Source organism: Cupressus sempervirens, chromosome 1 (genome assembly GCF_028749045.1).
Source record: "Cupressus sempervirens isolate cs-2001-9-10 chromosome 1, ASM2874904v1, whole genome shotgun sequence".
Taxonomy (NCBI): domain Eukaryota; kingdom Viridiplantae; phylum Streptophyta; class Pinopsida; order Cupressales; family Cupressaceae; genus Cupressus; species Cupressus sempervirens.
Window position 1 is genome coordinate 129099464 of NC_143118.1, and position 144179 is coordinate 129243642.

At 34.7% G+C, this 144179-nt stretch overlaps 1 pseudogene; it reads right to left on the reverse strand.

Annotated features, from left to right (window-relative positions):
- Nucleotides 1-6051: 6051 nt before the first annotated feature.
- On the reverse strand, nucleotides 6052-105477 carry LOC149576502 (plant cysteine oxidase 5-like; annotated as a pseudogene).
- Between the last annotated feature and the right edge of the window lie 38702 nt (nucleotides 105478-144179).

The window sequence follows — 144179 nt, forward strand, 5'->3', positions numbered from 1 at the left end:
TTAGTCCAAAAGGCATGACTAATCACTCATATAGACCCTCCTTGGTCTTGAAGGTAGTCTTCCACTCATCACCTTCTCAGATCCATATCTAGTGATAGCCATTCTTGATCTATCTTTGTGAAGTATTGAGCTCCACTCAAGCAGTCCATAAGATAATCCATTCTTGGCAAAGGAAACTGATACTTGATGGTTATCTTATTTATAGCTCAAGAATCGGTGCAAATTCTCCACTCTCCATCCTTCTTTGGTGCTAGTATTGCAGGTACTACACATGGACTCAGGCTCTTCTGAATCAAACCCTTCCTTAATAGCTCCTAAACCTATCTATTTAGCTCAATTTCAGTAGGAGTCATCCTATGTGCAGCCTTGTTAGGAAAAATAGCTCCAAAGATTAAATCTATCTGATGACTGGTCTGCCTTATTAGTGGTAACCCTTCTAGAACATTATTAGAGATGGCATCTTCATACTCACTTAAGAGGCCTGAAACTTTAGGTGGAATTTCACTACTACCTTCCTTATCTTTTCTAGGAATCAAAGCATAACACATACGTTGATGTTTCATACCATGCAAAAATTTCTTCCATCAACAAGACATATCCTAGCACTACTACATACCTTTTCAACTTCCTTTATCATGGGCTTCAGTTTGTGGTGAATTCCATCCTTGGTCAGAGAGTATGTATTTGCATGACCATTGTGCACAATATGTCTATCAAATTGTCATGATCTTCCCAACAATAAATGACAGACATCCATTGGAATAATGTCACAAAGAACTTCATCATGGTAACTCCCAATCTTGAACTTCACCAAACATTGTTCACTGACCAGGACCTTATGATAATCCTTCACCCAAGCAATCCAATAGGGTTGGGGTTGTTTCTCCCTTTTCAGCTTTATCTTAGAGACAAAATATTCAGACACCATGTTGTTAGTGCTGCCACCATCAATAATCACATCACAACACTTATCCTCGCACTTGCACCTGGTATGAAAAAAAATCCTCCTTTTTCTAGGTTCATTCTCACCACTTAGTAAGACCCTTTCATTTATGAGAACCTCTCCTCTTTCTACATCTTCAAAATGCAATGACTGTGCATCTTCATCCACATGAGCAACCCTTGCTTGACCATCAGCTCTCCTATCTATCCTTCCTTGTCTTTGAGGGCATTCAAAGGCACAATGACCTTCTTCATTGCAATGAAAATAGGTACCATCGAAGCCTCCTTTTCCTAATAATTTTCCATTTCCTCTACCTCTTCCTCTCTAATATCCAAAGTTTTGATCACAGGAGCAGTTGAAACCCTCATTTCTCTAGTTTCTGCTAGTACCCACATCTTCATTTTTATTTTGGGTCTCATTTTGGCCTCCAGATGACCTACTTCCACTCTTTCCTCCTTGACTATGCCCTCTTTTCCTTCCTTCAAACCTTTTATTTATCTTCTCTTCAACTTTTAGGGCAAACTAGTATGCCTCTTCAAGGCTAGTAATTCTAACCAGACTTAACTCCTCCTATATGCTAGGTCATAACCAACTGAGGTAATGGGAAACCTTCTCCTTATTAGCTTCTGCATGCCCTACCCTAATAAGAAGTCGATAAAATTCCTCTATATATTCTTGTACAAATTTTCATACTTGTTTTAACCCTTGCATTTTCTTGAACAAATCAAGCTCGTAATCAACAGGACTGAACTACTTTAATTTGTCCACTTTTTTATTTTCTCCTTTCCTCTTCTATTCCTTTCCAGATGAATCTCTTGCCACCAAATTTTGGCATGGCCTTTCATTTTGGCCTTCATAAATTTAACCCTCTCAAGGTCTCTAATATTCTCATACTCAAAATACTCCTCTAGTTCATTGATCCAATCGATCAACTCATCTGAGTTTAGGGTTCCTAAAAACATACCCACATCAATTTTAGGTCTTTTTCCAAGCTTAGAAATTTCCCTAAAAAGCCTCTCCTCTGCCTAATTTAGGACTTCCCCTTTGCCTTCCCCTTCCTGTCTAATTTCTTCTTCTTCATTTTCTTCCTCACTTTCGTTGCCTATGACAACATTCAAACCTCTACGGATCTCCTCCTACAATGCTTGAACTTCCCTTTGGAGGGCTCTAACCTCCTTAGGATTAATAGCTCTGGCCCTTCCACCATGATCTCTTTGTAGAGGCATCTTCTTGACTCAAACCCACAACCACATAGTATTGGTGCAAACTACCTCACAATCAATACTCTGTCTATACACTCAGGAAAACCTGCTCTGATACCACTTGATGAAGACACAACCAAAGACTAGAATGAATACACAGGAAAAGGGAAGATATTATTATCAATGAAAAAATCCCTATGGGCTTACAACAATATGATTCTAGAGAAATAAATTCTCCACACAGTACCTTCTCTCTAACTCCACTAAGTGTTCTTTTACAATGCCAAAAATATTCTTAAATAAGCCCCAAATGGTTTAGGGTTAGGAATACATTCTAGAATATGCCAGTTGGTATCCACCACCAAAATAGAAGGTTCCAAAAGTCACATTAGAAGTCGGTGCAAAATTAGAAGAATCCAGAAATAGTAGTCAAACTTCTGGGAGGCATAACTTTTGAATTGTAGTTGTGATTGATGGATTGTTTACATTTCTGGAAAGCTCTCAAAGTACTCTATAGGCCTATAGACTAGATTTTCTAATTCCCCATTTTTTGGCCCTATACAAGGCCATTTAGTGGCCCATATCTGACTTTGAAGCACTCTTAGGAGGTCTCTAGGAATCAAAAAATTGCAATAACTTTCTAACTGTGAAGCCTTTTGACCTAATTTTTTTTGGAGTGTTCTAAATTAAAAATATAACCATCCCTCCAATTTATATCCTCTAACTCATCATAATTATGGCTCATATACATAGTCCTTTTTTTTAACATTCACACATATCGCAAGGTGCTTAAAAACTCTAACCCAGAGCACTAATAATGGAACTGTGAGAGTTGAAACCTTTATTTGACCCAAATGGGTATCCAGAAATGGAAACACATTAATCAAAAACTATTTTAAAGCATATTTTTGGGTGATACAAGATTGCCCTTACACCATTAGATGCTCCTGCATCAAGATGTATTCCATTAGGAAGGATCAAGTACAAGCTAGAATAGAGATCTATAATCAGCAATTTAGTTGCATAATAAATCAAGTCATCTCATTGTTACTCTCTAACTATTGTATCAGTAATCTAAATCTCTTAACAAAGTTGGCTTAATAGCTATTTGTAAAACTTTTAACAAGGTGACAGTTCTATTGAATTATCTAAAGACCTCTAACAAGGCCACTCCTAACAAGGTGATTAAATCCTTTAATAGGGTCACACCTAAAAATTTATTTTGTAACCTTTAATAGTGTTGGCTCCTAATAGGGCTCACTTCAGAAGAGTGGAAATAATAACTAGTTGCAATTGATGGTTTTTCTGAAATTGGGTTTCCACGTTAAATCCTGGTGTCAAATGTCTTGATGCTATTTTCTTTTATGTGTTTGCATCTGAGTTAAAATAATGGTAATCACAAATAACAACTAAGATTTTCATGTTAAGTACTTACCTAGCATATTTAGTATTTATTGAGTTACAACATTTTATATGTGTTTGCCGAGCATCAGCAATATTCAATTTTTAGAGTTTATTTTGTATTGACATCTAAAGGGATGTAGGATTTATTTTAGTGGTAAGTAATTCACCCCTTCCCTCTTAATTACTTCTCTTATATTTCCAACAATTGATATTAGAGATTTTGGTGCTTATAGAGAAGGTTTCAAGGACCTAAGCTAAAGATCAGGATGTCTTATAGAGGAAAGATTCCCAAGTTGAATAGAGACAATTTTGCAGCATGGCAAGGACTTATAAGGTTACATTTAGCTACCATCAATGTATCAAGTTGTAAATATCTTGATTTTGAATACAAGACTCACCCTTAAACATTATCAATTGAAGATATTGTTGAAAAGAAGAATCATAACATCATGATGGTTGATATTGCATCTGCTCTCAGTTATGTTGTATTTGATGATGTAAAAGATTGTAAAATAGCTCATGAAATGTGGACCAAACTAAAAGACATTTGTGGAGGAGATGACAATGTAAGAAGAGCTAACACTGAAAGTCTAAGAGGTCATTTTGATTAGATGAAAATGAGAGGAGATGAGTACATTTCAAAATATGTGGAAAGAATCATAGCAAGTGTGAGCACAATCAAAGGATCTAGAGGAGACATTCAATAAAAAATAGTTGTAAACAAGGTAGTTAGAACTCTTCTTCCTATTTATGAAATTATAGTATCTACTATTCAAGAGATGAGATGTAATCCAAATAATAAAATATCTTTGGATGTTCTAGTTGGAAGATTGATAGGTTTTGAGTTAGATAACTTTGATAACTATATTCTTGGTTCAAAAGTTATTGAGTCTACATTTGAAGCTAAACTCTCACTCAAGAAAAAGAGTAAGAAATCAAAGTCTAGTCAATCAGGAAGTGAAGAAGAAGAAACAAAAGAAAGCTTAGACAAAAATCTTGAAGTTTTTGAAGCCCTACTTGCAAGGAAGTATTCCAAAGGTAGAGGAAAGTACAAAGGTAGAGTTACTTTGATCTATTTTTCTTGTGAAGAAGTTGGTCACATTGCTACAAGGTGTCCAAACAAAGAAAACAAAGATGAAAATAAAAGCAATAAGCACAAAGGCAAAAATGATTTCAAGAACTACAAGAACTTCAATTGCAAAGGTAAGAAATCTTGTTTTATGGCTAAGGATTCTAATAACAGTGAAGATGAAATGGTATATATTGCTATAGAGAATGAATATGATGATGAAGGAGATAAGATGACACTTATCTCTCATGTTAGCAAAAAAGATACATAGATTATTGATAGTGGCTATTCACATCATATGATTGGAGACAAAAGAAAATTTGAGCACATGGAATATTATGGTGGAGGTAGTGTGAGATTTGGAAACAATGAACCTTGTAACATAAAACAAAAATGATGTATTTCTTTGACAAATAAACTTGTACATGAGAATGCTTATTGGGTTGAAGGATTAAAGAATACTCTAATGAGTGTGGCACAATTGAATAAAATTGGATTCAAGGTAGAATTCATGGATGGAAAGGCCAAATTGTTGGATGGTAAAGGAAATCCTATTAGATCTAGCAAGTAGACAAAAGGTAATTTTTAAAATCTTGATCTTAGTGAAAGTTCATGGTTTATTGCTCAAGTGGAAGAAAGCTAGTTATGGCACAAAATATTATTATATAAACTTTGATAATCTAGTTAAGATAAGAAAATATAAAAGAGTAAGAGGCATTTTGAAATGACCCTAATAGGTTATTGCTTACTCCAGCACCAAAATCTTAAAACTTCAAGGAGTTTGACATTTCGTCAAACAGTTAGCAACAAGCTCTAGGATTACTGTGATAACCCTGACTATATGGATCACTCAAAAATAGAGTTGAACTGGGACAATTTGACAAACACTTGTTATGCAACCTTTAGTTTGATATTATTTCCAATAAGATTCACCAAGTGATATAGATGCAACAATAGGTAACATTACCATACTTATTCCAGGAAGTATTTGTAAATTCAAAGCTTTTCAGTGTCTAATCACAAATACAATAGTTGAATGACAGACCTGAATTGGAGGGATATTAAAAACCTCAAATTTGCCGCCTTCTTTGAAATTTGCTGATTCTGTTCAAGTTGTTTATACTCGGTAGAAACTGATGCCCCAAATTATTTTGTTGCTACAGCACATTAACATTCAATGGAGTCTTCACTATCCAAAACTCCAACTGTATTCCTGGACATGAATTGCTACTGGCTCCCAAACCGAATTCACCTGATATAGATCATGGACACCCAGATTTAATTGTTAGCACTTCAAGGCGTATAGTCTTGCTGCCGGATTCATCAGTATTGAGGCGGAGGCAGAACGCACTGTATAATCCATATGCAGGGCCCTTATCTATAACGCATGTAGAAAGTCATCTTCTACCTTTGGTCGTTATTGGGTAACGCTGTCACTTGCGATTTAATGAATCGCGACCTCCTGTTTGCGGTAACAGACCTAGAAAATATTTATATCGCTGAGAAATGGTGAATTTTCGAATGCTGGAGTGATGGCCTGAAGTTGCACAAGTCTTTAACACCTAAGATGGATGTTGCTACACTTCCGTCTCGGCCCTAACTCGTCTTGGTCCTTCCGCAAGGAAATAATAAATTCAACTCGCACCTCCCAATTCCTATGATGTCATCTGGTCCTTGAACAACGACTGCAATGCATGAGAGGAAAGGCGTCTAGCAATTGCTGAGTGGAAACATTACGATGCACGACAGTGCTGTCCGATTCACCATTACTGGTCACTCAAATGTTAGATTGGAGTGCGAACGATTACGCTATTTTTCCCCTTGGTTATTGACCGGGGATAGACTCCTTCGAAGCTGGATTTTTTTGTAAAAACTGCCGGCTCACAGATTCCCAAATTTGATAGCTCCCTCAGTCGAGAAGGACCGACCAATATATGCACCTTTGAGTGCAGCAGACTCCCATATGATGATTGAAGCTTGTCTTCAAACAAACCCTTCAATCCTTAAAATTATATATCCTGCTCGGATAAAATGCTGAACTCCAAACCTTTGCGAATAGCTTAAAACCTAAAAATCAATTCTCAAGATGACCCACCAAAATTTTGGCCTTAAGCCACAGATTCTGCCCCTGATGAAATGACTGAATGTCACCTCCAATCAGCAATAATTTGGATGATATTTCACACCCTCAAAATTGCGTACCGATTGAGAGTTATCATTCTCAATGGCCAACTGTGACAATTGCAGAGAACCCTAGGTTTCACAACGCACCTGTGATTGAATCACAAATCTAAAACAAAGAGAGATAAAATAACTGCCTAATTTGAATGGAGCCCCGGGGTGCCTATTTATTCTTTTCTCTCCATCCTCTCCAGAGACTTCTAGAACATTTTTGATCTTATCCCTCAAGTGACTTTATTAAATATTTTTATAATCCAAGTCACTTTATTAAATATAAAGTTATCTTTTAATATTTATTCATTTAATTAAAATAATTAATTAGTCATCCTTAAAATATTCATTATTTTGGACAAACAGATTAATTAAATTAATTAAATTGAACTGTCACCAAAAATTGGGGACATGACAGTCCGCCCTTCCTGAAATTGCTTGTCCCCAAGCAATGGCTGAACCATAAACCAATCAGTATGCGTGGGTCCCAAATGTAAATCTGTATGTCATCCCAATCCTCATCATACTCTCGTGGAGAAATCATCAATACCAGTATCTGAGAAACTGTACTCAACATCCAAACAACTGACAACTCTGATGAAATCATCTGAAAACCAACTGTAGATGTCAGTAGAAGAAACCATTTTGCGGAACTCAAGCCAACTAAAACATCAACTCTATCAAACTCAAACCCCTGTCAAAATGACACCTGCACCCAACTGCACTGTAGATATGACAACAGCCATAGGTACCCGAATCACTACCATCAAATCCAATCTCTGAAAAATTGCTCCGGGTGTGTTGATGCTGCAGGCTGAGTAACTTGCTACTACCAATTTTATTTTCAAAAGATGGTGCCAATCTATCCCCTAATGGATGGTAAGAAACTGGAGCCAATCTACATCTGCGTGAAATAAAATCTTCTATCTCTGTGTCAAAAGAAAAATGATGAGCGTACCCTACCGTATAATGCCGGTAAGAACCTCCAAACTCTGCTGCTGGCTCATCATCACTGAACTAGGAATCAACAGATGGCTCCATTTTCTAACTCCGAGTGACTATAGGTCGGATAGGACCCTGTGCACTCTACTCAACAAACCCCTCCTCGAGATCCTTGTGAGGTAGCATAGTAGAAAGGACCCCTATAATCTTCTCAACCAATATGCAAATAACACTAGTATCTTGGATGAGAACACCTTCTGTCACCTTATGCGAGTCTAACTGAACACATGCACTATCCAACAAATACTTCATGAATGGTTTAGTGCAGTAAAAATTATATGAGGAAACATTAACATACTCCCCTTTACACCAAAACTGGTCCTTCTGTAAGGGTGGCATACTCAACTGTACCACACTATCAACTATCTGAGAAGAATCAATCTGGAAACTAGACTCTACCGGTATCCCGAACTCATTAGAACTAGCTACTACCAAATCCTGAATATGTGTGTTAGCCTCAACAATAAGATCCTCAATAGTAACTGTAGGATTGTACTTACTGTCATCTACCTCAATTGACAAATGAACTGGGTCTGGGGCTGGGTTTGACCGCAAATACTCCAACTCCACAGTCACCTCCTTCAACTAAAACTGTGACTTTTGTAGATCTCACTGTGTGTCCTCTAATGCCTTAGTAGTTGCTATGAGCTCCTGGGAAAGCTCACTCACCTCATCTTCACGATCCAAGAGTGCCTCATATGCTGTACTCCCCCACTCAACCAAGTGATCACGGTCGGCTACCAATCGTAAATAATCCTGCTTCAAAATCCGAACAGCTTCATGCAAGGCATGAATCTCTGCCAAAGAAAGTAACCACCGCTGGACTCATCTATCATAGAAGTACCCCAACCACTGACGGCCAACAACTGATGAGCAGTATCAAAATGCTCACAAGCGATAACAATGTCTTGCTCACTAACTTTCAACTGGCTAGTCGCACGATGGCTTTGGCTGAACTGTCTCCTACAAACCTCTTCTAGTGCCCTGTCTAAAAGAGTATCCTCAAGATCACTGGTTTCTAGAATATTATCATTCATATCTCGCGAATCATCTCTAAAACTCATATCCTCATCCGGAGTGTCAAAAATTGTAGTACTTCTGTCTGACTCACCTGTACCCAAAGAATTTGTCAAGGAAGCTGAATCTTCAAAACTGTTCACTTCTTTCTCTCGGATGTCATCAAGGCCAAAACGATCCTGGGACTCATTTGTACATGCTTCTAAATATGAAAAATCTTCAACACCTTCTAGCAAGAACGGTCATTTGCATATATAAACCAGACCCAATACCAGTGTATAAAAACCAATACCAACATCGGACAAGTTGCTGGCACTAGGAGAGACAACACCGTGTATTCTGCTAATCAAATCCATGATAGCACTCAAAAAAACATTGCTACTATTAAGTGTTAAAGATCTCCAGTTAACTGAACCCCAAATGCCCCTGAAACATTCTTGAGTCCATATCTGTAAACAAGGAATAGCTGGTAACTCAAGCAAACTCCTTACCTGAGTAATGTGACCAATACCAACTAACTTCACATACCTATCTACCATTGTCCTTGTATCCTAGATGTGAATGCAAGATGAACTCGTAACATTATCAGCTACCATATATGATCCGTCTGCTACAGGGAGCTGAATGTCAGGCATGTAAGATGAAACTAAGCCTAGCTCCATGCCATGCTCATTTACATGCCTCTCCCAGTCCTGTAAAGCCAAAGTTGCTCGAGTGTCCTCAAGCTCACAAGAAAGCTTGACAATTTCCTCCTCCTTCCTCCTCAAGGCATCTGAATAGTCTTTGGCAAGGCTTAGAAGATGGTCATGATCTGATAGAAGATGTAAATAGCTCAACTTCGTCGTTCCCATTCCTTCACCAATTGCATGTAAGTCACAACAAGAAGATTTTGTCTGAACTCCCTTATGTCTTCCTTGTAACTGAATCATCTGGATGTGCTCTTCTAACATCTCCCGCATCCAGTCATGATGAGATAAAGAAGCCACAATACTATCTTTGCTTACCTTCAGTTGACTAGACAAATCATGTGAAGTATTGCCATTTTCATCCTCATGTGACGAAGCATCTAACTGAGCCTGGTACTCTCTCTCAGCAAAATCATGAATATGCAGTGTTTGCTCATCTCTACCTGGTATCTCACCATCAACATCCTTATCATCATCTGAACTCACCTCACTGTAATCATTGCCTGTCGAAACCAAACTACCTTGAGTACCTGAGACATCACCCTTGGGAAATCCATATTCAACTGTCTCAACTTGAGTATCAAGTTGACAGTTACTATCCATCAGCATAATATCCTTCACCACTTCTTCCTGTGACCGAACTGAAACCTCTGACCGGTTGCACACTTGTTCCTCGAATTCCTCATTAAGGTTCCTAGTAACATCTCTCATTGTATCAGTCAACGCTTTGTGAGAAGATTTGACAAAATGAAATCTAGTTGATTTATTCACCTTAGCTGGGTCGGATAGCCTGTCAATCATACGGTGGTGCTTATCCAACAGTTCAGACATGTTATGTCTGATTTTTTTGAGCTCATCCTGAATGCTTGAATAGTCCTCCTTTCCACAATTCCAACTCTGAATACTATGTCTATTACTTGTCCAAGATTGTGTCCTTGGAGACTTTGTGCTGTACCTGTCCATCTCGGTTGAAGTAGAGTGCTGATCACTCATGTAATTCGGTTCTCACCCCACAGGATGGCAAGAAATCCGCTCTGATACCACTGAAATGACCCTAACAGGTTATTGCTTACTCCAGCACCAAAATCTTAAAACTTCAAGGAGTTTGACATTTCATCAAACAGTTAGCAACAAGCTCTAGGATTACTGTGATAACCTTGACTATATGGAGTTGAACTAGGAAAATTTGACAAACACTTGTTATGCAACCTTCAGTTTGATATTATTTCCAATAAGATTCACCAAGTGATATAGATGCAACAATAGGTAACATTACCATACTTATTCAAGGAAGTATTTGTAAATTCAAAGCTTTTCAGTGTCTAATCACAAATACAATAGTTGAATGACAGACCTGAATTGGAGGGATATTAAAAACCTCAAATTTGTTGCCTTCTTTGAAATTCGCTGATTCTGTTCAAGTTGTTTATACCCGGTAGAAACTGATGCCCCAAATTATTTTGTTGCTATAGCACATTAACATTCAATGGAGTCTTTACTATCCAAAACTCCAACCATATTCCTGGACATGAATTGCTACTGGCTCCCAAACCGAATTCACCTGATATAGATCATGGACACCCAGATTTAATTGTTAGCACTTCAAGGCGTATAGTCTTGCTGCCGGATTCATCAGTATTGAGGCGGAGGTAGAACGCACTGTATAATCCGTATGCAGGGCCCTTGTCTATAACGCATGTAGAAAGTCATCTTCTGCCTTTGGTCGTTATTGGGTAACGCTGTCACTTGCGATTTAATGAATCGCGACCTCCTGTTTGCGGTAACAGACCTAGCAAATATTTATATCGCTGAGAAATGGTGAATTTTCAAATGCTGGAGTGATGGCCTGAAGTCGCACAAGTCTTTAACACCTAAGATGGACGTTGCTACACTTCCGTCTCGGCCCTAACTCGTCTTGGTCCGTCCGCAAGGAAATAATAAATTCAACTCGCACCTCCCAATTCCTGCGATGTCAACTGGTCCTTGAACAACGACTGCAATGCATGAGAGGAAAGGCGTCTAGCAATTGCTGAGTGGAAACATTACGATGCACGGTAGTGCTGTCCGATTCACCATTACTAGTCGCTCAAATGTTAGATTGGAGTGCGAATGATTATGCTATTTTTCCCCTTGGTTATTGACCGAGGATAGACTCCTTCGAAGCTAGATTTTTTGTAAAAACTGCTGGCTCACAGATTCCCAAATCTGATAGCTCCCTCAGTCGAGAAGGACCGACCAATATATGCACCTTTGAGTGCAGCAGACTCCCATATGATGATTGAAGCTTGTCTTCAAACAAACCCTTCAATCCTTAAAATTATATATCCTACTCGGATAAAATGTTGAACTCCAAACCTTTGCGAATAGCTTAAAACCTAAAAATCAATTCTCAAGATAACCCACCAAAATTTTGGCCTTAAGCCACAGATTCTGCCCCTGATGAAATGACTGAATGTCACCTCCAATCAGCAATAATTTGGATGATATTTCACACCCTCAAAATTGCGTACCAATTGAGAGTTATTGTTCTCAATGGCCAACTATGACAATTGCAGAGAACCCTAGGTTTCACAACGCACCTGTGATTGAATCACAAATCTGAAACAAAGAGAGATAAAATAACTGCCTAATTCGAATGGAGCCCCGGGGTGCCTATTTATTCTTTTCTCTCCATCCTCTCCAGAGACTTCTAGAACATTTTTGATCTTATCCCTCAAGTGACTTTATTAAATATTTTTATAATCCAAGTCACTTTATTAAATATAAAGTTATCTTTTAATATTTATTCATTTAATTAAAATAATTAATTAGTCGTCCTTAAAATATTCATTATTTTGGACAACCAGATTAATTAAATTAATTAAATTGAACTGTCACCAAAAATTGGGGACATGACACATTTCTAGTTTAAAGAATCCTGATATGAGTCTATGCAAAAATTGCCAAATTGGTAAGATGGGAAAGACTAGTTTTAAAAGAAAGAACTATCAATTAGAAGAAGTCTTAGAACTTGTGCATATAGACTTATGTGGACCTATTGGAATAGAAAGTTATAGTGGAGAAATTTTTTTTATTCTTTTTGTTGATGATTATTCTAGAATGATGACTATAATGTATCTAAAAGAAAAATTAGAAGCTTTAAAAAATTCAAGTGGTATCTAGCAAGAGTAGAAAAAGAAACTAGAAAGATATTGAAATTTTTAAGATCAAATAGAGGTGGTGAATTCATCTCCAATGAATTCAATAATTTATGTCTTTAAAGAGGGATCAAAAGACAAGTATCAGCCCCTAGTACACCTTAGTAGAATGGTATAGCTGAAAGAAGAAATATACCCATCATGGACTATACAAGAAGGCTGATGATTGAAAAGAATGTTGCAATCAAATACTAGAAGGAAGCTATCAGCACTGTAGTTCATACCTTGAACATAGTATAGTTAAAGAAAGATTCAAACAAAGCTCCTTATCAAATATGGTATGGCTACAAACATAATGTAAGTTACTTGAAAGTATTTGGTACCAAATGTTATATCTTGAAATAATCTAGAAAAGGAAAATTTGATGTCAAGGGTGATGAAGGCATATTTTTAGGATACTCCTGCAAAAGTAAAGCATACAAATTTTTGAATTTGTCTACTTATAAAATCATAGAAAGTGCACATGTGAGAATTGATGAGTTTGTAGAAAAGAATGAAGAAGAAAATAAAAAATAGCTAGAGGATTATAGAAGATTTGATTACTATGAACCTAATACCCTACCAGATCTATCTAAGAGAAAAGAAGCTTCACTCCTAGAGTGCCCAAAATCTCCAATAGTTACCAAGTTGCAAACAATGCAACCTGAGTCATAGTCTGAAGGACTTGAGTTGTAGTCAAAAGCTACCAAGCTAGTTCAAACTAAGTCTGATGGACCCAAGTCACTTATAGTGGGACCTGAGCTTGATACTAAAATTCATGATGAAATCAGTGGAACTCATTCCAAATCTAAAGAACTTTTGTTAGCAAGATATCTCAGAAAGCATCATGCACCTAATCAGATCATTGGAGACAAATCTGATGGAATAATGACAAGAAGAAAATTAAAAGATACATGTTTACTTACTGAATTTGAACCTAGAAATGTTAAAGATGCTCTAGATAATGAAAGTTGGGTTGAAGCAATGAATGAAGAAATAGAACAAATAGAGAAGAAAAAAACTTGGACCCTCATTCCTAGACCCAAGGATAAAAATGTAATTTGTACAAAATGGGTGTTCAGAAACAAGCAATATGAAGATAGAAAAATTTCCAGAAACAAAGCAAGATTAGTGTGCAAAGGTTATTCTCAAGAAGAAGGTATTGATTATGGTGAAAGTTTTTCTCCTATTATAAGATTAGAAGGTGTTAGAACTCTACTAGCAAATGCAACACATAGAGGATTTAAAGTGTATCAAATAGATGTTAAATCTACATTCTTGAATGGAATTCTTGATGAAGAAGTCTACATTGAACAACCAAAAGGTTTTGTATATCCTAGCAAAAGAGACATGGTCTACAAATTACACAAGGCATTATATGGTCTCAAGCAAGCTCTAAGAGCTTAGTATGAAGAACTTCATAATTACTTGATATAGATTGGCTTTCAAAGAACAAATGATAGTAGTAGTTTGTTTATCAAAGAAGGACCAGGCAAGAAGATTGTGTTGGCAGAAATATTTGTTGATGATACCTTATTCACAGGAAATGATGACTTATGCAAAGCATTTTCAGAAGAAATGAGTAAAGAATTTGAAATGTCCATGTTTGGAGGGATAAAATTCTTTGTTGGATTGCAAATTCAATAGAATAGAAATGGTATATACATTACTCAATCCAAATATATCAAGGATGTACTAAAGAAATGGAAGATTCAAGACTAGTTGGAACCCTTGTGTCTACTGGACTTAAGCTTTCCAAAAATGATGATTCAAAGGAAGTAGATCAGGCCACACATAGATCAATGGTTGGAAAATTATAGTATGTAGTGCATACAAGGCCTGATATTGCATTAGTAGTTGGTATGGTGGAAAGATTCTCAACAAATCCTAGAGAAAATTATATGATGGCAATCAACAGAATTATGAGATATCTGAAAGGTATTGAAGATTATGGCTTGTGGTATAAACTTGGAGGCAATTTGGACTTAAAGGTATTCACTGATGCTAATTGGGTAGGAAGTATTGATAATAGGAAGAGCACTAGTGGTGGAGCATTCTTGCTTGGTAAAAGACTAGTGTCTTGGAAAAACAAGAAACAAAATTGCATCTCTCAATCCATAGTAGAGGTAGAATATGTTGCAACAATAGTTAATTGTTCTAACATTGTTTGGTTCAAACAATTATTGGAAGGAATGAAGATAGAGATCAAAGATCCAGTAGTCCTATACTATGATAACACCAGTGCAATCAATATATGAAAGAATCCAATTATAGATACCAAAAAAAAAAACATTGCTATAAATTATCACTTCTTAAGAGAATTGGTGCAAGATAAAGAAGTCAGATTGGAATATGTAAATATAAAAGAATAGATTGCAAACATATTTACCAAGCCATTACCTAAGGATGCATTTTTGTATCTAAGAGATAAGCTAGGGGTCATTCCCCTATCTGAAGTTCAGTAAATGAAGTTTACTAATGCATCAACCAAAACCTATTGAAGATCAAAAAGTTGGTGTAGTATTGACAAGGGCATATTACAAATAAATCAACACTTAAGGTACATTGATATTAACCAAGTTGTTTTTTTTGGCATGTGTTGTCAAAGAGGGAGAAGTTTATTTTCATATATCATAAGAAATTTTTAATTATAAAGAAAAATTTTTTTGTAAGAGGGAGAAGTTTGCTATCATAAAAATATTCAAGAGGGAGAATGAACTTGGTAGAAGTTGTTGTAGATAGAAGTTTTCCTATAGAGGGAGAAACTAAAGGCATAAAGAATTCATACTGATAGAGAAAGTTCTTATAGACGTGAATTAGAATGAAACTAAGGATATAGTTGGATACAATTGATTGATTTTGTATTGTCTTTGATATTACAAAAATTGTTGGAATTTACAGGTGGGAAGATTTACTTCTGAGAGGGGAGTGAATCAAAAGTAACTATCTTTAACCCTATTTAAATTTTTTTAGCTGATAACATTCACATGCATCTAATTCATATAATAAATATGAAAGTAAAAACATGCATGAAAATAGATAACACAAGATTTGGTAATTCAAAAACCCTCCAAAATGAGAAGGTAAAATTGGAGTGGGGATGACACCCACAAAGTATCACTACAACAATATGTAATTGTTCAAGGTTACAATGTTTGACTACTTCCAATGGTCTACCCTATGAAAGGTCTATCTTGTTAAAGACTTTACACCCTATTAAAATTGACCTAGATAAAGGATTTAACTACCCTGCTAAAAGTAGGCTTGATTAAAGGACTTTAGTACATTTACTTGGAATGCCACCCTGTTAAAGGATTTACAAATGGCTGCTAATTCAACCTAAGTCCATATGATTTTCATTCCTAATATAATTTCTAGAGAGTATTAGAAAGTCTTAACCTAATGACTTGCAATCCTCAATTGTTGATTCCAGATCCTTGTTCTATTCTGATCGCTCTGATCCTTGCTTGATTTGATATGTCACTCTTTAAAGTTCTGATACTCTATTCTTGATCAACAAGATTCTACAATGTTGCTCTGTTCTTCACTAAGTCTTTTCACCCTTCTACACTTCACTATAATTCACCCATACACTTCTCTATCACATACACAATGGGGTTTTGTCCTCCTTTTAAAGATTTTGAAGACTTAGAGTTAGGTATGAATCTACAATCAATATTAAATCTTCATTTCTTGCTCATTTCTGGCACTTTTCCTATTGGTTGCATGCCTTCTCCATTTTTCTTATTGGTTTCATATTGATTACATAGGTAATGCAAAATATTTGATCTTATCTTTAAGATCCTTCGAGATTCATCCTATGTTGGCTTCAAAAATGGTTTACATCTAAGTTTGTGAAGGTACAAACTCATATGTTGATTCTGTGTTACTCGACACTTACTAGTTATTGATCCTCAACACATATAAGAATTATGTATCACTTGACATCTATAGCATTTCTATTTCACTCGGCATCTATACTTTACTTGGAACCTATAGTGACTCGACACTTGAACTTTTTTCAACACCTAAAGATCACTCAACACCTAAAGTTTACTTGACACCTATTGAATTCTCTAGCTTGCCATGCACTATAGCTTGACTTTTGTATTATACTCAACATTATCTTGAGAATTGGTTAAGTGTATTGATACTCAATTGTCAAAACCAATTTGAGACTAACAATCTCCCTCTTTTACATGAGTGGGAAAAAAACTTAACTAAACATTATGCATCTAATCTCTATGAGTATACTATATATTATGTTCAGCATATGTACAACACTTAAAAAACTTGTTCAAAATTTTGTATACCTCAAAATCTTATAACTCCTCCTGAGCTGATCTGCCAATTCTGTAACCAAAACTCTTGTGCTGAATTTGTCTCATGATGTATCTAATACTCTTTGCCTTGTCTAACTTATCATTCTTTTGCCTCTTTTTTTGTGTACCCTATTTCTACTTGTACTATATATGTTTTCCCCTTTCACATCTTCTTGCAGTTTTGCATCCTTTTGGCTTTATTCCCTTATTACTTCCTTAAAATGTGAATTTGAATATCTCTCCTTTGGATGTTATTTATTACTTCCATTAAAGAATGTATTATCTCTCATTCTTATTCACATCTTCCCCAAAATATTATATCTCCCCCTTTTTGACACTTATGTCAAAGGGTCCTAAGAATGAAAAGAATACTTGGCCAAAAATGTTTTATTTACCTCCATAATCATCTTTAGAGAAGCATCCCAATTATCTAAAGCAATTTCCAATTATTTGTGCTAGATATTTATCTCTACTACAAGATGTACAAGGCCTTCTAAAGTAGAAAGATTAGGATATTTCTTTAGAACATTTTTTGCATAGGCCTATTCCTTATGGAGTACTTCTAGGTGTGGAGTAATGGAAGATTGATTTTGTATCAATTTGGCCTTGATATTGGCCTCTTCTACTATCAACACTTCTAACTCTTTCTATGTGTGAAGCATAGTTGCAAAATGCTTCTCACTCTGAGCTGGATCTTTGGGTAGTTGTGTGCTAGAAATCTTGAGATTTCATTCCAAGCTTAGTATCCTTTGACTAGTTTCTTGTGTGAAGAGTAATGAGTTACAAAATTTTTAGTATAGTGAGAAGATATTCTCAAGTACTGTCTTCACTTTTTCAACTTTCTTAGCCAATTCTACTTGGGAAAGTGCTATTTCAGTAGATATTTTCTCATTGACTTTCATTTGAAACTTCTTTTCTGACCATTCTAATAATTTCACATTAGTGTCAAGGTCTTCATTCTATACCTGGTCCACTATGTTGGACAATTGCTCCAAGATGGGCTAGGTTTCATCAGGTACTTGCAAGTTGAATGCATCAAGAAATATGTCTTTGATTTCCACAAGTGCTTGCTTCTATCTATACTGATTTCTGAGTATCTCTTGTTTCTTCCTTCTCTCAAGTGCCTCTTGCACTTCATTTATCTATGCTAAATTCATTGTTCTAGAGTCATAGCTAAGTATGATTATTTCTTCATCAAGTGGAGGGTCTTCATAGTGATGTATCTTTGCAACCTTGGTGGAGCTCGAGCCTAGTGCTAAAATTTGCAATTGTACTACATTAGTGCTTGGCTTCTTAGTGGAGTCCCCAAGGTAGGAAAGTTTACCAATGTTTCTATTGTCTCTTGCTCCTTTTCTTTAGGGGTTCTCTCCTCTTCTTTCTCCTCTTCTCTACTACCTTGATCAATAGTGATGATTTGAGGAGGTGCACCTTGGCTTTGTGCAATAGGAACATCTTGTCCTATTTGTTCCTTTGCTAGTTCCTCAGCAGGTGCTATTGCTATGACTGTATGATCAACCCTAGAAATTTTATCTTTTGATTCTTGCTCTTTAGGCTGATCTGTTGTAGTTGTGGGAGGTTGTGAAGGTGGTTCTTGTGTATTCACCTTCTCCCTAGTGATTTCTACTATAACCTTCTACAACTCATCCACACTCACTAAAACTGGATTAGTACATAGTTATGATTGCAATGTAGTTTGGTGAAGGATCTTTTTGAGATCTTCTACAGTCAATGGGTTGATGTTCTGAGCTAAAGTGTTAGGAACATCCTTGAAAATTATAGTCTTAGTAGGTGCTATATGTGGAGGACTTGGTGGTGGTAGTTGGGTGTCTTGGACATTCTTTTTTGGTTGCTGCTCTTCAACTGTTGCCTCTTCACCTTGTGTCTTCTCCACTATTTCTTCTTCTTTTTATTTCTCTCCTTCCTCATCTTTCCCATTTTCTTCTTCTTCTTCATCATTTCTCCCCTCAGATGGGTCTCCCTACCCTTCCTTCATATTTTTCAATCCATAAATTAGTTTCCACATTTGTGTGGACTTTTGCACAACATCTTCTATTTGGTTCTGCAAAATTCTGAAGGCTCTATATTTGGGTGCAAATTTGCTCGCATGTTTTTTGCTAGCATTAGTTATTTGACCTTTTATTAGGTCTGGAACTACACAAGCCAATGTTGACTCCCTTATTTCTTTCTCCATTTTGAGATATTAATGTCATTTATTTTCAACTAATGAGCTTTGCTCCTTAGGCATTGAGTTGTCTAGTTCAAGAGGGGTGGTCTTGAACTTAGCCATCATAGTGTAGATGGACTCTTCCACTATGTTCTATTGTTCCTTTGACAACTTATTAAAATCAATGGTCTTCAAGCTAGTTAAATCAGCATTGTCTCTAATGTTATTACAAATGTTTTCCAATTTAGATTGGGTAGAATGTCTTACCAATTTGAATTGATCTTCATCAGACTCTATCCTTTCTTTGTTTGATTTAGGAGGTACAACATACTTTCTTCTTTTCTTCTACTCTGCAAGCCCTCGTTGTTCTATTGCATTCTACTTCTCTTGTTCCTTAGCCACTTGAGTTGTAGCCCTAGTATCTACCCTTGTAGTTGGCTTGGTTGGGCTTGGCTTTGTTACCTTCTTCTTCCCCTTGGGGTGTAAAACTAGCTATTTTTGAGATTTTCTTTTCTCAAGCTCTGGCTTTGGTGCTTCCTACTCGGCTCCTTCCTCCTCTTTAGCATCCTCTCCCATACCTTGGGTTATAGCAAGTGACCCCCTGACCTTTTTCCTCCTCATCATCCTCAGCTTCTCCACCTTCTTCTTCTTCTGCTTTTGTAGTGCCCTCACCAAATTTGGCCTTTAGCTTCTTAACAAGTTTATCCTTCTTTTTTAGAGTGGAGGCAGTCTTTAACTCCATATCCACTTTTGATCTAACCATGTCATAGGTTTCAAAATGTGGTGCATCCTTGTCTATTTACTCTACTAATAATGTAGTTATTTTTGATGATGCTTCATCTATGTTAATTTCATAGCCAAGAGGTCTTAACCATCTCACTCTTGGTATGGCAACTTGAATGTATGTATAGTCAATATCTAGAAGAAAACATACAACATTTACATGTTTCTCTACTAAGGAAACTATAATTCTTGGCCTTTTCTTCATTTACTTCTTGAAGTCTTCAAAATAGCTAGTCATTAAGGTCTCAAAATTAGCTCCCATGTGCTCTATGTATTCATTAACTTGAGCTATTATTGACCTATTTATCTTCAATGCAACTTTACCAAAAGAAGGAAACTCATTCTGAACATAAAAGAATATACAAATCAAAATAGCACCAAATTTGCATTGGGGTCCCTTGGTTCTCCTAATTACTGCTAAATTCTCATTAATCTGTTGTAGTTGTAGTTTTGCAAGATCATAAGTATGATCCTTTTTCACCAATTTGTAGACTACATCTACTGCAATGCAGGGCACATTGTTGAGTCTGTTGGATTGGTAGAACTTGTGTGCAATCACCCTAACAACAAAATCAACAAGAGGGTCTTGAATGGTATCTATTGTCATCCCTCTCTTGTTCCACTTAGCACCATTATTTTTCTCAATTGCCTCCTTGGAATCACTCCTAAGGGTCTTTTGCCAATCTAGGGTTGGGTACCTTGTCACTTTATGAACAATTATCTATGTGATTTTTATTGGGCCTTCCTCCAACCATAAACTTCCATCATGTATTTAGCTTAGCACTAGTTTGACCCATTTAATTTTAAAAATGGTGGTGAATTCTAGGGCTTACATCAAACCCTTCTTCTCAAGAATTTGGTATTCTTCCTTTAATACTCTATTTTCACATAGTCTCTCATAGGCTTCCCTCATTTCTATGTCACCTATAGCTCCAATCTTGCAATTGTAACATCTTCTTACATCCTAAACCATAACTACTTTGGGGGGTATGATAGATAGGGCTCTAGTTGTGTCATTTCTATATGCTACCTTTGGTATTGGGCAGAAATCGAGTTATTTCACCTCATTGGACACTAGTTAGACTTCAAATGGTTCCTTCTCCTGAGTTTTCCTAGAGCTAGAAGCCATTTTTGCAATCTAGGGTTTATATGTAAAGAAAATATGAAACTATGTAGCTCAAAACAAATGTAAATACCTCAAGATCAGTGAAATCATGTTGAAATGCTATTGAAATCTACTTACACACTAGATTCTCTATTTTGGACTCATTCTGCACTCTTTCTCATCTTTTCTCTTTGTTCATGATGAGAAAAAATGATTGAAAACATGATAATATACCCTATTTTAATTGCATTTAATTCTTAGTGTGGTTATAGCTATCCACTCAGCTTCTAAAGGATTCTACACTACTTGGCTTCCATTTCCTTTTCAACCACTTGACATCCACAAGAGTATTCTTTACTCAGCTTCAACTAAATTTTCCTCTTTACTCGGCTTCCTCTACCAACATGGCTCCAACTAATCATTCAACTTCTACTATTTTTGTCAATTAACTAGACATGCACTAGTATTTTACTCATCATCTGAGGACAACTCAACAAGACTTGCAAAATATTGAAAATTTTAACTTTGTACCTCTATTCATGATGATCTCTTACTTTTTAAATACTTGGTTATTTTAGGAACTGATGTATGATAAAGCTTTATAAATCAGTCCCTTATGCCTTTTCTTTGATTAGTTTGATGAAGTGTGACTACTTGACCTGTTAGGTGAAGTGATCCCTTCATTTGATGTGCTACACCCATCTTTCTTCTTCTATGTCTTATTCATTTCTCCTTTGATGTGTTCAACATCTACCTTCTCTTTTCCTTTGTTGTTCTTTAAATTGGGCGCCTTTGACCTTGTTGGTCAATTCCTGCTGATATGACCAGCCTTCAACCAACTGAAAGATGTGGTTCAACTCAACCATCTACTATAGTTCCCTTTGAAATGTGTCCTTATGCAATTTTTAGGAATGTGTTCATATTCCTGACAGTAATGATAGCTATACCTGGTGTTGTAGTCCCAATTCTAGTGATGTCCATGATTACCTTCCCTTGCTACTTGATTTTGTGTCCACATAGGCTTTGATCTGCACTCAAAATCTCTATGTTCATACTACTTGCAATTGTAGTAGCGATGTTCAAATTTTGGTGTTCTAATAGTCCTAGTCCTGTAGTTGTGTTATTGATGTCCTTGCTTTTTGCACTTATCACAATGACTTGCATTCTTAGGTTTTTCATGTTGATGGGCATTCTTGCTCCTACACACATTAGAGGTATGTCCTTTTTTACCATAGAAATGACAAGTAGGTTTAGTGTTCTTACCTTTGTTACTCCTTTATTCTATAGTCTTGGATGACTCTCCTTGTTCAATGTTGGTTTATCCTAGTCCTAAAGTATCATTACTAACCCTTGGCAATTTTAGTAGTTACTCAAAGTACTTGATGGCCTCATTAGGTTTGTTGAAGCTATTTGCAACCTCCTTTTCTCTTTTTAGGTCATTTTGTATCTTCGGTGTAGAGATCTCAATATCCTTGATATTCAGTTCAAGATATGCATTCATCATCTGACTTAGGGTGTCTAGCTACATGTTTGAAATTCTTGCAAGCTCAATTGAATTTTTTCCTAGTCTATTGGCAAGGTTTCTCTTGTCTTCTTCTAACATAGCCCTATCTTCAATGGCTTTTTTCTTATGTTTAGTCACCTCACAAAGCATCATAGCTTGTGATTCTTGTTCAAGATTGAGTGTTCTAATTTCTTCTACTTGAGCTCTATTCTTCTCTGTCGGGTCTGCTATTACTGCATCAAACTCTTTACAATCTAAAGTTGAAAGTAGGTTTGATGCATCAATCTCCTTGTACTATGTATCATTCTCAGCTATGGCAATCTCTCTTCTCCTCTTTAAGGATTTTCTCAGTTCTTCTCTAGCTTCTTCCAAAGCATGTAAAACAAGTTGTATATAAATTGCCTAATTCTATATGATCTTCCCAAGTTTGTAGACTTCCATTTCTAGATCTTTCCTCCAGGTTGCAAGGCTTCTACTTGTGAGAAATTAGCTCTGATACCAATTTTTAGAATTTACAAGTGGGAAGATTTACTTCTAAGAGGGGGTGGGGGTGAATCAAAAGTAACTAACTTTAACCCTATTTAAAATATTTTAGCTGATAACATTCACATGCATCTAATTCATCTAATAAACATGAAAGTAAAGACATGCATAAAAATAGATAACACAAGATTTGGTAACCTAGAAACCCTCCAAAATGAGAAGGTAAAACTAGGGTGGGGATGACACACACAAAGTATCACTACAACAATATGTAACTGTTCAAGCTTACAATGTTTGACCAATTTTAATGGTCTACCCTATGAAAAGCCTATCCTATTAAAGACTTTACACCCTGTTAAAAGTGACCTGGTTAAAGGATTTAACTACCTTGCTAAAAGTATGCCTGATTAAATGACTTTAGTACATTCATTTCGAATGCCACCCTATTAAAGGATTTACAAATGGCTACTAAGCCAACCTAAGTCCATAAGATTTTCATTCCTAATACAATTGCTAGAGAGTATTAGAAAGTCTTGACCTGATGACTTGCAATCCTCAATTATTGATTCCAGATCCTTGTTCTATTCTGACTGCTCTGATCCTTGCTTGATCTAATATGTCACTCTTCAAAGTTTTGATACTCTATTCTTGATCAACTAGATTTTGCAATGCTACTCTATTCTTCACTAAGTCTTTTCACCCTTCTACACTTCACTATAATTCACCCATACACTTCTCTCTCACATACATAATGGGGTTTCGTCCTCCTTTTAAAGATTTTGAAGACTTAGGGTTAGGTATGAATCTATGATCAATATTAAATCTTCATTTCCTACTCATTTCTTGCACTTTTCCTTTTGGTTCCATGCCTTCTCCATTTTTCTTATTGGCTACATGTTGATTACATAGGTAATGCAAAAGATTCGATCTTATCTTCAAGATCCTTCGAGATTCATCCTATGTTAACTTCAAAAATGGTTTACATCTAAGTTTGTGAAGGTACAAACTCATATGTTGATTCTCTGTTACTCGAAATATTGAGTTTAATTGATTTATCTATTGAGTTTAATTGATTTATCTATTGGTTCTAGCCAATTGAGGAGATGAATATTAATTATTTTAAGTTTTATATGAGCTAACTTGATAATATGAATAATATAAGTATAAGGTCAAGTTGAGAATTTAAAAGCATGTATGAGTGTGAATGCATGGAAGACCTTGAAGATCTAATGATGCAGTGAGGAAGTGAATTAGAAGGATGAGCAGAACATCCTCATGGAGCTAAAAAGATGTATTCCATCAAGAAGGATCAAGTACAAGCCAGAACAGAGATCTGTAATCAAAAATTTAGTTACATCAAAAATTAGGTCATCTGATTCTTACTCTCTAACAATTATAGTAGTGATCTAAATCTCTTAACAAAGTTGGCTTAACAACTATCTGTAAACCTCTAACAAGGTGGCAGTTCTATTGAATTGTCTAAAGACCTCTAACAATTTCACTCCTAATAAAGTGATTAAATCTTTTAATAGGGTCACACCTAACAATGTGTTTTATAACCTTTAAAAAGGTTGGCTCCTAACAGGGCTCATTTTAGAAGAGTGAAAACAATTATTAGTTACAATTGGTGGTTTTCCCAAATTTGATTTCTATGTTAAATCCTATTATTAAATGTGTTCATGCTATTTTTTTTAATGTGTTTGCATCTAAGGTAAAATAATGGTAATCACAGATAACATCTAATATTTGCATGTTAAGTATTTACCGAGTGTATTAAGTATTTATCGAGTTACAACATTTTATGTGTGTTTGTCGAGCATCAACAGTATTCAATTTTTAGAGTTTATTTTGTATTGACATCTAAAAGGATCTAGGATTTATTTTAGTGGTAATTGATTTACCCCTCCCCTCTTAGTTACTCCTCTTATATTCCCAACAAACTCAACCTTTCCTCTAAGTGCTCTTGTTATTATATTTGATCAAATTCTCTTCATCTATCAAACAAATGATAGTACTCAAATCAACTAAGTAGTTGTCTTACTAGCAAGTAGTAGGTTTGACATCAATGACAAAATAATGATCGAAACATATTTTCATACTTTTATCAATCTTGTCTCAATAGTCTCCCTCTTTGACATTGATGGCAAACTAATACCAACACAAATACGAAAAAGAAAACAATTCCTTCTATTGAAATATCTCCCTCTATCAGGAGCTTTCATCTTTTGCATAGGCTAAAAAATTCCATTCCAATCAATAGACAATCAAATCTTCTTTATAACTCCCTTCATCTATCATTCTGTAGGGCTTCTCCTTTTGACTTATATCTCCCTTAGTACTTTCTCCCTCTTACTAGGTAGATGTATTGTCTTGGTCATTTTTTCTTCTTTAGTAAACATCAAGTACACTATCTCTCTCTGAGTAGATATTTTGTATTTCTCCTTGATCTTATATCTCCCTCTTTGACAAAAATGCCAAAGACTTGTTGTCTCAAGATGCAGATGTTAAAAATTTTAGTTTATTCTTCTATCACCTAGGTTGTGACTAATCTTTTGTATCATCTCTTTGATTACTTTAGGCATGTCCTAAACTAAGATCCACTAGATCATGTTGTAAGATACAACATTCATCTTCAGTTAATGTAGGGCACTACTTGTGCTTCTCAAGAAACTTTAGATAGGGGTATCACCTCTAGTTTACCTATTAGATACTCATGAGCATACTTAGGTAATACTTTGGTGAAGATACTAGCTATTTTCTCTTTTGTATTTACATATTTCATCCTCACCTCTTTGTTTTGAAGGAACTCTCTCAAGTAATAATACTTGATTGCAATGTGCTTAGTCTTGGTGTGCATACAAGGTTCTTTGATATGTTTGTATCACTTGTATTATTACAATAAAGTACCACTCTTTTAGTGATTTCTTCCTTCTAACGTAAGGAAGGATAGGGAAAACTAGGGCCAATGGCACACCCAGCTGTCCAAACCACCCTACAAGAATTAACACAATGGAAGCAAACACAAATAACAACAACCAAAGGAGGAAGATGAGTAAAATACTTTGCACCACTCAAACAATCCATTATGTCATCCATCCTTGTCATAAAAAACCTATATTTCATTGTGATCTTGTTAGTAGCTCTGGAATTAGTACACATTCTCCATTCTTTTTAGGTGCTAATACAATAGGTACAACACATAGGCTCAAACTTTCTCTGATCAAACCTTTATGCAATAACTCATGCACTTGTCTATTAAGTTCTTCATTCTCTATAGGTTTCAATCTATATTATGCTTTGTTTGGAAAACTAGCTTTAGGAATCGGAGCCATACAATGACTTATACTTCTTACTGGAGGTAAACCATCAGGGATATCCTCAGCAACAATATCTTTATAATCATTCAGCAATTTTCCAATTTCTAATATCACTTTATTATTACTAACTTTTGTTGCTTGGTCATTTCTACCAACACTCAGTCCTCTAGGAACTATAGCAAAACAAACTTGATTCTTCTTTACTTCCTTTTCAAATTGCTTTCCATTAACCATGCAAACTTTTATTACAATACAACTAACCTCATCTAGACTTTCAATCAAAGGCAACAATATGTGTTCCTTCCCATTTACCCAAAGAGTATATTGATTCAATATTCCATCATGCACAACATATCTATTACATTGCCAAGGTATACCCAACAAAATATGACAACAATCCATAGGCATAATATCACACAAAACTTCATCAAAATAATGTCCAATTTTGAACTTTACAATACATTGCTCACTTACCAATATCTTATGCCCATCTTTGATCCATGAAACATGATAAAGTTTGGGATGTTTTAGCCTTTGCAACTGCAACTTTGTAACTAGCTCTTTTGATGCCAAATTTGTAGAACTTCCACTATCAATGATCACCTTGCAACATTTTCCAACCATCTTACATCTAGTCTTGAAAAGACTTCTTCTAAGAACAAGTTCCTCATCACTTCACTTATAACATAAGGTTCTTCTTACCATTAGATTTTCTCCATCCTTAGGACCACTTGGTGAACTCTCAATGTCTTCTTGAATCACAAAATTTCTATTATTTTTTCCACCTTCAAAAGATCTACATTTAAAGGATCTATTCCATTCTTTACCACATCTGAAATAATTACCATGGAAACCACCTCTAGAATAAGAATTACCTCTTCCTCAATAAGATCTAGTGCCTCCTCAGTATGAATTGCCACTTTTCCACTCAGTCTTGTCCTTGTCATCATTCTTCCATTCAGATTTTCCTTTATCTTGCACAAAATTATCAAATTTTCCACCTTCACCATAAGATCTACCTTTGCCTCTTTAGAATCTACCACCTCTACGTCTTTGTCTTTGTTCATGCTTTTTTGCTAAGATCTTATCTTTCAGGGCATATTGATATGCTTCTTCCACACTTTTCAACTTCACAAAACATATTTCATCTTAAATTCTAAATCTCAATCCATTTATGTAACTTACAATTTTCTCAACATCATCATCCACATGTCCAGATCTAATGTCCAATCTATAGATTTCCTTAGTAAATTCTTTCATAGTCATGTCCTTTTGTTTCAAGTTTTGCATCTTTCTCAACAAGCTAACTTGGTAATTAGTAGGAAGTAATTTATTCTTTACCTTATTTACCATCTTTGGCCAAGTTTTGATCTTCTCCTTTCCTCTCTTTTGTCTATCAATTTGCAAATCCTCCCACCATAGTGAAGCATGACCTTTCAACCTAGTGACCGTAATCTTTACCTTCTTATTATCTAGAGCATTTTCATACTAAAAGAACTTCTCCATATTTGAGATCTAAGATAACACAACATTGGTATCTAATTTTCCATAATAATGAAAAACTTTTACATTAGGCTTTGAATTTTTCCTAGAAAACACTCACAATAATCTTTCCTCATCTTGATCTTCTTCAAGTTCTAGATTCAAGTTTGGTGTTGCTACTTCATCATTACTTATATCATCAATATGTTCTCCTCTCCTTTGGGCTATCTCTACAACATCTAATCTAGCTACAATTTGTCTCAATTGATCTAATATAGCATTATCAACATTTTCTCTACCATGAACCACCTTTAAAAATCAGGTTACTACAAGATCATAACCCTCTACAAGTTATAGTCAAATCTATAACACTACAACCAAATTCAAATCAGGGTTCTATACGATCCAATCTCTACAAGGATGAACCTCAAGCTCTACTATCACCTAACACAAGAAAGGATAGGGAAAACTAGGGCCAATGGCACACCCAACTCTTTGAATCACCCTACAAGAGTTAACACAAGGGAAGCAAACACAAAAAACAACAACCAAAGGAGGAAGAAGAGAAAAATATTTTTATTGATTCTTCAAATATTCAACACTTAACTCTTAACTACCCTAGATCCTAGCCTAAGAACTTTATTTATACTATCCAAAATAGCTTATAGACCATTATAGAACATGGAGAATCCAAAATTCAGTTCTCATCAAATATTAAATGAAAATAAACCTAACATTTAATACACAAGTCAGCCTATATCAGCAATTAACTATCCTAAATTTGATGTCTGAGCTAAATCATGATATCTCCTAGCTCCAATTGAGTTAGAACTTGTGCTTCAAACTATGGGTAGATATTTAGGTCCTCTACAACCTCTTAAGTGCACAAGGTTTTATTCATCAAGGAAAAGTGTGCATACATTATGAAAGTTGAGTAGAAAAAATTGTCATGCAAAATTGTCAGAAATCAATACTTTAGAAGAATTTTTATATCCCGTAACCTATAAGGAGTTAGAACTTGTTATCTATAAAATGGATAGTAATCTAGGCCTTCTTCAATATATAAAGTATGAATCCCTTCATTCATTATGTAAAATTAGTTACTTGATCTTAAATAGGCACCTAGAAACCAGAAAATGTAGTTTCAGTACAGCCCAGTTTCAGCAACAAAATAAAAATTGAAAACATGTAGGATAGCAATGCAACCTAGGATACCAAGATTTATTTGAAGAGTGGTTGTCATCAGATCAAAATTAGAGAAAGTGATGAATGGTTGGTTATGCCTTTTTCTTGACTAATGCACCTAGTACTTTCGTAAGGTTGATGAATGAAGTTCTAAAAAGATTCTTGGGTAAGTTTGTGATTTTTTATTTGGATGATATTCTAGTATTCAAAAAGACTAAGGAAGAAAATCTTGAGCATATTAGACAAGTATTATGGAGGTTGAAAGAGAAAAAGTTGCTGATTAATTTGAAAAAGTGTTCTTTTATGCAAGAGGAGATTGTATATTTGGGATTTATAATTTCAGCTAATGGATTGAAGATGGATCCTAAGAAGGTTAAAGAAATTTTAGAATGGCCTATACCTAAAAATGTGGGTGAGGTAAGATCATTTCATGGTTTGGATAGTTTGTACAAAAAGTTTATAATGAATTTCAGTTTTATTTGTAATGCTTTGACTAAGACAATGAGAGGAGATAAATAAGGAATTCAAGTGGACACATGGAGCTAATAAGAGTTTTGAGACTTTGCAATAAAATTTTGTTGAATTACCTATACTGGCTTTACCTAATTTCAATAAGGTATTTCAAGTTAAATGTGATGCAATTGGTAATGCAATCAAAGCTATATTAAGGTAAGAAGGTAAACCTATTGCTTTCTTTAGTGAGAAGTTGAATGATGCTAAAAGGAAGTATTCTATATATGATCAAGAGTTTAATGCTATTGTTCAAGCATTGAAGAAGTGGAGACATTATTTGATTCCTAAGGAGTTTGTTTTGTATACTGAGCATAAAGCTTTACAATACTTGGGAAGTCACATAAATTGAATCAGAGACATATGAAGTGGGTTAAGTACTTGCAAAATTTTACATTTATCATTAAACACAAGAGTGGAGTAACTAATAGAGTTTCTGATGCATTCAATAGAAGACATTCTATGTTGACTGAAATGAAGGTTGAAGTTCTTGGTTTGATGAAATAGAAGTGTTGTATGATGTTGATCCTAAATTTTTTAAGGTGTGGAGAGAGTGAAGAGCACCAAATCTAACCAATCACATAAGTAAGTATGATGAGAATTTCATTCAAGAAGGTATGTTGTTAAAAGGTATTTAGTTATGTATTTCTTGAAGTTCTATGAGGTTGAATCTGATTAAGGAAAAGCATAGTGGTGGATTGGCTGGACATTTTGGAATTGACAAGACATTAAGTTTTCTAAAAGAGAAGTATTATTGGCCATAAATGTATAAGCATGTTCAAAAATTTGTAAAGAGTTGTGGAGTTTTTCAAGTTGCAAAAGGAGTGAGTCAAAATATTAGTTTGTATACACCTATTACTATTCCTAAGAAACCTTGGAGTGACATCAGTATGGATTTTGTTCTTGGATTACCTAAGATAGTGAAGGGGTATGATTCTATATTAGTTGTAGTGGGAAAATTTTTTAAGATGGCTCATTTTATACCATGTAAGAAGACATCAAATGCTGAGCATGTTGTTGAACTTTTGTTTAAAGAGATTGTGAGATTGTATGGATTACCAAGGAGTATTATTTCTAATAGAGATAGTAAGTTCGTTGGTTATTTTTAGAAGGCTTTGTAGAAGAAGATCGGTACTAAGTTGAAGTCCTACATTCCATCCACAAATAAATGGATAGACAGAGGTTGTCAATGGAAGCTTTGGTAATTTGCTAAGATGTTTAGTTGAGAATAAGCCAAGTAATTGGGAGATGGTATTAGCACAAGCTGAATTTGCATATAATAATTCTATGAAATGGAGTACAAGGAAGACACCTTTTGAGATTATTACTGGAATGCATCTTAGAGGAGTATCATATTTGAGAGATATTGCTAATGAAGAAAAGAGAAGTGTTGCAGGAGAAGAATTTTTTAATTTTATGAAATCTTTACATAAGGAAGTGAAGTTAAGGATAGAACAAAGTAATCAAAAGTATAAGAAGAATGTTGATCAGTCTAGGAGATATCATGATTTTCAAGTTGGTGATGAGATGATGGTTCATCTAAAGAAAAAAAGATTTCCAGTTGGAACATATAGTAAGTTGAATATGAAGAAGTTTGACAATGGAAATGCTTATGAAATTGAGTTACCTGATGACATGGGTATATCTCCTATATTCAATGTTGCTAATTTATACAAGTATCATGAGTTAGATGATGAAGTTATTGTATTAGATTACTATCCTAAGAAGTAGATTAAAGAAGTTGATCAGATATTGGATCAAAGAATTGGTAAGAGCACAAGAGGAAAAGATTATTACGAATATCTGGTGAAGTGGAAGAATATACCTATGGAAGATGCTTCATGGATTTATCAATCTGAGTTGGATTCAACTCAGGTTATGACATCTCAATAATTTAGGAGAAAATTTTCTTTTAACCCTAGTTGTCTAATGCAGGAGCATCTTGGGTTGCACTACTATCTTGCATGTTTTCAATTTTTATTTTGTTGCTGAAACTGGGTTCTGCTAAAACTATGGTTTCTGGTTTTTGGGTGTCTGCTACAAACTATGTAACTAATTTTTCATAATTAATGAAGGACTATTCACTTTAGGTATTGAAGAGGGCCTAGATTAATATCTATATTCTAGAATGCAAGTTCTAATTCCTTATAGGTTAGGAGATATGACATTTCTTCCAAAGTATCAATTTTTGGCAATTTTATGTCACAGTTTTCTTTGCTCAACTTTCAAAATGGATGCACACTTTTCCCTAATGAATCAAACCTTGCACTCTTAAGGGTTGTAGATAACCTAAATATCAAACTGAATCAAATCTAGGAGATATTGCTATTTTTCTCGAACATCAATTTCAGGATAGTTAATTGCTGATGTAGGTTTACTTGTGTATTTAATGTTAGGCCTATTTTCATTTAATATTTGATGAGAGTTGACTTGTGCCTTCTCCATATTCTATATTAATCTATAATCCATTTTTTCTAGTATAAATAGAGTTCTTAGGCTAGGAGCTAGGGAAGTTAAGAGTTAAGTGCTTTGGGAAGATGATTTGAGAGTAGAACTGGAAAGTGCAAATTTGCTGTTGGATCTTGGATTTGAATCTATTTGTATTTGGCCATATCCTAGAAGGCTTTATAGCTAGGCATGTATGTTTAATATTTGAAGAATCAATAAAAGTATTTTACTCTTCTTCCTCCATTAGTTGTTGTTCTTTGTATTTGCTTCTGTTGTGTTAACTCTTGCAAGGTGATTCAGAGAGCTTGGTGTGCCATTGGCCATAGTTTTCCCTATCCTTCCTTTTGTTGCCTTCATACATTTGAGTACTTGTTTGACCCATACAATTTTTGTATAATTTACTACAAAAAAAAAAAACATATTCAACCTCAACAGTAAATTTGGATATGCAATATTTTTTTCTTGCTAGTCCATGTAACTAGTCTTTTTCTTAAGAAAAATCCTCCTCCACTAGTTCTCTTTTTGTCATTAGTGTAGGCTCTCAACTCAAATTTCTCATTTTTCTTGTAGTATAGACCATTCATACCTTTGAGTAGCTGTTTGATCAATACAATGTTTGTATAATTTACTGTAGCAACAACATATTTAGCCTCAACAATAGATTTTGATATGCAATTTTCTTTCATGCTATTCCATGTAACTAGTCTCTTTCCTAAGAAAAATCCTCCTCCACTAGTTCTCTTTCTGTCACTAGTGTAGGATCTCAACTCAAATTTATCATTTTTATTGTAGTATAGACCATTCATACCTTTGAGTAGTTGTTTGATCCATACAATGTTTATATAATTTACTGCAACAACAACATATTCAACCTCAACAGTAGTTTTGGATATGCAATTTCCTTTCTTGCTAGTCCACATAACTAGTCTCTTTCCTAAGAAAAATCCTCCTCCACTAGTTCTCTTTATGTCATCAGTGTAGGCTCTCAACTCAAATTTTTCATTTTTCTTGAAGTATAGACCATAGTCTTCTATTTCTTTTAGATATCTCATTATTCTATTAACAACCATCAAATGATTTTCCTTAGGATTAGCAGAGAATATTACAACTATCCCATCAGATAATGCAATGTTAGGTCTACTATGTACTACATATTGAAATTTTCCAATCATAAACATGTATAATGTTTGATTCACATCATCTAAATCATAATTCTTTGACAACTTGTGTCCTATCACCATAGGTGCACTAACTAGTTTAGAATCCTCTAATCCTAAAGTTTTCAATATTTCCTTCACATATTTAGACTAAGTGATCTACATACCACATTGCATCTAATATACTTTCAAAACAACAAAGAACTTGATCTCTTCAAACATAGAAATTTCAATTTCCTTCTTCATTATATCTACAAATGCTTTACATAATCCATCTTGACCTCTAAATATGATATCATAAACAAAAAATTTAGCTAGTAAAATACCTTTTCCTTTTTTTTTCTTCAAATATAGATTGATGTTCTCATCATTATTTTCAAAACCAATCTTCACAAGATAATTGTGAAGCCTTTCATACCATGATCTTGGTGCTTTCTTTAAACCATATAAATCTTTGTGTAGTCTACATACCATGTTATTATTGTTAACATCAACAAATCTTTCTAGTTTTTCTATGTAAACCTCTTCTTCTAATATGCCATTCAAAAAGGTTGAATTTACATCCATTTGATAAAATTTGAAACCTTTGTATGCAGAGAAAGCAAATAGAGTTCTTACTCCTTCCAATCTTGCAACATGGGCAAATTTTTTTGGACAAAGTTTATTCCTTCTTTTTGTGCATACCCCTTACAAAATAATCTTGCCTTATTTCTTGTGACTTGACCATTCTCATCTAACTTGTTTTTGTTCATCCAATTTTTCCAATCACATTCTTATCTTCTAGTTTGAGAAATAGAGTCCATGTTTTGTTCCTTTTAATCTACTTAATCTCTTCTTTCATGGATTTACTCCAATCCTCATTGTCTAAGGCATCTTTCACTATTTTAGGTTCATGCATGCTCAACAAACAAGTATTCTTTCTCAACATGGTTCTCATCATTGGTCTAGCATCTTTGTCTCCAATAATTTGGGCAGTAGGGTGATGTCTTTTGAACTACTTTGACAATCTTGGTTCTACTCTATTTTCCTCATTAGGTCTATCAACTTCTAAATCAATATGTACTTCTCTATTAGGTAAGTCAACACCTCTTTCATGTAAACTAATCTTAGAATCAAAATGTACCTCTTCCTTTGTCTGTAACTTAGCACCTAATTTCAACTTGGTTCTTGAATGCAACTCGACATTCATTGTATGTGACTTGACAATCACTAAGACTTGTTGTTGATTTGAAACTTGATTTACAACATCTCCATCTATAGGAATGCCTTCATAAAAGTATAAAAAATATTTGTATTCCTCTAGTTCCTTCATAGGTTTATCCTTATGTACCTCTATATCAAATGTCACATTTTCACTTCTCACAACTTTTTTAGTGTTAGTATTTAAACACTTATAGGCTCTTATAGGATTTACTTCTTTTTGAATAGTCAAGGAGTATACCTTCTTCACTTTTAGCATCTAATTTTCCATTCCTGAAATCTTTAAGAATATAGCACTTGCTTCCAAATACCTTAAAATATTTTACATTGGGTGAGTATCCATACCATATTTCAAAAGGTGTTGAATGATTACCTTTCTTGACTTGCACATGGTTCAAGGTATAAATAGTTGTACTTATAGTCTCTCTCTAGTATTTCAAAGCAACATTCTCCTCCATCATGAGTGTCCTAACACAATCCATTATAGATCTATTCCTCCTTTCAAACAATTCCATTTTTTAGAGATGTCCTAGGTGTAGATGTCCATCTTTTGATTCCTCTGTCATTATAGAAAATCTACAACTCATTTGATGTAAATTCTCCTCCTCTGTTAGATCTCAGACATATTAGGCTTTTACCTATCTCCTTCTCAATTCTTGCTAAGTACTAATTGAACATTTGGAGAGCATCAGATTTCTATTTCAGAAACATAACCGTCATCATCCTAGAATAATCATAAACAAATAACATAATATACTTGTCACCCTTACAGCTTTGCACTTCAATTGGTCCACACAAGTTAGTATGAACAATATCCAAAATTCTTTTAGAGGTGTGAGTCTTACTTTTAAAATTAGACTTTGTCATCTTGCCTAACTGACATTGTTTGCAAATTATATTGTCAAGTTTCTTCAATTTAGGCAAACCTCTAACTCTTTTCATGTTACTAATACTAACCAAGTTATCAAAGTCAACATGACATAACCTCTTTTTCCATTACCACACATCATAAAATTCTAAAAATACAAGTAGCATCATTCATATCAAGATAGAATAGATTACCTCTTGTTTGATCATCCTTCCCAATTAGTTTCCCATCAGTATCATAGTTCTTAGCTATCTTGTTCTCAAACTCAACCTTGCAACCTAAACTATTTAGTTGTGACACACTCAAAAAATTATAGTTAAGAACTTTAGAATAATAAGAATAGTTTCATAGATCCTTTTCCTTTTACTAGATAGGGTGCATCATTACCAAACCTTACACTATTTCCATCATAATAATTCAGGGTAACTTACTTGTATTTCCAATAATGTGATGTGAACATCCACTATTAGTGATCCATCTGTCATTCTTTTTCACACAAGACACCAATGTAGTTGCCTCATCCTCATCCAAATCATCCTTCATTGCAATATACACCACTTCATCTTCATGGTCCTTAGATCTATATTTGGTTTCCTTTTCTATAGTGTAGCATCTTGACTTCTTATCTTTGCCTTTGTACTCTTTTTTGTCCTTGTCTCTCTTACTTTTGTATTTGTCTCCACTTGTATAGTTCTTCTTCTCTAGAAATCTAGCAGCAATATTACTAACCTCATTGCAATTAAAACACATAATAGGTAACTTTCCTTTGAATTTTTCTTTGCCTCTATGAAATCTCCTTGCTAGCAATGTTTCAAGATGTTCTACACCTTCCTAATCTATGTCACTATCACTTGAAACATATTTGACTTTTTTCTTCTTATCTTTAGGTTTCTTTAGTGACAACTTATCTTTAAAAGAAAATTCAACATTTTAAGGTTTGAAGCTATCAAAATTAGAGAGCTCAAAAGCAGTGAGCCTACCCACCAAACCTTCTAGAGTCAAATTAAAACCCAATATACATATCATTTATTGTATGGAAAAAACTCTAATAGCATATATGGGAAACAATGTTCTTAGTGATTTTCTCAATATAGTATCATCATCAATAATACCAGCAGTTCCTCTTATAGCATTAAAAAGATCTTTTATTCTAAAGAAATATTGAGCAAAATTCTCACCTTCTTGCATCCTCATGTCATCAAACATACCTCTAAGACTTTTAGATTTGGCTTTATAAACATTTGTGTCTCCTCCATAAATGATGTGAAGAGAATCTCACATCTTCTTTGTAGAATCACAACCCTTTTTTTCATCAAACTTAGAATAACTTAGGGTAGAAGAAATCTCCAACATTGCCCAGTTGTGTTCTTTCTTCTTCTTTATATCTTTAGTAGTTAGGGCTCCAACAAAATTAACATGCTTAGTGATGATGCTAGATTGTGCATGATCTCTAAGACCTCCTAGGTGTAGCTTTATTAGACTTTGACATGCAGGGAAGTTCTCCTTGTTAAGCTTGGGTACCTGTCTTTTTGACATCTTGATCTTTTGCTTCTAGTACCTTCAAACTAGTCCTCTTAAGAAGATGGTTTTGATACCAATTGTTGGAATTCTTTAGAACAACTAAGAGGGGAGTAAATTAGTTATCCAAGGTCTAGATGTAAAAATGTAACTTTTCATAGCTTAGTGAGCCCAAATCCATAAAATAATTTCATGTATGCATCCATTAGATCATACAACACTTAAACTTTGTAGGTTACTATCCTAGGTCAAAATAACTTTGTAGAAATGTAAACATGAAGCATAATAGATTCAATAACAAATTTGACATAATGACTTGATGTGAAAACCCAATTTGGGAAAAACCACCAGTAACATGCTATTAATTCTCACTCTTCTAAAGTGATGCCATGTGAAAGGCCAACCCTATTAAAGGTTACAATACAAACTAATAAAACGTGACCTGATTAAAGGATTTCAATCACCCTATTAGGAGTGAGCCTTGTTAGGTAACTTTAGATCATTCACATGGAATTTCTCTCAGTTAAAGGATTTATAAATGGCTATTAGATCAGCCTTAATCCAAAGGATTTACCCTAGACTATTACAATGATTATAGAGTAACAATAAGTTTTGATCTGATAACCATTTACAACTCACTTGTAGATTAGAGATCTTTGTTTTAGTCCTCCATTCTTCTTGGCCTTCATATGCTTCAGCTCTTATATCTTGCTCACCATTCAAGAATTCATACTCTTAAGCCTTCTTTCTTTTCTTGCCAATAACAGTCTTTTCTATTCGACCACTAAATGAAGCAAATACCCTAAACTCCTTGTCTTCCTTAGGTTCTCACACATGAAAACTTTGGCTTCTAACCATCTCTCTCGATAAATAGAGATTTAATAACTTTTTTCACTCAACCTCAATCATTCATTCTAGGGTTAGGTAGGATTAGGTAGGATTCAATGAATCTACCAACTTTTCCATTTGGGTCCTCTAGAAACTTCTTCTTCAATCTTCCTTGAATTTACCTCAAAATGGTTTAACTTGAATTATATGCTATCATCTCATCATAGTTATCTTCAACACACTTCACACAATTCAAGAAAATAAAATAGTTGACTTAGATTCATCAAATCTGTGATTTAACATGAACACTGGAACTCAACATCAATATGCTTTCACTTAGCTTCTATACTATTCTTTGACTCATCTTCAACTAGTTAACTCGGTAAGCACCAATGTTTCCTAGTGCCCAACATCAACTAAACTTTACTTGGCTTACACTAAATTTACTCAACATACACTGAATCTTCACTTTTTTCATCTCCAATTGGTTTTTTTTCTCAACTTCCACTAACTTTTCTTAGCACCTACTATCTGCTTGTTCTTCTATACTTCATGAATCCAACCTTTGCAACCTTAAGTAGATAATAAATAAACTATGTCATCACTATCTTAACTAATCTTTGTACTTTTTTTTCAAACCATAACTCAACCCTTCCTCTAGGTGCTCTTATTATTATATTTGATTAAATCTTCTTCATCAATAAAAAAAATGATAGTACTTAAATCAACTAAGTAGTTATCTTACCAGAAAGTAGCAAGTTTGACATTAGTGAGAAAATAATGATTGAAACACATTCTCATACTTGTATCAATCTTGTCTCAATAGAAGGGGGCCACGATTTTCATCGATTGGTGAATATGGATTTCCAACTAGAGAAACATGGAGGTGTGAACATCTAAACTAAGGATAATGCTCCCACAGAAGAAGATAGAAATGTACATATAAATTTATTAATAATTTGGTTTAACATACAAAAAGATATGTATAAGATTACTAATCATGACCCATAATTTTAAAATCAAAGTTTATGAATCTTCACTCTCGACTTGTAAGTAGCAACAATGGAATTTCATATAATTTTTTTTAATATAATGTTGCAACCAATTTTGTTTAATCAAATCATACAAACAAAACTAACAATATTAAGAAAAAAATATAAGGCACAAAATTAAATGTAGAGCCCATAGATGAAAATAAAAAAATTGCCTTAAAGGAAGGCTATAAAGTCATGGTTGCACAGCCACATGAAGAATCCAAAAGCCATACCCAAGAATCTGGTGCACCAAATGAGGTATAGGTGTAATGCCCCACCTGAAGATCCTTGGAAACAAGGATGAAATACAAGCCAATAATTTTTTTTTTACAAGTATGAATGCGCATGACAACATCATACATGGATCACAACAGTTACAATGAAAGACCTCACCACAATCCTAACAACCAATAGATCTCTGAACACCACTACCAATTGACACACACAACGAAAAGCCAACAACCACCACAATAAGATGAGGGCTCAAGAAAGAATAACTCATCAACAAAACACCAAGCTAGGGTAAAATGCAGAATCCTAAAATTTGGCTAAGCCTAAAATCCTGAAGCCCTAAAAATTGGCTAAGTCTTGATTTCTGAAGGCCTAAAATTTCCTAGAATCCTTAACTTATCTCCAAGAGGTCTGAAACCTATCTCAAAAGATTTTTCACATATATTAAAATATATCTTAAGTATTTTAAGATACTTAAACTATCTTAAAATATATTCAACTTATACTTTAAAGTATTTTAAAATATATTCAACTTATACTTAAATGATATATTTTAAACCCCAAGAGACAAAAATAGAAACACAAATACTGGATTTCAAGAGAAATTGATATAATTCAAAATGTAATAGCATAGGGTCGAAGAACACCCAAAAGGGTAGCCAAATCAACCCTCAAAAAGTTTGGAACACGAAAAAAAGTGCCCGCTATCCGCCCGTGCAAGTTTTTACAAAAAACCATGCGACACTTCTTACTAAGGGAGGGTGACACTTCTCCTTAAGGCGTGTGACACTTTATCAGTGTCGTACAACATTTCTCAAGAAGGTGTGCAACACTCTTCCAGTGTTGTACGATATTTCTAAAGAAGGTGTGCGACACTCTTCTAGTGTCATATGAAATTTCTCAAGAAGGCATGTAATACTTTACAGTATCGTACGACACAGTTTGTATGGGTATGTGATACATTTTTATGTCACACAATGCTGACAAAATGTCACCCATAGAAACATGAAAACACTTAAAAAAACTCAAAAAAAAAAGGAAAAAACACAGAGAAAAACCTCCACACCGAGGAGTACCGGATCCACACAAATTGAGGAATGAACACTCAAAAGCACTAACAGCAAGGAAAGAGGAACATCTATCCATCTAAACCATAACAGTAAGGAACATACTGAAATAAACATCAAAGAGAACAAAAGCAACATTGCAATGTACAGAAATACATCATAGGAACAAAACAACCAAACTAAGTACGTGGATCCTCCCATCCGTCAATAGCATCATAAGACCATCGTGGATCCTAGCCATCCCCCATGCGTAACATCCCAAGCCACTGACCAAATCGTCGATACTGTCATAATAAGTATGTCACTACTAAAAATATGCATAATATCAGCATAAGGAAATCTAACATGCTAGTGATAATGCATAAGATAATCCTACAATAGATAACATCACCTATCACATGTTAAACAACAGTAAGCAACAGATATACTACTAAAGAAAATCACATCATCTAATCATATGCTAAACATCATGATAAGGGAATGCATCAAATAGACTAACATAATCTAAACATGATATCCAAGCATTCCAATGAAAGCATAAATCACAAGAAAGCATACTCCGAAACTCGAAGTACCAAGTGAAAACATCCAGCAACGGTCACACTAGGACAAAGATCGTCTTTGTACACTAATCCCTAGCAGCAGTGAAGGTAGCTATACCTCCTAACCACATGGCACTCGTAGGTCCACACCTGTCATGTTGATGGAGATAATGATCCAACCACAAACACACAAAAATCACAACATCCATGGCTAACACTCATGCCAGATAGTATGATGGCTGAACCAAGATCCTAATACAATTCAAGGAGTACAGGTCTTGGTCAGACACTCAAAAGGCTGCTAAGTAGGGGCTGACATCCTGCAGAGTCGCTTGGCATCGAAAAGCCCAAGCTTAGATTGTGTGTCCTAAAACTTAAATGGTTGCTCACACATTGTGTCCTCGAACTTAATCGAGTGCTCACACATTTTACTTATCTTAAGTTTTATTAACAATCACACATTTTATTTAGTTATCACTTGCTTAAAACTTCTTATCCTCCATCAACCTCCGACGCCATGAACATCAAGCTGCGAGATAGAAGCCCCCTCCAGATGCTACCCTACCCTACCCATGCTCATCCTATGACAAGTGCCCATGGGCATGCATACTCCCATCCCAACCCCAATGATCATAACTTTCAGAAAATCCATGGAAGATCGAGCCTTGCAAGTCACCCAAAAAATGCATGCGCACGTACTTGTGTATGGCACATCACCATCATGAAGATCATAACACAAGGATAGGAATGAGTACACAATGCAAAACAAAATACCCAACCAAAAGAAACTCAAGAGGACAGATTTTACACGAATCCCAAAGCCAATAAAACCATACATCATAAAATCACTCAATCGGCCTCAATCCAAGAGTATGGATTCTACATGAATCCCAATGATGTAACAAGACCAAAAGTCATGAACTTACTTAACCGGCCTCAATTTGAGAGTATGGATTCTACACGAATCCTAGTATCCATGAAACAAAGCAAAGTTCCAAAAGAAACCATAACAACAGGCCTAAAACTACTCGACTGAATGCAAAGTTGAGAGTACAGGTGAGACACAAATCCCAATGCAACATAAATATGCAAAAGTGGTTTGATTGATATCCAAACAGATCATCCAAGTCCACAACCCACATTGTGCCAAGAAAACCCAAGAAAATAGGGCAGCATGCAAAATGAGGTAAAAACCTCAAATTTGGAAAACTTTCAAAATTAAAACCCATTTGACCTTTGGGCACAAAAACTCCAAAAATCCAAAAATAAATGGAATCAGACACTGTATGCAAAAATGGCTAGCATAATGGCGCAAAATCCCAAACCCTCATCTCAAAAAATAGGGAAATGTTCATACTCACCCAATCGGGTAGAACTAGCATACAGAAATGGAGGGGAACACTAGTTCTTAGCCTCCAAACAAATGGCTACCAAAAATAGAAGCAAAAATAGAGCCAAAATAATAAAATGGGAAAGCCCTACCTCACAACCAAAAGGGAAAAATGGAAATCTGAACCATAAAATAAATATCTCGTAGAAGTAGCTAAAAATTGCGGCAATCCAAGGTTTCCCTAAGCTGGATCCAATGAGCTCAACCTCGCGACAATCTAATGCCTGTAGCTCCCACAACAAACAAAATAGTAAATCCTCATGAAGAGGATATTGGGTTTTACTTTCCAACTTTCCAATTTGAAAGTGAGAAGTGAGGAATTAAATTCCTTTTTGGATACTTATTCACTTTTTGAGTGAATAATCGATTAGGGCAAATAGCTAGTCAACCTAGATAAACCTTGAATCGACCCAAATGAAATCAAGCTATTCCTATAAATAGGAATTCATCTATGGCAAAGCTGCCAAAAATTAAAATAAATCAATTAAAAATCTTGAAACCCAAAAAACAAAAAAATTTCCTTAACAACTTTCGCAACAATGTGAAACTCTAAATGCATAAACATGCTCACTGGTCTAAATCACATAATGCAAAAGAGTTCAGATTTAATAATCACCAAAAGGTTTAATTTAAACATTTAATTAAGGATGCGTTGACCATACAAGGATGACATTGGAAAAATATGAATGGCTAAATCACTAACTCCATGTGCCACTGTCAGGGATATAAATCCCACACACTAAACAACACGATCAAGTGCAATTGCATATAATAATGTAGCCAAAGCAATAAATGCATTAAATCACCTAATTTAACCATTTAATTAATTATATTAAAATAATCTATTTAAATCACTCACATTCACACAAAGCATAACAATGCAGGAATGAAGTAAATAACCATAGCATTAAATCCATCACATAACATAATTAGAGGTATGTCCAAAAACCAGATAACCAGATATCATCATAAAACACATTGTCATCTCAAAATAGCATCGTCGTGCAATATGATTAACTGAACAACATAGTAGTCTAAAATCTATGATACTAGAATCAAGGTGTAACATCTGACCCTCAAGTCCTCTCAAATATAAAGCATCACATAAGAACAGATATCTCTCAGATCAAAATATAACAAGGTAAATGTCCGCAACACATAACCAAGAAATCCAACATGGGAAATCCATTTCTAATCATTAATGAATTTAATAATAGTTGTTATCACAACAAGAAAAGGCACTTAAACCTATAGGTGAACACAGTCATAAACATGACTAACCACTGCTACAGGAACCCAGTCCAGTGTAGCATGGTAAAAGTACATAGTGCAATCTCTGCACCCATCTCAACATAATCACAAAATAACCTCATGATACCACAAATCAAATCATAACCTCAAAATCATCTAAAATCATAATCAAAGCAACTGATATAGAAACAAACATCCAATCACCTCAATAGTGTAGACCACTCATGGTCATAATCAAGGTCCATCACAACAAAAGATCAACAAGTTTGCATCCATTAGGATGACTTATAGAAGTCAAATGGGAGAGGCACTAAAATAGGTAAATTGGTCAAATGAAAAGTAAATCAAATTGAATTGTTGGGTATGTATAGGATCACGGTGTGCCAAAAAGTGGCGATGTGAAAAAAATAGAGTTTGAAAATGTTTTAAAGTGTTTCAAAATCTGCTCTGACTTTTTTCCACCCATCCTGATACCAAAGCTAAAAAAGTAGGCCCCAAGCCTTATTAGGTATCCGATTTGATATCAGATATATGATATTATTGGATATAATATCTAATATAAAATTGGATATCCGATAATATCAAATGTTCGATATCAAATGGATACTCGATAACTATGCTATTATTTAAAAAAAAAACCCAAGGGTTGCTATTTTGACAGTGTTTTCACATTTTAGCTTGAATTTCCAATTGTAAAATGAAAACGTGATAAGGTAAGTGACTTTATGTTTTTTTAATGTTTTTAATAAATTTTATTATAAATTTATTAATTTTTTTTATAAATTGTTTATTTTTAATTGAATTTGTTAAAATTTAGATTTTTTTATTATAGAAATTGTTAAAATTTAGGTTTGTTTAACATAAATTTTTTTTTGCAAATTAATAGGTATGGCTGACCAAAATGATGATACTAAGGAAAGGAATACTATTCCTTGTAACCCCCCCACCGAATGATCCAGTGCCCCCTCAAAACCCTCCTCGAATTGAGGATTTGATATTTGAATATCTCATCAAATTGAGAGATTTGCAAACAACATATAATACTATACCCACATTGGCTTCTATGTCATCCACGTTAAACACCATAGTGGATAACATTGAAACACTTACTGAGGAACAAAATCATGCTCTTCATTGGCATGACAAAATGCATGAGATGTTTAATGATGGGTTGGACTATGATGAGGTTGCAACCCTCAATATAAGTAAAGTTGATTTGGTTGCCCTTTTTGCGAACCCAAAAACTGGTTTACCAATCGATTGTAAAAAGCCTAAACTATCAATTAAATGGTGCACAAATTATGCCATATGTGTGAACTTTTGGGATTATTGGTGGATGGTTTTTGACATCCCTCCACATAGCAATTTAGAGGTGCCATTTTATTTCCTTAGAAAATTGTATGCAAAAATTGTGTTGGGCCTCAAGGTGAACTATTGGAGCATGAAGCCCAACATGGGTGTAGGATTAGGAGCTCCTTAGGATAGACCCTCTTCTCAGCAGAAGAAAGGTAACACTTTTGTCCCTCATACTGATTTCTCCCCCCTCCTCAAGTGTAGTATCCTGATATCATTGTAGAGGCTAGCTCTATACTATTAGAGCCATCCATAGAATGAGTAGCCTATTGATATCCCAAGCTAGGTCAGTGCTACCTCCCTGTATTGATGATGCTAGCATGAGTTCATTATCGGCAAGCTCATCACATGTTTGTGTGCCCCATACTTGCAAAACATGCAAGAATATTTGTCTGGGTCCCATAAGTGATGATGCAAGAGCATCCTGGGTGTAAGGGCAATCTTGTGTCACCCAAAAATATTTTATTTTCAGCCTTTTCTATTTTAATAAGGACTAGTAGATAGGGTGGTTACTATTTATGGGAACTTACTATTTTTAGTAAGTTTGTCATACGAGCTTGGAATGTTCTCATTTTCTATAAGAAGGTTCATTTTAGAGTTCTAAGCCTACCATAAAAATCTCATTGCTCAAGCATTAGTATCAGAGAAGTTATTACAAATTAATGGTAGAAAAATTTATAGAAAAATCTTCAAGCTCACTATTGGAGGCCTTAGAGTGCCTAGATGAGGTTTGAAAACTTGTCAGAAGGGAACTAGCGTAGTATCAAGCCTATAGATTAGGAGCTGGCATTTCCAAAAATTGGTTATAATAGCCAATCAGAGCAACGACTCATGAGTTATGGCCTGCGAAACTTGGGCTACCAAAATTTCTAAAATAATTTGTCAAAGATGTATTTGGCCGACTCTATGTGTATTGTTAGGGTTTGTCAACCCTAGGTATTAAGTCTAAGCATCTAGAACCTTCCTAGGCAACATAAAATTGCATATTTAAGAAAGGCTCAAAGATTGTCTAGGATAGCTCTAGGTGATAGTTCACAGCACTATCTTGCAGACAAAATATGGACTTCTTGTTATCGCCACAAATGCAGAATTACAAAATTTTCAATTGCAATATGCTAACCCAAATGGGTGTCTTCATTATAGAAATCTACAAGACAGTGCTACAAACTATCACCTAGAGTTGTCATAGACAATCTTTGAGCCTTTCTTAAATAGGTAATTTTATGTCGCTCGGGAAGGGTCTAGATGCTTAAACTTAATACCTAGGGCCAACAAACCCTAATAATACACATAGAGTCGGCCAAATACATCTTTGACAAATTATTTTAAAAAATTTTGGTAGCCCAACTTTCGAAGGCCATAACTCATGAGCCATTGCTTTGATTGGCTATTATAACCACTTTTCAAAAATGTTAGCTCCTAATCTACAGGCTCAGAATGGTGTTAGTGCCCTTTCATCAAGTTTTTAGACCTCATCTAGGAACTCTAAGGCCTCCAATGGTGAGCTTGAAGATTTTTTTACAAAAATTTCCACCAAAAATCTGCAATAACTTCTCTGGTACTAATGCTTGAGCAATGAGATTTTTATGGTTGACTTAAAACTCTAAAATGAACCTTCCTATAGAAAATGAGAACATTCCAAGCTCGTCTGACAAACTTAATAAAAATAGTAAGTTCCCATAAATAGTAACAACCCTATTTTTGAGCCCTCTAAAGACAAATGCAAGCATTGGAAGAATAAATGTGTAGAGGAATGAATCTTCCCATAAGAGATGAAAGTGAGGATGAGGATGAAGTAGAATAAAATGCCAAAGTAGAGGCAATTCTAAATCCAAAGGAAGAAAGGCTTTTTAGGGCCATCTCGAAGATTGGAAAAAGACCTAAGTTTGAGGTTCCCACATTTTTAGGAAATCTTAACCTAGAAGATTTGATCAATTGGATCAATGAACTCGAGGAGTACTTTGAGTATGAAGATATTGAGGATCCAGATAGGGTCAAGTTTGTGAAGGCAAAACTAAAGGGACATGCAAAGATTTGGTGGCACGAGGTTTAGTTGGAATGAAATAGAGAGGGAAAGGACAAAATCACTAGATGAGATTGGATGATAGCTAAAATGAAGCAAAAATTCATTCCTATGGATTATGAGCTTGATCTATTGAAGAAGATGCAAGGAATGAAGAAAGTGGGAAAATCTATTCAAGAGTATACTGAGGAGTTCTATCAAGTTCTCATTAGAACTAACCATACAAAAGTTGATAAGGAGAAAGTTTCCCATTATCTTAATGGGTTAAGGTTGCGCATTTAGGATGAGCTAAGTCTAGTTCAGATGAACGGTATTGAGGAGGCATACTGGTTTTCCTAAAGAGTTCAGGAGAAACTAAGCAAGAAGTTTGACAATAAGAATAGTGGAAGAGGTCATGGTGGAAGATCTAGTGGACAATCTTATGGAGGCTATAATGATGATCAAAAGAACAAGGATGAGGCTAGAAGTAGCAAATAGAAACAAAGAGGAAACAATTCCAATTTTTTCCATGATCAAAACAATAGATATTAGAGAGGAAGAGGCAGAGGAAAAGGATCTGGAAGAGGAGGCTTCCATGGAAATTTTTTTCACTGCAGAGAAGAAGAACTTATAAAAAATGTTAGCTCCTGATCTATAGACTCAAAATAGGGTGAGCACCCTTCTGCCAAGTTTTTAGACCTCATCCAGGCAATCTAAGGCCTCCAACAGTGAGCTTGAAGATTTTTCTATAAATTTTTCCACCAAAATCTGTGATAACTTCTTTGATACTAATGCTTGAGCAATGAAATTTTTATGGTAGGCTTAGAACTCTAATATGAACCTTCCTGTAGAAAATGAGAACATTCTGAGCTCATATGAAAAACTTACTAAAAATAGTAAGTTCCCATAAATACTAACCACCTTGTCTACTAGTGCTTATTAAAATAGAAAAGGCTGAAAATAAAATATTTTTGGGTGATGCAAGATTGCCCTTATACCTAGGGTAATTTGAGAAGTGACCTCATCACATCTCATGTGTTTAGAGGAAAACCAAGATGGTTGACCTCCTCCTTTGCTAGCCATGATGAATCCTCAATTGGTCTCCCTTTCCAATTGACTAGATATTCCTCATAAGTTTTTTTTCTGGTACTTTTTTCAATATGACTGTCTAGTATCTCCTCAATCTCCTTGGTAGCCGAACTAGTTATTGGAATGCTCCATTGTCCTTCTGTAATTTCATCCCCATCACCTCCTACATAATACTCTGTCAAATCTAAAATATTAAATAATGGTGAAATATTCAATTTAGCAAGTAATTCCACTTTATACACATTTCTAGAATCATGCCTCTTCACTATCTTGCATAGTCCAAACTTCTTCATCTTCAGCTTATTATATGTACCTACTGAAAAATGCTCCTTCCTCAAATGAACCATGACTTCATCTCCAATCTAAAATTCCTTATATCTCCTTTTCACATCTTCCTTTTCCTTATACTATGTATTCATCTTTATGATGTGCTTCCTCACCTCCTCATGGATTTTTTTTAAATGTTCAGCAAAATCTTCTGCTTTAACACTACTTATCTCTCCCTTAACCAACCTCCTCAATTCAAAAACATTTTTGGGACTACTCCCATACACAATTTGGAAGGGTGATTTACTAGTACTCCTATTGGTAGAATTATTATATGCAAATTCTTCCTACGGTAAAATCATATCCCATCCTTTTGGTTTATCTTATCAAGTTTCCCAAACTGCAATTCATAGCTTCTGTTTATCCATTAGTCTATGGATGATGTGATGGATTGAACTTCAAATCTATCTTCAAATTCTTCCACAATGTATGCCAAAAATATCCAACAAATTTGGTATCTCTATCTGAAACTATACTCTTTGGTAGACCATGCAATCTCACCACTTCTTTGAAAAATTACTCTGCAACATGAACAACATCACTAGTCTTCTTGCATGGAATAAAATGTGCCATCTTTGAAAACCTATCAACCATCACAAAAATAGAATCATGCCCACATTGTGTCCTTAGTAATCCAATAACAAAATCCAATTTGACATCCTCCCAAGGCTTCTTTGGTACAAGTAATGATTGATACAACCCTATATTCTACTTCACTCCTTTTGCCATCTGACATACTTGGAAACTTTGTACAAACTTTTTCACATCTTGTTGTAACTATGGCTAGTAAAAATTTTCAGCAACCAAAGCTATAGTTTTATCTCTGCCAAAATGTTCAGCCAATCCTCCAGTATGCTTCTCCTTGATGAGATTCTCTCTCATTGAACTTTTGGGAATGCACAACTAGGTTCCTTTGAACAACATATTATCCTGGATCATGAAATCCAACCACTTTGTCTTTTAAAGTGTAATAGTTTCTTTACAAGCCTTCCATGCTTCACCAAAATTAGGATCATCTAGATACAAAGTACTGAGTTCCTTGAACCCAACCACCTCTATCTGCATTTCTATCAACAAAAGTTGTCTTCTACTAAGAGCATCTGCAACTTTGTTAGAGTTCCCACTCATGTGTTTCAAAAAAAATGTATAACTCTACAAAAACTCAACCCATTTGAAGTTCCTTTGATTTAATTTTCCTTGAATATTCAAATATTGCAAAGCTTGATGATCAATATACAAAAAAAACTCCTTAGGAAGAATATAGTGTCTCCAGCTCTTCTATGCTTGAACTATAGCATAAAATTCTTGATCATAAACAAAATATTTTCTTTTTGCATCATCTAACTTCTCACTAAAATAAGCAATAGGTCTACCTTCTTGGCTCAAAATAGCTCCTATTGCAGTACCACTAGCATCATAGTCTACGTGAAGCACCTTGTTAAAATTAGGAAGTGCTAAAATAGGCTGCTAAGTAACTTTCTGTTTCAACAAATTAAAACTCTTATCTGCTCATGTCATCCACTTAAACTCTTTCCTATTCCCTCTCATTATTTTAGTCAAGGGTCCACAAATACTGCTAAAACTTCTTATGAACTTTCTATAAAATGTAGCTAGTCCATGAAAAGATCTTACCTCTATTGCACTCCTTGAAGTAGACCATTCAAGGATAGCCTTCACTTTCTTTAGGTCCATTTTTAGATCTTCTGCTGACACTACAAATCCCAAGTACACCAACTCCTTCTTTACAAAACTACACTTCTTTAGGTTTATCAACAACTTTTCTTCCTTAAACTTATCAAACACCTTGTAAATATGAATCAAATGCTCCTCCAATGTCTTACTAAAGATCAAAATATCATCTAGGCAAACAATGAAAAACTTAACTAGAAACTCCTTTAGTACCTCATTCACGAGCCTCATGAAAGTGTTTGGTGCATTAGTTAGCCCAAAAGGCATGACTAACCACTCATATAGTCCTTCCCTTGTCTTGAAAGCAGTCTTCCACTCATCACCTTCCCTAATACAAATCTGATGGTACCCACTCTTTAGATCTATCTTTGTGAAGTACTTAGCTCCACTCAAACAATCCATAACATCATCCATCCTTGGCAATGGAAATCTATACTTTATCATGATCTTGTTGATAGCATGATAATCTATGCACATCCTCCATTCTCCATTCTTCTTTGGTGCTAATACTATTGGTATAGCACATGGACTCAAATAAAACCCTTTTGTAATAACTCATGAACTTGCCTATTCAACTCTTCACTTTCTACTGGTGTCATTCTGTGTAATGCTTTATTTGTAAAATTGTCTCCTAGAACCAAATCCATCTGGTGACTAATCTTCCTCATTGGGGGCAATCCATCAAGTACATTATATAATATAATATCAGAAAACTCTTCCAACATATCTACAACTTCTACAAGTAACTCCTCTACTTCTTTCTTACTATCTTTAAGAATTATAGAAAAACACATATGCTCATGCTTCATACCTTTAAGAAACTCTTTGCCATCAAAAAAACATATTTTGGTAGCACTACATACCTTTTCTCCTTTATCCTTCAACAACTTCAACTTATGTTTCACTCCATCCTTAGTTAGAGTGTAGGTATTTGCTCACGTATCATGTACAACATGTTTGTCAAACTACCATAGCCTACCCAAAAACATATGACATATGTCCATAGGTATATTATCACATAGTACTTCATCCTGATAGCCCCCAATCTTGAACTTCACTAAGCACTACTCATTGACCATAACCTTGTGGTCATCTTGCATCCAAGCAATATGGTATGGATGGAGGTGTTTTTGTCTCTTTAGCTTCAACTTTGTGACCATCATTTCTAACACTAGATTTTTAGTACTTCCACCATCAGTGATCACATCAAAACACTTATCTTCACATCTACACCTTGTTCAAAACAAACTCCTTTGATCAGGTTCATTCTCACCACTCAATAGGACTCTTCTATTAACTAGGACTTCTCCTCTTTCAACATCTTTAGAATGTGAGGATCTAGCATCTTCATCAACATGTACAACTATTGCCTGACCTTCTATTCTTAAATCTATCCTTGGTGTTGGGTACATTCAAATGCTCTATGTCCTTCTTCTCTGTAGTGAAAACATTTTCCACAGAAGCCTCCTCTTCCAGATCCTTGTCCTCTGCCTCTTCCTCTCTGATCTTTATTGTTCTAATCATGGAAATGATTGGAAATATTTCCCCTTTGGTTTTTTTTGCTACTTACAACCTCATCCTTGTTTTTTTGATCATCATTATGGCCTCCATAAGATCATCCACTAGATCTTCCACCATGACCTCGTCCACTATTCTTATTGTCAAACTTCTTACTCAGTTTCTCCTCAACTCTTATGAAAAATTGGTATGCCTCCTCAATACTATTCATCTGAACCAGACTTGGCTCATCTTGAATGTTGGGTCTTAACCCATTAAAATAATAGGTAGGTTTCTCCTTATTAGCTTCTGCATGCTTGATTCTAATGAGAACACGATAGAACTCCTTGGTATACTCTTGAACATATTTTTCCACTTTCTTCATTCCTTGCATCTTCTTAAATAGATCAAGCTCATAAACCATAAGAATGAACTGTCACTTTATTTTAGCTATCATTTGATCCCATCTGGTGATTTTTTCCTTTTCCTTTCTATTTCATTCTAACTAAACCTCTTGCCACCATATCTTTGCATATCCTTTCAATTTTTCCTTCGCAAACTTGACCCTATCTGGATCATCAATATCTTCATACTCAAAGTGCTCCTCTAATTTATTGATCCAATTAATTAGCTCTTCTGTGTTAAGATTTCCTAAAAATTTGGGAACCTCAAACTTAGGTCTTTTTTGAATCTTGGAGATGGCCCTAAAAAGCCTCTCTTCCTCTAGATTTAGAACTATCTCTACTTTGACATTTTCTTCTACTCCATCCTCATCCTTGCTTTCATCTCTTATGGAAAGATTCATTCTTCTACACATTTGTTCTTCTAATGCATGCATTTTTCTTTGGAGGGCTTGAAAACCCTCAGGTGTAATGCCTACAACTCTTTTGCCACGCTCTCTTCATGGAGGCATCACACTTCTACTAGAACCCTATTGTAAACTACCTCACAATTGGTGATCTATCTACACACTCAGCCGAAACCATGGTCCTAGTGTGAACTACCTCATAGTCAATGATCTATCCACACACTCAAGAACTTGAGCTCTGATACCACTTGATGTAGAGGACTCCCCTTAATACCATAAACTCATAAAAAAAACAAAGAAATAACAAAAAATGCGAGAAAAAAAATATGGACTTCTTATTATCGCTACAAATATGGAATTATAGAATTCTCAATTACAATATGCTAACCCAAATGGGCACCTTCATTATTGAAATCTACAAGATAGTGCTATGAACTATCACCCAGAGTTATCTTAGACAATCTTTAGGCCTTTCTTAAATGGGCAATTTTATGCCACTCAAGAAGTTTCTAGATGCTTAAACTTAATAGCTAGGGCTAACAGACCCTAACAATACACATAGAGTTGGCCAAAGACATCTTTGACAAATTATTTTATAAATTTTGGTAGCCCAACTTTTGAAGGCCATAACTCACAAGTCATTGCTCCAATTGGCTATTATAACTACTTTTCAGAAACACCAACTGCTGATCTACAGAATCAGAATGATGCTAGCACTTTTCTATCAAGTTTTTTGACCTCATCCAGGCACTCTAAGGCCTCCAATGGTCAGCCTAAAGATTTTTTTACAAATTTTTGTATTGAAAATCCCCAATAACTTCTCTGATACTAATGCTTGAGCAATGAGATTTTTAAGGTAGGCTTAGAACTCTAAAATGAACCTTCCTGTAGAAAATGAGAACACTCCAAGCTAGAATGATAAACTTACTAAAAATAGTAATTTCCCATAAATAGTAACCACCCTGTCTACTAGTCCTTATTAAAATAGAAAAGGCTGAAACTAAAATATTTTTGGGTGATGCAAGATTTCCCTTACACCCAGGATGCTCCTACATTAGGTGATCATTCTGAGAATCAATTTGTATTTGATGAGGATGCACTAGATGCATGTTTAGAGGCTATAGACCCTAATGCGAGAGAGGAGGGGCATGCAGAGGCATGGACTCCTTCTATGTCAATATGCATTTTTTTTTTTTTTTGTTACAACATATGTGATTTGATGTTAATCTTTATAATAGAGTAATTTTAATTTTTAAGGCATACTGACTTATACATGTATGTGATCTTCATTCATGTTTAGTTGATAGCTAAGGAGGTTTTTAGTTGATGACTGAGGAGGAGCTGAGATAGGTTGATGATGCCACACTCTCAACTATTTCATTTGGCCTTGAGACATCTATGGTACATTACATTGTGTTCTCATTATTTTTTCTATTTGATATTGTAGCATATATGGTTTCTAATCTTTCTTTTATCTTGCAGGTGCCACCTGTCCCTAGAGGATAAAGTGTGGGGGATGAGCCAGGACCCATTGACAAAGGAAAGGTAATTAGGTGCTTTCTATTTGATTAAATATCGATGCATTCTTATAAAATGTTTGTGGTAATGAAATTTAATTGCATTTTTTATTGTATAGGGTGTGGCTACTAGCAATGAGCCCATGTAGATTTCATGTCGTAGATGCTCAGGCATTTTCATTTACACTAAGAGCCCCATTATATGTATAAGTATCATTTATTATTTATTTTTCTTATTTTCATAAATAAACTCAAAACTAATTTATGTGATATTAACTAGTATTTTGTATCTCATAGGAAACTCCTCGTGCATACGAGGTTGGATAGAAGAGTTTTGTATCTTTGATGATGCAACCACTATATCATGAGGAGAAGCCCACACTAGCAAGTTGTAGTTTAAATTCTTGATTATATGTTATAAATTTTGCATGCTATGAATTATAATTTTATAGTTTAAGTTGTAGATTCATCTGACAAATATATTTAAACATACATAGGCCACAATAAATGAGGTACAAGCATTACTGAGGGCATACGAGAGGACTCTTGATTAGTCTAGGTGGTTGAGGAGAGAGGTATTTATGATGAAAATTTCATAGTATAAATATTCATTAAAAAAAAGATCATTATGCATTTGAGTAATTCAATGTTAGATATAAAGAATCATATAAATTTAGTAGTCTAACTTTGGATTTTCCTTTTTTGTTTATGTAGGAGGCATCCAATCCACCTAGTCCAGTGAAGAGGCTACATTTTGATCATCCACCAACAACCTAGGATAGCATATTTTTCATAGGATGCGTCCGGAGATATTTTGAGATGGCATATGCCACATTGTTTATAGAAACACTAATATTATACACATTCTGATGGCATAATCAACCACATTTTGTATATGGATCTATGTATTTTGATATATATTTGCATAATTTGTCTATGGATACATGAATTTTGATATATATTTCTATAATTTGTCTATGTTTACATGTATTTTGATATATATTTTTGTCATTTATGTGCATAATGATATACATATTACTTTAGTATCTAGTATTGTTCAATTTATCGTGGATCATGTGTATTGTTCATGTTTATGAAACATCATTAATTTTGATCATGTTTTTAATATTTGATTCAAGTGTAATAATTTTTGAATGACATTTTAAAAACCTTTATTATCAAATTTGGATGCAATTTTTAATTTGAAGTGCTATCATGACATAAACACACTTGTTAATCTCCTACACAAGGTTTACATAACTCCAAACCTGATTTTAAACTCCACCTTCAACCTTAAAACTAACTCTTGGCTTCAAATCTAATCTCAACACACTTAAGGACTCCACTTCTCAACCATGGATTCTATTCCCAACCACAAACTCATTCCTAGACTCATAATCTTTGATAACTAGCCCTTCACTTTGTTACAATCCTCATACTACAACTTTTCAATTTCAACATAACCTCAAGATATCCCAACTTAAGAAACTTGAACTTGGTTTCCCAATACCATATCCATATGAATAACATCTATATATTTCTCACATTTATTATATTTCCCATACTGATCCACTTAACAAAACTTAAGAACCAAATCATCCAAAACATACCTTCTTGTTGTCCTTTGTATAGACCCAAACACAATCATTCATAACTTTTGAACCATACTTCATTTCCCCAATCCAACCATTGAGTAATACATTCTATCATTATGTAAACTAGCTTCATTAATTCATTCTATCATTTCACATCTTATATAGGTGTTTCCAACCTTGTATGGTCATGCTCAAACCCCTAACTAACTTTTTGCACTCATTTTCACTTTGTAAGAAAAAGTTGCAAAAGTTGCAAAATTGCAATATTGCAACTTTTGCAATTTTGAGCAATTTTTGATATAACTTTAAATTCCTAATTAGGTGAGTTCACCAAACTTAGTAAGGGTTTATCGATAGCCTACAAGAGCTCTGAGTTATGACCCTCAAAAGATTGACCTCGATACACACTTAGAGCACCTTGGAGACTCCTCAGTATGGGGTGGTCGTGGATGATGGAGTCTCTCTATAGCTAGAACAAGGGTGTTACTAGGGTTCACCCACCCATCTAGAGCTAATGGCACTGATGATTCGATGCCAAGATCAGTGGTTTCAAAGTTACACTGTCGTGCACCTATGAACTGAGGCACACTACGAGTTTTGGCATCGAGAGAGATCGTTGTGTTTAATCCAAAAAAAATGTGATCTCTTGAAAATGATAGAGATTATTTTAGGCTTTTGCATGACTATCCTATAGTATTTGACATTTCATCAATAGCCCTCACGAGCTTCAAGTTACGACCCTCAGAAGATCAACCTCAAAATGCACTTAGAGCACCTTGGAGACTCCTTGGTATGGGGTGGATATGGATGATGAAGGCTCTCCATAGATAGAATAAGGGTATCACTAGGGTTTACCCATCCATCTGGAGCTAATGACACTGACAATTCAATGCCAAGATCAGTGGTTTCAAAGTTATGCTATGGTGCACCTATGAACTAAGGCACACTACGAGTTTTAACATCGAGCAAGATTGTTGTGTTGAATCCAAATAGAATGTGATATCTCAAAAATGAGATAGATTATTTTAGGCTTGGCATGACTATCCTATAGCATTCAATATTTCATCGATAGCCCTCACGAGCTCTGAGTTACTACCCTTAGAAGGTCAACCTCAAAATGCACTTAGAGCACCTTGGAGACTCCTTAGTATAGGGTGACTGTGAATGATGGAGGCTCTCCATAGCTAGAATAAAGGTGTCACTAGGGTTAACCCACCCATCTAGAGCTAATAGCATTGATGATTTGATACCAAGATCAGTGGTTTCAAAGTTACGCTATGGTGTACCTATGAACTAAGGTACACTGTGAGTTTTGGCATTGAGTGAGATCATTGTACTAAATCCAAAAAGAATGTGATATCTCAAAAATGAGATAGGTTACTATGTAGCATTCGATGTTTCATCGATATCCCTCATGAGCTCTGAGTTACAACCCTCAAAAGATCGACTTTGAAATGCACTTAGAGCACCTTGGAGACCCCTCAGTATGGGGTGGCCATGGATGATGGATGCTCTTTATAGCCAAAACAAGGGTGTCATTAGGGTTCAATTTCCCATCTAGAGCTAATGGCACTAATGATTCGATGACAAGATCAACGGTTTCAAAGTTACATTGTGGTGCACCTATGAACTAAGGCACACTACAAGTTTTGGCATTGAGCGAGATCACTGTGCCAAATTCAAATAGAATGTGATCTCTTGAAAATGAGATAGGTTATTTTAGGCCTTTTCATGATCATCTTGTAGCATTTGACATTTCATCAATAGCCCTCACAAGCTCCAAGTTATGACCCTCAGAAGATCGACCTTGAAGTGCACTTAGAGCACCTTGGAGACTCCTCGATATGGGGTGGCCACAGATGATAGAGGCTCTTCGTAGCTAAAAAAAAGGTGTCACTAGGATTCACCTGCCCATCTAAAGCTAATGGCACTAATGATTTGATGCCAAGATCAGCGGTTTCAAAGTTAGGCTATGGTGTGCTTATGAACTAAGGCACACTGCAAGTTTTGGCATCAAGCAAGATCATTGTGCCAAATCCAAATAGAATGTGATCTCTCAAAAATGAGATAGGTTATTTTAGACCTCAACATGACCATCCTATAGCATTCAACATCTCATCAATAGCCCTCACGAGTTCTGAGTTATGACCCTCGAAAGATTGACCTTGAAACACACTTAGAGCACCTTGGAGACTCCTTAGTACGGGGTGGCCACAGATGATGGAGGCTCTCCATAGTTGAAAAAAGGGTGTCACTAAGGTTCACCTGCCCATCTAGAGCTAATGGAACTGATGATTTAATGCCAAAATTAATGATTTCAAAGTTATGCCATCGTGCACCTATGAACTAAGGCACACTACAAGTTTTGGCATCGAGTGAGATTGTCGTGCCGAATCCAAATGGAATGTAATCTTTTGAAAATGATATAGGTTATTTTAGACCTTGGCATGATCATCTTGTATCATTCAACATTTCATCAATAGCCCTCACAAGCTCTAAGTTACGACCCTCGAAAGATCAACCTCAAAATGTACTTAGAGCACCTTGGAGAATCCTCAGTACAAGGTGGCCATGGACAATGGAGGCTCTCTATGGCTAGAAAAATAGTTTCACTAAGGTTCACCCATCCATCTAGAGCTAATGGTGTTGACAATTCGATGCCAAGATCAACAATTTCAAAGTTGCATTGTCCTACACCTATGAATTGAGGCACACTACGAGTTTTGGCATCAAGTGAGATTGTTGTGCTAAATCCAAATGGAATGTGATCTGTCAAAAATGAGATAGCTTATTTTAGGCATTGACATAGCCATCTAGTAGCATTCAACATTTCACTGATAGCCCTCATGATCTTCAAGTTACGACCCTCAAAAGATCAACCTCAAAACACACTTAAAGCACTTTGGAGACTCCTCAGTACGGGGTGGCCACAGATGATGGAGGCTCTCCATGACTAGAACAAGGGTGTCACTAGAGTTCACCCACCCATCCAGAGCTAATGGCACTGACAATTCGGTGCCAAGATTAGCGGTTTCAAAGTTACGTTGTGGTGCACCTATGAACTAAGGCACACTGTGAGTTTTGGCATCGAGAGAGATTGCTATGCCGAATTCAAGTGGAATGTGATCTCTCAAAAATGAGATAGGTTATTTTAGGCCTCAACATGACCATCCTATATAATTTGATATTTCATTGATAACCTAGTGAGCTCTAAGTTATGACCCTTAGAAGATTGACCTCGAAACACACTTAGAGCACATTGGAGACTCCTCGATACGTGGTGGCCGCAGAGGATGGAGGCTCTTTGCAGCTAGAACAAGGGTGTCACTAGGGTTCACCTACCCATCTGGAGCTAATGGTACTGACAATTCGATGCCAAGGTTAGCAGTTTCAAAGTTACACTGTGGTGCACCTATTAACTGAGGCACACTACAAGTTTTGGCATCGAGCAAGATCGCTATGCCGAATCCAAATGAAATGTGATCTCTCAAAAATGAGATAGATTATTTTATGTCTCAGCATGACCATCCTATAGAATTCAATGTTTCATCGATAGCCCTCATGAGCTCCAAATTACAACCCTTGGAAGATTGACCTTGAAATGCACTTAGAGCACCTTAGATACTCCTTGGTACGAGGTGGCCGCAGACGATGGAGGCTCTCTGTAGTCAAAACAAGGGTGTCACTAGGGTTAGTATTGAAAGAAAATATATTATTTTTTACCTCTCTCAAGTTTTTGGCATTTGGCACAATGCAAGTCTAGTGTTATTATGTATTAAAATCATCATTTTTTAGGTCCCGCCACATAAATTGTATTAAGTAAAATCATCTTTGTTTCTTACATTAAATCAACAAGTTTACATTTACAATATATCAAGTGTTTCATCATTATTACATCAATACACAACTACCAAAAATTGTAGTGTCAAAAATAGTAGTGTTAAAAATTGTAGTGTCAATAAAAGTATTGTCAAAAGTTGTAGTGTCAAAAATAGAATAGATTTTTCTTCATTCCGCTCCTTATTTAGCTTTTAATCTTCATGCATGGCCACTCTTCATGATGTACCTACATTCCAATATCATAAAAAAATTAGTAACTTATTGTATTAAACAAGATAATCATTGATTCACTGAATCATTATGAAGAAAATAACATAAGAAGTAAATATACCTAGTCAAGTGTTCTACTAGGGTCCTCTCTCTATTTTAGGGTCTCCAATAGGGCTTTATGATTAGCATCAGTAATAGTTAAAAGTTATTTTACTTTTGGTATTCCTTGATGTTTCAACAAATTTACACTTTTTACTATAATAAGATGCAAATATATGAGAATTATTTTGTGCTTCTGATAGTCTTCAAACACAGGAATTCCATTCTTTCTAAGAATGTTTGCCTGCAACCATGTTCCATTGACAACCATTGAACCAGTAGGATATGTGAGTCCATCATCATTTGTGATCATTTTTGCAAGCTTTTATTTACCTCTTACACAATGTGCTAACCAATAATCTGATTTCTCATCATTCCCCTATAGTGCAACCAATGCAAAAACATGTCCTAGCTGAAGAAGATCTAATAGATGGTTATGCTCAAGTGAACTTTCCATGTCATCATTTCTGATAGAGGGTATGATAGAAAATGGAGTAAGATAATATGGAGCCCATGTGTCCACCCACTCACTCGACTCATAGTGATCCCAATCACACTAAAAATAACTAAGACAAAAGCAAGCTAGCTATGATTTCCAAATGGTCCATGTACTAGAATCAGAGCTCCAGAATGAATGCAATTTTGATGAGTCTCTCACTATAGCACAATTTAATCTATTACCTATGGACCCTTCCTCAACCAACCAAAAGAACCTTCTTACCACTAAATCAAGAGCCCCCCCCCCCCCCCCCCCGATGATAATGTTGAACTATACCAATCAACAATGCTACGAGCATCAAGAAGCTCTGCTACTAAAATCTTCAATTACTCCTTAACTAGAGCTCTCTTCACACATGCCCTTGCTCCATCATGTTCCCCTTTCCAATGGCCAGACTCAAAAAACTCCAAATATGAGGCACCTCCCTCTCTACATTCATCCTACATAACCAATAAAACATGTGACATTCTTGAATTAACCTGTACAATTATTTGACCAAATGATATGTCTATCCATAGCAATTGCATGCTCCTGTAAGAAATCAAAATAATTCTCAAAACAATGTTGCACAAACTTGTGAGAGTGAGATCTATCATCACTCATATAAAAATGATACTCTCTAATAATCTTTGGTTTATCTTTCACACTATCAAGGGCATGTATATAAGTTATGTGGGCGAAAATAGTAATCTAAATGGAGTTGTAATATTGAGATTGTGTCTCATTTTGAGGTTGAAATGTGTAGTTCTTAGAAAAGTCAACAACTGATATAATAGTGCCAATGGAAAAAGTCTCCTTACACATTCTAAATTGTTGATCCAACCACTGAGACCTATGACTATGTCTTGCATACTTGTAGAAAAGATTTATCTTGAAATCTAAAATAAAACTAGGCACACTAATTTATTTTGTAATAAATTAACATCTAGAGCCCTCATCCCCACTCTTCAATGTGTATTTCACCATTTCATATACCCTTTTTTTACTATTGTCTTTCTAAGATCTTGTCCGCACCCCTCATGGAAACATGTGTGAAACTTGGATAAACCACCACAGTCTGAACACTTCTCATTTAAGCAAGAATTTCTAACAACCATCAACTCTACTACATAAAAATTGATCTAGCAAGTCTCTTGATGATTTTGGAATCCCACTAGCACCACAATTCTCCAACATTTCTTTACTATGCAAATTAGAATAGATGGAGCATAATAGTTCATCGTACATACAAAACTCAACATGATATTTGCAACAACATATATTTCAAATTTTAAGTGGCACATAATAAAATGGCTTCAAAGATTCAAAAGCCCTTTGTTATATATGAAGACTTGGACGACTCTCTAAATTTTTTGAATAACATAGTTTGACTTACCTCCAAATAATGTTTAGGATGTGGCTTACAGTCTCTGATGTCGATTCTCAACTTTAACACGTCTTTAGCATTGGGTGATACTCTTGAGCTAGAGTGCCAAAATTGTGTAATTTCTTCCTTCACATCATCAGATAATTTCTTATCAAAATGTGGAAGTCTCCCACCAAAAGCCCATGTTTCATTTTGAAAAGGATCATCAATTCTCTCTTGTCTACTAAGTTCTCTTCTCAAAGTAGTACGATTTAGGTTCAAGTCAATACAAGTTTGTCTAATATATCTACCCTTTCTTGAATGATGACTTACCAAAGAGGTTGTAATAACCCTTCAATCAACTCTCTTATCCTTCTCCTTGCTATTTTTCCCAATGCTATTGAGAGCACTCAAAAGATTCTTCACAATAATGGTATTTCTTTCTAATTTTTTTTTGACATGAATCTTTAATATTAAAAGCATAGGTCTCATCTTTTGCATCTTTAACAAGTGCATAAAAAGTTGACATTGCTCCACCACTGTCTTGTTGCCAAAAAAAATCTCATATAGTCTTGAAGCCCATAACCGAATGGTTCATTTTTATTTTTTCCCTTCCAAATTGGTAATAATCATTTCATTAATTTCAATTATCCATTTTGGTGTTCTAGAACCTTCATGTCGATTATAATTAGGAGATATGTAAGGTTCCTGTGCATTGTCATGTTTGGCATGGTCTATCATGCAATTTAAATTATGACCTGGTAGCATTTTATCATCCAAATTGTCATTCTCTAAACTTTCAATCTTGTCATTATCGTTATCAATTGGTATATTTTCATTCCCCAACTACACATATTCATTATCTAACTATATGATTTCACCTTCGACTAATACATCCTCAACTTGACTCACATTTAACATACCTTGTCTTTCCCTTTGATGATTTACCTTGTCCCTTTCCCCATATGCTACAACATCTTCATTGGATACCTTCCTTTTGCATTTAGCCTTTCAACAACTACTACTCCCCATTTAGATGACAATATTAGACACCTAATGATATATTATCCAAACTTTTTTGATCGTTTGGGCCCCAAAAAGTCAGTTTTTCCAAAACCTGTGAAAATGGCCCACAAAAAGCAATGTTGTCGGGCCTATAGTGACAAGGTATATGTTGGGAAAATTATGCCAATTTAATTGGGTATCCGATCTCAGATTAGATACCCAATAATAAATTAGATATCTAATTTTAGATTGGATATCCAATATTGATGCCCAAATTTTGGAGGGAATTATAAGCAATGTATGATGATTAATATATGTAGGATTATTGTTATATATGATTTACTTATGATTATTATTATATATGATTATTATATTATATTATTATTTTTACTATTATTATTAAATATAATAATGTATAAATATAATATATTTATATATATGATTATAATATTATATTATTTTGATTTGTACTATAATTATTAAATATATTATAGCCAACATATATTATTATTTTTGTTGTTATTATTATTATTATTATTATGACCTATGATCCATTTGGTTGGTTCCAATGCATCAAGAGGGGTCAAAGGTTAACCTATAACCCCTATCGATGCATTTCATGAAAACGTATGTCCCTAGGGGTCCTAGGAACCCTAGGGACACATTTGGTTGGTTCTAATGTGTTGAGAGGAACACATTTCATGACAACATATGTCTCTAGTGGCCCGGGACAATGTTGTCATGAAATGTGTTGAAAGTAGTCATAGGTTAACCTATGACCACTCTTGACACATTTCATGACAACATATGTCCTTAGGGCCCCTAGGGATGCATTTGGTTTTTTCCAATGCGTCAACACATTTCATGACAACATATGTCCCTAGCAGGCCTAGGGCCCCTAAGGATGCATTTGGTTGATTCCAATGCATTAAGAGGGGTCATAGGTTAACCTACGACCATTATCGATGCATTTAATGACAATGTATGTCCCTAGGGGTCTTAGGGCCCCTAGGGATGCATTTGGTTGGTTCCAATGCATTGAGAGGTGTCATAAGTTAACCTATGACCCCTCTTGACGCATTTCATGACAGAGTATGTCCCTAGGGTTATTAGGGCCCCTAATGATGCATTTGGTTGGTTCCAATGTGTCGAGAGGTGTCATAAGTTAACATATAACCCCTTGTGATGCATTTCATGACAATGTATGTCCCTAGGGGCCCTAAGACCCCTAGGGATGCATTTGGTTGGTTCAAATGTGTTGAGAGGGGTCATAGGTTAACCTCTAACCCCTATTGACACATTTCTGACAACTTATGTTCCTAGGGTCCCTAGGACCCCTAGAGACACATTTGGTTGGTTCTAATGTGTCAAGAGGGGTCATAGGTTAACCTATGACCTCTCTCGATGCATTTCATAACAACGTATGTCTGTAGGGGTCCTAGCCCCCCTAAGGACACATTTGGTTGGTTCTAATGCATTGAGAGGGGTCATAGGCTAACCAATGACCCCTCTCAACACATGTCATGACAACATATGTCCCTAGGGGCCCTAGGACACCAAGGGATGCATTTGGCTGGTTCTAATGCATCGAGAGGGGTCATAGGTTAACCTATGACCCCTTTCAATGCATTGCATGACAATGTATGTCCTTAGGGGTCCTAGGGCCCTTATGGATGCATTTGGTTTGTTCCAATGCATTAAGAGGGGTCATAGGTTAACCTATGACACCTATCGATGCATTTCATGACAACATATGGCCCTAGGGGCCCTAGGGCCTGTAAGGATGCATTTGGTTGGTTCCAATGCATCGAGAGGGGTCATAGGTTAACTTATGACCCCTATCGATGCATTTCATGACAACTTATGTCCCTAAGGGCCTTAAGGAACCTAGGGATGCATTTGGTTGGTTCCAATGCATTGAGAGGTGTCATAAGTTAGCTTATGACCCCTATCGATGCATTTTTTGACAACCTATGTCCCTAAGGCTCCTATGGACACATTTGGTTGGTTCTTATGCATTGAGAAGTGTCATAGGTTAACCTATGACCCCTATCGATGCATTTATTGAAAACATATGTCCCCAAGGGCCTAGGGCCCCTAGGGATGCATTTGGTTGGTTCCAATGTGCCGAGAGGTGTCATAGGTTAACCTATGACCCCAATTGATGCATTTCATGACAACATATGTCCCTAGGGGTCTTAGGGCCCCTAGGGATACATTTGATTGATTTGATTGTGTTGAGAGGTGTCATAGGTTAACCTATAACCCCTCTTGACACATTTCATGACAACATATGTTCCTAGGTGCCCTTGGACCCCTACGAATGCATTTAATTGGTTGGAATGCATTGAGAGGGATCATAGGTTAACCTATGACCCCAATTGATGCATTTCATAACAACATATGTCCTTGTGGGCCCTAGGACCCCTAGGGATGCATTTGGTTGGTTCTAATGCATTGAGAGGGATTATAGGTTTGTATCAACACATTTCATGACAATGTATGTCCCTAGAGATCTTAGGACCCCTAGGGATGCATTTGGTTGGTTCCAATGCATTGAAAATGGTCATAAATTAACCTATGACCTCTATCGATACATTTCATGACAACACATGTCAATAGGGGCCCTAGGACCCCCAGGGACACATTTGGTTAGTTCCAATGCATCTAGAGGGGTCATAGGTTAAGTTATGACCCCTATCAATGCATTTCATGACTGTATGTTGCTAGGGGTCCTAAGGCCTCTAGGGATGCATTTGGTTGGTTCCAATGCATCGAGACAGGTCATAGGTTAACCTATGACCCTTATCGATGCATTTCATGACAAAATATGTCCCTAGGGGCCCTAAGTCCCCTAGGGATACATTTGGTTGGTTCTAATGCATCGAGAGGGGTCATAGGTTAACCTATGACCCCTATCAATGCATTTCATAAAAACGTATGTCCCTAGGGTCCCTAGGGATGCATTTGGTTGGTTCTAATGTATTGAGAGGTATCATAGGTTAACTTATGACCCCTCTCGATGCATTTCATGATAATGTATGTCCCTAGGGGCCTTAGCACCCCTACGGACACATTTCATTAGTTCCAATGCATCAAGAGGTGTCATCGGTTAACCTATGACCCCTCTTGATGCATTTCATGATAATGTATGTCCCTAGGGGTCCTAGGGCCCTTAGGAACGGGATGCATTTGGTTGGTTCTAATGTGTCGAGAGGGGTCATAGGTTAACCTATGACCCCTATCAATGCATTTCATGATAATGTGTGTCGCTAGGGGACCTAAGACCCCTAGGGACGCATTTGGTTGGTTTTAATGCATCGAGAGGGGTCATAGATTAACCTATAACCCCTATCAATGAATTTCATGACAACGTATGTCCCTAGGGGCCCTAGGACCCCTAGGGATGCATTTGGTTGGTTCTAATTTGTTGAGAGGGGTCATAGGTTAACTTATGACCCCTATCAATGTATTTTATGACAACATATGTCCCTAGGGGCCCTAAGAACCCTAGGTATGCATTTGGTTGGTTCTAATGCATCGAGAGGGGTCATAGGGTAACCTATAACCTTTATCGATGCATTTCATGACAACATATGTTCCTAGGGCCCCTAGGGATGCATTTGGTTGATTCGAATGCATCGAGAGGTGTCATAACATATGTCTCTTTTGGTCCTAGGGCCCTTAGGGATGCATTTGGTTGGTTTTAATGCATCAAGAGGGGTCATAGGTTAACCTATGACTCTTATTGATGCATTTCATGAAAACATATGTTCTTAGGGGCCTTAGCATCCCTAAGGATGCATTTGGTTGGTTCCAATGCATCCAAAGGTGTCATAGGTTAACCTATGACCCCTCTTGATGTATTTCATGACAACGTATGTCCCTAGGGGTCCTAGGGCCCTTAGGGATGCATTTGGTTAGTTGTAATATGTCTAGAGGGGTCATAGGTTAACCTTTGACCCCTATCAATAAATTTCATGACAACATATGTCCCTAGGGGCCCTAGGACCCCTAGGGACCCATTTAGTTGGTTCCAATGCATCGAGAGGCTCTCGACACATTTCATGACAACATATGTCTCTAAAGGTCCTAAGGTCTGTAGGGACCCATTTGGTTGGTTCAAATGTGTTGAGAGGCTCTCGATGCATTTCATGATAACATATGTCCCTAGGGGCCCTAAGGTCTCTAGGGACCCATCAAAAATGCATCAAAAGGGGTTACTAGGGGCCTTAGGGACATATATTCTCATGAAATGTGTTGAGAGGGGTCATAGGTTCCTTTCAATGCATTTCATGACAAATATTATATTTAATAATAATAGAATACAATATATTTTAATATAATAATAATATATTATTGGATTATATAACAATAATAATCATATATATTACTAGATTATATATTTAATAATAATAATAACCATATATATTATTATTATTATAATAATCATATAATATTACTATATATATTTAATAATAATTATATTTATAACTATATTATATTTAATAATAATAATCATAATCATATGTAATAATAATAATAATGCCCGCACTTCCTGAAAGTAAATTTCCCTCTAAAACCCTCTAAAGTTTCCCTCTAAAACTTCCCTCTCAAATTTCTCTCCAAAATTCCCAATTGAAAATTTGTACTAATCAGATACCCAATTTCAAATCAGATACTCCATTTGACTTCGGGTATTTGATTAGGCTTGGTATTTACCAAGCTTATTTGGTCAACCCAAAAAACATGTTTGAGAAGGGTTTCACTAACACTTAGACTTCAGGTAGCCATCTTATAATGTTATTTTCATTGAAATTGCATGAAACGAAAGGGTTTTGTTATAACACTCTTGAGATTCCATCGTTATAATTGTTGTCAAATTTTGAGTTCAATAAGTATTTATTAGTTAATTTTCAATGAAGATGATTGTCAAGTGTTGATTAACATATTGACTGAAAAATAGCTATAACTTTCAAATGGTATAACATTTTTTAAATCCAAAAGTTGTGTCACATTTTATGCTTCACCTAGCATAAGGAAAAAAATTAATTAATTTGGTAAAGTTTTCAATTAGTTTTAGATTAAGGTAAAAATAGGTTTTGAAGGGGACCCAAAACCCTTAACAAGAAAACAAAATATAAACCATTAAGTTCCACCAAGTTTTACAAGGACTTAAAACCTGCAATTTTAAAAGATTCAAATTCAAATTTTACAGGGACCTAAAACCACAAGATAAAACCAAAAGATGGGACTAGGTTTTACAAGGACCTGGAACCTAGTTTTAAAACAACAAAACCAAATAAAAAACCTAGAAAATCAACCAAAAACCAAGACAACTACCAAGCTAGAGATGAGAAACTAGAAACACAGAAATATTTCTATTGCAGATCTTTGATCATTTGGACCACCTCTTTTCTAGCCTCCATGGTACTTTGGATGGTATTAACTACAGATCCCATAATGCCCTCAGCTACTTTTTTCCTAGAGCTCTGTCTAGTTCATTTACTTGGACCACCTAGAGATATGATTTCTTCATTAGTTCTCTTCCCTAAGTTGGCAAGAGCTGCACAAATACTAGAAGTAACTTGCTCCATCTTATTACCACTTTCTTTGATCAGCAATCGAAGCTTGTTTTCATATTCCTTTAGTATGCCAAGTATATTACCAACTTGAATTTCCAACTAGGTGGTATTTGCATGATCACTTTCTTTGTTATGCTCCATTGTTGTGACTTTTCTTTTCAAATTCATTATTTCGTCATACACCCAGGAGTCAGTTTGAAGGGAAGAGTCTAACTTGAGTTTTGCAACAACATCCTTATTAAACAGTTCCTCCTTTCCCTTCTCCATTACTTCTTCTTCATCCCTTACTCCTAGGGATTGTTCACTCTGATTGGTATCCTCTTCACCAGCATTACCCAACCCAATATTTTTATCATTTCTTTCATCTATCTCCTCCTTACTAGATTCATCGTTTCCACTAGGACAACCTTCTAAATTAGAGCTAAAATCTCCCACATCTATGTTTTACTCCTCATCCACATTTTCTTCTTCATTATTATTTGAGTTATTAGACTCAGTAATCTCTTCCACATTTTTTTGAGGGGTTTCTTACTTTAGATTCCATCTTTTCCCCCTAACCCCTTCCTCACCTTTACTCTTCCTAGAGTAGGTTTCACTCATAGAGCCCTTCTTTTTCTTAGAAGGAGGGGAAGACACAATAGCCTTGTTCTTACAATAATTCTCAATCATTAAAATTAACCCTTCATGAAGAATCAAGTAGGATTCTTTTTTTCTATGAGCTTGGAGACTATGGAGTAAAGAAAATATCAAATAAAAAGGAAATAAGATTCTATGTTTGTGCCTAAAGTGGTTCAGAAACACAAAATGAAATTTATGTACACATTTATCTCTACCATCTAAGATAAAGTACTCAGGAATACATGAAAGCACATCCTGGCAAATAACCTTGATTTGGCCCAATTCGTAAAAATCACCATTCTTCTCCAAGTTCTTTTCCTCCTCATCCATTTTTTGGAACTTCTTAAATGTTGCATTTGAAATACTCATTTCTTTGTTAAATTTAATGCCATCCTTTGGCAATCCCATCACGTCAACAATAAAGTCTTCCATCAAATGCACCATCACTCCATGTAGAGAAACTCTATCCTCTACCCAATTTTTGAAGAAAGACGTAGTGACATGAGGTTTACATCCATGAAGTCACTCTAGATAATTGGCGACCTTCCCCTTCTGTAGAATTTTCCAAATAGATTTTTTGGCTTTCCAATCCTTGCAATTTTTAGGCTCCTATTTACATGGTTCTCCACCCATTTAAAAAGACTTAGTTATGTTAAGGAAATTTAGAGTTGAGTGAAGAAGGATAAATAAATAAAAAACTAGAACCAAGGTATTTATTAAAATAGCTAAGGCACTCATGAAAACAAATACATGCGAAGCCAAGATTGAAGTCACATTAATGTACTTTCTCAAGAAAATAACCTTTCATATCTGCACCTCCATATTTCATTATATTTCTAATCTTGAAAAATATTTCCCTTCGTTGCCTAAACTCTATCATAATTAATGAGAGATTTCAAATCCATACTCCTGCTTAAATCATCATGCCATATCATCTTGCACTCTTGTTGGACGACTTTGTTGGCAATCCAATCAACCACTGCATTACCTTCACGAAAAGAATGGGAAATAAATACTTTCTCAAATTTATTCATTAATGATTTAATTTCCTTTACACAATCTTCAATTTACCACATGACCAAAATTTTACCATTTAGCATATTAATAATGTTTAAGGAATGTCCTTCCAACGAGAGATTCTAGAAACTAGTTTCCACAACAATCCTCATAGTATATAGAGCTGCACCAGCCTTAGCTTTATGGCTATTAGATATACCAATAGGAATAGCAATAACATCTATTATATTACCTTTATGATCTCTCAAAACTCCACCACAACCCACTTTACCTAGACTACCCTTAGCTACACCATCAAATTTCCCTTTAAGCCATCTTGTAGGTGGAGCCTTCCATCTAGTCTTTAGTCTACGGTATTCTTTCTTCATATTTGAATTTGTGGAAAGCATTGGGTTGTCAATTTGAGAGTTTTTATTACAATTCCTCTGAGCCTTAAAATTTTCCTTTATTGCCCTAACTATGTTTTTTCCAAGCACCCAATCTAGCATTTCTTTATTTCGAAAGATTATGTTATTTCTTTCTTTCCAAATACCCCACCAAAGATGGGGGAGGGTAATTTTCCATAGGAAAACAACATCAATATCCTTAGAGGGAAAGATCCAACTTTTAAAACATAGATCAACATTGTTTTGATGGACCCAAGAAATATTCCAATAGTTGAGAATAGAGCTCCAAACTTGTTGACTATAAGTACAATTCAAAAACAAGTGCTCTTTGTCTTCAAAACCTTCTTTACAAAGACTACACCTGTTAACCACATTAATGCCTCTCTTTTGTAGATTTTTCAGAGTTTGAATTTTATTTTGAAGCAAGATCCAATAAAAGATATTTATTTTTGGTATAAGACCCTTAATCCATGATTTTGTCCAAAATGGTTTATTACCTTTCTCTTTTGAATTGAAAATAGAGGAAACTTTGAACTGATCACTAGGATCAGCACTCCATATTATCTTATCCTTTGAAGGGGATGCAAGGAAAAGGCATTCAACATGATCTGGATGTTGTGAAAAACCTAGTTTACATCAACAAGGTTGACCCAGTTATTATTATGCCAATAGTGTTCCACAAGAGTCCCAAATAATTATTTGCATCTATCAACTTGAGTTCTATCCTCAAAGTCCTCAATCAAGGGGTGATCCTTTATCCAAGTATCATCCCAAAATGTAACTTTTAACCCATTTCCAATTTTCCATGATAAACCTTTCCTTAGGGTATTCATAGTTCCCTAAACAGCCCCCCAAATAGTAGAAGGGGAAAGAACATCAAGAGAAGACAAAAATTCAGGTAAAGAATGAGCATAAAAGAGATATTTATGTTTCTATATTGTACTCCATTCCTTATCATCATGATATACTCTTCATCCTTGTTTAGCCAAAAGAGCTCTATTTATACTTTGCATTGATCTAATTCCTAGACCACCTTCCCAAATAGGTTGACAGATTTGATCCCAGGCTATCAGAGCCATTCTCTTTCTTTCCTTAGTTCTAGACCAAAGAAAATTTCTTTGGATTTTATCAATATTATCTGCAAATTTTATTGGTATTCTAAAAAGACTCAAAGCATAAGTAGGGATACTTTGAAGGCAAGCTTTAAGGAGGGTAATTTTACCTACTTGACTCAAATGGTTTCCCTTCCAACCTATCAATTTCATGTTAAACTTATTTATGAGATCTTCCCAGAAAGAGCCTAGAACTTTAGGTCCCAAAGGGAGACCCAAATAAATACAGGAAAAAGATCCTATTGAACAACCTAGAATTTTATCAATTTTTTTTGTCTTGGAATAGGGGTGTTAATATAAAACAAGGAGCTCTTATTCCAATTAATCAATTTACCTAAAGAAGAGGAGTACAAATTAAGGGCTTTCTTAAGGTTTCTAGCTTCCTTGACATCAGCTTTACCCATGAATATAGTATCATCAACAAATTAACCATGAGAACAAGTAAGAGGTTCAGAAGGAGGCTGCAAACCTTTAGTATCCCCTTACGAAACCAATTTCTCAATATATCTTCCCAAGCAATCAGCCATAATAATAAAGAGGATAGGGGATAAAGGATCTCCCTATCTTAATCCTCTGAAGGGGCTGAAAAATTCAAAAGAGAATCCATTCACAAAAATAGCTATAGAAGTAGTGGAGATCAGCTAAGATATAGCTCTTACAATCTTATGGTTAAACCCAAAAGCCTGCAAAATCTTAACAATAAAACCCCATTCTACTCTATCATAGGTTTTTGCAATGTCAACTTCCATGATAAATCCTTGATTGTTAGAGCAAGATAAGAAATGAATAATCTCATGAGCAGTAATAATAGAATTAAGAATTTTCCTTCCTAGGATAAAACCATTTTGTTGATCAACAATAAGAGAAGGGACCACCAAAAGAAAATAAGATGTGAGAACCTTTGAAATAATCTTATAAAAGGAATTACAAAGACTAATAGGTCTGAACTGGTATGGAGAATTAGCCCCAATCCTTTTAGGAATAAGACACAGGAAGGTAGAGCTGATCTCCTTAAGAATTCTCTTAGCCCCAAAGAATTCCTTTACAACATCACATACATCTCTTCCAACCAGATACCATGCCTTCTGAAAAAAGAACATAGGCAAACCATATGGCCCTGGAGACTTATCCCCTCCTAATGAGATAATAGCTTTAAAAATCTCCTCTTCATTAGGAATGGATCCTAAAAATTTATTTTTTCTTTAGTAATTAAAGAATGAATCACCTTCAAGAGATCTTCTTGGTGACCTACATGAATATTAGGATCAGCTATCATTAAAGAAGAGAAAAAAGAGACCATAGTATCATCAACAAATTGACCATGAGAACAAGTAAGAAGTTGAGAAGAAGGCTAAAAACCTTTAATATCCCCTTGCAAAACTAGTTTCCCAATATATCTTCCCAAGAAATCAGCCATAATAATAAAGAGGATAGGGGATAAAGGATCTCCCTGTCTTAATCCTCTAGAGGGGCTGAAAAATTCAGAAGAGCATCAATTCACCAATATAGCTATAGAAGTAGTGGAGATCAGCTGAGATATAGCTCTTACAATCTTATGGTTAAACCCAAAAGCCTGCAAAATCTTAACAAAAAAACCCATTCTACTCTATCATAGGCTTTCACAATATCAACTTTCATGATAAATACTTGATTGTTAGAGCAAGATAAGGAATGAATAATCTTATGAGCAGTAATAACAGAATTAAGAATTTGCCTTTCCTACGATAAAACCATTTTGTCAATCAGCAGTAAGAGAAGGGAGAAACAAAAGAAACCTGGATGTGAGAACCTTTGAAATAATCTTATAAAAGGAATTACAAAGACTAATAGGTCTAAACTAGTCTGGAGAATCAGCCCCAATCATTTTAGGAATAAGACACAGGAAGGTAGAGTTGATCTCCTTAAGCATTCTCTTAGCCTTAAAGAATTGCTTTATAGCATCACATACATCTCTTCCAACTAGATACCATGCCTTCTAAAAAAAGGATATAGGAAAACCATCTATTTTCAATTAGTTAAGGTGGTCAGACATGAGAGTTTTTTTTTCCTGAAAAAAGTTTTAGTAGAAAATTCATATTTAATTATTTATTTGGAATAAAAATATCCAAAAATATGTGTCACATCTAGGCATGAGTCTACTTTTTATATCTATAATTATATTTAAAAATATTATCATTTGATTTTGATTAAGGTGGTCAGACGTACACCTATTTTTTTATTTTCGCCCTAAAAATTTTGTAGTATTGCATTAAAGTCCAAACTTTGACCAATCAAATATTTTTTTCTCTAGATAAGGCCTAGTAGTTTAGAAACTACATTCAATTTCCTACAAATTATTTTCTTACAACTTTTTGATATAAAGTGCAGAACCACTTTAAAATTGTGTGCCATGTTGACATAACCCTGATTTGCTAGTTTTTCACTGCCACTTAAGGCCATAGTTTGGTTGACCATGATCCTGCACATACCTAGTCAAGAAATTTATTTTTTGGTGTTAGTTACCAACATAAATTGACTACATAACAATTTACATAACATTTCACCATAGTCTTTAAATTCTATCACAAAACTTTTACGTGATGAAGGCCATGATGTGCATCATAGTGGTGGAGGTATTAATTTGCTACTGGAAATTAATTATGCAATTATGAATAAAATTTAACGTCTTTAATTGTAATTTGATATGTAAGATTTTTTTGAATATTTTAGAGCATGTTGAACATCACGATGAATGAGTGGAGCATATTGAGGTGACAGCACATAAAAATGTTATTGTACATGATGTGGCATTATCAGGCAAGAAAAATGCATGTTATGTTCTACTAGTTAATGAAATACTTGTAATAGTTAAAAAAGACAGAAAAAGAGTATGCCAATTTAACCCATTTACTTTTAATTGAAACAGAGCCTTTAGTGCAATAGCCTCATGCTCCCCAAAACAGGAGGAGACATCATAATTTGACATTATGTGCCACAAGAGGAGGAGAATGAGGAATCTATATTGATTCTCCTATCAACCTTTACCTTAAGAAAGCTAAGAAAAACAAAAAGAAGAAATGATTTTTTAAAAATGCTCTTTGATAAACCTTGTTTGATAAAATTTGTTGGATAATCTATGAATGTTGTGTATTAATGAATGTCATATGATTGTATTGATTGAATGTTATAGTTCATAAGTGGATGAATGGAGTATGTAATTAGATGTTAATGGGGAATTTAGGTTGATGTTAGGGGGAGGGGGGTGAGACCAGATGAGCTTCCACCTTCATGTGGTTGGCCTTGCTAAGTAGAGAATATTAAAATATTCTTGAAACAAAGTGAAGCTTAAATTAGCATACCTTAATTAATTAATCAATTTAATTCATTGTAGGTCTAGAATGATCGGATGATACTCTACCATATAGGTATGAATCTCTAGAGGAAGATTAGGTACTCGATCTTCCAGCTTTAACAACTTTACCACTTGCCTCATTTTGGGTCTTGCAGCTAGATTTAGATGGGAGTATTACAACCCTCATAGAAATAAATGTTGTTCATTTACACATTAGTTTTATTATCATAAAATGTGGAGTTCTTATATGTTTATTTCTCTATGAGCAAAGGTATTATATGTTTATTCCTCTTTGAAACACTAGAAAAACTTGGGTTTTGTGCTACATTTTTATATTGTAGATATAGTGGAGAATTTGTTTCCAAGCTTCTTGTTGTGGATGTTATCATCACTACAATAGATCCATTCAAGGAGCCCACATTGATAACTACCAATATAGTTCATTCTATTCTTGCACTTGATTATCTAGTAGAAAACTTGCTTGTTATATCTTAGATGATGGTGCACCTCTCACTACTTTCTACTCTCTTGTAGAAACTTTGAGCTTTGCCAAAAAATGGGTACCATTCTACAAAATGTTGAAAATAAAAAATAGGCCACCCATTATGTATTTATCCAAAGAAAATAAGTCATCTAATCTTGATTTTGTTTGAGAATGGAAAGATATGAAGGTGATGATGATGTGATTAAAATATGAAAACCAATAGTTCCCATGTTATTAAATCATCACGCCTCCTTAACATTGTTAAATTATATTTTTAGGATGAGTATGAAGGTTTCAAGAAAATGATAAACACAACATTGGAAGAAAAACAAGTTCCACCTTATTTTACTTCTCATCACAGTGTTCATGGTCTTGTGTATAGAAGTTCGGATCTTAGAAACCATACAAGTATAGTATAGGTTATAGGGTGAGTATGAAGTTAAAATGATTTTTTATTATGTTTTTGTAGTATAAACTTAAATCAAGATAGTAAGAGCTTCTCTAGAGGATGAATACCTCACACTATTAATTCTTTGTATGTATAGGTTATTCATGTAAACAAAATGGTTCATGAAAAGAAAGTTGATGCTCTACCCAGCCTGATATATGTTGCTAGGAAGAAATGCCCCAAGGTCAACCATCATTATAAGGTTAGGGCCATGAATGTCATGGTTAGTAGATTTTTGTTATTTATCTTTCTAGAACTTATTTACAAAGTTTTTGGTATAAATTGTGATTGAAATTTTTTTTGAATAATAGTTTGGAAATTTTAATAGTAATGTCAACTATGAAGAATAACATGAAATATATAATATTGTACTATCAACTATGATAGGTTTTGATGGTATTCAAAATATTTATTGTTTCTTAACATTATTTTTACTGATTTGATGTGGTGTTGGGTTTTCCAGCAAGAGTCTCATCATTGATGAAAAATGCTCCTTTCACACTAAATCTGGATAGTGATATGCATGCTAGTGATTGTAGAGCTAGACATGTGTGTTTTTCCTTGAATGTAAATTGGAGAAAGAATGCTATTTTGTTCAATTCCCTTAAGTGTTCCATGGAAGTCTCAAGGATGATCCCTTTGGAAACTAGTTGAAAACACTCATAGAAGTAAGAAATAACTCACTATCTTTTCTAAACTGATTATTCAAGAGCTCTATATCATTTTTGACTAAGTTATTACATGATTATAGATGTAACAATGGAGATGATGGGTGTATGTAGACTATTGGGGAGGGATCAAATGCACTCCAAGACCCTCTTTATGGAGGAACTAGCTACTTTCATGGAAGGAAAGGCTTATGTGGGTTTCCACCTGAGATTAATCAACACCATAAGAAAGGAAGTGAAAGGAAAATATGAGGTAATAACAAATCTTTGGCATTAAATTAGTTTAGAGATCAAAGTTTAGTATATGGCATTTTTTTTACCAAATTCAAATATTTGACATGAAATAATGATGTATGATGTTGCTTAAGCATAATGAGTCATAATATTTTGATATTGTTAACAACTCATAATATCAAAAAATACATAACAGTTTCATCCATATTTTCATTATATAATCTAATACATTTATACACATAACAGTTTCATCCAAAACCTACATTAACTTCTTTGTATATTTCTTTGATGCCTCACCTCACTTGAACCATCAAATAAGCATTGGAATCCATCATTAGGCATTTTGTTAACCATTAATGAGATTTAATTTGCATAGATGCACTGAAAACCTCAATCAATAGAAATGTTGTTTCTTCATTCAATGTTTTATATACCACTATAGTTATAGTGATTAGGCTTCATGAGTTAGGATACACTATAGCGATTACAGTATGGTCAAAAGAGATTTTGGGTACTATATCACTATAGAATATAGAAAACTTTTCTATCGCTAAATGGAGAAGGCCTAATCTTGACATAGCAATGAGCGATGAGGAAAGTACATCACTATGACATGTACCAATCCCTTTTATCACCATGTGAAGAAAATGTAAAAAACAATATAGTGATGAGTGATAAAGGAGGCTTATCACTATAACATATAGTGATCATCAGCAAATGGAAAACAAATATAATCATTATAGCAATGAGTGCTAGAGATGTTGTATCGCTATAAGTTATGGTAATGATTTTTTTTGGTGATAAAAAAGGAGGAGATATCACTCTAGAATATAGAAAAATCTTCTATCACTATATGGAGAAGTCCTAATCTTGACATAACAATGAGCGATGAGGAAACTGCATCTCTATTGCATATAGTGATCATTTTTATCACTATGTAAAGAAACTACAAAAACAATATAGTGATGAGTGATAAAGGGGGCTTATCACTATAACATATAGAAATCATTGGAAAATGGAAAAAAAATATAGTCATTATAGTGATGAGCGATAGAGATGTTGTATCCACTATAAGTCATGGTGATGAGTGTGTTCAGTGATAGAAAAGGAGGAGATATTGCTATAGAATATAGAGAACTCTTTTGTTGCTATATGAAGAAAGCCTAATCTTGATATAGTGATGAGTGATGAGGAAAGTATGTCACTATGACATATAGTGATCCCTTTAATTGCTATGCAAAGAAACTACAAAAATAATATAGCGATGAGAGACAAAGGGGGCTTATCACTATAACATATAGCGATCATTTGTAAATGGAAAATAAATATAATCATTACAAAAATGAGCAATAGAGATGTTCTATTTCTATAAGTCATGGTGATGAGTGTTTTTGGTGATTGAAAAGGAGGAGATATCACTATATGAAGAAGGCATAATCTTGACATAGTGATGAGTGATGAGGAAATTATATTGCTATGAAATATAGTGATTCATTTTATCGCTATGCGAAGAAACTACAAAAAAATATGCCTTGAAATCTCTTATTCCATCTCAAACATGTCCATTTTAAAATTGTTTTATGCTTTAAAACTGAAGGTTGCATAGTGAAAATTTCCTTCTATCTCTACTTCATAGCAGTTTATCATTCTTATTTACTTTTGGCTATGACAATTCAAAATGGGCTATCTTCAATGTTTTGTTGCTTTGTTCCCCTTTTTTCTAACTGCTAACCCAACCCTATGATGTCATGATTCATACCAATTTCCACTTCATAGCTTTATTTATTTGTTAACCATGTTGACTCATGAGATTGCAATCTTTTCATTCAAGCTTTAATTGCTTCATCACAACTATTTTTTTAAACACTTTACTAATTGCAGTGAAGTAGCCATGATAACACCATTAAACATTTTTGCAACATTTCTACCTCAAGAACTAACTACATCCTAGCACTTGTGAAGGCATGAAACCACACAACGCAACATCATTATCTGCATTCTTTACTATCACTTTCAACTGCAAAGTAGCAAAATCTTTTAGACTGATCTTTTCACAACTTCTTTGTGGTTGACTTAACATCTTCATCTTTTGCGATGAGCTACAATGAATCAAACCTTGACCTTGTCACCTATTTGCAGCTGACAAATATATAATATTTTACACCTTGTAATGATACAATAGCTACTTCTTTTAACTATTAGATTCTCTTCGTGGCTTTGCAACTCCAAATTTTAACTCATAGCTTAACCATGTGAAGCTACACTTATAAGCTTTTGCCACTTCACTATAGAATATAGTGAACTCTTCTATTGTTGTACAGAGAAGGCTTAATCTTGACATAGCAATGAGTGATGAGGAAAGTATATTTCTATGTGAAGAAACTACAAAAACCATATAGCAATGAGTGATAAAGGAGGCTTATTGCTATGCCATATAGCGATCATTGAGAAATGGAAAACAAATATAATCATTATAGTGATGAGTAATAGATATGTTTTATCGCTAAGTCATGGCGATGAGTTTTTTAGTGATAAAAAAGGAGGAGATATCACTATAAGTCATGGTGATGAGTGTTTTTTATGATAAAAAAGGAGGAGATATTGCTAAAGAATATAGTGAACTCTTTTATTAAAAAGGAGGAGATATCACTATAATTATGGTGATGAGTGTTTTCAATGATGAAAAAGGAGGTGATATCTCTATAGAATATAGTGAAATTTTCTATTGAAAAGGAGGAGATATTGCTATAAGCCATGGCGATGAGTGTTTTTGATGATAAAAAAGGAGAAGATATCACTATAAAATATAGTAAACTCTTCTATAAAAAAGGAGTAGATATTGCTATAAGTCATGGTGATGAGTGTTTTTAGTGATTGAAAAGGAGGAGATATCACTATAAGTCATGGCGATGGGTATTTTTGGTGATCAATAAGGAGGAGATATCACTATAGAATATAGAAAACTCTTCTATCAAAAAGGAGGATATATCACTATAAGTCATGATGATGAGTGATTTTAGTGAGAAATAAAGGAGGCTTATCACTATAGCATATAGCAAACATTGAAAATTTGGCCCAAATTTTGACCAAATTGTTGATGATCGCTATATGTTATAGCAATCATCAGTGAGCGATAAAGGAGGCTTATTGCTATAACATATAGCTATCAAGAAATTTCAACCAAATTTTCAATGATAGCTATATGTTATAGCAATCATCGGTGAGCAATAAAGGAGGCTTATCAATAAAGGATGCTTATCACTATAACATATAGCGATCAAGAAATTTTGGCCAAATTGTCGATGACCACTATATGCTATAGTAATCATTGAAGAGCAATAAATGAGGATTATAACTAGTGATCACCGGCAATTTGGTCAAAATTTTGACCAAAGAAAAATTGGTCAAATTTTTGATGAAAAAATAGTGACAAAATAGTTAGTCAACAATTTGACCAACGTGAGTAAAAAATTTGACCAATTTTTATCAAAAAATGAGACCAATTTTTATCAAAAAATGAGTCAACATGTATTACAAGGAAATATAAACAATGCAGATAGGAGATGGTACTAAATTCCTATGTGACACATTTACAAAAGTGGGTGAGTTACCCTCAATGATGAAAGAAGTCTTTTGTGATCATTGTTCAAACAAAGATTGCAATACAATCCTAATCATTGAAGAATATGTCATGTATTTACACCATTATGGAGAAATGTTTCCTATGTAGTTCATTCCTGTCTTTAGTTTTATATTTTTACTTCTTCTAATTAGTTGTATTGGGAGTTGTGTATATTTTATCCCCTATATTTTGTACTTAGGAGCATTCTCTTATACTAGTTTCTCCACTTCCCTTATTTTCCTTGTAAGGATTCTCCTCTACTAGTGTCAACTTATTAAATATATTTTACATCTACAAGAGAAAAACCCCACCCTCTAAAACCCGCACAATGTATTCTCAAATCTAGAAGATTACAATACACTTACAATGCAAGTTCTTATACGAGTGCATCACCATAACTCAAACTCAAACTTAGACTCAAAGAGACTTCTTCTAGCACTAGTCTTGCAAACTGAACTTGATGATTCAAACATGTAAGAAATTGAGTAAAATAAAAACTAATAAAACAATACAAGAGAGCTTAATGTGAAGAATATTACCATAAACCAAATGAGTTTCCCAATGGATCAACAAGAATGGAGACAGGAGATTTTGAAAGGGGAAAGTAAAGAAAACCCCTTGTGTAATATTAAGATAGTGGCAAAGAAGCCTAAGGAAGGAGAGAGGAGGAAGAAGGATTGTGGAGTAGATTAGCTCATTACAATAATATCAAGAAGATGTAAAGAAGAATTAGTATGGAAGAATGAGAGAGGCGTCTCTTTTATAGAGATGAGAAAGGAGTTGCATGTGTAACTCCCATTTCTATGAATGCCCCCATTCATAATAAGTGTGTGCAAAGTGTCAAAATCTTCTTAAGGAGGATAAAATAATTTTCTTTATAAGAGGAATTACAAGAAAGAGTTATCCTCATATGTGGACTAGAGGACAAGTAAATAGCATGTCCTTCACATGTGTACTAAAGGATAAAATACATAATGGATACCTTGGTTTATCCCATTTAATAAATAGATACAACCAAGGAAAGATTACTACTTCTAACATCCCCCTTTAATCTTTAATTGGAGAGAATTCATCAAAGAGTATCAAACCCAAGTTCTTACAATGAAATTCAAATTTCTCTCTAGAAAGAGGTTTTGTCAAAATATCAACAACTTGATCTTCACCCTTGCAATAGATAAGGGACACTTTCTTTTCTTCAATGTGTTCCCTAATATCCCTATTGCACTTTGATTGTCACAATACAAAGGTGTAGGTTCTTGTTGAGGTAGACCCAAATCTTCAAGAATTATTCTAAGCCATAGAGCTTATTTAGATGCATTAGTACAACTTTTATATTCAGCTTCGGTAGAACATAGAGAAACAGATGTGTCTTTTTACTTTTCCAAGATATAGCACCTGAACCAACAAAGAAACAATAACCACAAGTAGATTCCCCATCATTGAGATCTCCACCTAAATTAGAATTAGTAAATCCTTGTAAAGTAAAAGTATAACTTGAATCATAAAATAAATCTAGATTAAGAGTTCCTTTGATATATCTTAATATTCTTCTAGCTACTTTAAAGTGTGTTTGTTGAGGTTTGGACATAAATCTTGAAACTAAACCAACACTATATGCAATATCAGGTCTAGTAAGAGTGAGATAATTTAAACTTCCTACAAGTTGTTTGTAAGAGGTAGCATCAACAAAAGGAGTGTTTGTATCAACCATTAACTTAGTTCCTAATTCACATGGAATAGAAACATGGTTAGAATCATTCATTTAAAACCTGTCCAAAACATCTTGAGCATACTTTCTTTGAGTAAGAAAAATACCCTTAGGTGTTTGCCATATTTGCATTCTTAAAAAGTAATGTAAAATTACTAAATAAATCATTTGAAATTTTTGATTGAGTTGAAACTTAATATCAGAAATCAAAGTGTTAGAACTTGAAGTAAGAATCAAATCATCAACATATAGAATAATAATGATAATATCACCTTGAATATGTTTAATGTATAAGTTAGGATTATTTTTACTTCTATCAAAACCTCAAGAAATAAAATAGGCATTAATTTTGGAATACCACTCTCTTGGAGATTGCTTTAGACCATAAATAGATTTCCTTAGTTTACATATTAAATGCTCACTACCTTCTTTGATAAAACCTGGTGGTTGAGCCATATAAATTTCTTCATGTAAATCACTATTTGAAAAGGCACTTTTAACATCCATTTGATGAATAGGCCAATTCATTTTTGAAGCTAAAGAAAGCACAATTTTTATAGTAGGCATTTTAGCAATTATAGAAAATGTTTCATTGTAATCTAAACCTTCAATTTGGGAAAATCCCCTAGCTACTAGTCTAGCTTTAAACATACTAATTTCATTATTTGCATTGATTTTGGTTTTATATAACCACTTGCATGAAACTAAATTCTTACCATGAGACAAAGAGGCTAAATCCCAAGTTTCATTAGAGATTAAAGTATCATATTCCTCTTGCATATATTTTTTCCAATGAGGTTGAATCTTAGCTTGTTCAAAAGTTTGAGGCTCATTAGAGTTCATGAGAGAAGTCATCAAACCATAATTACAATAATTAATTCTCATAGGTTTAAGTCCACCAAATCTAGTATGATACTCATCACTTTCATTAAGTAAACCTTGAGCTCACTTAGGTCTTCTCTTAGTAGTAATAGATTCATCACTAGAAGAAGATTCATGATCTATAAATGCATCATTAGTATCAACATTATCATCATTACTAGAATAAGAAGAAATAGGAGGAATAAAAGAAGATACTTGAGGAGTAGGGTTTAGAGAAGTAGGGTTTAGAGAAGGAGGTTGGTCCTCCAATACTAAAATCTTACTTCCACTAAATTCATCATCTTGAACCTTGGAACAATCATGTACTTTATTTTTTACAATACAAATATCTCTTGCAATTTGAACTTTGTTAGTAAGAGGATTATAGACTCTATAACCTTTAGTATTTTCATCATACCCAAAAAATATAAATGGAGAAGATTTATCATCTAATTTATTCCTTTTTTGTTTGGGTGTGTGAACATAAGTAATAGATCCAAATATACTTAAGTGTTGTAAATTAGGCTTTCTACCTGACCAAGCTTCTTCAGGAGTTATATCCCTCAAAGCCTTAGTAGGAGTTCTATTAAGAATATAAGTGGCACAAGATATAGCTTCAGCCCAAAACTTGTAATCCATATTTTTTGCATGTAACATATATCTAGCCATTTCCATAATAGTTCTATGCTTCCTTTCTGTTAGAGTAAATAATTAATTAATTAATAATTATTTATTCTATTATTTAAGCTTACTTAGGTTAATGCATGTAGTTAATTATTGTAATGATGAGTTGTTGAGAACACGGGAGTTTGTTCCCTTCTAGCATGTTCCACTTTTTTGTGGAAGTGTGCTTAGTTGTCAACCTTATCTTCTACCACCTTCTAGCTTATTCTACAAGCTTCCTTGAGGCCTTTATATTCACACTCTCTCTCAATGTAAATTCATTCACATAGCAATTACATTTTCCTATTATGAAATATTTTCTCTTGCATTGTTTGCTTCAAGCTCTTGCTCTTTTGGTTTCTCTTTGGCAAGCTATTTGCATCTAGGTGATCTTGGCAATTGTGGAGTCAGATTTTATCACCTCCTACATGGTATCAAAGCCTCCCTATTGCTTCTTGTTCGAATGATTTTTGAAATTGTGATTCGAAGACACAAACCCTAGTTTGTTGTGCATTTTTCTTCACTTTAGGGATAGAGAAAATTTTCAGAGTATTTTGGGCCCAAATCGACACTGCCATTAGATTTGGAAGGCTAGTTATAGTCAATGAACATTCATATAAAATTTTTCAATTTTGGCTTCTAGGCATTAGGAAATTTTTTTTTACCCTCCTATAGGCTACCATACGGACTATACAGATGAAAAAAATATTAAAAATATTAAAAAGTGGCACCACTACACCAATGCTTGCACACCACTATGGGGTCACCTACGCACCACCCACACTTTGCTAAGGCTTGACCATGCTGCCCATGCAATGCTCAGCCCCAGCCGCTACCCGTGCGCTACCCTCCCTTTGCCTCTGCCAATGGCATAGTTGCTGCATCGCTGGGTTCTCCTCTCAGGTGCCACCATCATCAGTGCTCCACTATCTATCACCACTCTAGTGGTGACATCACTTTCCAGTTGTCCTATGTTAGCAAACTAGCTACTAATGTCAGCTTTTTCCAATGACATGTCATATTTCTAGCTGTTGATGTCATCACTTTCAAACCTTGTGCTGACATCACTTTCTAGCTGGGTGATGTCATCTTTCTAGCTATTGACATTAGCAATCCAATTACCAAAAAAAATTTCAGCTATGGTCGTACATGTGTCACATTTAATCTAGTGATTGTATTTTTTCAGCAAGGTGGTTTTTTGGAGTAGTAGTCAATTTTTTGGCCATAACTTGAGCATACAGAGGTATTTTTCCAATATGAAAGAAGCACCAGAAAGCTAACTCAGAGATAGAGAGATAGTTTCATTAGATTCTAAGTTTGTTTGAGCTCCCATTTTTAGCTTGAAATTAGAGGCTTTTGTTTCCTCCTTCTCTGCATCCAAAATCTAAGTTCTTTTTTAGTTTTTCTTGCTTTCCATAGTTTTTTTTTGTGGTATTTCAGGGATATCATTATCTATTATGGGGGGTATTTTCTTTTCTATTATTTAATTCAAAATAAGACCCTTCTACTTCCATCTTCTTCTCTCTCTCAATGGTAGATCCATATGTGACCTATCTCACACCACACAACTATCACACCTGAAATACACAAATGACTAGGCTTCTCATATCAAGGGGCTTATGGTCATGTCTAGATGAGAATCAACTTATTCCCACACAAGCTTCTAAGGTTCTTTAGCATAGGAACAAAATGGATGAGGCCATGGGATCGATTGCACTGAACATTTTAGACAGTCTACTATTTCACTTGGATGGTTTGACCACTCCACAAGCTTATTGGCTCAAATTTTAGACTTTGTTTTACCAAGTGAATGAGTTCTACACACTTTAGCTAGATGCAGAGTTGACTTATTTTTCACCAACCATTTTTCCCACCATTGAAGACTTCTTGATTAAGTTCAAATCTCTACGTGTAGTTTTACAAGGATGTGGGAAAAACAAAATAGATGATGAATGTATTTTTTTGATACTCTCAAAGTTGTGGGGATAGTATCATATTTTTTCTTCTACTTTCTACTCCACTATGGATGCCCTTGGTGATAGACATAGGATGCCTACATTTGAGACATTTTATGATCGTTTGACATGGGAACAGGAAAAGATCCAATAGGTAGATGCCTTTGGCTCTTCCAACCAAGCATTGGTTGCTCAAAATTCTGAGGGGAAATCAAAGAAGAAAGGAAAATTGAAGAAAGACACATCAAAATCTAATCCTAAGCCTCCCACTACTCCTCCAGCAAACCCTTCAAAGGGTAAAGATTCTTCGAAGCCTGTTGAGTCTACCTCCAAGACCAAGAAGAAATCTAGTGAGACTTGCAATTTTTGTGGCAAGGATGGACATCCCATTTCTAGGTGTTGGAAATGTTTAGGGGCTTTAGAGGAAGCCATGAAGGAGCATAATATTTCAGCCCCTCAGTCTTCATTCCCCCCCTGCTGGAAAAGGTCATGCTCTTTCTACTCAAGCTATGACTTCAAGGCCTACATGGATTCTTGATTCTGGCACCTCTCACAACATGAAAAACACTCCTAAGTTGCTTACTTCACTTGCTCCTTGTGCTACCACATAGGTTTTTGTTGGGAACTCTTCACAACTTTTAGTTTTGGGTTCTAGTTCTATTGAACTAGTTGGGGGCTCTCTTTAGGATGTGATTTGTGTCCCTGACATTTCGATGAGACTATTGTCTATCTTTTAGATTTTCCACTCTAGCTTTGGTAAGATAGTTGAGTTCTCACCACATGATGTGGTTATCTAGGACTTACATGATTTTGAGATGATTTTGGCTACTGGGACTGTTGACTTTGCATCTCATCTCTATAGATTTGATAGATTTGAGTCTTCTAATGACACGAGTTTTTGTTCAGTTGCACATGTAGATTCAATAAGAAAACTTTGGCATGGACATTTTGGGCATGTCAATTACAAATATCTTTAGCAGATGAGCACACAAGTAATTGTTCTTGGGCTTCCCTAGATTTTTTGTCCAGATGGTGTTTGTCAGGGTTGTGCACTTGGAAAGTAACATAGGGATTCTTTTCCACATGGACGAGTCACTTGTGCTTTGGCACCTTTGGAGTTGATTCATAGTGACCTCATGTCATTTCCCACTCCTTTTTTGAGTGCTAGATATGTGGTTACAGTCATTGATGACTTCTCCAGATGTACATGGGTGTACTTTCTCAAGTACAAGTCTAATGTCTTTGATTCATTTCAAGTTTTTAAGGCATTTGTAAAGAAGTAGTCTAGCCTTTCTATTTGGTGGATACACACGAACAATGGGGGGAGTATGTGAACCAAGCCTTCAGAGATTTTTTTTTTGAGAATGGTCTTTAGCATTAATTTTTAGTGCTATACACTCCTCAATAGAATGGTGTGGCCAAGAGGAAGAACAGAACACTGCGGGAGATGGCTAATTGTATGATTCAGTCTAGGTCCGTGAATTTGTGTTTTTGGGTAGAGGTAGTCAATTGTGCCAACTATATTTAGAATCAGATGCCTCATAAGGCACTTCAACATATGACTCTTGAAGAGGCTTGGTCTCATGTCAAGCCTAATATATCATCATTTTGAGTTTTTGGGAGTGCAGCATGGGCATTTGTACCCAATGCTCAAAGGAAAGCAATGAAACAGAAGAGCTGACCACTCATTTTTGTTGGCTACTACAAGGATGTTAAGACTTATAGGTTGTTTGATCCTAATTCCAGAGAGGTCTTATTTCAATGGGATGTCTAGTTTGATGAGAACCCTCCTGCAGTTCATTCCTCGTGTCTAGCACCTACTTCATCTCCCACTACTTCCTCCTCTTTTCTAGGTTGTTCCATGGATGATGATTATGGTGATCTCTATTTACCTCCACCATAGGATCCTCCCTAGATTCCTAAATAGGCTCGAGCTACAGTTGAGGTTGCAGGATCTCTAGCTGGTGACCCTTCCACTTCTTGTCGCATCCATTCTCAAACTGTGGGTTCCAATCTTCTTAGTCATGCTATCTTGATGATCCTCAAATATTTGCAGAAGTGATAGGACATTCTGAATGAGACAGTGCAATGGAGGAGGAATATTCTTCTTTGATGAAGAATCACATATGAGATCTTTTTCCTCTTCCTAAGGGGAGAAAGCTAGTGTGATGCAAATGGATCTATCATACTAAGTATGCTACTAATGGTTTAATTGAAAAGCATAAAGCTCATCTTGTTACGAAGGGTTTTTCACAGGTTGAGGGTATCGACTACACTGAGAAATTTTCCCCTGTTACCAAGATGAATTCTATATGCCTTGTCTTATCCCCTATAGCTTCATAGGGATGGCCTATTTATTAGATGGATGTGAAGAGTGCCTTCTTGCATGGTGATATCACTGAGGAGATTTATATGGAGCAGCCTCTAGGATTTGTGTAGGATCCCTCCTTGGTTTGTAGACTTTGACGCTCATTGTATGGTCTCAAGAAAGTTGCTTGGGCTTTGTATGAGAAGATGGACTCTTTTATGCTTTCTATAGGCTTCACTTGCTACCATTATGATCCCACAGTGTACATTCAACATCTTGGAGATGAGATTTTGATTCTTTTTCTATATGTTGATGATCTTATCTTCACAGGTAGCTCATCATATATGCTTTAGGATGTTAAGTGTGGATGATGGACAAGTTTGAGATGACTGATCTTGATTTGCTACACTATTTTCTTGGTCTTCAGATTGTTCAATCCTCTACTAGGATTTTTGTGTATTAGTAGAAGTATGCTCTTGACATGCTTTGCCGCTTTGACATGCTTGATTGCAAGCTTGCTCCCACACCTTTTTATTTGGGTGTCACTTTGTCTACCTCCTACTCTTCACCTTCTATGGATGCTACTTTGTATCAACAGTTGGTTGGTAGCTTGTTGTACCTAACACACACTTGTCTTAATCTCTCCTTTGTAGTTGGCCTTGTCTCTCAGTTTTCTCAAGACCCTCATGAGAATCACTAGCAAGCTACTAGGAATATTTTGTGCTACATTTAGGGTACACTCATGTATGGCATTTATTACACCATGGGTACTCCACTCATTGTTGGCTACACTGACTCAGATTGGGTCGGTGATGTCGATGATTGGAAGTCTACTTCTGGCTTCATTTTTTGTCTTAGCTCTAGTCCTATCACATGGTTGTGCAAGAAGTAGCATGCTCAAGAACTTTCATCTACAGAGGCTGAGTACCAGGCTGCAGTACTTACTAGTGAAGAGGCTTTATGGCTTCGGCAGTTGATGACTGAGTTTGGTTTTCCTCCCAGTCATCCCATTATTTTGTGGTGTGATAATCAGAGTGCCATCCACATTTCTTGCAACCTGGTGGAGTATCAGCATACCAAGCACATTGAGTTGCATATGCATTTCATCTATTAGCTAATCCAAGATGGTGTTATTGCATTGGAGTACATTCCACCGACACAGAGGTTGTTGACATCTTCATTAAACCTTTTGCATCACCATGCTATCTTTAGTTACAGTCTATGCTTGTGGTTACAAAAGCTATCCTTTGGGGGGACTGGTTGAGGCCTTCCTTCCTTCACTTCATGTTTTTTTTAGCATGCTTTTTACCTCTTTTTGGGGGAGGGTTTTTCTCATGAGGTTTTCCCTCTTTCTCCATTTTTAGAGGTTTCATTTCTTTGCATTGTACATGGGTAACTAACATGGCCTTATTGTCGGGACCCATTCTGCATTTTATCTTAGTTTTGTGAGCTTAAGGCATTCCCCTAAGTTGCACTTAAGGGGAGGTGTTAGAGTAAATAATTAATTATTTATTCTACTACCTAAGCTTACTTAGGTTAATGCATGTAGTTAATTATTGTAGTGAGAGTTGTTGACAACACGGGAGTTTTTTCCCTTCTAGCATGTTCCACTTTTTTGTGGAAGTTTTCTTAGTTGTCAATCTTATCTTCTACCACCTTCTAGCTTGTTCTACAAGCTTCCTTGAGGCCTTTATATTCAGTCTCTCTCTCATTGTAAATTCATTCACATAGAAATTTCATTTTCCTATTGTGAAATATTTTCTCTTGCATTGTTTGCTTCAAGCTCTTGCTCCTTTGGTTCATCTTCAGTAAGCTATTTGCATGCAAGTGATTTTAGCACATTGCGGAGTCAAATTTTATCAACTCCTACACTTTCTGCCACACCATTTTGTTGTGGTGTATAAGGAATAGTAAGCTAATGTTTAATACCAAATGATATTAAGTAAGAATGAAAAGCATTATTAACATATTCAATACCATTATTAGTTTGAAGAATCTTTATCTTAGAATTAGATTGCCTTTCCACTAACATATGAAATTTAGAAAATGTATCGAGTACTTGATCTTTATTATGTAAGAAATATATCCAAATTCTTCTAGTAAAATCATCAATGAGAGTATAAGCATACTTTGTTCCTTGAATGGAGATATTATCCATAGGTCCTAAAAGATCACTATGAATCAATTGTAACTTATGAGATGCCCTCCATGATGAACCATGGGGAAAGGGATCCCTATTCATTTTTCCACTCATGCACCAAGTGCATGTAACCTTAGATGGAACAATATAAGGTAATCCTTCAACCATATCAGATTTTAGCATCAATGATATATAATCAGAGTTCAAATGACTAAGCCTTTCATGCCACACATTAAAATCAATATTTTCTTGCAAAGAGTACCTTGAAGAGGTAAACTCATAAAGCTTGAATAAGTTATCATGACCCAACTTAGCATTAGCAACAACAACATTAGTGCTAGGATCAATAATAGAACACATGTTCTAATGAAATTCAACTTTATAATCTTGACATAATTTAGCAATTGAAAGAAGATTAGTTTTCAAATTAGGAACATAAAGAACATCATGTAACTTTCCATTTGGAACATTAACATCACCAAATCCTTCAACTTTACAACTATGATTATCATCTAATTGAATTGGAGTATCTGAAGGATCAAGTTGCAAAGAATCAAACACTTCTTTATGAGATGTAACATGTTGAGAGGCACCACTATCAACAATACATTCTAATCATTTAGAAACATTGTAACTAATAGTAAAAGCATGACGAGATTGAATACCATGAGATTTTTGATTGTGTTATTTTTGGTTATTGATAGGTTGCTTATCATTTTGCTTTTTAAAACAATTGTTAGTCAAATGAACATCTTTCCCGCAATAAGTACAATGAGGTTTCTTATTAGGACTATTATATTGATTAGGATGGTTATTATTACGATTTGTATTTTGATTATTATTATTGTTAAAAGAAAGTCTAGAATTAAATAGGTTGCTATTATTGTGACAATTATTAAGTTATGATTATTATTGAAATTATGAGTATTAAAATTTTAATTTTGATTATTATTTGGGAGCATGATTAGACAATCTAATATTTTGATTTTTATTTTTGGACACAAATGCATGTTCATTAGATCTAAGAGTACCAAATTGCAACAACTTAGCTTCCTCTTGACGTAACAAATTTTGAAAAATACTATAAGTTAATTGAGTAGACAAAGTAGGAATAACAAGTTGAGAATGAACATTAGTGATAAAATTTTTAAATTGTCTAGGAAGACATTTCTTTAAAATAATGGTAATTAATCTAATATCAGTGAGAGTAATGCCTAATCCAATTGGTTGACTTTTAATATAATCAAATTTAAGTAAAATTTCATCCATAGATTTGAAATTAATATACCTTAAGTCTTCCAAATTGTCTTGCAATTGAATCTTGTGTGATTCAGATGGTCTGTCATACATTTGCTTTAAAATATCCCAAGCTTCGTGGGCAGTAGTGCAATGACAAATTAGAACATATAAATTCAGGTTAAGAGATATACCAATGAGGCCAATGGCTTCTTCATTTTTAGTTTTCTATGCATCTTTTTCATCTTCTATAGCTAAGGTACTGGGAACTATAGAAAGGTCAGTAGCAACATCTAAATTATGCTTAAATCAAAAAATAAACGAAAGATGTGTTTTCCAAGCATGATAGGTTGAATTATTTCACTTAATTTCTAGAATTAAAGTAGACATAGTAAGAGAGAGAAAAATTCCCCTTGATTGAGTTTATAAAAAAATATGAACTAAAAACTATATATATATATATATATGAATCTTTAAAAAAAATTATTTATAACTTAAAAAACCTACAACTTTATGAAAAAGGCTGATAAGACAAATCAAATAAACCTTTTTAATTAATTTTTACTTTAAAAAGGAACTTGTTTTCTTATATATTAATATTTATTAAAAATCTTTTAAGAAATACAAATTTAAAAGTTACCAAAAAAAGAGTACTTCTATAAGTCTTTTCTTAAGAAGAAAAAAATGAGTTTTGTTGTTCTAAGGAAACTGGCGTGAATAGACTTATATATGAAAGTATATAAATTAGTAAAAGACTTATTTTTAAAAAACTTCAAACTAGAGCAACCTGTCGTCTCATAAATGTTAAAGAGAGAATAAAGTATGATGTATTATAGTTGGAGTTTTAAAAAAAGGTGAAATGAGTAAATGATATACTATTGTTGGAATAATCATGAAGGAATATAATGAATTAATGAAACCTACAAAAGAACATTAGTCAAAGTTTAAAAAAGAATAAAATGATTACAAGACTGCAAGGATTGAAGTAATAATGAGTACCTAGACTCTGCACACCAAGAGAAATTTTATGATTTTTTTTTGCCTATTTTAGTGTAAAAAAATAACAAGAACAATGTTTAGCCAAAAAAAAAAGCCTAAGATTGTGAATTTGAATTGGGAGCATGATATGATTAAAAAAAATACACATTATATGCTAATGATATAGGCCAACAAACTGGGTGGCTTTGATAGAGACACTCAAGCCATGAGTAGAGCCAAGGTTCTCTTACTAAGTAGACTAGAGACTTTAAAAATAAAATAAAATAATTGTTACTATAGAATGATTGAAACACAAAGGCAATAAGTTTATTTTTAATATAACTATACAATGATTGGAATAAAAATGCATAGACTAGAGATGACAAATTTATAATTCCATATTTATATTATAGTAAAAATTGAAATGAGCTTATTGAGTTCTAGTCACTAAGTTGCTTGCACAAGATTATTAAACTAAATGTTCAAAATAAGAGATCAGAATTAATTATATGTTCTCACTAAAATAATAGAATGAATCAGATTATTATGAAAAAGAAAAGAAATAAGTATGACTTTTTTAAAAATCTAAAACAAATACAATAAATGAAATTTTGCAAGGAAAAATATGAACAAATTAACATTGATAATGAAATTTCCTATAGGAGCAAAGTTAGATCAAATAGAGAAAATGGGTTTAATAACACCTACAATAAAAAATTAGATTAATGAGGCATGTAACAAAATAGAGTTAAGTTTCTCTTGTTTTGGTGGAAAGCCTTCCAAAACAAGAGAAGAAAAAAAATAGATTTTTTGCAAGTAAATAATCCTTTGGCGGCAAGCCTTCCAAAGGGAGTCAGATGAAAGAAGAAAAAATAACTGCACACATAAGATGTTAGAATGGGCTAAAAAATACAAAAAATTCAAGTTTCTCAAAAAAAAAGTCTCCAAATAAGGTGAGCTCAAATGAACAATAACCTTCAACACAAGAACTCAAAACAAGGATTAGTACCTTAGCTCTTATACTATGTAAGAAATCGAGTAAAACAAAAACTAATAAAACAATCTAAGAGAGCTTAATGTGAAGAATATTATCATAAACCAAATGAGTTTCCCAATGGATCAGTAAGAATGGAGACAAGATATTTTGAAAGGGGAAAGTAAAGAAAACCCCTTGTGTAATATTTAGAATATGGAAAAGAAGCCTAAGTAAGGAGAGAGGAGAAAGAAGGATTGTGGAGCAAATTAACTCATTACAATAACATCAAGAAGATGTAAAGAAGTAGTATGGAAGAATGAGAGAGGCATCTCTTTTATAGAGATGAGAAAGGAGTTGCATGTGTAACTCCCATTTCTATGAATGCCCCCATTCATAATAAGTGTGTACAAAGTGTCAAAATCCTCTTAAGGAGGATAAACTAATTTCTTTTATAAAAGGAATTACAAAAAAAAGTTATCGTCACATGCGGACTAGAGGACAAGTAAATGACATGTCCTTCACATGTGTACTAAAGGATAAAACACAGAAGGGATACCTTGGTTTATCCCATTTAATAAATAAATACAACCAAGGAAAAATTGCTACTTCTAACAAAACACCTACCCAAGCCCTCCTTTTATAGTGATTTTCCACTTGGAAACCGTTTTTGATTTTACAAAACTATGGGCCAAAACCATGGGCAAAACAACCATGCCACATATTACCCACTTGTAATTTGTAACTCCAAAAATACCATTTTCATCCATAAATTTTTCCTCTAGTTTAGACCCCCATAAAAGTCATATAATGAGTTGTTTACACTCTAAAAATAGTCTTTCTACATTGTTGTAGACACTAGACACATTTTAAACAACTCGTACACCTTTTTCCAACTCATAAACATGTTGAAAACTACCACAAACAAATCCTGGAATTTTTTTTTAAAATTTAAGAGTTTTCTGGAAAAATCTTGCAAGGTTGAGACACAATTCTCAATATTTTCCTAGTTGTCGAACACCTTGCAAGAGTCAGGGGATCCATAGTGTCATGGACTTAATTGCTAGGGGCCAAGAGGCCCATAGACTCTGAACATTATATGAACTTCTCTATGCTCACAGCCTTAGTTAATGCATTAGCAACATTCATCAAAGTCTCCACGTTTTCCAGCTTCACCTTGCCTTCCTCGACCATATCTCACACAAAATGATATTGTACATCAACGTGCTTGGTCCTGGCATGAAATGTCATGTTCTTCGCTAGGCAGATTGCACTTTGATTGTCACTATAAATTGTTATTGCACCCTATTTGAACTCTATATCTGAACACAGTCTCTTAAGCCAAATGGCTTCCATGTAGGCATGAGTAGTTTCTGTAAACTCTGCCTCTATAGTGGACAAAGTGACCATAGCTTGCTGCATGCTCATCCAACTAATTGCACCACCGAATAATGTAAAAACATGTGCACTGGTGGATCTTCTTCTATCAACATCCCCAGCCTAGTCTAAATCAATATAGCCTTAAATATCCAAGGAATGCTAAAGTACTCTAAGGTACCCCACAAGTATCTGAAAACTCTTTTTATTGCATCCCAATGTGTTCTTCCTAGATTAGACATATAATGGGAAAGTACTCCCACTACTTGGGCAATGTCTAGTCTTGTACAGACCATGAAATACATCAAAATTCCAGCAACACTCTAATACAGTACTCGACTCATCTCTTCCATCTCCAATGGGGATGAAGGACACTGTGAGCTAAAAAGCTTTGTTCGCATAGTAATAGGAACACGCAATGGTCTAGAATCCTGCATATTGAATCTTCTTAGAATATTACCAACATACTTACTTTGGCCTAGCCAAAGCTTTATCTTTTGTCTATCTCTTATAATCTCCATTCCTAGAATATACCTTGCTACACCAAGATCTTTCATTTCAAACTTTGCTAAGAGTTGAGATTTTAATTTTGCAATTAAATGTTTTCCTTTGCCAATAAAAAAGATTTCATCAACATATAACGCAATAACTAGGAAATAATCACCATCAGACTTGTAGTATATACAGTGATCAAATTTGGATCGCACAAATCCCAAACTCAGTACATGTATGTATCAAACTTCTGGTACGACATCCTAGGAATTTGTTTTAAACCATACAAGAATTTCTTCAATTTAAAGACCAAATGAATTTTACCTAAGTTCACCACAAAGTGCTCTAGCTATGTCATATAAATTTATTCCTCCAAATCTCCATGAAGGAAAGCTATCTTCACATCCATTTGCTCAACTTCTAGATCATAAGCTATTGCAATAGAAAGTAAAAATTGAATGGATATCATTTTTGCTACAAGAGAAAAAATTTCACCATAATCAATTCCTACAACTTGGGAGTAACATTTTGCAACCAATCATGCTTTATACTTCTCAATGCTTCCATCTGAACCCATCTTCCTTTTGAACACCCATTTACAACCAACGGGCTTCCATCCTTTAGGCAATTGGACAAGATCCCATGTATCATTCCTCTTTAGAGATGTCATCTCTTCTTCCATGGCTATCTTCTATGACTCTGAATCATTCATACCAAGAGCCTCTTTTACAAATTTTGATTAATCAGTATTATCATTCAAAGAAAATATACACCTCCAATCATTAGGAGAATATCCATACCTTTTTGGTGCATTCCTCTATCTACTAGACCTTCAAACAAGATCTAGTTCAGGTTTAGGTTTAGGTTCATGATCAAGTTCTCCCTCTTCCTCTGATGATATAGAACTCATAGAGCTCTTTTCAAGAACTTGTCTTTCTAAGGGCCTTGGTTCAGCTTTCTCAGGTGTAGTAGGAAGTTGAATCACATCTTTCTTTTCTTTTATTTGTTCTAGCTACACTGTAATAGAAGAAGGCTCAGTTTCTCTAAAAGTAACACTTCTATAATAGAATACCTTTTGTACAATAGCATCCCAAAGCTTGTATCCTTTCACACTATAACTATATCCAATGAAGATACATTTGATAGCTTTGTTGTCCATTTTTTTCTGCTTCTCCTTTGGCACATGAGCATATTGTAGGATTTGAGAAAATAAGCCAATCAAATCCACAAAGCCTTCGAATCGCTGCATGCAAAAACCTGTCACAGAAGAAAAAGACAAGAAGAGGCAAGGGTTTTGCTAAAAAATGAAGATAGAAGAAAAGTTTCTCTCAAATGAAAAATGCATAAGAGATAATGAAGAAAGTACAATGCTCATCCTTATAAAGGTGAGATAGAAACCCTAAACTAAAAAGCTAGGTTGCACAATATAATTAATAAAATATTAATTATATGCACCTACAAGATAGCTTAAGAAAACTAGAGTAATAGGAAAATTAATTAATTAAATCAAAGTGATTTAATTAATAAGTGCAAACAAATAATTACTCTAACACATATGCCTCACAACCAAAAACTCTCAGATGTCTAAGTGAAGGCTTGTGGCCCAACCATGCTTCCACTCATGTCTTATCAACAAGAACTAATATAGAAGACCTATTTATTAGATAGTAGGCAGTGGCTATAGCTTCAACTCAAAACTATTTTTCTAGTCCAACTCCACTCAGCATACTCCTAGCCTTCTCTATCAAGGTCGTGCTCATTCTTTTTGCAACTCCATTGTGTTGTGGAGAATACAGATTTGTCTTTTCTCTTTTAATACCACAATCTTTAAAAAATGTGTCAAAATCATTGCAGCAATATTCACTACCATTATTAGTTCTCAAACACTTTATCTTCTTTCCAGTCTGCAAATCAACCATTGCTTTAAATTCTTTGAAATGACTGAAAACTTTAGCTTTATTTCTAAGAAAATAAACCCATGTTCTTCTACTAAAATCATCAATGAAAGAAACATAATAAACTGGTCTATCAATAGAAGGAATATCAATTGGACCAAATACATCCAAATGGATTAGATCCAAAATACATGAGGACTTATGAGAACTTCAGTAAAACTAAATGCAGTTTTATTTACCATAGATACAATACTCACAAAAATCAAAATCAATATTGTTGTCATTCAACCCATCAACAAGGTTTTTATTATTTAAGGTTTGTAGACCTTTCTCACCTATGTGGCCAAGTCTTCGGTGCCATAACATAGTCTTCTCTACATGTAATTTTGATTTAGTAAACAGAGCAACCTTGGGTACCCAAAAACCACAAACATTTATTGAAAGAGAAACCCTCTCCTTCTCCAAAAAAGTAGTCCTCTTCACAATCTTAGTAGAAGTACTATTGCACTCAATCGTGCATGCATCAAGCTAGTACAATGTACACAATCTACTTCCTCTTACTATTACCATAGCACCTCTCACCATTATCACACCTGCTTTAGAAAATTATACATGCAAACCCACATCTATTAGTTTACTAACAGATAAAAAATTTCTCACTAGTCTTGGGATATGCAAGACACCATCAAATCTTCTAATTCTACCATCAAAAAATTCCACACGAATACTTTCATGACCAACAATATCAAGAACTAAGTTATCACCCAAATACACCTGACCACTATCAAACTTTTCATATTTACTAAACCAATTTCTATTAGGAGTCATGTAAAAAGGTGCACCTGAGTCTATCAACTATGCATTATCATCTACATTAGTGGCCAAGGCTGCGACAAAAGCATATCCATCTTCCTTCTCAGACTCAGAATTAGAATCTTGCTTCTTCTTCTGCTTCTTTTTCTTTTCCTCTTTGCAGTCCTTTTAGAAGTGTCCAGGCTTGCTACAATTCCAACAGATCACCTTGGACTTACCATGAGATTTTGATCTCCCCTTATTCTTGGACTTAGAATGGTCATGTTGCTTCTTATTCTTGCCTCTTTCCTTTGGTCTTCCTTGAACACTCAAAGCCTCCTTGGCATTCAAAGAGACCTTCCTTCTCATCTCTTCAGAAAATAGAGAATCAACAATGTCTTCCATCTTCAAGACAATTGAAGTGCTCCCTATGGCCATGACAAGGTTGTCCCATGAGTCTGGCACTTTTCTTCTTCATCCATCCACACCCCAACTGAGGTCACCTGAGTCACCAACATATTAAAACTTTCAAGATGCTCATAAATCTATCCACCTTTTGTGCAGAATCACTTCCTACACTAATCTTTGAGGGGACGATTATGTAAATTCAACTAACTATTGCAGAGATCTCAAGAAATGCATAACAACATAATTTAACATAACAATGAACACATAACACAATAATTACCATAGGAAAACCCTTTAGGGAGAAAAACTCCACTTTCCAAAACCTGCACAATATATTCTCAAGTTTAGAAGATTACAATACACTTGCAATGCAAGTTCTTATAGGAACGCATCACCACAACTCAAACTTAGACTTAGACTCAGAGAGACTCCTTTTAATACCAGTCTTACAAATTGAACTCGATGATTCAAACACCTCCCCAAGCCCTCCTTTTATAGTGATTTGCCACTTGGAAACCATTTGTGGTTTTACAAAATCATGGGCCAAAACCATGGGCAAAACAACCATGCCACATGTTATCCACTTGTAATTTGTAACTCCAAGAATATCATTTTCTTCCATAATTTTTTAGTTTAGACCCCCATAACAATCATATAATGAGTTGTTTACACTCTAAAAATAGCCCTTCTACGTTGTTCTAAAGAATAGACACATTTTTAACAACTCATACACCTTTTTCCAATTCATAAACATGTGGAAAACTATCACAAACAAATTCTAGAATTTTCTTTAAAAATTCTCTAGAGTTTTTCGGAAAAAGCTTGTAAGGTTGAGACACAATTCTCAGCATTTAGAACAAGCACATCATTGAATTCTATATCTTATACCTCAACTTTCAAACTAGTGTATTCTTCTCTAGAGGAGAAGACACATTATTCTATAATTCTTCTACAACAACTAAACCTTCAACACCATTGATTTGTAAATTCAAAGTGTTCTCTATAGAAACTCTTCCTACATTGTCAAATGGTACATTGTCCTCTAAAGGGGAGGTGTGCACTAAAACATCATATATTTTCTTCACATCTCTTGCAACTTCAATAATCACCTCTTTGATCTGTTTGACTAGACTTTGATAACCATCTAGATCCTCAACTATGATAATGTTTACTCTTTTTTTCAAAAAAAATCTAATGCCTAGTAATTGAGCATCCATGCCGTTTTCTTCATGAGATAAAGAATCACACAATTTTCTTAAGGCATATCTCTTGAGATTAGATTCCTTGAGCAATGCGTGCCTTTTTTCTTTTACTTAGGACTTCTAACAACTCCTTTGTAAATCTATCTTGAATATAATCTAAGCCCAAATTATAAGTCATTATATGGCAAATGATAGTTTTCTTTATTGTTACTTGTTTGTTGGAGGAACATCTTAATACAGACCAACAATCATCTCCAATCCATTATACTCGTTGTATTTACCAAACCCGTATTACACAATGTGAAAATGTCATGCATATACTTGAATTATGTAATTTGAATTCATTATGTAATATAAGCACAATTTGAAATGTGGTGTTTTACATAATGTACATTCATATTATATAATTCTATCATATTTTGTTCAAACCTTCATTATATAATCTACACTTCCTCTTGAACATTAAAGATCCACAGTCTCTCTCTATTTTCTTTTTCTATATTTCTTCATATTTTTCTCTTCTATCTGATATATATGTACTTCAAAAAGTTAAACATAATTACTGAGAAACAAAATATAGCAGACACCGACATTGGGCATCTGGAAGGTGTGAACGCTTTATGATCGATGCCAACTCATTTGCTTTTTAATTACAGCCCGTAATTAACGTCAAAAGAAATGAAACAAAGCATGGCTTTCGGTTCCATTTCATATACATTGAACCTTTTCTACTTTGCAGGACCCCCAAATCATTAATGGCCGATCAAAGTTTCAGATCCCATCTTTCCATCAGAGAATAACAAAAGTGTATCTCCACTTCCCACATGTTTGAAGCTGCAAACCCCAACAATCATTTAATTGTGGTCCATTCTTACAAGGGCCCAAGAAATTCACACAAGAATAATGTGTCTTTCACTGCATTCTTATGTACATCTGTAAAACTCTATAATCTATAAGTCCTAATGGACGTTTTGATGAAACATGAAAAATATTTCCGACTTCTTTTTGTGAATTCGTAACAAGTTCATTTATTAATAGAAAATGACTATTCATCAAAAAAACAATATTAACTTTGCTTCACTACTATATTTTTTGAATTAAACATTTGGAAAACTATGAATTCTATTAAATAAATTATAAAAGAAATTCTAACATAATAAAAAATACAAGATTGTAAAGTTTCTGCTATGACAGTAAAGATAGAAATAAAATAGATATAGAAACAGTGTTGACTTAAGGCTGAGATAGTAAAGTAGTCAATGAATTTTTGTGTAAAATTTTAATAGATAATTTTGTTTGCTTAGGCCATTTAATTAGTTTGATATATGTCTTGTCGAATTGAAATCTTATCTTGATTCATGACTGGTTCAAAGTAAGTGTTTGGTTAGCTACAAAGATCTTATCTTGATTCATGACTGGTTCAAAGTAAGTGTTTGGTTAGCTACAAAGATCTTATCTTGATTCATGACTGGTTCAAAGTAAGTGTTTGGTTAGCTACAAAGATCTTATCTTGATTCATGACTGGTTCAAAGTAAGTGTTTGGTTAGCTACAAAGTGAGTTATAAGGTATTTTGAAAGAAAAATAAAAATTAAGATTGGAGTATTTGAAAAATGAAGATTTTAAATTTGTTGATTTTTTAATAATGGATTCAATAAGTTACAACTTAGGTACTCAGAAATCAACTTAAATATTGTATTTTTTATTATTTTCATGAAGTTAAGAGAAGCAATGTATTTTTGTATTGTTATCAACTGAAGTACAACAAAATACATTCAGTTTAAACAATGTTCAAATTAATATGATGTAGAGTCTTAAAAATTGTTAACAATCACAACATGATTCTACATATAAACTGTGATAACCAAAATAATGTTAAAAATTTCCAATAAAATGTTTCATACTCACAGAATACATTTTAACAATACAGGGTCATTTCATTTCTAAATATATTCTTTACAAATAATTAAACTCACACACACATATATATATATACACCAAACTAGAAGCAATTTAAAATTTGAAAACACATTAGTACTACACATTTCTTAATTGACAAATTATCAACAAACTTATTTATTATAAACAAATCGCGGTTCTAATTACAACAGATAACAATTACCCATCTAATGATTTTGTATGTCAATGATAATCTCCGTACGCATAGATAGGCATCTCTATATTTTTTGAAGTTAGATCTATGAAATCTATGAAGTTTAAAAAGTACATGTAATAATAATAATAAATATATAGTGCTCTTCAGTTTGAACACGTTTGATCTATACTTGTTTGTACACCTTTATCTGATCTCCACAATCTTCCTTTCTGGGAATATGATAACACCCACTTCAACTTACCTCATTATCCACTACTACTCTCTCTCTTCAATATAAATTCCATCCTTTCCATTCCCACTTTGATAAAACACCATTGGTGCTTCCAAGTTTGCTAGGCAGTATGAACAGCAGGGAGCACATTTCTTCTTCTTCTTCTTCTTATTCCCTTGCTATTCATACTGTCTGGCAAGCTTCAAAGTTCCTTCAGCAAAATGGATGGACTGATATTTCTCCTCTCATTTGGTCTACTATTTTGCATCAAGGAGGGAGTGGCTGCTGTTAACAGAGGTGATATGCTCTCACAATTCAATGTCATTGTATATCGATAATGCTAAACGTTTGTGAATATTTGATTAGATAGATATCAACATGTTGGCGTAGAGACTATATTTCTGATGAGATCCCTCTCCACTACCAATACGTACTTTTGCTGTGATGACAAACTCTACACAACATTTCTTTTAAAAGCCATTGTATTGGGAAAAGAAGATCAAGAATGTATCTGATGTTTGTTTGTGTTTGTGATCATAATCTTAATAGAAATAAAATAATAATTATTTTTTGTTCTCAAAAATTATAATGCCCAGATGATAGATCATGAAGTAAGTTTGTAATTTGTAAGGAGTCAAAATAGAGCATTGAGTTTGGTAGTTTCTCATCTGATGGTTCTAAATTCATAGCTGAAAAAAATTATTTCTAAATATCTATTGAATGTTATAGATTTGGCCATTAAGGCCTTGCAGCTAGAGGCTGAACACAATCAAATTAATGGAGTCTGATATTTTTTTTCTTTGAAATTGCAGGATATATTGAAAATTTTGTTAACGGATTCAAATGACTTGAGAATGAAATAGATCAATGATTTCAAAATATGCATTTTATTCGTTCTAGAATGACTTAATCTTTCTATGGATGAGACCTTAAAAATCAATATATTTTGTAGAAGTAAAATTAGTACGTTTGGTATCAACTTTCATTATAGTGCTAAATTTAGTGTGATGAATTTTTTTCAGTATAATTATATATCTACAAATAGTATATTTCTGTGTGTCAACTTATGCTTGTATGACAATACTTTGTATTGTCTACTTCACCTTATATAGTATGTTGATGCATTTGACCATTTTTCATCTCAATTTGTACAAAACCCAATACATCGATCAGTTTATTCGTTCATATTTGAAAATTCTATATATTCTTCTTTGGTTTGGTCTGATCATTTTCCCTACCGAGTTCCGTTTTATGTTGATGCGATTAAAATTGAAATTTAAACATTTAGTTCAATTCTCTAAAAAAAGGTGGGGAATAGGATTTAGAGCTTGATACTTTGAAGGTATTAAATATGGAAATAGTTTATATGCAAATGAAATGTAATAATAAGGGAAAACTGTTAAAAGGGGTAAAAAATCATAATTTGTGGTAAAATCATATGGATCTTCTATGTGTTTGTGAATGTTGTCTATGATTATCTTTTTAAAGCCAATTTTTAATGTGGGTTGACTTACATGAACTTAACAAAAATAGAGGTGTAAAAGATGGTTTCACACTATATATAAGATGTGTTATTGAAATACTTAAATTTATTATATTATTACATGATAAAAATTAAATAATATAATACTACATACTGATTTACATATGGAAAAGTCTTTTGAAATAAAAATTTCACAACCCAAGTCAAATTAAATACATTATTTAGTAACCAGTAGTTGCATTTTACTTGCAATATCTGATTATTTCTAAGACTTACACAAACTAGAGATTTGAAGTGGTTGTAGAAGCATAACTTTTTCTATAAAAATCTAGTATGAGTCATCTATTTCAAGCATGCAATAAATAGGAGGACCAATATATGAAACCATCAAGCAGTGATTAGCAAATCATGAGTTCAAACCACCCAATTACTAATTTCTTTTATCATCCTGCAAACTAAAATAGCACATTTTATACAACTATCATAAAATCATCATAATCCACCCACCAAATTTGGTACTACATCTGGGCTCCATCGTCTTCATTCACAAATACTTTATGACTATTAGGATTGAGGAATAATAAGAGGGGGAGGGAGGTGAATCAATATTCTAGCTCTTTTATTAGCTTCAAACCAATTACACAAATACCACATAAAGTATATAAAAGGTAAACCAAAACACAACACATGAGAAATCAAAGAACTTATAACACTTTTTTTTTGAGGTAAACCTACTTGAGGGGAAGAAAACCAAGTGGGGATGACATGGACAAATAATCTAACTACTCCAATAATAAGTGACATGTTAAAATCAGAAGTACAAAATATAGGAATGCACTTGCACTCAAGAACTCATGTAGAGCCCACTTCTCAATTACAGAATAGGTCTAGCCCTTATTCAGGTTTACTAGTCAAATTACATCACTAGTACATTTGAGCCCTTAATCTGATGGACGACTGTCACAATTTTGAGATCTACATGTCGACCAATTGACACAACCTCCCGTCACACTTTTGTTGTCAGTAAATCCAATATTGATGATAGGCATCATTATTTAGATAGTAAACATTGCCAAAACCTTGAGGTAAAAAGGCCCTATGAGCTGGTCAAAAATTTTAGTTACTATTGTAATTATGACACCATTGTGACAATAATACTATACAACCAACAAATGTCTATCGGAGAGTTCTGACAATGCTTGTCAGTCATTCTTAGGGTGGTGTCGTAATTGTGACACCATTGTAATAGTAATACTATACAATCGATAGATGTCTATCAGAGAGTTCTGACAATAAGCCATTGGTGGTTCCTAGGCAGATGTTGTAATTGCAACAACTTCTTGTATTTTTTAAAAAAATATTTAAAAACATCCTCAAGGATATGTGAATCATGAGATGTAATAATAATCATTGTATCTTATAATCATATACATAAGGATATGTGCATCAAAATTATCTCATTACTGATTAGAGAAAAATATATATAATTCATGGCCCCCCCAAATATTATAGAATACATGACTTAGTCAAATTTTCACATAAATGACCTCATTCTTTTCCTTTTGTCAACAATGACAAAGGTGCAAAAACTTAAATTTTACAAGTACACATCATCCCATTCTCACATTAAATGTCAAATGCCTTTTTAAATTGTATCTTAACCAACTCTAATGACAACTCCCATGACTTCATCAAATGATTCATATTAATGATCTTCCCATTAAGATATATTATAAACTCCTCTATAGGATCTAAAGTTCTCATATTTGGGAAACCAAGTATGACTTTTGGATTATTCACAATATGTTGTATCATCTCTACTTTAGGGGATACATATGACTATAATTATAGTAGATTAATAACCCTCTTTCCTTGTTGGATTGGACTATAAGTACTTTCTATTGTATGTGATCATTTTCACTTTAACATTGTATTCTTTTGCAAAGCTTGTGATGAGATCAAACATTTTAACTAAGGCATCAAGTTCCTTTTGTGTATCATCTCCACTTATCTCCAAATCCTTAGTAACATCATAAATATTTGACACTTTTTTCAATAATTTACTCATCTCCTTTAGTGTGGCCTTACCTAATCCAAAATTTTATAAAGCATCTTCTTGTCTTTCGAAATTATCACCATCTACTTTCAATAGTCCTTTTTTCTAATAATTTATCTCAAACAACTTAATTTCATAAATCTCCAAGTCAATAATTTGACTAGAAATGGCCTTTATCAATGTATTGATTTGATTATTTATGGTTTCATCCATGTCACACTCAACATGTAGAACTAGATTTTCTATAATATATCTAGCTTCTTTCACTAGTCTATCCTTCTTCTTCCTTTATCTTAACCTATCACTTTCTACCTTCGACTTCAACTTCTTAGAGAACTTGATTAATTCCTTACGATCCATCTTGGTAATATCAATAGTGGTTTGAATGTCTTCTTCTCCTTCTTCCTCTTTTTCATCTAGACTAACCTAAACTGTAGATTTTCTCTTCTTCTTTTCACTTATTTCTCATAGGCTTGAGTGCATCTTTATTATGGGAGCTTTATGATTGCATCAATGTTAGAAATGTGCTCACCGAGAAGTTCTAGATATGTAGATTCACAAAAGTAAAAGGGATTTCCTGAATAAGGTGGAGAAATAACATAAAAAAACAACACAAGAAGTGAGTGATGTGAATGAATAAATGGCACCTCTACTAATAGGTACAATACAAATACCTCACAAGGAGTGTTGAAATCATCACCCATCTTTAAAGCTACCAACTTCATTGCAAATATTTAACATGACCAAGTTGGGTTTAGGAGAACATCGTTTATCTTATGATTGTAATGCTTTAAAGTCAAAAATATATTGTAGAAAGAAGAGAATTATGAGTGGTGAAAAAGCTAACTTATAGTTTACTAGGAAATGATGTTTGAGGGAAAGTGTGTGCTAAGGATTGAGCCAATCATAAGATTTGATATGCATTGAGCCATATAAAATCTTGGTGATCACTGTCATGTTAGCATGGTCATGTAGTAGAATAACAACTGAAGTTGGTAGGAAAAATATGTCAATGGAGAAAGAGGAAGATTCATTAACTTGAATGTATGTGACAGGTGGAGTCCATGTTGTTCTTGATCTTGGAGAATGTCTATTGTTTCTTCTTCCATTGTTGGGTCCCATGTTGATGTAACACATGTTGTTGTGCTTCTCTATTTCCATTATCCTTCTCCTCCAGAAAAACATCCACAACCCTTATTATCTTTGTAGTATATACCACTCATTTTTAATCTTGCATTCTAATTGATCTTGTATTGTATATTGTAATAACATCAAAACTATTAGGATTTTAAAATTTTTAGGGAAGACACTTATTACTATTTCTCTACAAAATATTCATATTCATATGGATATGCATGACAAAATATAACCAAAAAGGTTACAGACCTGCAAAGTGACATCATTTTTCCATCTTTTGGTGCATGTCCTTTATGTCTTTGGCTTCTCTCCCTCACATCCAAAATAATATTTTGCCACCCTGAATCAAGAATGCACATGTAGTTGCATTCCATATGCATGGACAATAGGTGGAGTTGAAAAAATGGACCATGTTCAATTTTTTTAAATAGTTATGCCTATAACTTTTTTAATTTATAGACCATCATGAATGTTAGAAATTTGGCTACTATGGTTGAAAGAATGTCCTCAACAAGCCAACAAATAAACTTTCTTTATTTTCTTGCATGCTGAGAACATTACCCTCACCTATAAGAGTCAAAATTATAATGTTTGTAATGGTCTATAACTTAAAATACCTAATTAAAGACCTAACAAAAATGCAAATGTGTTGCATTTTTTGCTCCACCTGGTGTCCTATGCATATGAATTGAGATTGCATATTGAACTATGACCTCCTTCTACACTACTTGAAACCAAGAGATTGACACAGTTAACATCTAAAGTAGCACCGTATTTACCACTACATTCCTATTGAAATACAAGTAAAAAAAACCTTCAATTTACCCTACTCAAAATATTTACAATTAGATATTTAATGTTGTCAATTTATTCACTACTACATTCCTACTGAAATAGAAGTAAAAAAACAAACCTTCAATTTACGCTACTCCAAATATTTACCATTAAAATTTTATTGTTATCAATTTATTTACTACTACATTCCTATTTGAACAATTTTATAGAATGCCTAAAAGAAATGTGGTCTAATGGCAAGCCATGAGTGTGGGATATACACAAAATTGATTTCTTCAAAACACACACAAACACACACAAGTATATGCACATTCTTGCAAATATATATACATAGGAGATGGACATGCATGCAAATATAGGACACTCCTAGATGTATGGCCTAAAATAGTTAGATTTTGTTGGCTTGGTTTTTCACCTTTCATAATTTTGTTGCATTTCATGGTGAAAACCCAATGGATTTAAGTTTTTAAGGGATAAGGTGTATTAAAAACCCTAGATAAAAAATTTAAGTTTCATGAAACCCTTATCGTTATGCCCTAGTTTTCAAAAAATAGGGAAGTAAATTGTTTTATTTTGAAAAATTATGCAAGAGGCTTTTGGCTTTAAGAAATTATTTTTCCTTTTTCCATGTTTATTTTAAATACTTTCCTAAAATTATTTTTGTCATTAACCTTTATTTTAAACCATGGTTTTGACCTTGTATTTACCCAATAATATTCCCTGAAGGTTTTTTAACCATAGTATGGTCTTTTCTTACAAACCATTGATCATAGAAAGATCAATGGTAAGCACTTTTTTGCAATATGAAAGTGTTTGAGCTTTAACAAAAGTGGGGAAGCACCTATGTGACACGTAGCCCATGACGATGTCAGTTCCCTAATGATCCACAAAAGTTGGATGTGTTAGAACAAGTTTAGGGTTGTTAGGACATGCTGGAAAATATAACTTATTTTTATCTATTGTTGTTGCTAACTAGATTGAAAACAAGGTGAATCTTACAGAACCGTCGATCATTTCAAGATTGATAGAGAGAGCTTTCGTGCTTTATGGAGATGTCTGATGTTTAACAAAAGTGGGGAAGCACCTGATTGACATGTGGATAGGTGGGGCTAGTCATTCAAAGGGTGGCCTAGTAATGCTAAGTTGGGATGCATGCTAAGATGTCTTATGTAAATTTAATGAATAGTCTATGTGTTTAATGAGTTAGAGGGTGACTATGTAAGTAGGCCCAAAATATTAAAAGATAACATAGAAAATTCCAAAGGTTCTCATGATTGTCGATCTTATCAAGATCTATGATCCGTGCTTTCTTGCAATTTGAACTTGCTCGACCTTTAGCAAATGTAGGGAAGCGCCTTGTTGACACGTGGCCAGTTTCACAAAAAGGTAACGTAGTCATTCTAAGTTTAAAGCTAAGTCATTTGATTTGTGAAGATCGATGGCTGAATTTTAGATTTCATGGTGCAACATGAAATATGACTATTGAGGCATCAATTCTGATCAATGCTATTTTGTGTGAGGTTAATGTTGCAATAAGAATTATGATTTTCCATTATTGAACACTAAGATTGTAGAATTCTTATTTTCTAAGGGTTTCGATTTGCTACTAAGCGATTTTCAGAAGAGGAAGATAAGGAAATCGGGTGACTATTTTTGGTTTTAAAAAAATTGAGATAAATATTTTCATAGTAAGTTAATTATCAAACATGCCTCCAAAAAGGGATTTTTCAGGGAAGCTAGATTATTTAAAAAGGGCTCTGCATGATGATTTCTTAGAGAAAATGCCAGAACATCCCATGAATGAGCTTGCTAGCAGAAAAGAATTTATTCCAAAAAACCCTAGGTTACTAGTTAGTGAGGGTTTTTACGACAAAGCAAATTGGTTGAGAGATGCCAAAGTGTCTGTTGGAGGATTAGAGCTTTTTCCTAAATGGTTTAAAGAGAGAAGACTAGATACGAGCCCCTAAATGATGTATGGGAATTTGACATTAGCAAACTAATTATCCTTGGGGTTTTCTTTGATGATAATTTTCTTGCAATAATGTCAAAGAAATATGATCCAATAACCAGGATTGTGAAGAATCATACTAGTGATAATCTTTTTAGGGTTTCGCCAGAATTGATCTGAGAGGTTTTTAAATTAAACCCTGACCATGCAGTCCATGAGAAGATAGATATGGAAGACCTCCAAGCTAGATATGAGAAAAAAAGGGTATATTTAAGGGGAGGACCATTACAAGAGCATTTTTTCAAAATAGGATCATTGCCCATAGTTATACCAACCACTCTAGAGTCCTTGTTGAAAAAGTATATTAACCCTAGAGCATAAGCATTGTATTTCTCTCTCTACAAGATCTTTGGCATAGACAAGCAAGATTATATCTCGAGTTCCATTGTCTTCATCATTTCTTAGACCCTTCAGTATGATATGAGTTCTATTTTGGGTATGTGTAGGATCATGGTGTACCAAACTATGGCTTTAAGTGACAGTGAAAAATTAGCAAATCAGGGTTATGTCAACTTGACACATTATTTTAAAGTGGTTATGGATGTTCTATCAAAAAGTTGTAAGAAAATAATCTGTAGAAAATTGAATGTAGTTTATAAACTACTAGGCCTTATCTAGAGAAAAAAATAATTGATTGGTCAAAAGTTTGGATTTTAATGCAGCACTACGAAATTTTTTAGGACGAAAATAAAAATAGGTGTATGTCTTATCACCTTAATCAAAATCAAATGATAATATTTTTTAAATATAATTATTGATATAAAAAGTAGACTCATGCCCAGATGTGATGCATATTTTTGGGTATTTTTATTCCAAATAAATAATTAAACATGAATTTTCTACTAAAAATTTTTCAAAAAAACAAAAAAAAAATCCCATGTCTAACCACCTTAACTAATAGAAAATTTTACCAAATTTCATTTTAAATTTTTTTCTTATACTAGGCAAAGCATAGAATGTGATGCAGCCTTTGGATTTAAAAAATGTTATACTGTTTGAAAGTTATAGCTATTTTTTAATCAGTATGTTAATCAACACTTTACAATAATCTTCATTGAAAATTAACTAATAAATACTTATCGAACTCAGAATTTGACAGCAATTATATCGATGGAATCTCAAGAGTGATATAAAAAAACTCTTTTCATTTCATTCAATTTCAATCAAAATAACATTGTCAAATGGCTACCCAAAGTCTGAGTGTCACTAAAACCCTTCTCAAACACATTTTTTGGGTTGACCAAATAGGCTTGGTAAATACCAAGCCTAATTGGATATCCAATTTGAAATTAGATATCCGATCAAGCCCGACAATTTTACACACCAATTTGGAGGGAAATTTGAGAGGGGGGATTTTTTTTCAATTTTAAATTTAGAGGGAGAGAAATTTAAGAGGAAATAAATTTAAAGGGAAACTTTAGACTGTTTTAGAGGGAAATTTATTTCTGGAAAGTGTGGACATTAATATTATTATTATATATTATTATAATTAATATTACATTATAGTAATATGTATGATTATTATTATTAAATACAATATAGTTATAAATATAATAATTATTATTATAAATAAACATAATATAGTGATATATAGTGATATATATTATTATTAATAAATATATATAATAGTATTATACGAATAAATTATTATATATAATATATATGGTTATTATTATTATTAAATCTATAATCTAGTAATATATATGATTATTATTGTTATATAATCTAATAATATATTATTATTATATTATACAATATTAGATAATTATTAAATATAATATTATCATAAAATGCATCATTTTGACGCATTCCCAATGGGTCCCTAGGGGTCCTAGGGATATACATTGTCATGGAATGTGTTGAAAGGACCTATGACCCCCTTCGACCCATATGAATGACTCTAATATGTCCCTAGGGGTCTTAGGACCCCCAGGGACACATGTCATCATGAAATGTGTCAAAGGGGGTCATAGGTCATCCTATTACCCCCTTCAACCCATATGAATGATTCTAATATGTCTTTAAGGGTCCTAGAACCTCCTAGGGACACATGTCATCATGGAATGTGTCGAAGGGGGTCATAGGTCACCCTATGACCCCCTTTGACCCATATGAATGATTTCAATATGTCCCTAGGGGTCCTAGGACCCCTAGGGACACATGTCATCATGAAATGGGTCGAAGGGGGTCATAGGTCACACTATGACTCCCTTCGACCCATATGAATGATTCTAATATGTCCTTAGGGGTCCTAGGACCCCTAGGGACACAAGTCATCATAGAATGGGTCGAAGGTGACCTATGACCCCCTTTGACCCATATCAACAATTTTAATATGTCCCTAGGGGTCCTAGGACCCCTAGAGACATATGTCATTATGGAATGGGTCGAAGGGGGTCATAGGTCACCCTATGACCACCTTTGACCCATATGAACAATTCTAATATGTCCCTAGGGGTCCTAGGACCCCTAAGGCCACATGTCATCATGGAATGGGTCGAAAGGGGTCATAGGTCACCCTATGACCCCCTTCGACCCATATGAACAATTCTAATGTGTTCCTAGGGGTCCTAGGACACCTAGGGACACATGTCATCATCGAATGGGTCGAAAGGGGTCATAGGTCACCTTATGACCCCTCTAGGGACACATGTCATCATGGAATGGGTCGAAGGGGGTCATAGGTCACCCTATGACCCCCTTCGACCCATATGAGCGATTCTAATGTGTCCCTAAGGGTCCTAGGACCCCTAGGGACACATGTCGTCATGGAATGGGTTGAAGGGGGTCATAGGTCACCCTATGACACCCTTCGACCCATATGAATGATTCTAATATGTCCCTAAGGGTCTTAGGGACCCTAGGGAAACATGTCATCATGGAATGAGTCACCTATGACCCCCTTCGACCCATATGAACAATTCTAATATGTCCCTTGGGGTTCTAGGACCCCTAGGAACATTTTTTTTCATGGAATGTGTCGAAGGGGGTCATAGGTCATCGTATGACCCTCTTTGACCCATATGAATGATTCTAATATGTCCCTAGGGGTCCTATGACTCCTAGGAATATATGTCATCATGTAATGGGTCTAAGGGGGTCATAGGTTGACCTTCAACCCATATGAATGATTCTAATATATCCCTAGGGGTCTTAGGACCCTTAGGAACATATGTCATCATAAAATGTGTTGAAGGGGGTCATAGGTCACCCTATGACCCTCTTTAACCCATATGAATGAATCTAATATGTCCCTAGGGGTCCTAGGACCCCTAGGGACACATGTCATCAAAGAATGTGTCGAAGACATATGACCCCCTTCAACCCATATGAACGATATGTCCCTAGGGGTCCTAACTCCTAGGAACACATGTCATCATGGAATGTGTCGAAGGGGGTCATAGATGAACCCCTTTGACCCATATGAAGGATTCTAATATGTCCCTAGGAGTCCTAGGACCCCTAAGGACACATGTCATCATGGAATGTGTCAAAGGTGACCTATGACCCCCTTTGACCCATATGAACAATTATAATATGTCCCTAGGGGTCCTAAGACCCCTAGGGACACATGTCGTCATGGAATAGGTCAAAGGAGGTTATAGGTCACCTTATGACCCCCTTCAACCCATTCCATGATGACACCTCTAGGGACACATGTCGACACAGGACCCCCTTTGACTCATATGAACGATTCTAATATGTCCCTAGGGGTCGTAGGACCCCTAGGGACACATGTCATCATAGAATGTGTCGAAGGGGGTCATAGGTCACCCTATGACCCCCTTCGACCCATATGAACAATTCTAATATGTCCCTAGGGGTCCTAGGACCCCTAGGGACATATGTTGTCATGTAATGGGTCAAAGGGGGTCATAAATCACCCTATGACCCCCTTCAACCCATATGAATGATTCTAATATATTTTTAGGAGTCCTAGGAGCCCTAGGGACATATGTCATCATGTAATGGGTCGAAGGGTGTCATAGGTCAACCTATGCCCCCTTCAACTCATATGAATGATTCTAATATGTCCCTAGGGTCCTAGGACCCTGAGGGGCATATGTCGTCATGGAATGTGTTGAAGGGGGTCATAGGTCAACCCATATGAACGATTCTAATATGTCCCTAGGGGTTCCCCCTAGGGACACATGTCATCATGGAATGTGTCGAAGACCTATGACCCCTTTTGACCCATATGAACAATTCTAATGGAATGTGTCTAAAGGGGTCATAGGTACCTTCAACCCATATGAACGATTCTAATATGTCCCTAGGAGTCCTAGGACCCCTATGGACATATGTCATCATGTAATGGGTCAAAGGGTATCATAGGTCACCCTATGACCCCCTTCGACCCATATAAACGATTCTAATATGTCCCTAGGGGTCCTAGGACCCCTAGGGACATATATACTAATATATATATTATATTTATAGATAATAATAATAATAACATAATATATTATTATATATTAATAACATAGGTCATAATTAATAACATATATTATTATATATTAATAACATATATATATATATATATATATATATATATATATATATATATATATATATATATATATATATATATATATATATAATATTACGTTATTATATTTAATAAAAATATAGTAAAAATAATAATAATATATATTATATTTATAGATAATAATAATAACAATAACATAATATATTATTATATATTAATAGATTATATATTATATCTTTACATAGTCATATAACTCAAATAACTTATAACTCAAAAACTCAAATGATATCATAACCCATAAATTCATTTTACCCTCCAAACTTTTTTGGGTAGATATCGGATATCTGATTTGATATCGGATATCCAATATGAAATTGGATATCTGATATACTGGCATTATTTTTCCCAAATATTCCTTATCACTACACACCTAACAACATCACTTTTGGGGGGTCTTTTTCATGGGTTTTACAAAAAGTCACGTTTTGGGGGCCCAACCAACCGAAAAAGATTTGATAATATAACCCTAAGTGTTTGATATTGTCATCTGAATGGGGAGAAATAGTCGTTGAAAGGATAAACAAAAAAGGAAGGTATCTAATGAAGACATTACAGCATATAGGGAAAGGAACAAAATGGAACACTGAAAGAAATGACAAGGTATGTTAAATGTTAGTCAAGTTGATGATGAATCACTCAAAGGTGAAATCATAGAGTAAGATAATGAATATGTGTAGTTGGGGAATGAAAATGTACCAATTGAAAATGATAATGCCAGAATTGAAAATTTAGAGAATGAAAATTTTGAGGATGAAATGCTACCAGGTCATAATGTAAATTGCATAATTGATCAGGCCGAACATGACAATGTAGAGGAACCTAATGCACAAGAACCTTACATATCTCCTAATTATAATTGACATGAAGGTTCTAGAACACCAAAATGGATAATTGAAATTGATGAAATGATTATTTCTAGTTTGGAAGGGAAAAATCAGAAAGAACCATTCAGTTATGGGCTTCAAGACTATATAAGATGTTTTTCGAAAAAAAGATAGTGGTGGAGCAATGTCAGCTTTTCATGCACTTATTAAAGATGTAAAAGATGAGACCTATGCTTTCCAAATTGAAGATTTGTGTCAACAAAAAGTTGGAAAGAAATTCCATTATTGTGAAGAATCTTTTCAGTGCTCTCAATAGCATTAGGAAAAATAGCAGGGAGAAGGATAACAGAGCTACTGAAAGGGTTATTACAACCTCTTTGGTAAGTCATCATTTGAGAAAGGGTAGATATATGGGACAAACTTGTATTGATTTGAATCTAAATCATACTACTTTGAGAAGAGCACTTAGTTGACGAGAGAAAATTGATGATGCTCTTCAAAATGAAATATGGGCATTTGGTGGGAGATTTCAACGTTTTGATAAGAAGCTATTCGATGATGTGAAGGAAGAAATTACACAATTTTTGTACTCTAGCTAATGAGTATCACTCAATGCTAAAGACATGTTAAAGTTGAGAATTGGCATCAGAGACCATATGGCTTTTGAATCTTTGAAGCTATTTATTGTGTGCCACTCAAAATTTGAAATACATGTTGTTGCAAATATCATGTTGAGTTTTCTATGCACCATGAACTATTATGCTCCATCTGTTCTACTTTGCATAGTAAAGAAATGTTGGAGGATTGTGGTTCTAGTGGGCTTCCAAAATCATCAAGAGACTTTCTAGATCAACTTTTATGTCGTAGAGTTGATGGTTGTTTCTTTTATAGGAGTGCTTGCTTAAATGAGAAGTGTTCAAAATGTGGTGGCTTATCCAAGTTTGACACATGTTTCCATAAGGGGTGCAAACAAGATCTTGGAAAGACAATAGTGAAAAAAAAGGTATATGAAATGGTGAAATACACATTAAGAGTGAGGGTGAGAGCTCTAGATCTAAATTGGTTGGAAAAGATATCAGTGTGGCTAATTTTATTTCAGATTTCAAGGAAAATCTATTCTACAAGTATGCAAGACATAGTCACAGGTCTCAGTGGTTGGATCAAAAATTTAGAATGTGTAAGGAGACTGTTTCCATTAGCATTATTATATCAATTGTTGATTTTGTTGAGAACTACACATTGCAACCTCAAAATGAGACACAATCTCAATATTACAACTCTATTCATATTGCTATTTTCACTCACATAACATATAGACATGCCTTTGATAGTGTGGAAGATTATCTGAAAGATTATTAGAGAAAATAATTTTTATATGACTGATGATAGATCTCACTCTCACAAGTTTGTGCAACATTGTTTCAAGAATTATTTTGATTTCTTACATTAGCATGCAATTACTATGGATAGACATATCATTTCATCAGATAACTGTACAGCTCAATTCAAAAATGCTCGCATGTTTTATTGGTTGTGTAGGATGCATGTAGAGAGGGGGGTGCCTCATATTTGGAGTTTTTTTGATTTTGGCCATGGAAAAGGCGAACATGATAGAGTAGGGGCATGTGTGAAGAGAGCTCTAGTTAAGGAGCAATTGAAGATTTTAGCAGTAGAGCTTCTTGATGCTCGTAGCATTGTTGATTGGTGTAGTTTAGCATTATCACAAGGGGGGACTCTTGATTTAGTGGTATGCAGGTTCTTTTTGTTGGTTAAGGAAGGGTCCATAGGTGATAGATCAGATTGTACTATAGTGAGAGACTCATAAAAAATACATTCATTTTGAAGCTCTAATTCTAGTACATGGACCATTTAGACATGATAGCTAGCTTGCTTTTGTCCTAGTTGCTTTCAGTGTGATTGGGATCATTGTGAGTCGAGTGAGTGGGTGGACACATGGGCTTCACATTATCTTACTCCATTGTCTATCATACCCTCTATCAAAAATGATGACATGAAAAGTTCACTTGAGCATAACCATCTATTAGATCTACTTCAACCAGGACATGTCTTTGCATTGGTTGCACAAAAGGGGAATGATGAGAAATCCAATTATTGGTTAGCACATTGTGTAAGAGGTAAACAAAAACTTGCACAACTGATCATAGATGATGATGGATTCACATATCTTACTGGTTCAGTGGTTGTCGCTAGAACATGGCTGCAGATATACATGCTTAGAAGGAATGGAATTCCTGCATTCAAAGACTATCAAAAACACAAAATAATTCTCATATATTTGCATCTTATTATAGAAAAAAATGTAAAGTTGTTGAAGCATCAAGGAAGACCAAAAGTAAAAGAACTTTTTACTATTACTAATGTTGATCATGAAGCCCTGTTGGAGACCCTAAAATAGAGAGAGGACCCTACTAGAACACTTGACTAGGTATATTTACTTCTTATGTTATTTTCTTCAAAATGATTTAGTGAACCGCTAATTATCTTGTTTAATGTAACTGTGTTGGGGAGAATTCCTAAGATTTATGGTGTATTATGATGTAAAATGTGAAGTTTTTTGTATATCATGGTTTTTGTAATAATGAAAAAGACAAGTTATTCAAAATAACACATACACATCCAAATACATGCAAAAGATTTGAATTGTTCTATTTTTATTTATGATGAGTGGTCTAAATTACATGATATAATTTAGTACTTGAAAAGTAAAGATCAATTTAATTTTTTCCATGATTGTCTCTTTTACATCATTGTGATATATTAATTTCATAGAGAGGTAATTTTTCATTTTTTATAAACTTTCTATAAGATTTTTACTCTTTAGAACACTTCCCACCCTTTAGAGGGGAGATCTCCACCATGCAAGATGATCGACCAAAAACAACCAAAAGAAATTTAATCTTCTAAGAAGGATGAGAAATAAAGACACTATAGAAGAAATGAAGAGTCCTCATAGAGAATCCCCAAAAAATTCTCAACATTTGCATGGAGGAGAAAGACACATACTACTACGCCATACTGACTATTAAAGTTGCATCCCAACTACCACAAACATATATTTTAAAAAAGAATAAACCTTAAAGCACAAAGGGTATTCAAATATCATCACCAAGATAAAGAAAGGGGACCAAAGAAATTGCATAGAATCTTGATCTCTCACAAATTTCCTAACATTACTCTCACATATCAACATAGCCATTTACCTTAGGTAAGAAAATAGAATAATCATGAGTAAGAGAGAATAAATTCACCACTAAGAGAATAAGCAAGAGATTGAACATAGAGCTAGGTTGTATTGGGAAACACAAAACCTATCTCAAGCACTCCAACATGAAGACACCCTCGAAGACACCCACCTAAAGAGATCTATACACCCATCTAAAGAGATCTATAATATAATATTGAACTAACTAGACTACTTAATGATTAGGTTCATACTTATTAGTCTCTGCCTTTTAGACATGAGACATTATTTTTCATGTTTTTGAATTATTCAATTTGCAAAATTTATTCAATTTCCAAATACACATCCATAAAAGTGCATAAAAATAACATTCCAACATTAAAGGATCACTAGAGTGTAACTCTGAAACTGTTGATCTTGGCATCGAATCATTAGCACCATTAGCCCCGGGTGGGTGAGTGAACCCTAGTGACACCCTTTTTCCATCCATGGAGACCATCCATCATCCATGGCTACCCTGTACCTTGGATTCTCTAAGGTGCTCTAAGTGCATTTCAAGGTCAATCTTTCGAGGGTTGTAACTCAGAGCTCATGAGGGCTATTGATGAAACATAAAATTCTATAGGATGGTGATGCCAAGGCCTAAAATAACCTATCTCATTTTTGAGAGATCACATTCACTATGGATTCAGTACAACAATCTTGCTCGATGCCAAAACTTTGATGCAGGAGCATCTAGAGGTATAAGGGCAATCCTGTGTCAACCAAAAAAAAAGTACTTAGAATTAGTTTCTTTTTCATGTGTTTTCATTTTTGGATACCCATTTGGGCCGAATAAGGGTTCCAACTCTCATAGTTCCACTATCAGTATTCCAGGATAGAGTATTTGAACAGCTTGGGATATGTGTAACTGCCAAAAAAATAGGATTATATAATTGAGCCATCATTTTGGTGAACTAGAAGGTGTAAATTGGTTGGATGATTATAATTTTAATTTAGAGCATTCCAAAAAAAGAATCAAGTCAAAAGGCCCCACGGTTTGAATGTTATCATAGTTTTTCAATTTTTGGAGACCTCCTAACAATGCTTCAAAGTAAGGTTAGGGGCATTAAATGACCTCAAATAGGGCTGAAAAATGGGGGATGAGAAAATCTGGTCCATAGGGCTATAGACCGCTTCGAGAGGTTTCTAAAAATGTAAATGGTTTGTCAATCTGAGCCACGGTTCAAAAGTTATGCCTCTCGAAAGTTCGATTACCATTTCTGGATTCTTCTAATTTTGCCCCGACTTCTAATGCGACTTCTAGAGCCTTCTATTTGGTTGCTGGATGCCTACTATTACTTTTTGGAATATTCAAATATGGAAAGAGTACTTATGAGAGGGGGGGTGAATCATAAGTATCACACTTTAGCCAATAAAACTTTTAACTGAAAGTAAACTGTATGCATGTAAATACATCAAATAAACTTGAAACTAAACACATGCATCAATAACTCATAACACTAGAATTTTGGTAACCCAAAAACCCTCCAGGAATAAGAAGGTAAAACTGGGGTGGGGATGATACCCACAAAAATTATTGCAGCAATATTGTTCAACCACTTCTGATGGTCTGCCCTGTTAAAGGCTTTACATTGTGTCAATAGTGACCTAGTTAGAGGATTTCAAACACTTAACATGAAGTGTTACCCTGTTAAAGGATTTAATCACCTAATTAAGGATTTATCAAAATAGTTGTTAAGCTAACCTATCACCATAGGATTTTCATTCTAATACAATTGCTAGAGAGTATTATGTACAATAAACCTGACTGATTACAATCCTTGATTGCTGAATGCAGGCACTTTTTCTACTTTCTCTGATCTTGATCCTTTTTGTGATCTGATAATCCTTGCTTCTAAAAATAAAATTCTTTGCGAACCCTTGTATGTCTTCTCATACCTTTCATCTTATTTACAATGAAATTTTGTCTTCCTTATAAAGACATTTGAGAATTTAGGGTTAGGTATGGATCTACGATCCACATTCAATCTTCATTTTCTGCTCAATACTTATCTTTTGCTGATTGGTTGCATGCCTTCATCATTTTTCTTATTGGTTGCATGTAAATTGCATAGGAAAAATAAAAGATTCGATCTCATCATTAAATCCTTGGAGATTTACCTTATGTCGGCTGTAAAGACTGTTTGCATCATAGTTTGTACAATTTCAAACTCTTATGTTGATCTACTGAGTTACTCAGCTCCTGAAGTATTGCTGATACTCGGTACATGCTATTTCTTGGATAGCTTGACACCTTAAGTAGCTCAGCACCTTATGTTACTCGACACTTGTTAACACTTGGCACTTGTTAACACTCGGCACTTGTTAACACTCGACACTTGTTAACACTCAGCACCTTGTGTTGCTTGGTACTTATACTTCACTCGGTATCTGATCTTTGCTCGGTATCTGATCTTCGCTCGATATCTGATCTTTGCTCGGTATCTGAAAACTACTCAGTATCTGAAGATCACTTGGCATGCATGATGTACTTGGCATCCAATGTGGAATATGTTTAAGTGTGTTGGCACTCAATTGTCAAAAACCATTATGAGGTTAACAATCTCCCCCTTTGACATCAGTGACAAAAACACTTAACTGACCTTATAAGTATATTTACTAATCTGATTGGTATGTACAGATTTTGAAGAAAACTTGATCAAAATTTGTAACTTACAATCTTACAATATATACCTCAAAAAAATTTGTAACTCCCCCTGAGTTGATTGTATAACAAGCTCCTCCTTTGTATTTTTTTTATTTTATAACTCCCCCTTTAATTTATGTATCTCCCCCTTTTAATCTGTATCTCCCCCTTTTTGACACTTATGTCAAAGAATGTTTAAGGGTTAAGACCATATTTAGTCAAAAATGTGCTATTTACCTCCATAATCATTCTGAGAGCTGCATCCCAATTGTTCAAAGCAATTTCCAGTGACTTATGCTAGATAGCAGTCTCGGCAGCAAGATGAATAAGTCCATCTAATGTAGAAAGATTTGGGTCTTTCTTGAGTACAATTTCAGCATAGACTTGTTCTTTATTGAGTATCTCTAAATGTGGGGTAATGGAGGACTGGAGCTGTATTAATTTGGCCTTGATATTAGCCTCATCTGCTATTAAGACAGCTATTTCTTTATGAGTGTGAAGCGATTGAGCAAAATGCTTCTCACTTTGAGCTGGATCACTTGGTAGTTGCATGCTTGAAATGTTTAAATTTCTTTCCAAGCTCAGTATCTTTTGGCTTGTTTTTTGTGTGAAGTATGAAAAATCACACAACTTTTTGTATAGTGAGAATATATTTTGAAGTACCTTCTTCACTTTATCAATAAGCTTTGCCAATTCAATTTGTAAAAGTGTAATTTGTCTTGATATTTTCTCATTCACTTTCCCCTGAAATTTTCTTTCTAACCATTCCATAAGTTTTGCATTGGTTTCTAGGTCTTCATTTGTCACCTAGTCAACAATATCTGTTAATTGTTCTGTGATATGCTTTGACTCATCCAGTGATTGCAAACTAAAGGAATCCATAAAGATGTCCTTTATCTCATAAAGTGTTTGCTTATGTTTATACTCCTTCCTGAGTATTTCCTGTCTTTTCCTTCTATTCAGTGCATCCTGCACCTCATTGATTTGATCAATGGTTATTAATTTTGAGTCATAGCTCGGTATGACTATTTCCTCATCTAATTCAAAGTCTCCATAGTGAAGTACCCTTGCAACTCTGGTAGTACTGGATGATGGTACAGAAATTTGCAATGGCTGGTGTGAAGGAGTTCCCGAGGTAGGAAAATTTATTAATGTTTGTGTTGCCTCCTGTTCTTTAGGGGTTTTTACTATTTCCTCCTCCTTCTATCTACTATGATCAATTATTGTTATCTGTGGAAGTGCACCTTGTGTTTCTGCTATAGGATCAGATGTAATAGTTTGTCCTGTTTGTTCTATTTCTTTTTCTGTAGCTGCACTTTTCTTTTGTCTTGCAGCATCAATTATGCTTGTTGGTATTTGGAATTGACTACTAGTAGTTGTAATAGGAGGTGGTTCTTGTGAATTCACCTTATCTTTGACTATATTTTCTACTAGTTTTTGCAATTCATCTATACTGACCAATACTGGATCTGTACACAATATTGCTTGTTGTGTTGATTGGTCAAGAATTCTTTTCAGATCTTCTGTAGTTAATGGATTGATATTCTAACCAGATGTATCAGGAACATCAGTAATCATCACAGTGTCTGCAGGTGAGATGGACACTTGTGGAGGGCTAGGAGGTGGCAATTGTGTGTCTTGCACACTCTGATCTGGTTGCTGCTCTTGCTCAGCTGTTGCCATTTTGTCCTATTTTTGTGTCTCTTCCTCCTCTTCATCTTTATTTTCTTCATCCTTCTTCTCTTCTTCTCTTTTCTTTTCTTCTACTTCTTTCCTTTTTCTCCTCTCTTCTATTGGTACAATAGCTTCTTCCTTGTATTCTTCCTCAAGAAAATCTTCAATCCTTTTGTACAAATTGTTCCATGATTTCATTGTTCTTTGAACTATTTCTTCCATTCTGTTTTGAAGTATGAAGAATGCTCTGTACTTAGGTGTAAACCTATTATTATGCCTTTTGACTACTTTGCTAACTTTTTCTCTAGTCAAATCTGGCAATACACTAGCTAGGGTTGATTCCCTCATCTCCTTCTCTATTTTCAAACAAAAATGCCATCTATCTTCTACAATTTTTGACAGCTCCTTTGGTAATTGACCATCTAGTTCAAGTGGAGTGTACTTGAACTGTGCCATCATTTCATAAACTATTTCTTCTATCTTATTCTGTTCTTCTTTATTAAATTTACTAAAATCAACTTTACTTAAATTATTCAAGTCACCACTTGCAATCTTTTCACATAAGATATCAACTGATGAATTGCTTACCTTTTATGATTGATCTTCTTCACTAGTGTCAGGTTGAGCCACATACCTTCTTCTTTTCCTCAGCTCTTCCTATGTTTCCTTGATTTGTTTCTTCTTGGTAACTTCCTCTTTAGCCTTTTGAGTAGAGGCCCTTGTTGATGCTCGTGTTGTTGGCTTTTGAGGTGATGGAGTGGTAGCTTTCTTTGATCTGGGCTTAGCTAAAGGCTATTATGTTGTCTTTCTCTTCTTTGGCTCGGCTTCAGTTGGTGCTTCCTTGGCTTCTTCTTCCTCTACACCTTCCTCCTTGTCTTCTCCAATACCTTGAGTTAGTTCCATTGGCCCTTGTTCCTGCTCATCTTCTTCTTCTTTTGCCTCAGCCTCAATTTCTTTGCCAAACTTCTTTTTAATTTTCTTTATTAATTTGTATTTCTTCTTCAATGTAGAAGTAGTTTTTAATTCCATGTTTATCTTTGATCTTACCACATCATAAGTGCCAAAATGTGGTGCACTTTTATCTGCTTCTTCTGCCAATAATGCAGTTATTGCTGCAGATGCCTCATCAATATTGATTTCGTATCCAAATGGCCTTAGCCATCTTACCCTTGGTATTACAACTTGAATATAAGTAAAATCTATGTCAACTAAGAAACATATGTCATTAGTATGTTTTTCCACTAAGGAAGCTAGTATCCTTGATCTTTGCTTCATGGATTTCTTGAAATCCTCAAAATAGCTTGTCATCAAGGTATCAAAATTTTCTCCCATTTTCTCTATATATTCATTAATTTGTGCAATGATGGTTCTGTCATTCCTCCATGCTACTTTACCAAAAGAAGGAAATTCATTCTATACATAAAAGAATATGCAAACTAGGATTGCTCCAAATTTGCATTGAGTGCCTTTTTTTCTTCTTATAGCAGCTAGGTTTTCATTGATCTGTTGCAATTGCAGTTCTGCAAGATCATAAGTATGATCCTTTTTCACCAATTTGTAACTTACATCTACTGCAATGCATGGTACACTGTTGATTCTACTAGATTGATAGAATTTGTGAGCAATTACTCTAACAACAAATTCAACTAGAGGATCATGTATGGTATGAATTGTCATTCCTCTTTTGTTCCATTGTGCACCAGTATTCTTTTCAATGACCTCCTTTGATTCACTTCTTAGGGTTTTGCACTGATCTAGGGTTGGGTACCCTATTACTCTATGTATAATTTCCTTTGTCAATTTGATCGGCATATCTTCTAACCATAAGTTTCCTCCAAGAATTCTACTCAGTACAAGTCTAATCCATTCAATTTTGAATACGGTAGGAAAACTTAAAACTCGAGTCAAACCCTTTCTTTCTACGATTTTGAATTCTTTTTTCAGTACTCCATCTACACACAATTTATCATATGCTTGTCTAATTTCCATGCCTCCTAGAGCTCCTATCTTGCAATTGTAACATTTCCTCACGCCTTGAACCATTACAACTTTTGGGGGAATGTGGGAGAGAGCTCCGGCTGGGTCATTTTTGTAGGCAACTTCAGGAATAGGACGGAAATCAGGTTGCTTGACTTCATTTGAAACTAACTGAACTTCAAATGACTCTTTTTCTTGGGTTTTCTTTGAACTTGATGCCATTTTTGCAAACTAGGGTTTATGCAACAAATGGGTATGAAACTACGTAGCTCAGCACAAATGAAAATACCTTTAGATTGATGAAAAAATGTTGAATGAGGTTGCAATCTGCTTGAAACACTAGATTCTTGCTATGAAGTTGCTCAGCTCTCTTTCTTCTCCTTTGCTTCTTGATCGCGATGAGAAAAACTAATTGAAATTACAATAATATACCCTAATTTCATCACATTAAATGCTCAACTACCAACTCAGCTTCTGAAGAAATTTTAACCTAACTCAGCTTCCACTATATTTCCACTTTACTCGGCTTCCATTGGAGTTTTCCAACTTGGCATCGGTTATCAACTCGGTCACTGTTGGGAGCTCGGCATCTATTAACTTGGCATCCAAAGACAGCTCGGCAACAACATTTAGTTTTTTTTGTCTTGACATCTTGTTTTATGTGGATTTATACCTTGCTTAGCTTCTTTTTCTTGGGACTGATGTGTGATATAGCTTTATATATCAGTCCTATGTTCTTCTCATGCTTAGTTTGATGAAGTGTGATCACTTGACCCATTGGGTGAAGTGATCCCTCCACTTGATGTGTTGTACTCATCTTTCTTTTTCCAAGTTTTATTCATTTGCCCCCTTATCTTTTCGATGTCAATCATTTGTTTTCCTTTGTTATCTTCAGTCTTGGGTGCCTTTGATCTTGTAGGACAGTTTATGCTGATATGATCATTTTTCAAACAACTGAAGCATGTAGTTTGATTCAGCCATCTTTTGTAGTTCCCTTTGAAATGTGTTCTTATACAGTTCTGTGGTATATGTCCATATTCTTGGCAATAGTGACAACTGTACCTGGTGTTGTAATCTCAATGATAATAACTTTCATTCCCTTCTGTTTTTGCTGGATGATTTGATATCCACATAGGTTTTGATCTGCATTCAAATTCCCTATGTCCATACTTCTTGCAATTATAACAATGTCCATCAAATCTCTGAGTCCTTGTGACATTGGATCTGCAATTTGTTGTCACATGTCCTTGCATGTTGCACTTGTGACAGAAACTTTTGAGTATGTTTGATTGATTGAATCTTCTACTCCTGCACACATTAGCTGTATGCAGTAATGACAAGTGGGTTTTGAATTCTTACCTTTGTCACTTCTTTGTTCAGCACTTTTTGATGATTCTCCAACTCCAGTGCTATTGTATCCTAGTCCTGATGTATCATGGGAAGATTTTGGTGATTTCAACAACTATCCAAAATACTTGATGGCTTCACTTGATTTATTGAGATTCTCTGCTACCTCTTTTTCTCTATTTAATTCATTCTACATTTGTTCATTCTGCATCTTCAAAGTAGAGATCTCAATATCTTTTACATTGAGTTCATGATGAAGGTTCATCATTTGGGCAAGTGTATCCATTTGCATGTTTGAGATCCTTGTCAGGTTAGTACATTTTTTTTCAAGTCTGTTTGCAAGATTTCTTTTATCATTTTCCAACATCACTTTGTCTTCAACTGCTCTTTTATTGTGTTCAGTAATTTCACATATCATTATGGCTTGTGATTCATGTTCCATCTTGAGAGATCTTATCTCATCTGCTTGAATTTTATTTTTCTCCATCAGTTCTGCTATTGCTGCATCAAACTCTTTAGTGTCTCCACTGGAAAATATGTTGGTGGTATCAATCTCCTTTTAGTGTATATCATTTTCAGCTATGGCTAGATCCTTCCTTTTTCTTAATGAGTTTCTCAATTTTTTTCTGAATTCCTCCAAGCTATGCAGAGCAAGTTGCACATCTATTACCTGATTTTCAATGATCTTTCCAAGTTTTAAAGCTTCCATTTTTAGATCTTTTCCTCCAAGTTGTTAGGATTTTTCTTGTGAGAACCTAGATAAGCTCTGATACCAATTGTTGGAATATTAAAATATGGAAAGAGTACTTATGAGAGGGGGGGTGAATCATAAGTATCACACTTTAGCCAATAAAACTTTTAACTGAAAGTAAATTGTATGCATGTAAATACATCAAATAAAGTTGAAACTAAACACATACATTAACAACTCATAACACTAGAATTTTGGTAACCTAGAAACCCTCCAGGAATAAGAAGGTAAAAATGGGGTGGGGATGATACCCACAAAAATTACTGCAGTAATATTGTTCAACCACTTCTGATGGTCTGCCCTGTTAAAGGCTTTACACTATGTCAATAGTGACCTGGTTAGAAGATTTCAAACACTTAACATGAAGTGTTACCCTGTTAAAGGATTTAATCACCTAATTAAGGATTTATCAAAATAGTTGTTAAGCTAACCTATCACCATATGATTTTCATTCTAATAAAATTGCTAGAGAGTATTAGGTACAATAAACCTGACTGATTACAATCCTTGATTGTTGAATGCAGGCATTTGTTTTGCTTTCTCTAATCTTGGTCCTTTTTGTGATCTGATAATCCTCGCTTATGAAAATAAAATTCCTTGCTAACCCTTGTATGTCTTCTCATACCTCTCATCTTATTTACAATGAAATTTTGTCTTCCTTATGAAGACATTTGAGAATTTAGGGTTAGGTATGGATCTACGATCCACATTCAATCTTCATTTTTTGCTCAATACTTATCTTTTGCTGATTGGTTGCATGCCTTCATCATTTTTCTTATTGGCTGCATGTAAATTGCATAGGAAAAATAAAAGATTCGATCTCGTCATTAAATCCTTGGATATTTACTCTTATGTCGGCTGTAAAGACTGTTTGCATCATAGTTTGTACAATTTCAAACTCTTATGCTGACCTACTGAGTTACTCAGCTCCTGAAGTATTGTTGATACTCGGCACATGTTGTTCCCTGGATAGCTTGGCACCTTAAGTAGCTTGGCACCTTATGTTACTTAGCACTTGTTAACACTCAACACTTGTTAACACTCAGCACTTGTTAACACTCGGCACCTTGTGTTGCTCGACGCTTATACTTCACTCAGTATCTGATCTTTGCTCGGTATCTGATCTTCACTCAGTATCTGATCTTCGCTCGATATCTAAAAACTACTCGATATCTGAAGATCACTCGGCATGCATGATGTACTCAACATCCAATGTGGAATATGTTTAAGTGTGTTGGCACTCAATTGTCAAAAACCATTATGAGGTTAACAATACTTTCTAGAAATTATTCCTAATCTTTAACACTCCGAGGTCTATTTAAGAACATTTCTGGCATTGTAAAAGGAAGTTCAAAGTGGAGTTGAAGAAAAGGTACTGGGAGAAGAATTTATCTCCAAATTTATGCTATAGTAAGCCCTTAGGGCACGTTTTGAAGTCTATTTTCTCTGTACTAAATGTATTAGCATATTTACATAGTTAATACAATTTTCCCTTTCCTGTTGTGTCCCCATCAAGTGGTATCAGAGCCTAGTTTTTCTGAGTGTGTAGACAAAGGGCCAACTGTGAGGCAGTTTGCACTAGGACTGTGTGGTTGTGAGTTCAAGTTAAGAAGATGCCTCCATGAAGAGAGCATGGTGGAAGGGTTAGAGCTATTAATCCTAAGGAGGTTAGAGCCCTCCAAAGGTAGGTTCAAGCATTGTAGGAGGAGCTCTGTAGAGGAACAAATGTTGCTGCAGGCAATGAAAGTAAGGACGATAATGAAGAAGAAGAAATTGGACCAGAAGGGGAATTTGATGGGGAAGTTTAGAATTAGGCAAAGGAAAGGCTTTTTAGGGCCATTACGAAGTTTGAAAAAAGACCTACAATTGATGTGGGTGTATTTTTAGGAAATTTGAAAATAGATGAGTTGATCGATTGGATTAATGAACTGGAAGAGTACTTTGAGTATGAGGATATCAGGGATCTAGATAGGGTTAAATTTACAAAGGCCAAACTGAAAGTACATGCCAAAATCTGGTGGCAAGAGGTTCAATTGGAATGAAATAGAAGAGGAAAGGATAAGATCACAAGGTGGGATCATGTGGTGGACAAATTCAAGAAGCAATTCATTCATGTTGATTATGAGCTTGATTTGTTTAAGAAGATGCATGGGTTAAAGCAAGCGAGAAAATCAGTCCAAGAATATATAGAGGAGTTTTACTGACTTTTGATTAGAGCAGGGCATGCAAAAGAAAATAAGGAGAAGGTTGCTCGTTATATCAGTGGGTTGCAACGTAGCATCCAGGAGGAATTAAGTCTGGTGAGAATGACCAGCGTTGAAGAGGCATACCAATTTTCCCAACGAGTTGAAGAGAAGCTAAATAATAGGTTTGAAGGGAGACAAAGAGGGCATGGTCAAGGAGGAAGGGGTAGTGGTAGGTCATTTGGAGGCCGAAATAAAACCCAAAAGAAAAATGAAGATGTGGGTACTAGCAAGAACTAGAGGAATGAGGGTTTCAACCACTCCCGAGATCAAGACTTTGGAAATCAGAGAGGAAGAGGTAGAGCATGTGGACAAGGAAGAGGAGGCTTCTATTGTACTTGTTTCCATTGCAATGAAGAAGGTCATCGTGCCTTTGAATGCCCTCAACGACAAGGAAGGACAGATAGGAGAGCTGAGGGTCAAACTAGGGTTTCTCATGTGGATGAGGATGCACAATCATCACATTTAGAGGATGCAGAAAGAGGAGAAAATTTAGTAAATGAAAGGGTCCTACTAAGTGGTGAGAATGAACTAGGACAAAGGAGGAGTTTATTCCATACCAAGTGCAAGTGTGAGGATAAATGTTGTGATGTGATCATTGATGGTGGTAGCACTAATAACTTGGTATCAAAGGAGATGGTCTCTAAGCTGAAGCTCAAGAGGGAGAAACACCCCCAGCCCTATCAGATTGCTTGGGTGAAGGATGATCATAAGGTCCTAGTAAGTGAACAATGTTTAGTGAAATTCAAAATTGGGAGTTACCATAATGAAGTTCTCTATGATGTTATTCCAATGGATGTTTTCCATCTATTGTTAGGAAGACCGTGGCAGTTTGATAGGCATGCAGTACATGATGGTCATGCAAACACATACTCTCTAACAAAGGATGGAGTTCACCACAAATTGAAGCCCATGAAAAAGGAAGGAAAAAAGGTATGTAGCAGTGCTAGGATTTTTCTTGTTGATGGAAGGAATTTTTTAGATGGCATGAAATATCAGCGTATGTGTTATGCTTTGATTCCTAGGAAAGATAAAGAAGGTAGTAGTGAAATACCACTTGAAGTTTTAGATTTACTAGGTGAATTTGGAGATATTATCTTTGATAATGTTCCAGAAGGATTGCCACCAGTAAGGTAAATCAGTCATCAGATGAATTTAATCCCAGGAGCTAGTTTGCCTAACAAGGCTACTCACAGGATGACTCCTACTGAAACTAAGTAGCTAAACAAGCAGCTGCAGGAGCTATTAAGGAAGGGCTTGATTCGAGAGAGCCTGAGTCCATGTGCAGTATCTGCAGTACTAGCATCAAAGAAGGATGGAGAGTAGAGGATGTGTACAGACTCACGAGCTATAAATAGGATAACCATCAAGTATCGGTTTCCTTTGCCAAGAATGGATGATCTTATGGACTACTTTAGTGGAGCTCAGTACTTCACAAAGATAGATCTCAAGAGTGGCTATAATTAGATATGAATATGAGAAGGAGATGAGTGGAAAATAGCCTTCAAGACCAAGGAGGCTCTTTATGAGTGGTTAGTCATGCCCTTTGGATTGACAAACGTCCCAAGCACCTTCATGCAGCTTATGAATGAGTTACTTAAGAAGTTCTTGGGAAAATTTGTTATTGTCTATTTGGATGATATTTGAATTTTTAGCAAGACTTTGGAAGAACATTTATTGCATATTCGTAGTGTTCTTGAATGGTTAAGGGAAGAAAAACTGTTAATTAATCTGAAGAAGTGTATGTTTGCAAAAAGGGTGTTAGTCTACTTAGGGTTCATTATATCACCTAAACGTCTCAAAATGTATCCAGAGAAGGTAAAAGCCATCTTGGAATGTCCTACTCCAAGGTCTCCTACTGAGGTAAGATCATTCCATGTTCTGGTTAGTTTTTACAGAAAGTTCATTAAGAATTTAAGTGGCATATGTGCACCCCTGACTGATACAATAAGAGGGGATAGAAAAGAGTTCAAATGGACAGTAGCAACTATGAGAAGTTTTGAATTGCTGAAGAAGAAGGTGACAGAATAGCCTATGTTGGCACTTCTAGATTTTAGAAAGGTGTTCTAGGTGGATTGTGATGCTAGTGGCAGTGCTATTGGGGTTGTATTAAGCCAAGAAGGTAAGCCTATTGCATATTTTAGTGAAAAATTGAATGATGCAAAAAAGAAATATTCTGTTTATTATCAAAAGTTCTATGCAATAGTTTAGGCCTTAAAGAAATGGAAGCATTATTTATTGCCAAAGGAATTTTTTTTGTATACTAATCATTAGGAATTACAGTACCTAAATAGCCAAGGTAAATTAAATCAGAGGCATATGAAGTGGGTAGAGTTCTTGTAGAGCTATACATTTGTGTTGAAGCATAGAAGTGGAAAATCTAACAGGGTTGCAGATGCACTAAGTAGGAGACAGTTGTTGCTTACAGTAATGTAGGTTGAAGTAGTTGGGTTTGCTGAACTCAATAATCTATACCCTGAGGATCCTGATTTTGCTGAAGCATGGAAAGCTTGTAAAGAGCCTGTTGTTGTAGACAGAACTAAGTGGTTAGACTATATGATTCAAGATGGTATGTTATTCAAGGGCAATCAGTTATGCATTCCAAGGAGTTCCATGAGGAAAATTTTGATTAAGGAGAAACATAGTGGAGGGATGGTAGGACATTTTGGTCGAGATAAGACCATTGCCATTATCAAAGAACATTATTTTTGGCCTCAAATGTCACAGGATGTAAAGAATTTTGTACAAAATTGCTAAATTTGTCAAGTTACCAAGGGATTTAGTCACAATATTGGACTATATCAGGCATTTCCTATTCCATCAAAGCCATGGGAGGGCATAAGTATAGATTTCCTTCTTGGATTGCTGAGGACACAAAGGGGTAATGACTCAGTATTTGCGGTGGTTGATAGGTTCTCCAAAATGGCACATTTCATTCCATGCCATAAAACTCATGATGTTTTCCATATTGCAGACTTGTTTTACAGAGAGGTGGTGAGACTACATGGTCTCCCAATAAGTATAGTTTCTGACAGAGATACTAAATTTGTGGGGTATTTCTGGAGGACATTGTGGAAGAAGTTGAGAATAGACTTGAAATTCAGTTCCAAACATCACTTGTAGACTGATGGCAAAACATAAGTGGTAAATAGAAGTCTGGACAATTTTCTGAGATGTTTAGTTGGGGATAAGCCCAAGTGGTGGAATTTGATTCTACCACAGGCAGAGTTTTCTTATAATAACTTTGTAAATAGGAGTACTGGTAGATCACTATTCCAAATTGTATATGGAAGTAGTCCAAGGACTACGCCAAAATTGAGGAAGATAGAGCAAGGGGCGAGGACAAGTGCTAAAGCTAAAAAATTTGCTGAACATATCAAGCATCTTCATGAGGAGGTTCAAGCACACATTACCAAGATGAATCAAGAGTATAAAGCTAGGGCTGATCAAAGGAGAAGACATAAGGAATTCCAAGTAGGGGATCTAGTCATGGTACACTTAAGAAAAGAAAAATTTCCAACCGGTACTTACAACAAGCTAAAAATGAAGAAATTTGGCCCTTGCAAAATTTTGAGAAAACATAACTTAGGAAATGCATATGAGGTGGAGTTGCCATATGGTATTCACATTTCTCCTATCTTCAACATTGCAGACTTGATAGAGTATCATGATGATGGTGCAGATAAGGAGCTAATGTTAGAGCCATGTCCAATTCCTACTTCTAAGAAGGAGGAGATAGAGGAGATTCTGGATAGTCGTGTGGTTAGGAGTACTAGGAATAGGTAGTATGAAGAGTATCTAGTCAAGTGGAAAGGACGGCCAATAGAGGACTCAACTTGGATTTCAGCAGCTGAGGTTTCCCATTTGGGATTTCCTCTACCATTCATAAAGTGACAGGGTCACTTTTCAATCTACCCTGGGTGTCTGATGCAGGAGCATCCAGAGGTATAAGGGCAATCCTTTGTCAACCAAAAAAAATGTACTTAGTCTTAGTTTTTGTTTCATGTGTTTTCATTTCTGGATACCCATTTGGGCCAAATAAAGGTTCCAACTCTCACAATTCCACTATCAATGTTCCAAGATAGAGTATTTGAACATCTTGGAATACGTGTAAATGCCAAAAAAATAGGAGTGTGTAATTGAGCCATCATTTTGGTGAACTAGAAGGTGTAAATTGGTCAGATGATTGTAATTGTAATTTAGAGCATTCCAAAATAAGAATCAGGTCAAAAGGCCCCATGGTTTGAAAGTTATCGCAGTTTTTCAATTTTTGGAGACCTCCTAAGAATGCTTCAAAGTTGGGTTAGGGGCATTAAATGACCTCAAATAGGGCCAAAAAATGGGGGACAAGAAAATTTGGTTCATAGGGCTATAGATCGCTTTGAGAGCTTTCCAAAAATGTAAACAGTTCGTCAATCGGAGCTACGGTTCAAAAGTTATGCCTCCTGAAAGTTTGGTTACGATTTTTGGATTCTTTGAATTTTGTGCCAACTTCTAATGTGACTTTTAGAACCTTCTATTTGGTCGATCGATACCTACTAGTACTTTTTAGATAGTATTCCTAATCCTTAACCCTCTGGGGTCTATTTAAGAACATTTCTGGCATTGTAAAAGGCAATTCGAAGTGGAGTTTGAGAGAAGGTACTGGGAGAAGAATTTATCTCCAGATTTATGCTATTGTAAGCCCTTAGGACATGTTTTGAAGTCTATTTTCTCTGTACTAAATGTATTAGCATATTTGCATAGTTAATACAATTTTTCCTTTTCTATTGTGTCCATTGGTGCTTGGGTTGTGTCCCCATCAAACTTGTAGTGTGCCTCAGTTCATAGGTGCACCAGAGTGTAACTTTGAAATCGCTGATCTCTGCATTGAATCGTCAGTGCCATTAGCTCCAAGTGGGTGGGTGAACCCTAGTGACACCCTTTTTTTGACCATGGAGATAATCCATCACCCTCAACCACCCTGTACCTTGGAGTCTCCAAGGTGCTCTAAGTGCATTTCGAGGTTGATCTTTCAAGGGTCATAACTTGGAGCTTGTGAGGGCTATTGATGAACTGTCAAATGCTATAAGACAATGATGCTAAGACCTAAAATAACCTATCTCATCTTTGAGAGATAATGTTCCATTTGGATTCAGCACAATGATCTCACTCGATGCCAAAACTTGCAGTGTGCCTTAGTTCATAGGTGCACCACAATGTAACTTTGAAACCGCTAATCTTGGCATTGAATCATTAGTGCCATTAGCTCTAGGTGGGAAGGTAAACCCTAGTGACACCCTTGTTTCGGCCATGGAGACCATCCATCGTTTGCAGCCACCTCGTATCGAGGAGTCTCCAAGGTGCTTTAAGTTCGTTTTGAGGTCAATCTTCCGAGGTTCATAACTAGGAGCTCATGAGGGCTATTGATGAAATGTTGAATTCTAAAGGATGATTATGTTGATACCTAAAATAACCTATTTCATTTTTGAGAGATCAAAATTTTTTTGGATTTGGCACAACGATCTCACTCGATGCCAAAACTTGCAGTGTGCCTTAGTTCATAGATGCACTAGAGCGTTATTTTGAAACCACTCATCTTGGCATCAAATTGTCAGTGCCATTAGCTCTAGGTGGGAAGGTGAACCCTAGTGACACCCTTGTTTTAGCCATAGAGATCATCCATTATCCATGGCCACCTCATACCAAGGAGTCTCCAAGGTGATCTAAGTGCATTTTGAGGTCGATCTTCTGAGGGTCATAACTCAGAGCTCACGAGGGATATCAATGAAATATCAAATTCTACAATATGGTGATGTTGATACCTAAAATAACCTATCTCATTTTTGAGAGATCACATTCTGTTTGGATTCGGCACAACAATCTCACTCGATGCCAAAACTCGCAGTGTGCCTTAGTTCATAGGTGCACCAGAGCATAACTTTGAAACTGTTGATCTTGGCATCAAATCGTTAGTGCCATTAGCTCTGAGTGGTCGGGTGAACCTTAGTGACACCCTTTTTTTAGCCACAGAGATCATACATCATCCTCGGCCACCCCATACCTTGGAGTCTCCAAGGCACTCTAAGTGTGATTCTAGGTCGATCTTCTGAGGGTCATAACTCGGAGCTCGTGAGGGCTATCAATGAAAAATTAAATTCTACAAGATGGCGATGCTGATACCTGAAATAACCTATCTCATTTTTTAGAAATCACATTATGTTTGGATTTGGCACAGCAATTTTGCTGGATGCCAAAACTCATAGTGTGCCTCAGTTCATAGGTGCACCAGAGCATAACTTTGAAACCGTTGATCTTGGCATCAAATCAAGAACACCATTAGCTTTGGGTGGGTGGGTGAACCATAGTGACACCCTTTTTTTGGCCACAAAGACCATCCATCATCCACAGGCACCTTGTACTGAGTACTCTCCAAGGTGCTCTAAGTACATTTTGAGGTCAATCTTTCGATGGTCATAACTTGGAGCTCGTGAGGGCTACTGATGAAATATCAAATGATATATGATGGTGATTCTAAGGCCTAAAATAACCTATCTCATTTTTGAGAGATCACATTCTATTTGGATTCGGCACAACGATCTCACTTGATGCCAAAACTCTCAATGTGCCTCAGTTCATAAGTGCACCAGAGCATAACTTTGAAACCACTAATCTTGGCATCTAATCATCAGTTCCATTAGCTTTGGGTGGGCAATTGAACCCTAATGACACCCTTGTTCTATCCATGAAGACCATCCATCATTCATGGCCACCCCATACCGAGGAGTCTCCAAGGTGCTCTAAGTGCATTTTGAGGTTGATCTTTCGAGGGTCATAACTTAGAGCTCATGAGGGCTATCGATGAAATGTAAAATTTTATAGGATGGTGATTTTGATACCTAAAATAATCTATCTCATTTTTGAGAGATCACATTCCATTTGGATTTGGCACACCAATCTCACTCGATGCCAAAACTTGTAGTGTGCCTTAGTTCATAGGTGCACCAGAGTGTAACTTTGAAACCATTGATCTTGGCATTGAATCATTAGTACCATTAGCTCCAGGTGGGCAGGTGAACCCTAGTGACACCCTTTTTTTAGCCATGGAGATCATCCATCATCCATGGCCACCCCGTACTAAGGAGTCTCAAAGGTGCTCTAAGTGCATTTCGAGGTCGATCTTTCGAGGGTCATAACTCAGAGCTCATGACGGCTATTGATGAACTGTCAAATGCTATAGGATGGTGATGATAAGGCCTAAAATAAACTATCTCATTTTTGAGAGAGAACATTTCATTTGGATTCGGCATAGTGATCTCGTTTGATGCCAAAACTCGTAGTGTGCCTCTGTTCATAGGTGCACAGAACGTAACTTTCAAACTATTGATCTTGGCATCGAATCGTCAGCACCATTAGCTTCAAGTAGGTAGGTGAACCCTAGTGACACCCTTGTTTCAACTACAAAGATCATCCATCATCCACAACCACCCTGTACCAAGAAGTCTCCAAGGTACTTTAAGTGCGTTTCAAGGTTGATCTTTTGATGGTCATAACTTGGAGCTCATGAGGGCTATCGATGAAACATCAAATTCAATAAGACAATCATGTTGATATCTAAAATAATCTATCTCATTTTTGAGAGATCACATTCCATTTGGATATGGCACAGTGATCTCTCTCAATGCCAAAACTTGTAGTGTGCCTCAGTTTATAGGTGCACCAGAGTGTAACTTTGAAATCATTGATCTTGGCATTGAATCATCAATGCCATTAGCTCCGAGTGGGTGGGTGAACCCTAGTGACAACCTTGTTTCAGCCATGGAGAACATTCATCATCCGTAGCCACCCCATACCGAGGAGTCTCCAAGGTGCTCTAAGTGCATTTCGAGCTCGATCTTTTGAGGGTCATAACTCAGAGCTCGTGAGGGCTATCAATGAATCGTCCAATAAAGTCTCTTAAGTTGAGATATTTTGAGGTTATATTGAAATTGAAAAGTTGTAGTATGAGGATAGTAACAAAGTGAAGTGCTAGTTATCAAAGATTATGAATCTAGGAATGACTTCGTGGTTGGGAATAGAATCCATGGTTGAGGAGTGGAGTCCTTAACTGTGTTGAGATTAGATTTGAAGCCAAGATTTAGTTTCAAGGTTGAAGGTGGAGTTTAAAATCAGATTTGGGGTTATTTGAACCTTGTGTAGGAGGTTAACAAGTGTGTTTATGTCATGATAGCACTTCAAATTAAACATTGCATCCAAATTTGATAATAAAGGTTGTTAAAATGTTATTAAAAAATTATTGCATTTGAATCAAATATAACAAACATAATCAAAATTAATGATATTCCATAAACATGAACAATACACATGATCCACAATAAATTAAATAATACTAGATACTAAATTAATATGTATATCATTGTGCACATAAATAACAAAAATATATATCAAAATACATGTATCCATAGACAAAATTTTACACAAATATATATCAAAATACATGTATCCATAGACAAAGTACTTAAATATATATCAAAATACATAGATCCATATACAAAATGTGGCTGATCATGCCATCAGAATGTGTATAATATCAATGTTTCTGTATACAATGTGGCATATGCCATCTCAAAATGTCTCATGATGCATCCTATGAAAACTATACTATCCTAGGGTGCTGGAGGATGATCAAAATGCAGACTCTTCACTGCACTAGGTGGATCAGATGCCTCCTACATAAACAAAAAAGGAAAACCCAAAGTTAGACTACTAAATTTATATGATTCTTTGTATCTAACATTGAATTACTCAAATGCATAATGATCTTTTTTGTAATGAAGATTTATACTACCAAAATTTTATAATAAATACCTCTCTCATTGACCTCCTGTGTCGGTCAAGAGTCCTCTCCTATGCCCTTGGCTATGCTTGTACCTTGCTGATTATGGGCTATATATGTTCAAATACATTTTTCAGATTAATATACAACTTAAACTATCACATTATAATTCATAGTATGCTCAATTTATAACATAATTAATAATGAATTCAAACTACAACTTACTATTGTAGACTCCTCCTCATGATAGAGTGGTTGCATCATCAAATCTACATAACTCTCCCATTGGACCTCATGTGCACTAGGAGTCTCCTATGAGATACAAAATAGTAGTTTTTAATATCGCGAAAATCAGTTTTGAATTTATTTATGAAGATAAGGAAAATAAAAAATAAATGATACTTATACATACAATGGGGCTCTCAGTGTGAATGGAAATGCTTGATCATCTATGATGTGGAATTTGTATAGGCTCATCACCAATAGCCACACCCTATATACAATAAAAAATGTAATTAAATTTCATTACCACAAACATTTTACAAGAATGCATCAATATTTAATCAAATGGAAAGCACCTAATTACCTTTCCTTTGTTAATGTGTGCTAGCTCATCCGCCGCACTTTGTCCCCCCAAGACAGGTGGTACCTGCAAGATAAAAGAAATATTAGCAGCCATATATGCTAGAATATCAAATAGAAAAAATAATGCAAACACAACATAATGTACCGTAGATGTCTCAAGGCAAAATGAAATAGCCAAGAGCATGGCATCATCAATCTGTCTGACCTCCTCCTCGGTCATCAACTAAACATGAATGAAGATCACATACATGTATAAGTCAATATGGCTTAAAAATTAAAATTACTCTTATAAAAATTAACTTTAAATCGCATATGTCATTAAAAAAAAAAATGTATACATGTACTGACACTGAAGGAGTACATGCCTTTGCATTCCCCTCCTCTCTCGCATCAAGGTCTATAGCCTCTAAGTGTGTGTCTAGTGTATCCTCATCTAATACAAAATGATACTCACGAAGATCACCTATGGGACCCAGGAAAATATTCTTGCACTTAATGCAAGTGTGAGGCACATAAACATGTGATGATCTAGCCGACGATGAACTAGCACCAACATCATCAACACAAGGAGGCAAGATTGACCTAGCCCAAGATATCATTAGGCTACTCAGCCTATGAATGGCTCTGATGGTCTGAGAGCTAGCCTCTACCATAATATCTAGATGTTGCACTTGAGGAGGGGGGGAGATATTAGTGGGGAGGACAAAAGTGCCAGCTTTCTTCCACTAGGAAGAGGGTCTATCCTAAGGAGCTCCTAGTCTTACATCCATGTTGGGCTTCATACTCCAATAGTTCACTTTAAGTTTCAACACAAATTATGCATATAATTTTCTAAGGAAATAAAATGGTATGTCTAAATTGCTATGTGGAGGGATATCAAAGACCATCCACCAACAATTCCAAAAGTTTGCATGTATGGCATCATTTGCACAACATTTAATCGATAGTTTGGATTTTTTTGGGTCAACTAGTATACCCATTTTCAGGTTTGCAAAAAAGCTAGCCAAATCCTCTTTAGTCATATTGAGGGCTGCAACCTCATCATAGTCCAAACTATCATCAAACATCTTCTCTATTTCATCATGCCAATGAAGAGTGGCATTTTGTTGCTTCGTAAGGGTTTCAATGTTATCCACTATGGTGTTTAATGTGGATAACATAGGAGCCAATGCGAGTACACTATTATATGTTCTTCGCAAACCCCTCAATTCGGTGAGATTTTCATTTATCAAAACCTTGATTCAAGGAGGGTTTTGAGCGGGTAGAGGATCATTTGGTGGGGGGATATGAAGAATATTATTCCCTGCCTTAGTGTCATCATTTTGATTAGCCATTCCTATTGAATTATAAAACATAATATATATTTAAAAAATCCTTAATTTTAACAAATTATTTTTCAAGAAAACCCTAGATTCAACTAAAACAAACAAAATCCTGATAAAATCTATTGAATTTACATTAAAAATGACTTTAAAAAAAAAAAAAAAAAAAACCTTTATATCTGATATCTGATCGTGGCTTCAAATACTAACATCCAAATAAGAGAAATAACAACCCACGGGTTTGTCTTTTTTTAAAAATATTTTGACACAAGTATCGAATATCCGATATAATATTGGATATCCAATATTATATTGGATATTTGATATCTATGGCAATTAATATAATGTGCTAGATATATTATATATTATATTATAATATATTACTTTTATATTATTATATTATATTTTATATATTATATTACATTACTATATATTATAATATAAAATATTATATTATATTATTATAATATAATAATAATATTATATTATAGTATAATAATTATAATTATTGTATTATTATTATAATATTATGTTATAGTAATATATTATTTTTTTCCATTTTATTGAATATCCGATATGAGATCAAATATCTGATATCAAATCGGATATTCGATAAGGCTCGGCCTTACTTTCTAGGTTTGGTACCTGGATAGGTGAAAAAAGTCAAAGCAGATTTTGACGCACTTTTAGACGTCTTCAAACTCTATTTTTTTTCACATCGCCACCTTTTTGGCACACCATGATCTTGCATATACCTTTTTTTACTTTGCTACTTTCTTGGCAGAAGAAATTCATACTGGGTTGATGGGAATTACAAAGGCTAAAGTTAACAAGCTCTTTTACTGGTGCTCCATGGCGATGTACATATGCTTGTATAAGGGAGTTACCTTTTTCTTTAAAGAAATGAAATTGAAATTGGAAAGAGATGGAGAAAATTTCTCTATACAATTATGCAATGTAGACATGACATGGGAGGTAATTGATGCAAGCTTTGTCAGATTCAATAGGTATTTTGCTTCTAGGCTTAGAATGTTGTTAGTAGAGGATAGCCATAGAATACCACAACCTCTACTAGAATTGATTAGACCAAAAGATCATGCTAAAGGTCTGATGGTGAGTCATAATTGGGGAGACATCATCTCATATGCAATGTCTACTATATTCAACATTTATGGTTTTCTTTTAAAACCACATGTGCTACCCTATCAAGTGCCTCTGAAAGTGGGAATCACTAAGCTTCTATGGCAAATAGGATTAGTGGAAGAAAGAGAATTATTGGAAAAATCTAAAGGTACTTTCTTTCCCCAAATTAATATTTTGCACAATTTTGTTTTTTTCAAGAAGGGATGGAAACAATTGGAGAAGTTTTTAGATAAATATCAATGGCTCAATCTCATGCTTGATTCTTAGACCTAGAGAGGTTTTATAACGTATTCAGAGAAAAAACTAAAGCTAAAGCTCATAAAAATATGGTATACTTTCTAGAGGATATAGTTAGAATTAAGTCCTCATCACAAGAGCAAGAACTTAGGAAGGAGAAATGGAAAGTATACAGCAAGATCCTAGATTTTATAAATGCTTTTGAGATTGACTATGATCCCCTAGCTAATAGAGAATATTGGGGTATGAAAATGGATATGTTGATCGATAACTTTGTTGGGTTTATGAAAACCTTGAATTGGAAGGAGATTATGACCCAAGAACACCTTGATAAGGCTATTGAGGTTGAGAAAAGATTGGCAAGTAAGATGATTTTGAACACAATGTAGTACACATTATAGAAAAGAGCTAGGTATATAGTGGTCAAAAGAATACAACTTGTTCTCCATACAAAAGACCATGTTCTGAAAGCCCACCCACTACATCTACACCTAAGAAATATAAATTGGGGTAGGGATCATCTTCTAAGGTTGAAGAATACTGCCCTACCTAGACCCCACTCTACATAGATGATGAAATATCCTTAAGAGAGTAGTTAAGAAAAATGGGAGGAGAGAGGTATATTGTAGTTACAACTATAGATATAGAAGGAGTACCTGAGGAACCTCCTATGCCAAAACTAACTCTCACTATGGGAGATTATAGAGGTAAGGAAATAGATCCTATAATAGCATAGGCTTCTACAAAAATTATTGATGATGAGAGTTTTTCCAAGTCTAGAGCATTTGCTCAATTCTTATGGAGAAGAAATATTAGTAAATTTGAGGCGAAGTGTAAAATGATCAAAGTAGAGAAACCTAATAAAAAGGACTCTGATATTGAAGAAGAAGTTGAAACTAGTTTCATGGAGGAATTTAGATAGATAACCCCTGAAGGGGGAAGAAAATTGTTAAAAGATTCAGGAATTTTGATATTACTTGAATGGGACATTGTAAATGCTATGGTTTTTTATACTATCAGGAAAGAGAAAAATACTTAGTTTAAAACTAAAGAGGAGGTCTTGCAAGCCCATAAAAGGATTGAAATTTAGTAATGATCATCAAGCATTGGTGATATGGTCCATTCAGAAATGGGACAAAACTAGGATGCAAGAAGCCTCAAATGCTACACATATAGGCAGTGTCATGGTGTATAGGGAATAAGAGGTAGATAGTGAAAATGTGTGTCTCATGACTAAGGAAATGGAGGATTTTGGAGTTTTTGTTGCTTCAAAAGACAAGAATAAGTTTTTGAAACTAAATGCTAAATTTGAAGAGATGCTAAAGGCATATGAGGAAAGAGGAAATATGATACATCAATTGGAGGCTCAAGTGGCCCAAATGGATAGACAACTTGGAAAAAGAATAGTGGGAGAATCTAGCTAGCCCAAGATTACTTATCCTCCTCATCCCCCAATTGAATCTTTCAAGTCAACTCCCTTCGTAGAGCTACCAGTTACTCCATAGAGACCTTAGTTTTTTATAGTTGAGAAGTTTGAAGAGGATAAAAGAAAACTTTGGACATTACATGTAGAGTTGAATGACCAATATGAGGACAAATTAAGAAAATAAATCATGAATCTAGTAGATAAAGTTGTCTAGCCTACACTTTATAAACAATTGGTGAGGACAGTGAACATGTGGAAAGAGATAAAAGATACCGAGGTTTCTTTGAAGCTAATTGTGAAAAAATGGAATAGCAAGAATAGAGATATCACCCTTTTATGTTTTTCAATCATCAATTTGTCTTGTGAGTAAACAGAAAAAAGACCTTTGACATGACTAATGATCTCTCTTATTTTGATGATAAGAGGGTTGTAGTACATAAGAGAATCATAAACTACTTCTCAAAGTATCTTGGTGAAAACTTTGAGCTTTTCCCCCATGCACTCAAGAAAATAAATAAATTAAAAGACAAGAAAGAATGGGCTAAAGAATTGGATGATTTGTTATGCCTAAGAATTAATAGGGTCATAAATGAAAAGGGGCATGCATGGTGGGAAACAACAACTAAGGAAGCTATTAAAGTTCAAATATTCTTTGATTCGCTTAGGGACCTAAATTTTTTGAGATAAATAAATTAGGTGAATATGTTTTAAAGAAGCAACATGAAATATTGAGTTTTAGTTGGCCAAATGACACACTTTTTGACAAGTGGATGGTAGATTTTGTACATTCAAAATAGTTAGTACTTGGTGAAACTAATGAAGATCAGGTGGACCAAGATGAGTTACAAATAATTAATGTATAAATTATAGAAGAATAAGAGAAAGATAAACAATAAATTTTCAGTAACAAGTATTGAGTTTCAAACTAATGACTTGGCAAAAGAAGAATTAAGTGTAACTACTAGTTTGTTAGTACACAATGACCTAGATGGAGAACCACGAGTTAAACTTAGTTTTCAAATATCAGTGTCTAGTTCATCACAAATGAGTAAAATGGTCACATACTCTAAGGAATGGGAATAACATCATGGCCAATTACAAACTCCTCATCAACAAAGAAACCACAATAGAAGTGGTCCCACGAAAGGATTATTCATGACATAAATATTTCTAGTGCACCAAATTTTGTCTTTTATGACAATAACTTTTTGTAAATATATTTCTATCTTAAAAATAGTTATCATTATTCTCTAGGCCTAATGCTTGTTGCATCTCATGCCATATAAATGAGATCCCAAGGCTAGAGAAAGGGTCTAAACTATTATGTAATTTTAGTTTTTGCTAGGTTTACTTTCGGTCTAGTTTTCTTGATGTCAATTTTGTGATGTATTTTTCTCTGCAAGTCTAAGAACACATTAAAATTAAAGGGTCATGTTGTCTTGTCCTGAGTTATTTTGAGTTTTATTCCAATGTTATATGATTTTCATTGAAAATTAATACAAGGATGAAATACCACCATATATGTTTCCTCTAAAGCTTGTCTCCATTGTTATTGACTAGTTATCTTGAGGTTGTATGGGAAAAGCTTATTCAATTTAATGCAACTAGGATGAGTTTTATATCAATTTTCTATTTCTTTTAATTCAATGAATTAAGTAAATGCTTCAATGATATGATAGGATTCCTAGGTAGTAAGAATGATATGCATAAGAATGAGATTTAGGGTAAATTGTCGATAATATTGATTGTAATACAATCAATTAGATCGAAAAAGTTGGATAGACTTTGAATCCTAATGAATGAGGCACCAATCAATTATTTTAGTTTACATATGAAGAGATCATGGATAAGCATCAAGAAAAATCTTAAAATCAAATCAAATATACTTTAATGTATGATGAATATCATAGCTAGTCAATACTTGGTTGCATTTAATTTTTGTGTTTTGGTTATTTGTTGTTGCCCAAAATTATGTGTAAATTATCTGAGAAGAATTATGACCAAATATCTACTACAGGGGATGAATGTTGTAAAAAATATCAGTGAATGAATGAAATGTGAAGATAGTATTTAGTCTTGAATCCTTTTATCCCTCAAGTGCACCTGCCTTGGTTTTGTAGAACCTAATGAGTAGAGAATCCTTGTGGTTTTGTTGAAGTTGGGTCCAATTTTAAGACCTTCTTAGTTGAACATAGGCAATAGCTAACCCTTAGACTAAGTGTTTCTTTAGATCATCTTGGTATCAAGTATTTTTTTGCTTGGTATTTTAAAAACACCAATAGATTCCTAAGTGGAGTTACAAAGTTTTCATGCAATCATAGTTTAATGTTGAGCTTCACTTGCTTTCAAGAATATTTTAATAATCTCTATTAATTAGGGCCAACCTCGTAAAGGTGGAAGTTCATTTGGCCCCCACCACCGCACCAACATCACTCCAAATTCCCCATTAACATCTAAAATTCATTCATTCATTCATCTATTAATAAAATGAAATATTCATGAATTATAACATGATAAAATTCATTAACAGATAAGATTTATTAGCATTCATTAACATGCAACATTCATCAATATTTATTAACAAATTATATTGCTCATAAGCATTCAATATCACATAATTAAAACATTGAGGCATAAACATTAGTCATTGTCAAATAAGTTGCATAAATGAGAATCATTTCTTTTTGACCTTTTTTTTTTTGCTTCCTTAAATTGTTGCAAAGGCATATCCATGTCATCATCATCATTTCTTCTCACCTATGCACATGATCTCACTATCCTTTGCAAAGGTGGGTCCTCTATAATAACAAATAAAAGGTTTAAATTAAAAATATAATATCCTAATTGGGGTTAAATTAAAAACATGTTATCATAATTGTTACAAGTATTTTAGTACTTTAAAGAACATAAACATGGCACTCTTTACCTTGTCTAACCACATCATCTTGCCTGATGACTTCAACCTCAACACAGTCATTAGGAACAACCTCTACATCTGTTGCAACTGCAATACAAGATGTTTTATTAATCCCAACACATATTATAATTAAATTTATATTACTGCACCAAATTCAATATAAATTTTTTACTTGTATTAATAATTTAGTAATCAAAATTTGAATGGAATTGATATCACTTCTTAACTCATGTATTTTCCAAGATC